The sequence below is a fragment of the Bicyclus anynana genome, chromosome 4 (assembly GCF_947172395.1).
Source record: "Bicyclus anynana chromosome 4, ilBicAnyn1.1, whole genome shotgun sequence".
In the NCBI taxonomy this organism is placed as follows: Eukaryota; Metazoa; Arthropoda; class Insecta; order Lepidoptera; family Nymphalidae; genus Bicyclus; species Bicyclus anynana.
Window position 1 is genome coordinate 15,977,716 of NC_069086.1, and position 119,456 is coordinate 16,097,171.

General features: G+C 36.8%; 1 protein-coding gene across 1 annotated transcript; it reads right to left on the reverse strand.

Annotated features, from left to right (window-relative positions):
- Positions 1–2,344: 2,344 nt before the first annotated feature.
- Positions 2,345–92,437, reverse strand: LOC112053415 (arrestin homolog). Its single transcript, XM_052881197.1, has 11 exons — positions 92,170–92,437; positions 49,572–49,625; positions 48,648–48,812; positions 41,521–41,641; positions 39,441–39,588; positions 38,320–38,476; positions 27,920–27,981; positions 25,839–25,902; positions 8,945–9,053; positions 7,321–7,462; positions 2,345–6,939 (listed from the first exon to the last, which is right to left on the reverse strand). Exons 2-11 carry the CDS (start codon positions 49,601–49,603, stop codon positions 6,395–6,397), a joined length of 1,545 nt encoding a protein of 514 aa, XP_052737157.1. The 5' UTR covers positions 49,604–49,625; positions 92,170–92,437; the 3' UTR covers positions 2,345–6,394.
- Between the last annotated feature and the right edge of the window lie 27,019 nt (positions 92,438–119,456).

A 119,456-nucleotide genomic window follows, 5' to 3' on the forward strand; every position in this document is an offset into this window, starting at 1 on the left:
GTGTCATGTCACCGAAATACTAAACGATCGTTACGTGCTGTGTCATGGCTGCGGAGAGAATTTCCGGCTTCAATGTAATTATTGCCCAATGCGACAAGCCTTTGTACATTTGCGGTACAATTACATATTTCCTTTACCTGTGATAAGCAACGGTTTAGGATACGGAATTGCTAGAAAACTGGGCCAAAAAACTGTAGCCAAGTTACACATCAATTCTCTTTCTATAAACGCTAACGCTTCGAAAACTAAAAAATGTATGGCAACGACATATCCGGTTGATATATCATGTGATCTATTGATAACGAATGTCATCCTCATACATTTTCTAGTGTTCGAAGCGGTAGCGTTTGTAGAAAGATGTGTAATATCGCTAGGGAGCCAGGGCCTGTAGCAATGTGGAACGTCGATTCTCTGTCTATACGCTATCGTTTCGAAAACTAACAAAATGTATGGGAATGACCATTGGAATGACAGATTCGATCGACAACTTGATCACGTGACCTGTCGATAGCAAATGTCATTCCCAATACATTTTTTAATTTTAGAAACGTTAGCGTTAGTAGAAAGAGAATCGATGTGTAATATCGCATTATCGTCAGCTATCAATAATCACAAAGCCGTGATAACCTAGTAGGTATGACCTCTGACTTCGATTCGGAGGGCATGGGGTCGAATCCGGTCCGTGTGTGAAGTCCGCCAATCCACATTGACCCAGCGTGGTGGACTATTGGCCCAACCCTTCTCATTCTGAGAGAAGACTCGAGCTCAACAGTGAGCCGTATATGGGTTAATAACGATAACGATTATCAAACGAGTATATACGTCTAGTTCTATATGACTAGTTCTATATGATAGTCATTCCTCTGACTATCATATATATACATTCACGTTCACGCTATTCCTGTCTTAATCGATTTATTCCATAGAGGGAAATAACTGAAAGCTGTTGAATAATTTATTAATACACCCTGTCATACGCTTCCAAAAGACGGGCACGAATAATAAATAATAAATGTATATTGTACACTTGAGTCAGGAGATACTTTTGCCAGTAATATACAAAGATTTTATGCTAGAGATGTGTCTCTAGCACGTCAAAACTGAGGCGAACAAAAGCGGCTAATTGACCGCATTTCATTGACTCGCATCTCAGACTAATTAGATAAACCCCTGCCTCGCAAGACATTATTTTTCTGTCAACGTATATGATCAACGATCTTATGCGATTATAAACACTGTCTCTAAAGAATCGATGTTTCATAGTTTACAATCGTGTCCGTCGGTTAAAAACCTCCGTAAAAATACCTTTTTGTGTAGTTATATGGTGTAAAAAACGAACAAAAACTGCTAGTTTAGTTTAAAATATGTATGAAATCTAAGCTAGTTTTCCTTAGAAAATGACAGAAAATTTTGTTCGTGAATTTGGGTGCGATACTAGTCCTTATATATTTAGTCTGAGACTCGCATAGCAAATAACCAAAGGTATTTAAACAAATAATACCTAAATATATATATACAATGTTAAGTTGTGTGTTTAGGAACTTTAAAAACTGTATATATATAAATATATAATGGAATTAAACACAAAATTGTGCATGTCTACGCTCAGTGGAGTAGCTAAATTCGGCTCACTTTTTGCGGTGATTTTGTAAGCACGTAACATGAAACTACAAAATGTTGTTGGTAATATACGACTTAACTGCCTTCCAGTTAAAACCCAAGTAACCTGTACTTAAAAGTACAAGAGAGACGTATATCTAGCATTATATGGATTCACGGGTGCCGGATTAGTCTTGTGGTAGACTCACGTACAGAAAATCTCCAAGCAGATTTGTGACAGACTTTTGTGTGTTGGGTTATGAAACTTCTTCAAAAGCGTTTAACACACCTGAGCTCGTAGCAATGTGGCTTGTCGATTCTCTTTCTACAAACGCTAACGCTTCGAAAACAACCAAAATGGGAATAACATTCGTTATCGGATTTGTCATTGCCATACATTTTGGTTGTAGTGTATTTTGATGTATACACTCGGGGATAGTGTATCTTCCCAACAGTGAAAGAATTTTTCAAATCGTTTCAGTAGTTTCGGAGCTTATTCAATGCAAACAAACAATCACATCTTTCCTCTATATAATATTAGTATATATTAGTATATAGTTAATTAACGACAATACTTGCCTTGATTTTAGTTATAAATTTAAATTTTTGGGTCAGGTATAGGTTTTATCTTCTCTTGTATAAAGAATGGAAATCTAGTTTGGAAGCTAACATAGGTCTATTTGCATCAGTGGACGAAATTCATGATAATATAGGTTATTATAAATAAAAGTAAAATTAACACATTCCAAAAGTTTTATTTACACCATATTTATACACAGTCTAAATTAAATGTGCTTACAATGTTCCAATAGCTATTTACATCAAGTATTTCTAGAAATAGAATATTCTGTACAAAAGTTGTATAGTAAAGCAGTGTTAACTTAATGAGATAACTGCAGGTATATGTGTAACTAAAAAGTTTTTGAATGATACTCCTTTTGTTTCACTTCATCTTAATTTTCATTATATGTAGGTACGTACATACACTGGGGTTGATTTATTTTTTAATATATCGCAGAGAGAGACGAATATCTTAGCATTCCATGGATTCGCCGTGCAGGTGCCGGGTCCATCGCGTGGTAGAGAAAAACTCCGAGCAGAGTCCTGGACTTGTGACTACAGGATGTAGGGTTAAGGAATTCCTTGACGATCGTTCAACGCTCCCCTTTTCCGCTCGTGTTGTTCTCCCTGTCTAGCCAAATTTGGTAAGATCCTATTATAGCAGCTTTGATTACCCGTTCTTTTATAGAACTTGCTGAAGAGGTCTTTAAGGTTATAGAGAGATTTTGCTGGTAATCCTCTCGCACCTACTTCTACGGCGTACAGACTAACTATATAGCCATTTTTACTTCAAATATTTTTTCACTTTTATACTGTGGTCCTTCGGAATGTTAGTCTCCCACGGCACTGTAAGCTCTAGTTAGTAAGCGCTTAGTTTGTTTGGAAAAAAGGAAAATGTCTGGGCTAGATCTTAAAATAGCGACATTCTCTGGGATTTTATAATGTTTTTCATACGTATCCATTAACAAAGTCCAATCAGGTGCAGAAACATGACAGGTATCATGGCAGTAGAAACGTAAAAGTAAAATAAATGCAGAAGGCATGAGAACATTGAGGAGTATGAATGGAATAATAATAAATAGTATAATAATATACTTAGAACTTTGTATAAAATAGGATGTAGCGACTAAAAGGTACAAGGTATTATATCCCAGGTTTAAGTATTTATAGAAGATAAATGAAAGCAGATTAAATGAAAATGTAGAAAAGGACAGTTTCTAGATCAAATCTAGGACATTCTCAAAGGGTCATGTCAAGAAAACCCTAAACTTGTATCAAGTGTATGAAAGGATTGGTGAATTCTCACCAATCCTTTCATAAAAAGAAGAAGGAAGAAGCAAGGGAGATATGCAAGGATCGTAATATCTGGAAGGAAGAAGTCTCTGCTTACCCTATGAAAAGGATGCGTAATGATTATGTGTTTGAATATCATATTACATATTTGAATTAAATAAACAAGGTACTCTATGATCTTAAATAAATATCAACAATCTTAGCTCTAACTCGGAGCACTTCAAACTTAAATTATTCAGTGCAGTAATAAATAATCAAGATTTTCTCGTATTTGCATTCATTTATTCAAACTGCTTATACTTTCAGAGGATAGTCGCAGTTTCTTATTGAATATCTGAATAGTAATGTCTTAAAACATTATTTTTCGTATGTTTATTGATTAGATTGTCAATGGCTGTTCGTAATGGAAGGTTTTTTCAATAAAAGTATGGCAATCTACGATGGAGAGTTCAATTTTTACTTTAATGGAGTTTCTTAACTGTAGAGCATTGAAGGGATATTTCCCTTTAGAATATAATCTACTAGACTTTACGGGGAGTGTTCGAAGAGCGGTTTTAGCTAGCTATGTCTGTTCTGTCAAACTAACTCCATCCTTACCTGCTGGATGCTTAGTATCGCCGTTTTGTCAGGTCTTTTTTGTAGTATGTAGTATAGGCTTACGCTTGACCATAATCAAGCCTGATGACATCAATGATTAGCTCTAAGATGAAGCGCATTTGCCTAAAAGATGTCTATTTACTCTTGCCTTGAGGGTGCACAAATTGTACGTGTCAATTAACTCTGTCACGCACCTGCAATTTGTGGAACCAGCATCCATTGAAGTATTAGCAAATATTACATTATTTAAAAGGTTATTTAATGCCCTGCGCATAAACAAATCCCTACAAGGCAGGCATGAATCTGTTATTAGCGTTGAAGTTGTTCAATAATCACAATGACGCGAAATGTTTTGCATACGTTTTATGGGCATCGAAAGCATAACGGCGAAAATGGAGCAACAAGTGAGTGAGGGATCGCTGTGATCAAAGTTGAGAAGTCATGTATGCAATATGTGTTTTCAACATTATTTTGACCTCTTTCGTGATTAGGGTTAAGACCAGAATTTTAGTATAAACGGGCTTAAAAATTCTTCGAATATATTTTTTTGATTTAGTAAAATCATTAAGGAAAGTTTTCGTCGAGAATAACGAAATTCATCGTATTCAATAAATTCTGCAAATAACATAAAATTATTCAAGATCGTCAAACGTTCAACTATGTACATTTTCTCTAAAGTAAAGTACACCAATTTGATTGAAATAATATTTACGTAAGGATTCTTGTAAACAGCTTGTAAATACATTTTCGCATGACATAGACAATATAATTAGAGAACAGCTTAAGGTGCTCCGCTTACACACAATAACATTGTCTATAAAGTAGAGTACGGCTCCTTGAAGTAGTTCCACTAATGTAATAATACTATATTACCGGGATAAGACTTACACCGGTATAACTAAGCAAGATTTCCCAAGTTAACAACAGTATTATTAAGTGTGTGCGGTTACCCCAAGATCTAAATTACATAAGAAGAGTTTCTTGAATGAGATCTTTTGGATAGTGGTTTTTTAGTGTAGAGAATGAGAGAATTAATTGTTGCTAGAACTTGAAAGTCGATTTATGCATCCGTCAAGTAGTGTAAACACGTGATCGGGCCACAGACTAATAACCATATAGACCCGTAACATCTAACAATTTTTCACTCCAAACGTAAGCCACTTCTGTGACTATGTGAGCGTAAGAGCTAAGCTAATTACCTTCGCCGACACGCGCACAAGCGTACTAATCGTAAAATAGCGATGCGTCAAGGGCTCCCATTTCGGGGCACATAAACAGCTTACGAACCCTGCGACTACTTACTATCTATGTGTTATAAATCTATGGATCGGGCGTATAGCTTCAAATCAAACAAAAAAGTCAGTACTATTTACATGAGAGCCACTTGCTATGAAAATCAAATGTTCATGAATTAACTTGTACATTATTTACAATGCGGCGACGAAGGTTGAAAGTTTATGGCGTATAATAAAACTTACAACTTTTGTTTGCAGTAATTGATAAATCTAGCAATAAATAGTCGATGGAATTCGAGAATCTCTCCATGTGTAACTTAGTCTTAAGTATTTATGTTTAAGATAGTGCTATGACTTAGATTAAACTTATCGTAAACTAAATTTAGGTGAACATACTACAATTTAGTAAGCGTAACAACCATTCAGGCTAACCGGTGTTTTGGCAGACATTTAGGTAAGTAACTAGAAATTTAATTAATCCTACATCTAATAAAAAGTAAAACTATTGACTAGTTTTGGGGAATTCGCTACTTTGTTACTCTTAATGATTTTTTTTCAATATTTGGCATAAGGAAATATATTGTGATGTAATTTTTTATTTTCAAAAATACATGTTTGTTTTACAACAATGTCATATCAATAATACATCTAGTTACGAGTAAAAGTTAAGAGTAAAAGCCTACGGCATGGAATTCAGCCTTTGTCTTTACAATAAGAATAGATTCTATAAAAAGAAAACATCGGGTTACAAATATTTCATTACATAAACATTAAATTGATTGACACTTTAATAGACAATTATTTAATCTTTCATTAAAGGTAGAGTAGGTATAACGTTTTCAACATTGAAAATGTAAAATATTTCTTTAAATGTAGAAAAATGTTTATACACAACTAGTATTTCTAGTAAGTTTTCAACTATAACATTAAGATTGACGTCGTCTATCTATACAGCACACTGCCCTTCTTAAGTTCTCTGCAAAACCACTTTTTGGGTTTGGTGCTTCAGTTTTACTGGATATAACATCTAATACATTCCCACCGTTCGACTGGTCTGTGTTACGTTCAGTCTTTACTCCTTCCTGTGTGACCACGATTTCATCATCGGATCACGTATCAGTGCCTGGATATTTCACAATCATATCCAATTCCTCTTCATTGGGCTTTGTGTTCCTGATTTCTGTTTGCCCTTCGAACTTCTTTGGTCTTTCAGTCAGTTTATTCTCTATATTGACAAGGACATCGGCTACGCATCTGTGTTCTTCAGGTGATGGCACTTCAGCATCCTCACTGAACGCTGCTTTGTCTTCTTTTGTACCATTGTTGTTTTGTTTATCTTTCTCTGTCTCAGCTTTGCTGTCTTCCTCTTCGCTGTTTTCTTTGCCTTCTAATATCATTTTATGTGTGGCCTCTTCAATGACGCTATCAGTCGGCGCTTCGTTGATACAAGAATGTGTCAGTATGAATGGAAGTTTGACTGACAAGTCTCCACCCATCGCGCTAAGGGTTAGTTTGACTTTGACGTAGTATGATACGTAGATGGCAAACACGTTGCGATCGTCAGGCGAATCAGTACTGCATACAACTGTAGACGCAAGGCTTGCACCAGATTTAGAGTAAGAATCTTCTAGTGCTATCCAGTTTTTGGTGACACCTGGAAAGAAGTTTTCCTTGTAAAAGTTGCAAGTGATGTTGTTCCTATTGTGACACTTTTAATTGTTTTTATAAAAAACAGACAATACGAAATTTATTTTAACTATTAAATTACTCGCAAAATATAAAGTACTGTGTAAGAGTATAATTCATAATATCACTTTAATCCAATTTCTCTTTGTCGTGACGCATTTTTGTTATATTGAATTTCATATTACTCGTATCCAGAGAGTTGCAGGTAACCAGAAATGATGAAACCAGGATGCAGAAAGCTTAAAACCATGTTCTTTAGAAGTCTTTAAGAGAGGCCTATATCCATTTACTGATAATGATGATGAGTTTCAAATTAGTATAACATCAAAAGTCCTTAAGTTAAACATACCTTTGTGAGGGGTCAGCGTGTAAGTGTCCGTGAGGGTCTGTCCGGGGAGCACAGGGGTGCCCGACCCCTTCATCAGCGCGACGACATTCTTGAACTTTCCGTTGGAGAACATACACACATCCACGTGCTGCACCACTAGCGTCTGAATAACAAATTAAAAAACAATATTACAATAGGTAACATTTGAAATTTAGTTGTTTTGTATTGTCATTAACAATACAAGAGTGTTATATAATAATATATACATACACATAAATACAATTGAATTATCTGTCTGTGATTTTAAAATAATGGCATTTTCTTAAGTGCTTATAGTTATTTACACGCGAAATTTAATCTTTCTATCTGTCTGTCTTATTTATTATCTTTGAAACGTCTGAAATGATTTCGTTGGGACTATCACTGGAAAATAGAGATCATTAAGCAACATATAGACTAACTATTTACCCAAAACTATTAATATAACTATTAATATATTAATATAACTATAATTATATAAGTTTTGTCTGGAAAATATAGTGTAGGTGGGAATTTTTCTTGAATCAAAATTATCTTTGAATATACTTTATACAGAAAGTCATATTTTAACACTAAATCACACTAATATTATAAAGGCGAAAGTTTGTGTGCGTTTGTTTCTCATTTGCGTTGCGGCTACTGGAGCGATTTGGCTGAAATTTGAAATAAAAATAGATTTTACTATAGATTAACATATAGACTAAAAATCTTCCCGGAATAATCCATGGTTTCCGCGGGATTTGTGAAAAACTGAATTCCACGCGGATGAAGTTACGGGCGCCCGCTAGTAGAATATCAACGTCTAAAGATTAATAAGATAAAACCTATTTGTTTCAGCTGATAACAATTTTCGGAAGCTCCTAACACTTTCCAATATTTAATCGGGGGATTTAGTCACGAGTTCAGTATGAAAATTGTAACAATTATTTTCCAGCGTTCGTGGGATTTCAAAGGATTATAGGAAAGCTTGATACTGATATTCTCGGAAATTTAATATTTACCGACACGTTTTATTGTTGCTAGAATTAAATTTGTAATAGCTGTATGTACTGCGAAATAATAATTTTGATACAAGTACTTGTTAAAACACGAACGAAGTATTTCAAAATATATTTTGTCATATTCCAACAAAACGAAAAATAAAGTTTAAAAACTATTATCCGACTATGTAAAAAAGGTTTTAAAACAAAGAGAAATATTTCAGAAATAGAAATGGAGAAATGCAGGTATAGTCCTTTTATTGAAAGAAGTCCCCCAGACGCGGCGCTAATGTCTTAATGGCGCATTGTCATTTGGTAATGGCGGTCTTTTTGTCATATTTTGTGTAAGGCGCTGTCAATTTTAGTTCAAGTTTTAGCAGCGGGTCTTCTTTCATGAAAAGGACTCTACAAAAATATGGCTTTCTCTGTCCTTTTTTTTTGATGCGTTTTTTTTAGGTTTATATGTATAATAACATCCATGGTTCCCGCGGGATTTGTGAAAAGCTGAAATCCACACGGACGAAGTCTCGGGCGTCCGCTAGTTGTTAATAAATATATACAAAGATTTGGGATTATTAACTCAACGGTAGGTACATAAATATACATAATTACATACAAACCTTTACCTTTATTCTTCTCACAGTCTTGGAGGAATGGTTAGAGATGAGCACGCTCACGAGTATGGACTCCCCGTGGGAGTACGTGGCCTTGTCCAGCCACGCTTCCAGCTCCACCCTGGGGACAACAGCGAGTATCAGATAAGGTCACAGACAGTGCCGGATTAAAGGTCCAGCGGGGTTATTATGCAACTCGGTGTATCATTCAAAGTCACTACGTGGTTTTTTATCGTATTTTCGTTTAAATCAATAATCTAATGTTGTGTTTTCAACGAAATAACATAATTATGGTGATTTTACGTAAAATGTCATACCAATGCCATTTTACGTAGTAGTGATAATAGCAAGTAGTAACGTTATTTTAACGAAAAATCGTTTTTTACGTAATTTCGTTGAAATAATCATGTTAAATGATCTTAAAAAAGGAACAATCACTGCCACTTGATGTAACATGGCGTAGTCTGGGTCATTTCGTTGAATTAAGCATGTTAGATGATTACAAAAACGAAAAAAGATATAGTGGTTTATCAATTATCATTTAATCCCTGTACGCCTCTGTACCGGCCATAAATGGCCATAATAATACTATTTTTAACTAATTGTTTTTGCAAATACGATGACGTTGCGTCGTTAAACCCTAGACTTTAGTAGACCAGGACCTTTGTACATAAGCTAATGCGCGAATGAAATATGACGTTATAACTGTGAATACATCAAGAGGGACGACAGAACGAACATCGAAATTCATGATTCCTCTCTGCTCTGGGAAATAGGCATTTATATGTGTTGACAGATGATGGTTTACAATATATTGTCACTAGAGATTTAGATTGTAGAGCAGCATTTAGTTTTTAATCGTCGATATGTTGTTTTCTTTATTTACTTAAAAATTCTGAGCTCATGCGTCCCTTGTAACTACACGCTCTTAGGCACGTGCCCAGTTTGCTTTACGGATAATCCGTCTCTGGACACAGATATATACATCTATCTACAAGATTTGTATCAGATAAGGTCACAGCCGTGATAAGAGCCGTGATAGCCCAGGTGATATAACCTCTGCTATATTTTCGGAGGGCGCAGATTCGAATCCGGTCCGGGGCATGCACCTCCAACTTTTCAGTTGTGTGCATTTTAAGAAATTAATTATGACGTATCTCAAATGGTGAAGGACAAACATCGTGAGGAAACCTGCATACCTGAGAATTTTCTCAATTCTCTAACTGTGATGTCTGCCCATCCGCATTGGGCCAGCGTGGTGGACCAGCCTAACCTTTCTCATTCTGAGAGAAGACTCGTGCTCAACCGTGAGCAGAAAACGGATTGCTAATGATGACGATGATGAAGGAATGAATTTTTGTTTATTCTTTACAAGTTAGTTAGACTACAATCTCACCTGATGGTAAGTCATGATGCTATCAAAGATAGAAGCGGGCTAACTTAGTAAGAGTAGGAAGAAAATCATTTTGTTTGTGTGTTTGTTTGCATTGAATTGCAATAGGCTCTGAAACTACTGAACCGATTTCAAAAATTCTTTCACTGTTGGAAAGCTACACTATCCCCAAATGCTATAGGCTATATTTTATCCCCGTATTCCTACAGGAATGGCAACCACGCGGGTGAAACCACGCGGCATCTGCTAGTTTAAATTAATAAAAATAATTGTAAACGTTGCCTCCTATGTTTAACTTCACTCAGTGGAATCGAATCCACAGAGTTATGATGCGTAGAAAACATCCACATTCAGACGAAATCACGAAAAAGCTGGTTATTTATAAATCAGTTTAAGACTAAAGTATTAAACCAACCGTTCTCTCCGAAGTGGGCGAGCTAATAAAATGTCCAAAATACTGCCAATAAAGCTCCACTAGAGACACAAAAATAGTTAAAACGAAGTAAAATGTATTTTTAGTCTCAAAACAGTTTTCGTTTATTTATAAAAATAGGAATAAAATTCATTAAAGTCGCGTTCACACTGTGGCATTTGTTTTGGACAAGTCAATTTAAAATGTTGATATAGGTTAACTCAAAATATCTCCATCATAAAGTATAAAAATAAATTGCCTCCTTATTTGTGTGTTTTAGTTTTTTATTATTTTAAACATATTCATCATAATCAACCCATATTCGGCTCACTGCTGAGCTTGAGTCTCCTCTCAGAATGAGAGGGGTTAGGCCAATAGTCTACCACGCTGGCCCAATGCGGATTGGCAGACTTCACACACGCAAAGAATTAAAATTCACTGGTATGCAGGTTTCCTTACGGTTTTTTTTTCTGTACCATTTGAGACACGTTAATTTATTAATATGCACACAACTGATACTTAGACATATTATCCCTATTGTGTTGTAGTTAGATTAATGATTATGAACGTGTAATAATATTATTATTGTAAATTTTGTTAAATATAATAACGACAGATAATATAATACTGTACTATAATGCAATTAATGTATTGTATAAATTGTTGTTTTTTTTAATTAATAAATAAAAACAGTATTACCGATTACGCACATACATATTTTTGTCGCCATATTTTCACTCAAAAACTTCATATTTAAAATACTGTGACCAAAACGCTTCAGTCATTTACAGAGTTAAAAAGTTATTATATACACACAGACACACAAACAAAGTGAAGATATAAGTTTCGTGGTTATCACCACTAAAACATTTAATAAGAGTATGATATTTGAAAAAAAAAACATTTTTTTATCTGCTACAAAAGTTCGTCAAGGTACCTGAGCGGCGAAGTAACATTGGAGCTGTATAATTTTTTTCTGCTATTAACAAGCTTAACAAACAAGAAAACGAACAAGCAAACCGATCATAAGTTTTCAAAAATTTGGTAAAACTCAGGCTGTATGGTCAACGATCGTTGCTTGTCGATCGTTAGGGACAAATTAAAGATAAACTAAAAATGTCGTAAATAGTTTTAGCTAACTTTTTTTTTGATAAAATACTGTAATTTAAGTAGAATTATCAAGATTTTTTTCATATATACCTAAATAAATTGCAGGGTGGCTATGGTAAGCCAGGACCGGGAATGGGCATTCCCTTTTATATAATGTAAGTAAACACAAAAATTGTGCATAATAAGCGACCAGTGGCCATTGGCCTTGACAGCCCAGTGGATATGACCTCTGCCTCCGTATCCGGCGGGTGTGGGTTCAAATCCGGTCCGGTGCAGTCACCTCCAACTTTTCAGTTTGCGTGCATTTTAAGAAATTAATTATCACGTGTCTCAAAGGGTGAAACCCCTCTCATTCTGAGAGGAGATTTGAGCTCAGCAGTGAGCCGAATATGGGTTGATAATGTTGAAGCGATCAGTGAAGTAGCTGAGTTTGACTTTTTGCAGTGATTTTGTAGGTGCGTAACGTATAGTATGAAATAGTAATGAAATGATTATTAAAGAAACCATCGTCACTCCTTACATAATAGTAGCGTGATCAGATGTAATAAACTATAAATAACATAGTGGGAATCTAATACCAATCACAATAGGTATTATCCAACAGTCATAGCAATCATTATAATTGGATAAATTATAATGAAAACATGATTGATTGATGAAATCGTAATTCACTAGGGATTTTAATAATAAATTACTTTTCTATTCAACATTTTACAATTTCAATTTTCCGAAAAACTCATACAATCATACTGCAGGTACATACAAATAAGTATGGCACAGTATTAGTATAAATATAATACCTACTACTGTAGACTATACCCATTTTTGAGATCAAATTTTGGCTGACAAATGATTCAAATTCAAAAACTAACAATCAAATCTTTCCGCTTAAGATGTTTAAGTAGGTATACAGAATGATCCGTAAATAGCAAGACATACTATACAGGGTGAATGTTGACTTCAAGGCCTACGAAATTATTGATAATATAAGATGTCAAAATTTTATGGTTTTGAAGTTACGTTGATTTTTCTGTTTGAGCAGACGCCCGAACAAACACATTTTTTTTTTTATTTATTTAATGTTGATTTACATGAAATTCCATAAATAAAATATATCACAGTGTGTACCGACCCTAAAGTCATTAAACGTTTCGAAAAACAAGACGAGCTGAATTTTTACACATATAAATAAATAAGCTTGCTTTAAATACTTTACACAGTAAGACAATTTTCATCAATACACGGTAAAACTAAATTGTACTGAAGGTACCTATAGGGATTTTGGTATTTTCATTTTGTAGAAAAAAAAATCAACGTAACTTCAAAAATGTTAAATTTCGGCTGACATCTTATCTTATCAATAATTTCATAGGCCTTGAAGTCAACATTCACTCTTATTAGTTTTTTTTTGGATGTTTGTTCATACAAGAAGATGCAAGAACAGAATTCATCATCATCATCATATCTTCATCTGCATCCAGCGAATCTCTGCTAATCGCTTGATGTCGTCAGTCCACCTGGTGGGGGGTCGGCCAACACTGCGCTTACTAGTGCGGGTTCCCCATTCCAGCACTTTTTTTTTATCCTTTACAAGTTAGCCCTTGATTCCTATCTCATCTGATAGTAAGTGATAATGCAATCTGAGATGGAAGCGGGCTAACTTGTTAGGAGGAGGATGAAAATCCACACCCCTTTCGGCATCGTACCGGAACGCTAAATCGCTTGGCGGTACATCTTTGTCCGTAGGGTGGTAACAAGCCACGGCCGAAGCCTCCCACCAGACCTGGACCAATTAAGAAAACCTCAATCGGCCCAGCCGGGGATCGAACCCAGGACCTTCGTCTTGTAAATCCACCGCGCATACCACTGCGCCACGGAGGCCGTAAACCTTTGGGACCCCGACTTCCATCGGCTGAAGTACTTACGGGGACTTACTCACTTTAGTGAGAACTGAATTAACATTTAATTATTCAACCTCTTTATGGTTGTGGACCTTAATGACACCACCACTTAGCAAATGGATTTGAGTTTACTTGGAATAATTTGTAGCCATTTATGTAGAGACCTAGGCTCTATTGTGAGTGGTAAAGGCACCAAGTAAACAAGCAATCGTTTTATTTCCAATCCCAGAGCCCTAGCTCGCAACACTGCAATTGAATTTGTCGCTCGCAGTCAATAAGTGTAAGCGCACATGGGCCACGCAATAACCACAAACGAATAAATTAAATAATTAAAATAAAACAAGGGAAAGGAATGCCACACATTCACACACACACTCAAACACACACACACACACACACACACACACACACTCACACACACAACTACACGCACGCACGCACTCACACACACTTATACAGGAAGAAAATTTTTTTAGTGCGGATATTTTTATATTTTGTACATAAACAAAATTTAATGATCACGTATTTTTTCTTTTTTTTTTTAACTCAAAAATAACAAAATTATCGTTAGCTAAAGTTATTTACTTTTGAACAGAATTTTAGGGTCACCCTATTGTGCGTTTATTTTATTTTCGTTTGATACCTAAAGGACGTCACCAGATCACTTTTAAGCTGAATATATCTTGTTTAGTAATAATATGTACATAATTTTGTTATTTTAGAGACATAAATTTAAAAAAAAAAATTACATAAAATGTATCGAACTGTTTGTAGATTTATATTCTATTAATGATACAGAACCACGAAAAAAAATATCCGCACTAAAGACCGAATCACCCTGTATACTTGTACCCCATTTTCACTTCATGTTTTTTGATATGTTTTTTTCCTTATAACTTATAATAATATCTGTATTAATTACTAGCGAGCGACCTTCTGACACAGGTTTTCACTTAAAGGAAGGTCTCAGCCCTACTATGTAATGTAATGTTTATAAAACGAATAAAATTCATTTCAAATTCATTTCAAAAGAAAAAAAAAGTCACTATAATAAATTCCATACCAATGGAACATTTAACCAAAATGCCTGTCGGCCATGACGGTCTATATTTCAACTGTTTTATGACGTCACTACTCACTATAATAAATCCCATACCAATGAGGATTTGATAAAATTATTAGTTAATAATTAGTTACTTTGTATGTTTAGTACATCAAGTGTGTTGTGGCGTCACAAAATGGACGTTTGGAAAATAAAAAAAAAATGTGAAATTTAAATTAAATTTAAAAAATTAAATTTAAGTTAAATTGATATCGATATATTTCGGACCTCTATTCCATTTACTACACGAAATTAATATTGTTTATATTAAATTTGATATGAGTTAACTATTGTGCTGATGCATGCTAAGATATATTATCTGCAATTTTCAAAAACTAACAAAAAATATAAGTTGTATTTTAAGTAACATTTTTACATTTTGTATCAATCCAAGCCAATCGCGGAAAAAAACTCAAGGAGGGACAATATTTATATCAAATTACCATTCTCTGATTGTTGTAGGCTGTATAAGGGAACGCAAAGGCTTCGCCAGAGTAGAGCCTAAAATCGTCAAGGTAAGGGATGATATGACTTTCTAAAGCAGTCTTGTGTAAATCTGACTTCGATTTAGAAGGATGTTTGTGCTGACTGAATTTGTAGGCAAAGTATCGGTATTAGCGGCCCGGGCCAATGATAATTTTACTAGTGATCGGTTACGTCCCTACAAAATTACTGCAAAAAGTGATCTGAATAATAGGGTACAACTGAGCGCACACATGCTCAATGTTGTCTTTAATTCCATTATATATTTATGTAACTATATAGTTTTTAAACTTCCTGAATACACAAATTTGTTTAGATAACGTTCGTTTAACAACTATATTGTTTAAATTGTATTTACTGTTGTGTATAAATTTCCTCTTTTGAGCGCCTCATTTTTCATAGTAACACATCTAACAGTATTTAATATCATTGGTCCGGGTGACATAAGAAGTTGGGAATCATGTGTGCGGCGAACTATATAAAATATTTCTATATTTTTATATTTCTGCATATCGTCTCCAAAGTAAAAAAATCTTTTGTAGGTTTGGGTGTACTCTTCTATAATAAGATCCCCAAGACTGTGATGGATCTGCCAATTTATAGCTTTAAGCAATGTGTTAAAAAACATTTACTTAGTCGAGGGTACTACAACATTGATGAGTTCCTTAATGATAAAGATGCTTGGAGGCCGTTGGATCAGCTTCCACCTTCACACAGGAAGTAAAACTATAAGAAATGTAAACAGTAATTGTTATCAATTGTAAATTATAATACTGTATGACTTTTTCAAAAGAGCAACTGTTGAGTTTCTTGCCGGTATCTTCTCAGCAGAACCTGCCTTCCGAACCGGTGGTAGAATCTTTACAAATAGTCAACTGACGTGTCAAAAGTGCTTGTAAACTGAGCCTACTTGAAATAAATGATTTTTGATTGATTGATTGATTGATATTTTAAATCTATACCATTGACCGGCGTTTTATAGCCACATGTGGCTCGTTTGTGCCAACTCTAAACTGTTTTCACAAGAACAATGATTTGCTCAAGTCTTCAGCCGCGTCGACCCTCCGAGACTTATTTACTGTGATTCAATTCCGATTCACGCGGTCTATAAACGTAAAAAGCCTTTTCATACTACTCGCCGTCTAATATATAGTCAGGGATCCGTAGAACATTTTTTTACAACTGATTACTATCAAGTTAATTTTTCTGGTAATTCAGTTAGTTACCAAAATCAAGAATTTTCGTAAATAATAAAGTTGATCGTCTTATCGAGATGAAGCTACTCACGAATTAACTTTATAGTAATCAGTTGTAAAAAATGTTCTACGTATTCCGGACTAACATCTCATAAGTCATATAAAACGTTTCTTTAGTAACTTGTTTACTTTATTTTTCATACTACTTGCCTTAAATAAACCTCTCATACGTCTTATAAAATGTTTCTTTAGAAAATTGTTTACAGCTATGAAAATATTTCAAGCCTATAATAAAACTCGGTTAGGAAGTAAAAGCTAATCGTTATTCTCGTTAATCGTTCTATTTCTACTAGCGACTTCGTTCACGTGATATTCAGTTTGTCACGAATCCCGCAGTAACTATTAATTTTTTCGGTATTAAAATGTAGCTTATATGTTACTTAGTGTCATCCTCTATCTTCCTGTGAAAGTCCCATTAAAACCGTTTAAGCCGTTTCAAAGATTAGCCCGGATAAACTGCAAGTTTAGACCAATTTTAAAAAAGCTAAACTGACGACTAAGGTTATCTAGAGTCTCTGCCATGATGACTACATCATCCGCGAACCGCAGTTGAGTGATGTACTCGCCATTGATGTTGATGCCTAGTCCGTCTCAGTCTAGAAGCTTAAAGACGTCCTCCAATGCGGCAGTAAATAGTTTTGGAGAGATTACATCTCCCTGACGCATTCCTCGCCGCAACTGGATTGGCCTCGTAGTCTGATCCTGTATACGGACTGACATGGTGGCGTTTTCGTACAAGCACTTCAACGCTTGGATGTACCTATAGTCAATTCGGCATCTCTGCAATGACCTTAGCACAGCCCAGGTTTTCACCGAATCGAAGGCTTTCGCATAGTCCTCAAACGCTAAGCAAAGTTGCTGGTTATACTCAGCGTATGGATGTGGTAAAGGCTTTAGTACCACCTTTTCGGAAACCGGCTTGTTCGGAAGGCTGGAAGTCACCAAACCTTCTAGCGAGACGATTAATGTCTCTCGAGAAAAATTTGTAAACATGGCTCTACAACTGGTCTGTAATTCTTCAGCAAGGTGTTGTCACCTTATTGAAGAACAGAACCACCACGCTCCTGTGCCATGCCTTGGGCGTTGTGCCCTCGCGAATGACGAGATTGAACAATCTTTAAGTATTGGTTTTCTACCCGCTTTCAGGAGTTCTGCTGTGATTCCGCCCTCACCTGGCGCCTTATTGTCCTTCAGTTGTTTGAGAGCTACACTAATCTCGTATAGGCTGACGTCCGGGTTATCTTCGGTATAGTGTCGGGTCAACTTGGCCCTCGGATCTTTTGCCAAATTGTCAACAGGCAGTAGTCGTGTATAACTGTCCGTAGAACTTCTCGATCTCACTTAACATCTCGGGCTTTGGAGAAATCAGATTCTAGAAACTAGAAATCTAATTGTAAATACATGATTTAAGTTATTCAAACAAACGTACCTAAGTATAATAATTTTAAACTCCCAGACAATAGAAGATATAACATTTCCTCTCAATAAGAATAGTTCGTCAAGAGTGTATATTTTAACTGAAAGTTAGGTACTGAGTGGCGTGGGTGTATCCGTACAACTAATGCAATTTATTTAGCTTTCCTCTCCGAGGATGAAAGAGATTTGCTTTGAAACTGGATTGCATTTCTACATTAACGAAGTATAATATTGTAAATTCAAGAGTTTTTTTCCCATAAATATGTATAACTTATCTGTACTAATATTATAAAGAAGATATTATTATTTGTTTGCATTGAATATAAACGAATTTTTTTTTTATCTCATTAATGCGAGTTCCAAAAATTCTGAATTTTTTTTCCCAACAGCAATTTGTATCTTCTATTCGCAAAAAATACTATCGATCTGCTTATAAAATATAAATAATAAAGGCCCATTTTGGGACATGTCCTTTAAAAAAATCGGTTGTCTGTAAAGTCGGTTTACTGACGATAGTTGAACGTGACAACGTCATAAGGAAATCAATGGAATGGTTGCATTTTTACAAAGAATTTGTTCGTTCTTCTAAAATACTGTTTAATAATCTTTATAGAATATACTTTATTTCTTGTTAAAAAAGTTGGCAATATAGCGAGGTTACGACGTATGACGTCATCTTTTTTCGAGTGTGCAGCCGGCTCCATCGAATTATAAGACGTTGTCACCTCAAAAAAATATTGATGTTTACAGAATCGAATTACCTGCACTCTGCAGAACATGTTTTTACCTTGATCGCGGCACCCCTTGACCTGCTACGCCCCCGAGGGATGTGAGAAGGCTATTTACGTCAAATGCATTTCCAAAGAAAACTACTCTAGTTTTTCCTCTGAAGACGTATCGTATTGCGGACGTTTCGAGCATCGCAAGTTTTATAATATGGCTCTTTGTAATCTAAGTAATCTTTGAAACGAAAGGTCAAAACACACTTAACAACTCTGAAAGGGATCTTAGTCCTGTCGGAATTTCGACCATTTTGATAAAGTCAAAAAAAAAAATCAATATTCATTTATTTCAAGTAGGATCAGTTTACAAGCACTTTTGATACGTCAGTTGAATATTTGTAAAGATTCTACCACCGGCTTGGAAGGCAGGTTCTGCTGAGAAGAAACCGGTAAGAAACTCTACAGTTGCTATTTAAAAAAAATCATACAATCTCAGCATGAAGGTAAATTTTTTTTCGCTTAAAAATTATGTTACTAAACTATCGTGTAAGCGTGCCAGTTGTACCTGATGCCATTCATTTTAAATAAATCAAAAACTTCAAAAAAAAAAAGTTTTTAATGCATTTTTCTTGGAAATATAGGTATGTACCAAAAAATGTAGAAGAAGTAGGTACGTCACTTTTACAACCCAACATTCTGTAAAGTTACAGCGTTGTAAAATCTTTCGTTTCCATCTTTGTTCTTAGAGACATTATAATTTTGGCATCCTAAATTCAAACCCGAATAAGACGTGTTGTAGACGAGAAGTTCGTTGACGAGTTTAAAATAGCGGAATCACAGTCCTGGCGTCGCCTCCCCATCAACCTGGCGTCGCCTCTGTCGACCAGATGTCAACCTAAATGTAAAAGCTCATCGCGGTACTTTGACTCGACTTACGACGACGTTTGCAAGCGGTTTCAGACTAGCGTTTAATACGTATGAGCTCGTTTTTAGAAGCGCATGTATGTGCGTAAAGCCCCGCCTTTTGGCACACGCTCAACTCGTACGAGCGTTGACGCGCTTCTAAGCTCTGCCTCCCTAGGCTAGTGGCACGTCGATTTTCTTTCTACGATCGCTAACGCATCAAAAACTAGAAAGATGTATGGGAATGACATTTGCTATTGACAGGTCACGTGATAAAGATCATTCCCATACATTTTTCTAGTTTTCGAAGCGTTAGCGATCGCAGAAAGAGAATCGACGTGCCACTTGTCTAGGAGAGCTGAGTCGACGGCGAATAGTAACGCAAATAGTAACGCAAATAGTAATTTTTCATCAATCCATGTTGATACTGACACGACACCACCGGTTCGAACGAACACGCCGAAATATGCCTGTTTACGGGAGTCCGGTTTTTTGAAGCGCGTAATGTAGCGTGTAAGTGCGTATGCTGAAATGACCGTTTACGGGCAAAAAAGTACGCTAGTCTGAAATCAAACCGATCCCGAGGCGATCAGTAAAGAATTTCATTCAAAGTATACTACTGGTTGAAACGGTGACGATCTCTTTCTAAATTTTTTTTTTATTTTATTCTTTACAAGTTAGCTTTGACTACAATCTCACCTGATGAATGAATGAATGAATGAATGAAATATACTTTATTGTACACCAAAAATAATAATAACAGGCAAGAAATTAACTTAAAAACTAATGTACAATTGGCGGCCTTATCGCTAATGAGCGATCTCTTCCAGACAACCAATCGAAAAAAGAGAAAATAAATACAAGGAATAATGCATAATGACGGGTGTACACATAAAAAGAGAAGTAGAAGATATATTACACTTAGATAATAATATATAAAATCAAAATCAATATATTTATATATATATATGAACACATACAAATATACATACATACCTACCAACAATTACATATATTCCTACATAAATAAGGATACTTACAAATAAATATATATATATATATATATATATATATATATATAACATAAGCATACATACGAAAATTTTATTTAAATAATTTAGATGTAAAAAGTAAGAAACAAGACAACATCAACAATTATTTAAACATGAACAAATAAATAAAATCATTTTAACGAAAATAAATACGGAATGATAAAAAGGTCAAGGAGGAAAGAAGTGCATATTTACCAGTTGTTTGAAAGAAGCTAGAGATTGCGCACGCCGAGCCTCGAGAGGTAAGGAATTCCAGAGGCGAGCAGCTTTTACAGAGAATGATTTAGAATAATAGGAAGTATTATGGGAAGGAATTTTTAGAATGAAATTATCCTCAGATCGAAGTGAGCGACAATGAGAATCACTGAGAAAGTTAAATCGCTCCTTTAGATATGGGGGAGTAGCAGGGTTAAAAAGGACGTTATATAAAATAAAAAGAATGTGAGTATTCCTGCGAAGGCGAATTGAAGGCCACTTGAGTTTATCGCGAAATTCGGAAATATGATCATATTTGCGAAGTCCAAATATGAATCTTATACAAATGTTCTGAATGCGCTCAAGCTTATCAAGCAGTTCCTCACTCAAATTAAGATAACACGTGTCAGCATAATCGAGAATTGGTAGTAGGAGTGATTGTGCAAGCGCAATTTTAGTAGATACTGGAAGGAAATTTCTTAATCTTCGAAGTGACCCTATAGATGCAAACACCTTCCTACTGACCTCACTTACCTGGGGTGCCCAAGTAAAATACTTATCGAAAGTAACACCGAGGTTTTTAACCGTGTCACTAAATGGCACATGCGTTCCATCAAAAACTACACTAGGAATAGAAGCCCAATCAATGCGTGCTACCAAATTATGACTACCTATAACTATAACTTGAGTTTTGGAAGGATTCACTTTCAGACCGTATGAATTGCTCCATTGTACTATCGAATCTAAATCCTTATTTATAACATTTATTGCATTAGGCAAATCAGACAGTTTGGCCTGAACGTATATTTGGAGATCATCCGCATACAGGTGGTAGAGAGAAGAAAGCTGAAGAGTGATAGAACTAATGAAAATTGAAAAAAGGAGAGGAGACAACACGCCACCTTGTGGAACACCGGCAGAAATCGTGCACCAGTTAGATACAGAGTCATTGACTCGCACACACTGCCGGCGACCAAACAAGTAACTACGAAACCAGTCAATCACTTCAGGAGATATGTTGAGAGAACCTAGTTTAGCCAATAGAAGATCAAAATCAACATTATTAAATGCATTACTAAAATCAAGTAAGGCCAACACCGTAACACATTGATTATCCATACCAAGAATAATAAGAATATCTTCAGTAATTTTGATTAATGCAGTAGTCGTACTATGACCAGTCCGGAAACCCGATTGAAATGGGTTCGAAAGATTTTGTCTAGTTAGGAAAAGGCTTAATTGACGGTGAACTATTCGCTCAAACACTTTTGAAAGAAACGGAAGGATGGAAATGGGTCTATATTCAGAGAAACTGGAAGGATTTATTTTCTTAGGAATAGGAGTAACTTGAGCATTTTTCCAAGACGAAGGAAAGCTCCCGGAAAGAATAGAGAAATTAAATAAGGATTTGATTATCGGGGCTAAGATGTTAATGATAGGAACGATCATCTTACGACTAATGCAGTCAGTACCAACGGCATTGGAATTGACCTCGCTAATACTTCTCACAACATCACTATCTGTGATATGACAGAAAATGAAAGAAGGATCGTCAAAAGTGGGTAAAGCTATTAAATTATTTATAGTGTTTAGTTTTGTGACGTCATCAATAGCGCAAGAAGAAGAAAAATGATTATTAAGCTGATCTAAATCAAGTTTACAGGATTGTAGTCAAGGGCTAAGTAATACAAAAAAAAAAGTTTACAAACATTATTATTTAATTACTTTCGAAATAAACTCCCGTTCAAAGCTGTATTTTTTTGAAGTTACTTAATTTGTTTTAAAATATGAAATTCATTATTTTCAGCGAAGCCCTGAAAAGCAACTTCATTAAATAAAAAATTAGGAAAAGTTGGTACTTAAAGAAATTAATTTTCTTGTCAAGCCAATGGACAATTAATTGTTTCCTTTTTCATTACTTATGAAAATAAACAAAAACTCATTTTAGAAAGGCGCTTATAATTCGTCGGGGATTTAATTAGTCTTTGAAAACATCTTTAAAATTATGACTTTAATGGAAGCAAAAAATAATTAAAATTTTATTAAACTATCCTACTAATATTATACACGTGAAAGTTTGTTTGGATGTTTGTTACTCTTTAACCCCACAACTATTGAAGCGATATGCTGAAATTTGGAATGGAAATAGATTTTACTCTGGATTAACACACAGGCTACTTTTTATCCCGAAACATTCCATGGTTTCCCTAGATTTGCGAAAACTGATGATTTTGATGGTATGAATGTTTGGTACTCTTTTATGCCTCGACTGCTGAACCGAATTAGCTGAAATTTGGTATTGAGATATATTATAGCCTGGATTAACACATAGGCTTTTTATCCCGGAAAATCCATGGTTCTTAAGGGATTTGTGAAAAAATAAATTCCACGCGGACGCAAGCATAAACTCAGCTTAATCGAGTAAGTAACTGATGAGGGTATATAAATAACATTACCTATCTTTTAATATCCGGCAATCCCACAGTTGCAGTGTAAAAGCAAGCAACCTTTACTTTTTTTAATTTATTTTGTTATATTCTATTAATTAGTGTAAGTTTTTTTTAGTTAACCAATGAGAGAAAGAGATTAAATAAATTAAAAAATATTTTCTATCATTATAATCTTGTCCCAATGAATTCACTGATGATGGTATATATTTCTTACTAACGGACGCTGGCGACTACGTCCGCGTGGAATTTAGTTTTTCACAAATCCCTCGGAAACCATGGATTTTCCCGGGATTAAAAGTAGCCTATGTGTTTATTCAGAGTAAAATCTATTTCCATTCCAAATTTCAGCCAAATCGCTTTAGTAGTAGCGGCGGTAAATATCCATAGGTTTTAGGAATCTCTCAAAAACGACGTCCAATTTCAATTCCACGTCGACTAAGCAACTAGCACCCTTCCACTCAACTAATAAAATAAACTCTGTAGAAAGTAATGCAGTTTATTTTGATTTCCGTCCCGGGATAAAAGCATTTATACGTGCATTTCACGTGAACAGCATTTCGCTTTACACGGCCATCTCCCAGGGACTTAGTATAAAACTTGATTGAGTGAAACTTTTATCCCTTGTGAATAAAAGCTTTGTGTAACTAAAATAGAGTTCGTAAAGTTACGTAGGTAAAGATCCAGGTTTATTTTATAAGCGATGGTAAAAGATGTGTCTCAGTATACCTATACGAGTTGTAATTATGAAATATAGACACTGACATTATTCTACTTGTCTACTACCGTTTGACTTTATTGAGCAATAGCTGACGCCGCGCGGTTTCACCAGCGTGGTTCCCGTTCCCGTAGGAATACGGGGATAATATCTAGTTTATAACCTTCCTCGATAAACGGACTGTCTAACACTTTTTCAAATCGGACCAGTAGTTCCTGAGATTAGCGCGTTCAATCAAACAAACAAACTCTTTAACTTTATAATATTAGTATAGATTCCAAGGAATTTTAGCTGCAGTTTTAGCTTTGGATTCGATGCATTCTCGAAAATTTCTATAGTGGATTTGCCTTTATATGTATACATTAAATCTGATAGTGTTTAATTATTTCGTAAAGAGACACGAGCTGGCGATACGAGCTCTTCAGGCCTGAAGGCCTGGTCCTTTAAATAAGCTGACAATGAAGATACCCGATTAGTTTCAAACTCATATGTCATGAGCTTAGTTATGAACTTGTTGCGCCAGTTAGTATACAATACACCCCTCAGTTACGACTACACCATGTGTGTAGTCGCCTTTATATAGAATAAATCCGATGTTGTTTAATTATTTCGTAGACAGACACGAGCCGGCGATACGAGCTCTTCAGCCTCCGGGTTGTCTCGGGAGACTTTCAAGTGCCTCGAAATAAACGAAACTCGGAAATGTAGACCGTTTTTTTACAAAGAAATGCGTATTGTATTACAAATTAAGATGGGGAAGGCTGAACAAAATGAAAAGGATGTTTATTAAACGCTTTGAACGGAATATATTCCTTGCATAACCAGTATGATTTGGAGCATGATAACCAGAATGCTTTTCAATTTGTTGTACCTATATTTTTTTTAGATCTTCATTTTCTTGAAACGAAAATCGTTGTGTAATACATAGTATCAAAATGGTTATTTTACAAGCGAGGCTTCTAAAATTGAACCACGAGCAAAAAGAGGAGTTTAAAAAAGAAACCTGAGCGTCGCGAGGGATTTAAGGGCATGAGAACATAACTATGCTCCCAAGCGCAACACGTTTTTTTTTTCTTAAATAAATTAATAAGGTCTAAGTCAAGAGGATAAACTAACTGAAATTCATAAATCTTAAAAGTGCTTTTAAAAAAAAACAATGTCCTAAAAAACTATAATAATACCTCCAATCAATGTTTTAGAGTCCACGTTGTTTATTCATATCTGAATTTCTTAATTACGATAAAATAATTTTGGTAAAGGTAAATCTTATTGTAGAGTTCAATCTGAAACAACAACTAAAGTTTTCTTTGTAAATGCGTAGTTGCTTTTTTAATTGCCTTTGTTTATGTGGCATCTGGTTTCGTATTTATTTCTTATTTCAATTCTGAATAACTATTTATTTATTAACAAGTATTTATCTAACTATCTATTTAAAAGAAAAGAAAGTTAAATTCTACAATAAGTTATATTAATTCCATTTAATAGTAAATTCAAATCAGTCACAATTAAATACAAATTATTTCGAAATAATGTATCTCTAAATGATTTGAATCCAGTTAACAAAAAAAAAATTAAATTGATTGACTCTATGATATGAATTATAAGGACGAATAAAGCTAAAAATTAACAAGGAATTCAAATTAAGAACGCAACGTAGCGAGGTTATAAAAGATAAAAGAATTTGAAAATAGAATGGCTATTGAATTTGAAATTAGATATGGCCGAACGTTTACATTTTATCTCGGGCGAAATATCGCATAAAACACAGATATAAATAAAAATAGAATCAATCTCACCTGCCATCTGATAAAAGGAACGGCTTTTCAACGGTTGCCCGGGGCGGTGCAGGCTCCAGGTTTTCTGTAGAAAATAACGTGAAATATTAGCGAGAGAAACGCCACTGACGTTCATACTCATATATCGCATTCTTTGTTTCATCTAGGTTTCATTTGAAAAAAATGTTTAAAAATTTTAAAAATGGTGCCACGCGATTTGTTATTTTATCTCGGAGGAATTAATTGCATGGTTTTGTAAAATATGTGTTTTAAATTGCGCAGTTTTTATTCAGTCTAATGAGTTGTACTTTTTTTTATTTTTTTTTATTCTTTACAAGTTAGCCCTTGACTACAATCTCACCTGATGGTAAGTGATGATACAATCTAAGAGGGAAGCGGTCTAACTTGTTAGGAGGAGGATGAAAATCCATACACCTTTCAGTTTCTACACGCCATCGTACCGGAACGCTAAATCGCTTGGCGGTAAGACTTTGCCGGTACCTTGTACATGACATTGTATTCTATGTAATAGTAGACGAGTAGGTATGTCTATCTTATAACACTCCATATAAGATATACGAGTACAAAATGCTGTCGTAGACTTTGAAAGGGAAATTATTCTGTCTTGTATGGTTTTGCCAAACATTAACTGTTTACGCAGCGCACACAACGGAATCTCTCAAAACGAATGTTGTTTTCCGTTATTACCATATTTATTGATACTACGCGCCTTTTGAGAAATCATTTAATAAAATATTGAAAGAGTAGCGTAGTAGTCGAGAAACTTTTACGAGGCCAGTCAGCCAGAGACAATATCACGATTGAGTAAGAAAATTAAATATGAAATTTATGGTCTCCCCACTAATCTGAGATCCCGTATATGATCTTGGCCGACCTGTCTATCGGTTGAAAAGTTTTTACCGACTTTAAAAAAAGGAGGAGGTTTTCAATACGACACGTATGTTTTTTTTTTCTCGTCATTTCTAAACCAATTTTTTTTCGTTTGAAAATGATACTTCCAATTTGGTCCTATTTAAATTTTATGAAAATTTGTTGAGTGATTTTGTGTTAAATTGAAAATAATCAAATTACCATTGGCCATTTCGTTATTTTCATTTTAACACAAAATTACTTAACTGATTTTTATGAAAATTTAATGCTAGGACACACTATACATATATACAAAAAAAATTACCCGACTGAAAGCGAGAAATAACATTGTATGTGCTAACTTCTGATCACTTTGAAGGCGGTGCCAAGCTAGTGACGTAAGCACATACGATGTTATTTTTCGCTTTTTAGTCGGTTAAATTTTTTTGTTAAAAAGATTTCATTTTATATCAAATTAAATAAAGCAATAAATGTATTTCACATATTAAAGCTTAAAATGTATTTTTATAATTATAATTTAATTGAATGGAAATGCATAAACAATACATTGAATTGAATCACCTTAATAGTTATTACTATTACATATAAATATTTACCTATTTCCGTTACAATTACCCAACACATTCCCACAATTAATAGACGCTCGGAGAAGGCAATTTATCACTGCAAACACCTTCGTATATAGCCGTGATAATTAACTGCCGTCTAATAAATTATCCGTTAATCCAATCCTTGATGAATTTACCAACCGCTGATTAAATCTGGATTAAATGCGTAATTATATTGTGGGGGATATCTATTTGTATTATATCTATGTTTGCAAAAATAAATGTAGGTAGTATTTAATTTTAAATGTTTGTGATTGTTATTAGATTATTTTATTATTTAATTGATATTGTAGATAGAGTTTGGCTAATGAAAGTAAAGACAACAAAGGAAATAAGTAAGACAACTTATGATGTAAGTTCGTAAGACCACAAACAAAACCTAAAATATAAATAATAAAATAATTTGCACTTTTCTAACCAGTATTACGAAGTAGGTAGGTATACATTCAACGAAACTACTCTGTTGTATATACGCAAACGAATTTTTATTCTAAAAATAACAAACAACATTCCGCGCGTCAACAAGCAATCATCTGCACCCGACCTTATCCCGATCAAATGAGCCGATATGGGCGTAAAAAATAATACGGAAAAATCACTCACCAATTTCCTCGCTCTTCGCGCGGCAATTTTCGTCAGGCTCCAATTTGGCTTTATTTTTGAGCCTGCAATAAAAAAGAGTTGTTTATTCTGTTGATTTCCGGCGTTATAGGGCTTGGCTACACCAGGCGGTACCGTAAAATACCGCAAATACATTGAGTGAAACGCGTTTTTATTATAGTTCAGTGCTTCTTATGTGTTGCTAACAGAAAGCACAGTCCGCGAAGCCGCCAAAATAGGTGTAAAAATTGTTATTTTGCATGAATTCTGGTAATGTATTCAGCGAAGTAGTTTAAAATAAAACTAAAATCTTGAACGACACAGATTGAACGAGCAATGGGTTTACCGGCATAAAAATTCATGCAAGCGCTACACACAGTTTTTAATCTGTCCTACAATGAGTAGGCTGCTTGCTATAATATATATTTATAAGCGAGGAAACACAGTCCTACAATAAGTAAGTTCCGTGTGTATATAACCAATACATATGTCGATTTTAGACTCACGAAATCACGTTTCAAATGAAAGTTACTTATTCACTAGCTAAAAAAATAGATTTTGGGCTCGTTGATTCAGTCAAACAAGGGAAACTTATCCGAGCTAAAGAAAAGTGTACTCGTATTTGCAATTTATTTTTCCTTAATTTTATTTCTTTTAGGAAACTGCTTAAATTATACTGTTTTTATACCCGATTTAAAAAATTGCAAATAAGTAATACTCTCAATAATACTATATACTCAATAATATTGTTCGCGATTTGAGAGTGCGAATGAAGATAAGAAGCGGTTTTCCAGTAAGTCCTTCACCCCTCCTTTCCTAGCAAAGCCAAACGCGAACAAATATTATATTCGTGGTTGCGGTGCGTCGCTACGTACTGATGTGGCCGAGTCCTTATTCTATAGGGAAAAACACGACATAACGAGGGGACGAAAACAGATTAATTGTTTACTTAGACGAAGGTTGTTTTGAATGTTAGACAAAATCGATTTGGTAATGAGGATCTTTCTTCAAGTATTAATAGCTAGCATTTACCCTTAGGTTCCTTCGCGTTAATTATGTATTATGAGTCCGAGTAATCATTGTCCGAATTGAATGGCCCACTACAGGGTTCGTTCAAATGAGACCGTACTCAGTCCTACGATCAATCAATGACTCTTGTGTTGGCTAATTTTGTTTGGTTTAAAGGCGAACGTACGTATTTGGAAGTGGACACAGTTTTGGTGTTTAGAACGCGGTAAATGACATTAAACTGATGTTGGGCGAGACTTTAAACTAGGGATGCCAACCGTACTATAATATATAGTATTGTACTATATTTCGGGACTGCGTACTATATGTAGTATGCAAAAATACTATATTTTCAACACTGTTATTAAACAAGCTTTTAATGTTAAATCTTTATGGAGATTAGTTTTAGACAGATGCAAAAGCATTTAGCCTATCCGAACTTAGCTATCTTACTGAGTTCCAAACATTAAACAAACGAATTAAAAAAAATACAATTTACTTGGTTTTTAAAAATTTGATGTGAAAGAGCATATGACACTCTTTTTTCAGACAATTAAATGTTAAAAACTGCAACAAGAATGAAAAAATATTGTTTATAAAAATAAAATTGCTTATTCTATAAAATACTATATTTTAGTTAAGTCTAAACTATATTTTATATAAGACTATATTTTTTATAGCTAAATCTGAAAAATACCATATTTTTAAGAAAAAAATGTTGGCAACCCTAGTTTAGACTGCTATTTATCGGAGGACGCAAACTAGTGGACGTATTTGGTTGGTAGGCGCATTATTGTAAGTGCTTATTCTACAAACGCAAACTTGTCTATACGCATTCGGACGTTGGTGGATGCAATGTGATTATGTAGGGCCTCACTTTACAATGCTATCACTAATTACACAAACAGGTAAACAGGTACACAGCTTTGCGTCCTGAGTGATCCATAGGAAACCTGTGTACGCATTTGGACGTTAGTGGACGCATTAGAGGGCGTGATTATTCTACAGGGCATCAGTTTACGCCATTTACGCATCTAAAAGCCCCGGTGCCAATGTCAACAGGAAACCATTGCCCTATTTTCACTTATTACGTAACGGTCAGCGCTTGATTGATGGTCGCTAAATATTTTGTGAGTTTTGTGGGGAAATTTTAACCGACTATTAAAAAAAGAAGGAGGTATATATTTTACAATAGATAGGCGTATAATTTCTATAATTTGGGTTTTGATGAAAATGGATTTATTTTTTTTTGTATTGAAAGACATTAAATTAGTGAATTCCTAAGCAGATAAATGTATTTTTTTGAGAAAATTTTATTCTGATTGCTTATTTCTTGAATAGCATTTAAAGAGTGTGAAGTTAGGACGCGATGATGAAGGCATAGATTACAAATCAGCTAGACGCACTTCTCTAAAATTCTTCTCTCTCTCAAGTCTAATCACTCTCAAGATGTCCCAACAGTCTCTAAGCCGACGTCTCATAGAACCCTTAGCTATGATGCTGATGCAGCATGAATGCAGATTAATAGACTAGTTGACACTTTTTTTAATTGTTGTTGTTGGCCTTAATTTGTTAACAGCGTTCTATTGAAAAAAAAAATATTTTTTTGAGACATGAATACACAAAAAATATTTTTTAAATACGAGCTTATACGCTGTTTATCTGTTTCATGACGTTAGATTATCGGAGTGTTTGACAAAATTATTAGATAATTTGATTACATGACTAATAAACTTTAGTCATGTAACATCGTGACGTCACAAAATGGACGACATCGTTTATGACGTTTAAAAATATATCAAATACATAATTAAATTTTCTATAAAATCCTTTAATTGACATTTATATATTTTGAAGTCCCAAGAACTACTATATTAATTTCATAATATTGTTTATTAAATTTGTTTTAAAAATCAAATACCGTATTAAGTAGCCCACAGCAAATGCACAATGAGAAAGAAAATCCAATCACACTTAAACTTCCACGCAATGTAAGAAGGAGCCCAAAGTTTCCACCCTCCATATTAATATAATACCGATATGAAAAGGTCGAAAACAAACAGATAAAAACGCGTATTTGGGATTTGGCAATATGTAAATAACCGTATTACGAGAATCAGCAGAAGCCTCAATTTTGACAGACGTTTTCTATTCTATCGTATTTTGTTTGTATAAAGTGTTTTTAAGTTAGCATGGGTACGGAGACAGTTGCCTTACCTAATCAGCCGATAGACATCCACTGCTGGACATAGGCCTCTTGCATGGACCTCCAAGCACAACGATCTCGAGCCGCCAGCATACAGCGGCTCCCTGCAACCCGCTTGATATCCTCGATTCACCTAGTGGGGGGTCAACCAACACTGTGCTTCAAGTGCGGGGTTGCCATTCCAGCACCTTGGGACCCCAACGTCCATCGGCTCTTCGAACTATGTGGCCTGCCCACTGCCACTTCAGCTTTGCGACTCGCTGAGCTATGTCAGTGACTGGTTCGTCTGCGGATCTCCTCATTCCTGATTCGATCACGCAGAGAAACCAAGCACAGCTCGCTCCATCACCCGCAGAGTGACTTTGAGCCTTCTAATAAGGCCCATAGTAAGCGACCAAGTCTCGAATCCGTAGGTCATCACTGGTCGAAGACTTACGTCTTCAGTTGCCTTATGATGTTCATAATCGTGAATCGCGGCAAACTTTCAAGAGTGAAACGAACTGTCACTGTACCCATGCTATCTGAAAAACGCGATAGTTTTTACAGAGCCAATTTCATGTAACAATTAATATGTTTTTATGAAGATATTTTTATTATTCCAGACAGTACAGTGTCTTCGTAAACATCCTGTCATAACATCCGTTAGCAGGAATAATAAAAGGTTGAAAAGCTCAAAGATTTTATTCTATAGATATGTACACTAGAACGTCGAAATTGAGTCGCATGGTAAATAACGAAAGTTATTAAAACAAATAATACCTATATATTGTCTACAATGTCGAGTTGTGTGTTCAGGAAGTGTAAAACTCTAAAGTGTATCTATTCACTTCATACAACATAAATAATATATAATGTAAGTTAACACAAAATTGTGCAGTTATGCAATCAGTATATTTTGTTGTACAGTAGTTTTGTTGATTGTTGGCTGGCTTCGGCCGTGGCTAGTTACCACCCTACCGACAAAGACGTACCGCCAAGCCATTTAGCGTTCCGGTATGATGTCGTATAGAAACCGAAAGGGGTGTGGATTTTCATCCTCCTCCTAACAAGTTAGCCCGTTTCCATCTTACATTGCATGATCACTTACCATCAGGTGAGATTGTAGTCAAGGGCTAACTTGTAAATAATAAAAAAAGTAAAGTAGCTAAATTTGGATCAATTTTTGAGGTGTTTTTGTAGACACGTAACATGTCTAAAGTTTAAAATATCATTGGAAAAACTATACAAGCACCGCAGTACGGAGAGTCGTCTTGCCATTACCTACATTTTGATAAAGCTAAGAACTGAAAACTATGAGAAAATTATAGAGCCAAAACTATGAAACTCTACAGTTGTAAGACTTGAAGAAAGCTGATGCAGTAAATAATACAGCAGAAGATCTAACGCACTCAAGTAATAAGAAGTAAATATAGTTTTAGTACAAATACAAATTACAAATTTAGTACAAATTTATCTATGGTAGGTATAGCTAGAGTGAGATAACATGAGCAAGCCTTTAAGTTATACTGTATTGACTTAAACTAAATGAAGATACTGTAAATCGAATAAGACTATAGGAATCAAATTTGACGGCCTCCGTGGCGCAGTGGTATGCGCGTTGGATTTACTTGATGGAGGTCCTGGGTTCGATCCCCAGCTGGGCCGATTGAGGTCTTCTTAATTGGTCAAGGTCTGGCTTGTGGGAGACTTCGGTCGTGGGTAATTACCACCCTACCGACAAAGACGTACCGCCAAACGATTTAGCGTTCCGGTACGATGTCTTGTAGAAACCGAAAGGGGTGTGGATTTTCATCCTCCTCCTAATAAGTTAGCCCGCTTCCATCATAGATTAAATCGTCACTTACCATCAGGTGATTTTGTAGTCAAGGGCTAACTTGTAGAGAATAAAAGAAAAAGAACGAATATCTTGAGGGTACCAGAAGATTATTGTGCCTCAAATCCAAAGCACCACTCTTAATAGGTATTTGAGCTGTACATGGGGAGGACAACGTAGGCACGGGTTCAAAAGATTCAAAAAGGTCGAATAGACACCCTCTTTGATATCAGATTTAATAGGGCACTGAATCGGAACAAAAATTGTCGGCATTATAAAAAGGGGAAAAACTTGTGATATGTACATACCGCCGAAAAGTAATAATGGATTATTATACTTTTCGGCGGTATGCATATGTGGGGTTGTGAGAAATATTTCATAACAAAATTCCTCTGACTGAATTGGACAGAAATGCTAATTTTAATCAATATATTTAGAAGAAGCAGGAAGTTCAATGTTCAATTGCGAAGGTTGTAGAATCGATATCTCCTGAAGAAGTAATTTTGATCCAATACGACGAAACAAACTACGCTGGACAGAAGTAAGTTTTTTGTGGAAAATAGCAAAAATGATCAAGTACTCTCAATGGAGAGTAGTAAAAGTAAAATGCACAGTGACGCATTAACTCAAGCCGTTTAAATATTCATGTTTTAGAATTTTCAGACAGTTCTTTCCCGTGGTTCTTTCATAAGCGGCTATAATTAATACGCCACTGTGTTGGCACCGCCTTCAAAGTACATCAGAGGGTAGCACATATGATGTTATTATTCGTTTTCAGTTTATTTTTGTGATTTTGAAGTCAGTTGAGTTTTTTTTTAATTTTTTTTGTTTTGTTTAATTACGAGCAAGACTTGAAAATATCTATACGCCAAATAATTCTCGGGCAACCGCTAGAAATCTTATAACTTATACCATGCGCATTGAAGTTAGTGAAGTAGTATAATGTGAATTATGTATGGGTTAGTGCGTAACATAGGATATTGAGGGTAAACAACCACATAAACAAGGTTATACGGGATATGTGGGTAAAATAAGATATTTTCACCAAGTAGGTGAAAATCAAATTTATTTTTCATAAAACATTTTGAAGCTGTCATATGTATTTTTTTAGGTATAATGTTTTTAAAGAAGTGTGCTAATGGTTAGCATACTAACCTTATAGTAGTTCAAGAAAAACATAGGAAAATCTCGCCTTTTCTTATGAAAGGTAAGTTTAACGGAAGGTACCCATAAAGTACATTATTTTTATAGTCTGACAAATTCATTGATGCCACTCCCATGATATGCGGGCGACAGGGGGGAAGACCGCGTGGGTGTGAAATCGGTGTGTGCGGGAAAGTGAGGTGCATCGTGGATTTTTCATTCATCGCTACACGCCCCCCAACCCGCGCGGATCATCGGATTACGAACGAAGTTGCCAAGCTATAACTAATTTTATTTTATTTTATTATGAAACATTAGGCACTTATTAAAATTACAATTTAACTTGCTCTTGTGATTTATTAGCCATTTACTAAGTTTTTAAATATTTTTATTCACAATCATTTACCTAAACCTAAAGGTAGTAAGAAAATTTGTTTCATGACATACAATTTTTCATGTGATCTCTGATCTATAGGTTGTATTATTTAAAACGCTACACAATTATTATTTTTGTTTACTACCTACTAGTCACTAACATTTAACAATTCCGTTTAGGTTAATTTATTATTATCAAGTACATAAAACCTTTGCCTTCTGCTACTGAAAATAAAGGCCATCTGATAAGCTCGGCTATTGACTCTTGGGTCTTATCGGCACCCAAAAGGCTTCATAGTAAAACGATCTTGAGACTGCCTGCGAGACATAAAGCTTTGCTGAGTTGCGATGAATCTTTAAAAGCTTTATGACAGCGTTTCTGAGTAAGTTATTTATAGAAAATTTGTTTACTCTTCGTAAAATACTTAACTTCCTCTCAAATTCAGTACAAAATGGATTTTCAACAGTACGAATTTTTATGGAGTGCGGAGAATAAGGTAATTGATGTGAAATATTATTATTGTGCCCATATGACCTTTGCCTTCGACTCGGAGGGCATAGGTTCGAATCCGGTCGGGGCGTGCACCTCGAACTTTTCAGTTACGTGCGTTTACAGAAATTAAATACCACGAGGAGATTCGTGCTCAGCAGAATATGGGCTGATAATGATGATGATGATGAATATTTATTGTAAATATCATCGAGTAACGTAATTATACTTTTTTTTTAGATTTTATAAGGTATTTTTCGTTTAATTTTAATTCCCCGTTTGTTTTTTGCGTTTGCTTTATTACATTGACGGTGATTTTCTACGGATTGAATAATATTTTTTGAATTTTTTTCTACGAGTTCTGTCACAAAAATCTCTAAATCTCTACTAAAAATTAAATTCTATCCAAAACATTAGGGTTCTACACACAAACATCTAATAATATTTTACACATATTCATACAACTATGAAAATATGGCACGCTTAGCGCAGTAAACCATGCTCGTAAAGCCGCCGTAAATCACAGGTGGTGTTGCGACGGTGTAATTTTATCGCTAGTTTTACATCTTTTACATGATCCTAAAGGCTCATGAATATTTATATTGTATTCATATTTTGGTACCTACTGTTAATCTATGTATGTTGTTTAGTGCTTTTATATTGTTATCTATATGTTTACGTGTTATTTTATTAATACAATCTCTGGGGTAACTTCCCTCGGTGTTTTATTTTTTGTAAACAGGTATTTCGTATTTTGTTTAAGGTATTTTGTGTAGGTACTTATTTAAATCTTGTGTCTGAAGTTAGTCATGTCCCAAATGTAAATCAGAGAATTTATAAATTTTGTGTGTAAATCAGAGAATTTGCTTAATTCTCTGCGTGTCTGAAGTCTGCCAATCCGCATTGGGCCAGCGTGGTGGACTATCAGCCCAACCCCTCTTATTCTGAGAGGAGACTTGAGCTCAGCAGCGAGCCGAATATGGGTTGATAATGATGATGACACAAGTTTTTATCATTAGCATCAATAGATTGAGATCTTCTTTTGGGCATGATGGTGCCTGTGCCAAAAGATTTCACACTTACATAGCCAACATAACATCTGTATGTATTTGTATGTATGTGATAATAATTATGATACGTTACTAAAAACCTGCATTTTGTTTGCATCTCCTTCTGATAGTGCTATCTCCTATCGGGTCAGCAATCATTAAGGCTAATTTCACTTTGTTCACTGCTGCCCGAAAGAGTGATCTGGTACTCATATTAAACCATTGGCGTAAGTTCTTGAGCCAAGGTGTACGTCTACGACCAGGCCTTCGTTTCCCCTTTATCTTTCCCTGGATACGGTGATAAGATAAGCTGGAGCAGGTGATATTTGGAGTTTCGCATTATATGACTCAGGTATTCGAGCTTCCTCCTTTGGTCTTGTTGCAGAACTTCTGTTGGCTTTCCCATTTTTTGTTTGCATGCGAACGTATATTCACCGAAATTCACTAGTCTAAAAAAGTATAGTTCAAGCAAGATGTTTACCTCACGATTATATAAAGCTACAAGGTACTCAATTATTTTAAATTTAAAAGCAGCACTAAACTAGTACACAGATGCAAAACTTCATTGACTTTCATAGCAAAGTTGATATGAAGCATACATAAGAGATTTGTTTTCAAAACAGTTTATTTTTAAATTCAAAATGATTTTAACATGATTTCACAACTGAAATTTAAATTCGTGTGTGTTTATCTCAGAACTGCCTGCCAAGTACCTAGCATTTATTTTGTATTTTAGCTGCTGAGTATAAACTATTTTCCAAAGTGCTTTTCGTATTTCGTATGGTTTGCAGCTGTTTTAACGCGTAAAAACCCGAGACAAAAATCCTATGCAAATCTTTGATCACCAAAAAGACTCGTATAACTGCATTTTGGCATTTACCTCTTATAATAAAAGGACGCACAATCATGTAGAAAATTTCACTTAAAAACTGGCCAATTTTGCTTTGACAGTTTTAGAATTATTGGTACAGAAAATTATACCTAAAGGCCTTTAAATATAGTTCAATATTGAATAAAATCCCAAAAACAGAGCAAATTTAACCTTAAGAATTGAGTTTAAGGTTAAATTTGCAAATGCGACTACTTGAATTGAGTGCCAAGAAGTTGTGTTTGGCACTCATTGAGTGGGGACGTTTTTTGGTCGCTGATTGTGCATTCACTTTTTAATAGGAGACCGATGGATTATTTATTTTTTGTAGGTTCTGCAACATAATTAGTGGATTTTGGCGAGTTCAAAAGTTCTGTCAGAGTAGAATCCAAAGGCTAGACTCCAGATGCAGTAATTAATCGGTGATCCAATCTTTGCTGTAGCGTGGCGAAGATGATTGTGTTGCTAAAGGATCGTTGACTACTATTACGTTATATATTTATTGCATTCGGATTTGGGCGTCTATCGATTATTGTGAGGCTGAAGGCAAACGATGCATTGCGGCGCCGCATCGCAAACATTTCACCGTATCAGCGGGCACACGAGCGGTGCGGCGCCGCAACGTTGTTATGTCGCAGCGACGCCGTAGCAGCGTTGGACAGTCTGTTAAGAAAGTAATTGTGACGCATAAACAACTGAGCGGTGCCGCTCCGACGCCGCAACGCATTCACCCCTCCCCGCCTCGTTCGGTGGTTGCAAGTCCGGTGCAACGCATAGTGTGCCCCCGCTCTGAGGTGTAGACGGCGAGGGAGTATATGCTAGCTACGCCTATGTTGTGTTGCGACGAGACACTTGCTTGTCAGCAGTACCTTTTCCTTGTGCGAGCTTCTATAACTGCGCCCTATCTTAGTAGACCCTTTGCCTATCATACCACCCACTGTGTCTCACTCACTAAAACTCAAACGCAGGTTCACTTTTGCAAATGCGTTGCCCATTCTGATGCTTAATTCTGTATATTCTTGCGTCCCCGAGAGTATACGTCCTGTGCCTGGGCACCGGTGGAACGCTCTATTTACGCCACTGCTTGTCAGCTGTAGGAGAGTACGTGTAGGACTCGGACAAGGCTCAGACTAAATATATAAGGACTAGTATCGCACCCAAATTCATGAACAAAATTTTCTGCCATTTTCTAAGGAAAACGAGCTTAGATTTCACACATATCTTATACTAAACTAGCAGTTTTTGTTCGTTTTTTACACCATTTAACTACACAAAAAGGTATTTTTACGGAGGTTTTTAACCGACGGACACGATTGTAAACTATGAAACATCGATTCTTTAGACAGTGTTTATAATCGCATAAGATCGTTGATCATATACTTTGACAGAAAAATAATGTCTCGCGAGGCAGGTCTTTATCTAATTAGTCTGAGGGACAAGGACATACTCACCGGAGTACGTTCTGATGTGCCAGAGTGCTGAGCGTGCGGGGCGGTGAGTGCGGGGGGAGCGCGGGCGGCAGGGACGCCGCCCTACCCGGACCCTGCAACACCCTGATGCCCATGCGCACAGTGTTGCGACGGGACACTTTCTCGTCGGCTCGGTCTGCTGTTAAGAAAACACATTTTTAGATTACTCTTATTATTTACCCACGTATTACATCTATTTTTACTGTAACTCTCTGGTTACTGGTCCCGCCGCATATCATGCCGCGCGTCCTACGTATCATCATCATATCAGCCGATGGATGTCCACTGCAGGACATAGGCCTTTTATAGGGACTTCATTAGATTACTCTTATTATTTACCCACGTATCATACCTATTTTACTGTAAAAACTCTGTGGTTACTTGTCCCGCCGCATATCATGTTCTTCTTACCCATGATCATCGTATCAGCCCATGGACGTCCACTGCAGGACATTTTCCCTTTTATAGGGACTTCCAAACATCACGATCCTGAGCCACCTGCATTCATCAAATCCCTGCGCTCGCTTGATGTAGTCAGTCCACCTGATGGGGGATCGACCAACACTACGCTCTCTAGTGCGGGGTCGCCATTTCAGTACCTTGGGACCCCAACGTCCATCGGCTCTTCGAACTATGTGCTCCGCCCATTGCCTGTTCAGCTTTGCGACTTTGGCTCTTCTGCGGATCTCCTCATTTCTGATTCAATTACGCAGAGATACTCCGAGCATAGCTTGTCCTACCCACTGCTACCTATTTTATCAGCACACGCGTGTCAAAGATCTAGTAGAACATGATCATCACTTCCGAGAATAGAGCAGTGTGTGTGCAGGATAGGGCAACATAGTGGCAATATCTTGGCAGCTTTTTTTCTGATTGTGTAAGTGCCGTAGTGGAAGGGGTAATGGGACCTCAGCGGCGTTACCGAGGTTGTGGGCGAGGGGAAAAGCAACGACCGATTAAAAAACCAACGTCAGATATCGGGGACCTCGTCTTCGCCGAAGACGCTGTGTAGTTTGTGTTTGTGTTGCCTGGGAAGCATTGTCGTAAAGGAGCTAGGAGCATTGCGTGCCTGCAGCATTAGATTAGATTATACCTACACTTACCAATATATGCTCGTACGTCATAAGAAGTGCCAATGGGTGCTCCGTGGTACTGCTTCGCCGGCACCAACTGCACGCTAGGGGGCGCTATGGGGGTGAGCTCCAGATGGAAGGGGAATGCGTTGGAGCCAAGCCTCTTAATTAGAGCATCCTGTAACAAGATTTGTGTAAACCAAACCATTTAACTAACAATGTGAATGGAATGGTACCTTCGTGGTTTGTGGATCCTACATAAAGAAATCAATTTTTGTCCTAACATTGGTTTTTATTATTCTTTTTTGTGTACGGGGTTGGAAATAACTCCCTAAACTCCTGGACCAGCACAGAACCTCTTGGAATTAGTCCGTGTGCTTTTGTTATTTAATATGCCTATTATGGAAAGAGTACTTGAAAAACAAGCGATGTGTTAAAAAAGAAGTGAAAACACAATTTATTTGTTGCTGGATTTCATTAAGAATACACAATAATATTTCACAAACGGATGCCTCAATCAAAAAAAAAATATTACGGCCTCCGTGGCGCAGTGGTAAGTGCAGTGGATTTACAAGACGGAGGTCCTGGGTTCGATCCCCGGCTGGGTCGATTGAGGTTTTTTTAATTGGTGGGAGGTTTCAGCCGTGGCTAGTTATCACCCTACCGACAAAGACGTACCGCCAAGCGATTTAGCGTTCCGGTACGATGTCGTGTAGAAACCGAAAGGGGTGTGGATTTTCATACTCCTCCTAACAAGTTAGCCTGGTTCCATCTTAGATTGCATCATCACTTACCATCAGGTGAGATTGTAGTCAAAAGTTTTTTAACCCTAAAATAGTGTCTTTTCTAAATCGCAGACAGATTGAATTGGTGAAGGTTTGTGTGTAGTATGTTAAGTGGTTGCCGTTGACAACGGAGCGCCAGAAACATAGATATTTAAGGAAGGAAAAGGAAAAAACATTACCACATTTTCATATTGCACATGGAGCAATGAATTAGAGCCGTCAGCTCGCGAGGGTCATACATCATTTTTCTATAACCACTAGCTCGCACTTCACGAGCGCTTCGCGAACACGAGCGCGAAGTTGCTTTCGATATGATGGATGTTTCGTCGATATACAAACAAACAACGTTATTAAATAAATAATATATTGTGCTATAGGGGAATAGCCGCAGTGGATATGACCTCTGCCTCCGATTCCGGTAGGTGTGGGTTCGAATCCGGTCTGGGGCATGCACCTCCAACTTTTCAGTTGTGTGCATTTTAAGAAATTAAATATCACGTGTCTCAAAACGGTGAAGGAAAACATCGTGAGGAAACCTGCACACCAGAGAATTTTCTTAATTCTCTGCGTGTGTGAAGTCTGCCAATCCGCATTGGGTCAGCGTGGTGGACCTGGCCTAACCCCTCTCATTCGAAAGGAGACTCGAGCTCAGCACTGAGCCGAATATGGGTTGATGGTGATAGGGGAAAGGTTTCATTATCTATCACTAATATATTATAGCCAAAATGTTATGTGTGCAATAGTTCTTCACGTTACAAATCACCATCATCACTATCAGATGGACGTCCACTGCGGACTCTTTTTAAGGGTTTCCAAACAACAGCGGTTTTAAAGAGCCTTTATCTACCACGATATTGTCTATCCACCAAGTAAAGACCCCAACGCTCATCGGCTCATTGCCATATCGGCTTTGCGTTGAGCAATGTCACCTATTTCTATCTCTCTCTGTTTAACATGGTACTATAGAAAGAGGAAGATAGAGTTAAAGTCGATGCTCGCATTTGCTAGTTAAACAAAAGTTACAAAATAGCTCTCCAGGTCAACCCTCAATCGTCTGTTCGCCGATGGTATGGATCAATCTTTCGCATGAATATATATATATATATACTCAGAGGCACAATTATACGCCCACTTTAATATGTCGCGATTATATTAAAGTGGGCGGATTATGCCTGAAGTCCAAATTTATTTAAAATTGGCTTAGCTCAATATTGGTTACTGATTCGATCACTCAAAGATACTCCGTACTGCAACTACTCAACCGATTTGGCTGATTGAAGTGGAGTTAGATTTAGTCTCTGAATTACCACATAGGAGTTTTATACCTGTAGCGGTGTGTTGGGTTCTCTCTCCAGATTGCAATGCACCGGCCATATTTGCGCCAGGCTCATGATGGCTTCGTTGCAGAACTTCAAACCCATAACTTCTTCATCTTCTCGACCGTACCTGGACAAAACAATAAATTTAAGAATGAGCTTTTTTATGCTGTTATTTTGATTAGTGCCACAGACTTATATTTAATAGACACCGTTTATTTCGACCGACCTCCTCAACCTTATAGACAGAGGCTAAAGTTTTGGTCAGGTCAAACCCGCGCCACTCCGGAAACAAAAGTGCAAATCGCTAGGATCCAAGCCACCATTATCACCAGTCTGTAAATCATAGCCAAAGTATATACTTAATTTTGGGAACTAATTTTAACCCTAGAACAGCCATGCCCCAATACATGTACTCGTAGGTGGGTTATAATTTTGAATCTTTAACCATTAGTACAGGAAATCTAGGAAATATGACTAAAAGAACCCCCTATCCCTGGAGTGGCTCAGAAACTCAAAAGCTTTTGGATTGCATTTTTCTACATTTCCTGTACTACATCTTTATTTGATTTCACAGGTAATGGTCTAAAGTGTCCCCCGAAACTAATGTGAAACCCACAACTAAACTTTTTACTTAACCCGACAAAGAACTTGACCCCTGATTTTCAAGATATAGTTATAGAAGAAAATACCTTTGACGAAGGCTGGTTAGACTCTTTCTTTCATTCATTGTATCCTCGAAGTTAACGAACCATTCAGTTACATTTACGAGGGTCCAGCAATGAATGACGCGGCGCGAATGAAATGGCCCATTGAAAAATGAGTCTAACCTTTTATGTCGGTCTTGGAATGGCCCCTAATAAGAAATCGTCGAGCTAGGTGTATTATATTGTGTAATTTTAGTAGTAAGCTTGACTATTGTTAAGTTCTCTAGTAAAATTATACCTGAAAGAATCTATAATATCAACTTACAAAACCTCGATGTTGTATCCTTTTTAAATTATAAGGTATGGTTTAAATTCAAGTAAGCTTCGTTAACGACTATATTTCTTAGAGTAGGGTATAGGGTATAGGGTAGGGGTAGGGTAAGGTGTAGATTGGGAGCAGATTATGAATGGAAATGGGAAAGGAATAAATACAAAAATTTATACGTAATGTGACGTAATAATAATCAGGAGCATAATAAAAGGCGCCTGGCACTAATTTTTTAGACATAAAATTTATACCTACCAGTTATAGAAGAAAATAACTGTAATGAAGGCTTTCTTTCTTTCGTATCCTCGAAGTTAACGAACCATTCTGTTGCATTTACGAGGGTCCAGCAGAGGGAATGGGAAATGAATAAACACAAAAATTCAGAAGTAATATGACGTAAAAATTCAGACGTAAATCAGGAGTACAATAAAAGGCGCAAATTTTTTTAGACACATGGTCTCTAACGCAATTTGATTTACATTGCGTTAGATTGCACGAACGCAATCACATACGAATAATGCGGTTTTCATTTCATTCAGGTTAACGTAAACAAATATTTACGAATTCGACTATAGATGCTTTAGCCTACACCGCAGAATTGATGGTTGATTTATTAAAGCGCTGTATCAAATTCGGCTTTCGAGTGCGCTAATTGAAAATGGAATTCATTAACGATCATTAGTTATACCACGTTCCGGCTGACCTGATTAATTATAACTATTAGTCAAAATAGATATATTTAGTGCAAGTTAACCATATTAATCAAGTGGTTCTCAATTATGAGGTTGCAGATCACAATGTTCTGAGTTCGATTCATGCGTTGGTTATGAAATTATTATCAATAACAGCCGATGGACGTCCACTGCTGGATTTAGGCCTCTTATTTAGACTTCCAAGCACCACTGTCTCTAGCCGCCACCATCCAGCGGCTCCCTGCAACCCGCTTGATGTCTTCAGTCCACCAACACTGCGCTTTCCTGCCGCTTCTCGTGCGGGGTCGCCATTCCAGCACCTTGGGACCCTAAAGCCAACGTCCATCTGCTCTTCCAACCATATGCCCTGCCCATTACCACTTAAGCTTCGTTATTCGTTGAGCTATGTCAGTGACTTTGGTTCCTCTGCGGATCTCCTCATTTCTGAGTCGATCACGCAGAGAAACTCCAAATCAGATTATGATAAAGCAATCACAATCTCCATCATTATTTCTGATATTTCTACATTTCTCGATGACGACTCCTGTTTTCCATTTCCATTTCAAACTAGGTATAGGTGTTAAACCCAATATCTCTCCAATATACTGGAACACAGAAATGCTCATTGGAGGTAGACACATTGAATAAAGCTTTTATGAAAGTGTTCAACCGACATCGAAGACTTAACTCTGCCTTAAAAACCCCTATTTCTAAAGATACGAATATGTTAGCATTGCATGGATTCACCGTGCGGGTGCCGGGTCCATCGCGTGATAGAGAGAAAAACTCCGAGCAGAGTCCCGAACTTGTGACTACAGGATGTAGGGTTAAGGAATTCCTTGACGATCGATCAACACAACTCGTTCTCTACTCGTGTTGTTCTCCGTGCCTAGCAAAATTTGGTAAGATCATATTAGAGAAGCTTTGGATACTCTTTCTAATATAGAACTAGCTGCATTTCTAGTGAGGGAAAGGTCTTTAAGCAAGTTATAGAGAGATTTTGCTGGTAATCCTCTCGCACCTACTTCTACGGCGTACAGACTAACTACATAGCCATTTATAGTTAGTGACCTAACAAATGGTCATAATATTTATTCACGTTTATACTGTGGTCCTTCGGAATTAAACCACATAGTAAAGTTCATAAAATATATATTTTTCTATAAATACAAGAGTAAGTGGTTGTCTGTTAGGCAAATACATTTCCAACCTCGAACGATATTTTCTCGACCCCTTCAAATATTAAATGAAATGTAAATAACAGGTATTAGACGCAATTTATGGCACATGAACTTGGCTAGCCTCCTTCTGGCCAAGGTCGTATTAAATCTTTTAGTTCTGGCAAAAGCTCAGCTTCATTTTACGATACCTAACGTAAGTAACTCAAATGCACTATAACTAAAATGAGTCATGCGAATTGTTTCGCTACACAAAACTGAGGAATGGGTTTCTCTGCTCTCTGCACAAATACTGTACAAACTTTAATTATTATTCATGATTACAACCTCATAACAGCACGAGTGTCCTCTAGGAATGAGAGGGGTTAGGCTAATAGTCCACCACGCTGGCCCAATGCGGATTGGCAGACTTCACACACCTAGAGAATTAATCTCAGGTATGTAGGTTTCCTCACGATGTTTTCCCTCACTGTTTGAGACACGTGATATTATATTTCTTAAAATGCACACAACTGAAAAGTTGGAGGTGCAATCCTGGATTGGGTTCGTACCCACACCCTCCGGAATCGGAGGCAGAGGATATAACCAATGGGCTATCACTCACCGTTCACTGCTCAAGCTATTCTCCCCTTCTCCCCGCGTATCCAAAGTAACCCATAAAGAATTACAAAACAAGAAATATGGACGACCGAACTCTACAAGAATATTAACGCCGACCGTACGGCGAGCTCTTTATATTGCCAGTCGTTCCCGCCCGATCGCTACCCTTCTCTAACTCCCTACACTTTATGGAAACCGCACCACCTAGCGTCGGCACGAGCCAACACGAGATCAAACGACGTCATATCCGTCTCAGACTACTATTTCCTACAATATATTGTAATTTATTGCGTTACTAAAAATATATTTGGCCTTAATTAACTTATGTAGAAGAGATCAGTGTTAATCTTTAATACGGATTAATTAAGTATTCAGTTTGTTCCTGTAAAGTAAAGCAACATTCATTAAGATTTTCGCCGATGTTTTTCCTCGTCGTCCTTTGAACTTGTCTACTGTGGAAATCTGTACATAATTTTATGAAACATGATATATTTTTGTTTCAATTTCCTTTTACAGATCTTTTCAACAAGATAGCACTCTGCCAAGACAAGCTTCAAAAGTATAAATATACATAGAATGATATATGTATATAATATATATGTTGTGCCAAATATGACATGTAGTGGTGTTGCAATGTTTGTACTAGGTACTTTCGGTTTAGACTTGCCTAAGTGGTCTGGGTATCAGGCACTACAATAGTGTTAAGCTGTAAAATGTGGCACAACTTTTTTAAATAAATGATTTTTCTTTCTTCCTTTCTATCACTAGCGGACGCCATCGACTTCGTTTGCGAGAAAATCGATACTAAGCTTTCATCGCAGGCGACCATTTTTGAAGATATCATTAAATTGTGGACTTTTTGTAGATCTATGAAAGAGAAATATTCCACAATGTACAGTTTTTTACACCTCCAAGGGATTATACAGTGTTTTCGATGAAAGTTTTCAGACAGCTTGACCTTTTATGACAAATCATACAATCACAGATTTTAGTTAGTAATATTTTAATAAAGGTTTCTGACTTTCGATAAATACATACTCGTAATTTGTCATGATATGTAATAACTTTAAATAGTTTAAAAAACTAAAAAAACACGCTTTTAGCGCGCGCTAAAAATTACAAATATTGAATTTAATTCAGGTGACTATTTTTTTTCGTATTCCTGACAGCAAACCCTTTCATTTGATATCCATAACATGGGAGTCGATTTCAAACAGCCACCTTGGGAAGGCCGCCATATTGGATTTGTAATGAGGTTTCTTAGCTAGTCATGTATTGTCATCAGAATTCAGAGCGTATGCAAAATTTCATCCAAATCGAAGACCAGTAAGTGAGTCAAATTAAAATCCCAAGATTTTCTTAGATACATAGTACATTAATGAAGCTAATATAAAGCGTGTAAAAATCTTAACCAATTATTTATTATATATTATACCGAAACCTCAATCCCCATGATGACTATCTATTAGTGATAGCCGCATGAAAGGCAGTAGTCTTTGAAGATATTTCGAACAGATAGACCGTAGAATATCTTACGCTAACGCCCGGAACTTTGTTTGAGTATAGTACTTTATAGATTTAAAAAGGTATCCTAATAGTATTATAAACGCGAAAGTTTGTATGGATGTTTGGGTGTTTGTTTGGATGTTTGTTACTCTTTTTATCGCCTCTACTACTATAGCGATTTGGTTGAAATTTGTAATGGAAATAGATTTTGCTCTGGATTAACACGTAGGCTACTTTTATCCCGAAAAAATTATGGTTTCCCGAGATTTGCTGATGATTTTGATGATATGCATGAATACTGAACTGAATGAGCTGAAATTTGCTATTGAGATATAATATAGCATGGATTAACAAATAGGCTACTTTTATCCCGGAAAAATATATAGTTCCTGAGGGATTTGTGAAAAACTAAATTCCACGCGGACGAAGTCGCGGGCGTCCGCTAGTCTGTTATAAAACAAGAGTAAAATAACTGCAACCCATTGTAATTTATAGCTCTCCGTCTTTTGTTATTCTCTCGTATTTTAGATAGCACAGTTTGTAAAATATTTGTTTGTTCCAGGTTAGATATGCCTAATATAATTTAAATAGCTCCAACTTTTCAGTTGTGTGCATTTTAAGAAATTAAATATCACGTGTCTCAATCGGTGAAGGAAAACATCGTGAGGAAACCTACATTCCAGAGAATTATCTTAATTCTCTGCGTGTGTGAAGTCTGCCAATCCGCATTGGGCCAGCGTGGTGGACTATTGGCCTTAACCCTCTCTTTCTGAGAGGAGACTCGAGCTCAGCAGTGAGCCGAATATGGGTTGATGACGCCAGTCGGTTAAAAATATCAATATTAAAAAAATAGTTTGCATTAGTTTGCACTCGGTCAAACAATATAGAAAGGCTTAGCAATGAAAAACTATAAATTGCCCTCGGCCCTCGCTTTGAATGCCGTCAAATGAATTGGTTTTGAAAATTGCTTTTCAACTGTCACGCCTTTTTGCTGAATATAAAACACCAGCCATGGCACATATTGCATTTTACAATGAAAAATACAAAATTGATTAGAAATTCAAATATTTAATTATTCACCTAAACGTTATAGTTCATTGAATTTAGACATCACAGTTCAAAATACTCAACACCATTATTACAATGCTGAGATTCGCAACTCGATAAAATCGTTATTCTTTAATTAGCAAATTAAATTAGCATTTACGTTCATTTCAATATTATTCGAATTTTGAAGCTATAAGACTTTCAGTAGCCAGAGCTTAAAAAGGATTTACTACAAATAAAAGACAAATTAACTTCGTCAAAGCAGCAAAATGGCCATGTGGTTAGTTCGTACGCCGTAGAAGTAGGCGCGAGAGGATCTTGGTTTTGTGGGGCAAGAAGTGGTAAATAGGAAAGATGAGAAAAAACATACATACAGCTGAACATAAAACCTCCTCCTTTTTGGAAGTCAGTTAAAAATTATCACCCTCCCTAGTACCGCTTGCCCTTTCCTTAGACAAGGGGCTGGACATCCTTTGGTTCAGCGTTTCTGTAATGTTTGCTCAAACTCTGGTGATCTGTTGATCACTCGGTTAATCACTTCCACTTGGTTGGACACTGTATCTACGTAGTAATCGTGGTACGCACTTCTGTAGCACCAAGTGCAACTGCATCCCTCCTATCCGAGGTGTGTATTTATAGGTTACATACAAGCAGAATTGATGAGTTTGACGAAATCAGCACGAAAGAGTCAAAAGAAAACATTCGTCCGAACACTAGCAGTGATCCAACAGACGACGACTAGGAAGATAAACCATGTTACGGAATTCTACAAAAGTCAAATATAGTTCCAAATGAAGAAAAACATCGATGACACCTCATATACAGAAAGCAGCGCTAACCAAAAGACAGAAGAGCCTCCCAATGCGCCTGAAAAAAAACTAACAGACCTCGCCGCTGATTTAGCATTGTTGCTTTAATACATTTTTTTATGAATTAGCAACTGTATATAAAATTATAGCCAGTAAAAGAATTTTGTTATTTTACAAAAATATTTCATAAGTATTTCATAGTAGGCTAGTCTGCTGACAGCCTAGATAAGACTGTTGACATATGCAACAGTTTCCATAAAGATGAAGTTGCTAGCGGATTCTGTTTAAAAACATCCAGTCACTCAGCACTTGCACTGCCTTGAACTAACCTGAAAGTCAAAGTGACTTGTCCGAACAGCTTCTTATTCTCCAAGCTGTCAGTGTCGACGTGCAACACGCCCTGGATCTTGTCGATGCAGCCATTCTCCACCACGAGGTCGCGCGACGCCAGGTACAGTGTCAGCTTGTTGTTCGGCGATGACTTCTTGAACACCCTGTACAAGTTATAATGATGAGTACTGATAGCCCAGTGAATATGACTTCTGCCTTGGATTGAATTGTTCAATTTAGAATTTAATATTTTCTAAATTACCTCAAACGGTGAAGGAAAAACATCGTGAGGAAACCTGCATACCAGAGAATTTTCTGAATGTGTGAAGTCTGCTTATTCGCATTGGGCCAGCTTGGTGGACTATTGACCTAACTCTTCTCATTCTGAAAGGAGACTCGAGCTCAGCAGTGAGCCGAATATGTGTTGATAATGATAAAATTGGCTCACGTCTGTTTTGGTGGTAGACATAGGTCGTTGCTAGTTTGCTACTGGTTTAAGTTGCCTAGCTAAATCGTGACCAAACAATAAAATTATTAAATTTTTAACTGATAATTATTTTTCAACTTCCCTCATCTGTTATTAAAAAAAAATCTTTCACTAGCTAAACAATATAACAAACAGAACTGAAAACACATAGGTTGCCTTCTCTAAAGATGATATTTCTAATATTCTCGTACCATATCGGCATTTAGCGGATTTAACGTTCCGGTACTGTGCCTGAAGAAACTGTCAGAGATGTGGGTAGAATAAATTTCTATACCAAGTAAGCCCGCCTCCATCTCTTCGTCACTTAACACCAGGTGAGCAGTCAAGGTTAACTTTATCTAACAGTACTGTTGATAATCTGTTTTTGTTGATAATGTGTTTTTTAATTGAATAAATAAAAAAAAATTAAGCCTGCTAAGTATATAATGTCACTCACCGTTGCGAATTAAGTGCACTGTCTGTAGTCATTTCGGCGTCCGAAGACGATTTTCTGTAACAAAATAGAACTACTTAGCATCTCATAATTATTTTAAATGGAATAATAATAGCAAATCTACACAAGTAATAAATTAGTAGCTGCCACTATCTAAGGCTAAAATTTGTTAACGAGACAATATATAAACTTCTCTTTTTCTACTAATATTATTAACGCGAAAGTTTGTATGGTTGTATGTTTGTTTCTCTTTGACGCGATTTGGCTGAAATTTGGAATGGATAGACGGCTGAAATAGATTTTGCTCTGGAACGGAAAAAGATCTTCATCCCGGAAAAATCCATGGTACCCGCGGGATTTGTGAAAAACTGAATTCCACGCCGACGAAGTCGCGGGTGTCCGCTAGTAAACTAATATAGAATATCAATAAAAGATGTTTAGTCCCATTTATTTTTAAGAAACCTTGAAAAAAGTGATATTCAATTGGATACTGCATCATTGGATACCATGATGCAGTAGTTCTGTCTTGTATGTGGTTTTTGATCGAATACCCGAAAAAGCCATGAAATTAAGCTATCCACATAATATTTCACTTCAAAGGTAGACCCTTAAGGGATGCCGCTATGTGGTAAAGTTGACGCACCGTAAAACAGACCCTTTCTGGTAATATATTAGATGGGAGTAAACATATTTTAGTTTATTCCGGCAAAGGCTGCCATCAGGGGTGAGTTAAACTTCCGGAATTATTTCGTAGAGAACTTTTTCCCACTATAATGGCGGTTTCCCATCGATAGCTTATTACCCGACTGCGTCAGAAGGTGGGTAATGTTTTAGAGCGTATGTATGTGTGTATGTTTGTATATATGTATGTGCATTTCTTTGGCACGCCCAAACAGCTGGACGGATTTTGACATATGAGGTGTCAATGAGTTTGTCAGAACTGTGGTAGTGACATAGGCTATATACATTTTCAAAATGGCGCCCGTAAATGAAAAAGAGGTGGGGGGTGGGTAGGTTTTTTTTACCTTAGCCTAACCCCATTATTTCATTTGACACCCATATTGGGTGTCAAATGAAAGGTCGTAAAAAGACTATTTCTTTCTAAAATGTCTAAAAAGAAGGCAGCGCCTTCAAACTGATCAGAAGGTAGCACAATGTTATTTATCGCTTATTAGTTTAGTAGGTATATATATTATTTTATTTAAAAAAAAATTAAGTTTTTATGTGGACACCACAACACAAACATACTTTAAAACCAACAAAGGCATTGTTGGCAACTATTGTTTAATAGTCATCTTTCCTAGGCAACCTTCAGTTCAATTCATAGCCTTTATTACTTCTTAAAACGTTAACTTTTACATATCCAAGCAACTAGATATAGGTAAAGTATTATAAAATATAATAAATAGTCTAATAAATCAAAATCTCGTGTACCACGGTGTTTATGGTCATTTTCCTCCGAAACAGCATTACGGTTTTTACTGATTTTATTTGTATAGTTCTTATGTAAGTAAGATATGTGACCCATAAAGTATGTATCACCCTTCACTTCAAACCACACATTTCATATTTAATCGCGGTTTCAGTATTTTTCTACGAATTGAATTTATATAGGACGACTTCGTTTGCCTGGTCAGATATTTAGAATATCACACTTATTTAGAACCTTACGTTGATTAAAACTAAAAAAATTAAATAGTAGATTTGATTACAATGTTAATAAATTAGTTTGCTAAATAAATATGTTAAACCTCTATTTATGACTTGGATTTCGGTTCCAAAAAAAGCTATGCACACTTAATTACAGAGCCAAAGTATTTTTTTTATACAAAACTATCCGACATCCCGCGGTTTCACACGCGTAGTTCCCTTTCCTGTGATGATAAAATAATCTATATAAAAGATAAAATGTGAGGATAAAATATAGCCTACGACATTCACAGGTTGCTTTAAGGTGTAAAAGAATTTTCAAAATCGGTTCAGTAGATTCAGAGATACCCCCTACAACAACAAAAGCTTTACCTCTTTATAATATTAATATAGATAAAGATGAGTCGCTTAGCGTAGCATTCTCTTAGCATATCTAGTGGAAGGCCGCCCTAAGAGCAAACAGTTTCCCACATCCCCGAAAAGTTGGGATAATATTATCTACGGGGAATTTTCGCAATAAAAAAGATCTTGTAATAAAAAACGCAGACGTAAATGAAGTTGGTGCGTAAAGTTTTTGGAATTAAAAGTCTTTTAATCAAAGAGAGCGCCAAAGAGCTTTGGCCGAGTTTTGTTTATTAGTTTTCTTTTTAGCTTACTTATAATTTTAATATCTTATTAACTAACGGGCAGAAACGACTTCCTTCGCGTAGAATAGGGATGATGACAGTTATTTAAATTGTATATAAATTAGGAGTATGCTAATAGCAAAGCAATTTTGTAAAAGTAACAGGATATCTACGATCATTACTTTAGGAGCTACAGGGATTTAAAGGTTCAGATCTGCGGAACTGCCACGGATCCAGAGAAACGTCCCATACAAAATGGTTCGAATTAATGACGACGTAGGTACATAATGATCGTTAGATTTGTATGAGCGTTTAAACTAAATCACCAATATCTTGTTATTTGTGCGTTTATGTTTATAGTTCATGTATTGAAAATGTAAGGAACACATTTAATGTAAGGAAGCTAAAACTATGTATGAATTTTCATCTAATCACGTTAAAAGATTTTTAATAAATATAAATGAGTTAACATTGACCTTATTTACCCGAACGTATTATAAAAATCAATATATTCGAACCTAGTCATCACCCCCATGTAAATTAATTATCACAAGCTCTTGTTGTTCCTTTATGCGGCGTATGGTGGACCGATTTAGCTGAAATTTGTAATGGCTATAGATTATACCCTGTATTAACACAAAGACAAGTTCTTATTCTGGAAAAAATCATGGTTCCCACGGTATTGCGAAAAATTGTTACCACCCTACCGACAAAGACGTACCGCCAAGCGATTTAGCATTCCGGTACGATGTCGTGTAGAAACCGAAAGGAGTGTGGATTTTCGTCCGCCTCCTAACAAGTAAGCCCGCTTCCATCTTAGGTTGCATCATCACTTACCACCAGGTGAGATTGTAATCAAGGGCTAACTTTTAAGAATAAAAAAAAAAAAAAATTCAATTTCACGCGGAGTCACGGGCTTTCGCTAGTAAAAATATAGTTGACATATTCCACAAATAACGAGACAGGCGGCTATTATAAAGTCAGCACAATAGTGTGCTTCCGTCCTAAGACCCTTCCGGACCCTTCAAGAGCAGAGCCTATAAAATTGTGTACGTGAGCGAACAATAAAATAAATACCTATTTCTTAACGTACTTCAATACTTTGACCGTTATTAAAAAAAGAGTTTTTGAGTATAGCTAAAAATATATCTCGATTAAGTACTCTTTACTTAGGATCTCGAACCCTCTCCGGAATTAGAGGCAGAGGTCATATCCACTGGGCTATCACGTATCTGAATATCCTATCCTACTAATATTATAAACGTATCTGAATATCCTATCCTAATAATATTATATATGTTTGGATGTATGTTTGTTTGGATGTTTGCTACTCTTTAACGCCGCTACTACTGAAGCGATTTGGCTGAAATTTGGAATGGAAATAGATTTTACTCTGGATTCATACTTAGGCTACTATTTATTTCGAAAAAATCCATGGTTTCCCAAGATTTGCGAAAACTGATGATATTTTAGAATTTAATAATCAATTAATACTGATGATATTGATGATGTGAATGTTTGTTACTCTTTCACGTCTCGACTACTGAACCGAATTAGCTGAAATTTGGTATTGAGATATATTATAGCCTGGATTAATACATAGGCTACTTCCATGGTTTACGAAAAATCAATGGTTCCCGAGGGATTTGTGAAAAACTAAATTCCACGCGAATGAAGTCGCGGGCGTCCGCTAGTGGGTTGATAATGATGATGAAGTTTTCTGACAGGTTAAATAGGGGATTCATGTATACTTTAATTGAACAAGTTTTAAGCATCATTTCAACACGAAAGTCTTCGAAGTGATGATTAAAACTTGAACAATTAAACTGAACTTGGTCCCTAACTATGAGCATCATAAGAAGGCTGTCACCAAGCGGACGATGGAGCGAGTTATTCTCGAAATATATTTGCGTGATTGAATTAGAAATGGAGAAGAACCAAAGTTACCGACATAGCTCAACGAGTCGCGAAGCTGTAGGCAATGAGCATGGCACATTTCGAAGAGCCGATGGACGTTGGAGTCCCATGCTGGAATGGTGACCCCGCACCGGAAAGCGCAGTGACCCCTAAATGGACCGACGAAATCAAGCGGGTTACATGGAACTGCTGGATGCAATCGGCTTAAAACCGTATTTATCTGCAGCTCTAATCTAACAAGAGGCCTAACTTCAATTAGGCTTATAGGCAATACCTTATGTTCCTTTTTTATTCTTCACAAGTTATTCCTTGACCACAATCTCACCTGATGGTAAGCGATGATGCAATCTAAGACGGAAGCGGGCTAACTTGTTAGGAGTATGATGAAAATCCACACTGCTTTCGGTTTCTTTAAGACATCGTACCGGAATGCTAAATCGCTTTGGTTGCGTTTAGGATGGTAACTAGTCACGGCCGAAGCCTCCCACAAACCAAAAACCTTATGATGACGATGAATATTTAAATAAAAAAACAAACACAAGTCACATTCTTTTCTTCCAAAAACAAGTAATCGAAACTACGAAAAATGATAGATAACTGCTATTAGTTTTCGGGACACAACAAAAGATGGGTTTTTAAATAGCGAAGACATTCGTAAAAAGGCACATTGATGGATGGTGGCAAATAAAAGCATTTTGTCTCCCTTTGTAATGGAATGCTTTTAGGAACTTTCGGTTTTTCGGAGGACCCGTCCTTATTTGTGACGGATGTTTTTGTGGACATGCCTCAGATATTGTATTTTTCTAGAATCCATCATCCATTAAAACTTTTTATTAGGCCGTGATAAAATGCTGCCAAAACAGCTGCTATAGCATAATATTTGCCATATCTTAATCGATCTTTTTCGACCGATCGTGACGAGTTGTGAAGTGGCAATGGGGCACATATTTCGAAAAAACAATAAACGTTGGGGTCCCAAAGTGCTGGAATGGCGACTCCCCACCAGGATTACTGACAAAATCAAGCGAGTCGCAGGGATTCGCTGGATGCAGGTGGCTCAGTATCGTGATATCTAGAAGTCCCTACTAAAGTCCTGCAGTGGAGGTCCATCGGCTGATATGATGATGATGATGATGATGATGATGATGATGAATCGATCTTTTATAGATAACTAGCGGATGCCCACGATTTTGTCCGCCCTTAAACCTTCTTAATCCGGCCCTATCGCAAAACCAGTTCTTAGCGGTCGTCTGCTAACTAAAAACTCTTTGCCAAATTTCATCTTTGTACGTCATGCCCATTTCGATATTCCGTGATGCGTGATCTATATATACGTAAGCAAAATGTGTGTGTTTAGATTCCATGAGTCCCTTTGATTTCCTACCAGCTCAATCAATATGTCTAACGAACTAACTCAATAGAATCTATGCTAATCTATATCTATACTAATATTATAAAGCTGAAGAGTTTGTCGGATTGAACGCGCTAATCTCAGGAACTAGTGGTCCGATTTGAAAAATTCTTTCAGTGTTAGATAGCCCATTTGTCGAGGAAAGCTATAGGCTATATATTATCCCCATATTCCGACGGAAACGGGTACCACGCGGGTGTAACCGCGCGGCGTCAGCTAGTAGTTTATAAATCAGTAGTGGTTAAAACTTTACTTCTGAGAATTGACCAATTTACCAAAACCTATTAACAAACAGGGCAAATTAAATTAAATCGTAATAATAAATCTAATTAATGAAACCCATTTCTAGAAATTTATATAAACTTTGAGCTTGTATTCTTAAACAAGTTTCTAGAACACGTAGACTTGTATTTACAAAGTAAAGTTATTCTAATTGCGAGTTATAGATGGTTTCCATCAGTCCTAGAAAAGCTCGATCACTTACAGAAATACCTAGAATGTAAGGCTAGGAGCACACGATGCGTTGCAGCACCGCACCGCAAAGATTTCGCCGCAGCGGACGTGCGAACGGTGCGGCGCCGCAGAACGGTTATGACAGATATAGTTACTAGTAGAACCGCATCGTACGGATCAAACGGATTTTTAATTTTACGGTAGATTTTGGCTAGTGGGAGATTTCGGCCTTGGCTAGTTACCACCCTACCGACAAAGATGTACCGCCAAGCGATTTAGCGTTCTGGTACGAAGTCGTGTAGGTAGAAACCGCAAGGGGTGTGCATTTCATCCTCCTTCTAACAAGTTAGCCCACTTCCATCTTAGATTGCATCATCACTTACCATCAGGTGAGATTGTAGTCAAGGGCTAACTTGTAAAGAATAAAAAAAAAACGATGCGATCTCCGTTTGATGCGATACGTCTGATACGTACGATGCGGATCTGTGAACCCGCCCGCCACAGTCGCGAGAGGCGTGGGAAGTAACGGGGGAAGTAAGCAGAGACGTTGTGTTGCCACGTTATTCGTCCTGCCGCATTTCATGCCCCTCGTGCTGCCCATCGCTTCCAATTCTGTTGTGTGACAAGCAACAGATATTCCTATGTAATATCAACCACTGACGATCAAGTAATCTCATCTGCAGCGCCAACGTCTTAACATCCGATACAACTGATCGTGTGTTGGTTGGTTATTAATGAAAAAGTTGTACTGTAGTGTCAATGATTACTTGAGTGAAAAATTAAAATAGGGACATTAACCTTATTAGTGACATTTATATTAACATTAATTAATTCGAAAAATTGTTTTATTTTTATTATTTGTAAATTAGTAAGATTTGTTATTTTTTGCACGCCATCTATGGCAGGATATGTGTTTAATATAATATAAAACACCTATGTAAATGTACCATATACTGGCGAAATAAAAATTGATCGATTGATTGCGATCGGCATGACGTCATGCACATCACGACCAATCGCGTCTGTGACTGACATAAGGCGTCGCAGCGGTACCGCTCCGTCGCCGCATCGCTGCAACCGTGTGCTCCCGCCCTAACCCTATTCTGTCCATGAACAGAAATATCTAGAATGTAACCCGACACCCGCGCCGAAATACTACGCTCCACAAACAACTCTAATTAACAGAACCGCCGTCAACTACAAAGTAACTTTTGTTAAGGCGAAGTTCTAATTTTGACGCGATTACGTGACAATCTTATCGAATTAGTCGCGCGGTATCGCGATATTTAACTTCTAAACTAGTGACATAATTAAGCGTTATGAATACATGAAAGACAATAATTAAAGGTAAGTAAGGTTTACAATTAATCACAATTACTATACCTAGTACATCTAAAAAGATTGGCTATGATAACTGGGTTTATTCCTTTTTAATATACGATGACAGCTAGTTGTAGTCTTGTCTAATTTTAAAGTACCTAATAATAGTTCATATCATCATGTCACTTATTTCATTTAATACTCGTTTAAAAAACCGATAGGTAACAAATATTACCTTTACCTGAAAAATTAAAAACACAAGATAACATTGGATCCGACAAAATACTCTCTACGTGCGTTTCACCCCGAAACCGGGGCTCTACAACGTTCAATTGCACGTTGTAGAGTCAACATCTCCTGAGGATGCTCCGGTTTCGGGGTGAAACGTACGTAGAGTATTTTGTCGGACCTGGGTGACGTTGTCGCATGGATTCGTCGGCTTTTCGCGGGTGATAGCAAAATAAATAAATTACTATCTATATAAGATAACAATAGAAAATCTTACTAATTTTATAAACATCAAAGTTTATATGGATGTTTGTTTGACACTCTTCTATGATATCCCTCCCTCCACGCATCCGCAAATAGAATATCTATTTTATAGACATTTATATTCTCAGACCAATTATTATAGGACCTGCCTCGCAAGACGTTACTTTTCTGTCAAAGTATATGATCAAAGATCTAATGCGATTATAAACATTGTCTATATAGTATCGATGATTCATAGTTGTACCAGGTCAACTAGATTATCTTACATAACAACATAAAGCGACTACCCTTAACATTAATTGTATAGTTCCAATAATAGTAGGTGAAGTAGGTACACAGGTTCTGTCACGTGATTAGCCGCTCTACCTATTCGCTCTAATCAGTCGCAAGTCACAATCCTCAATGTTACTCGTCCCCCGGTATCACCGCTGAGGTCTTATCAAGGAGCCTACAGCACTTACACAATAAAAAAAATCACGATCATGGTTAGCTTCTATTTCGGATTAACATACGACATACATAAGTATAACGGCTGCGGACGCAGCCGCGTCAACTCGGTTATCTTGCATAAACATAAAGCGACTACCCTTAACATCAATTGTATAGTTCCAATAATAGTAGGTGAAGTAGGTACACAGGTTCTGTCACGTGATTAGCCGCTCTACCTATTCGCTCTAATCAGTCGCAAGTCACAATCCTCAATGTTACTCGTAAGTAGCGCATTATTATATTATCATGGATTTTTTGCGTTAAAGCTAAAATGTCTAGACTAACGTACTTCCTCATTAAACCATCATGTTGTGAACTAAATGACCTTATAGATATATCATATCATAGGTATAACACGTTATGACTAACAGACTGAAAGTTTTACAGCTGCTCCTATACCATAGGTAGACCATTATGGAATATGGAGTTTGAACTGTGGGCTGTTCCGAAAGGGAGCAGGTTTCAAGTTGAGCATCCCACATCAGGGTAATCTAAACCACGCCGATTATTTCGAAAGCCACAAGAGTAATTAAAGAAACACAATTCGGTACGTGTTTCTTTAATTACTCGTGTGGCTAATCAATCATTAAGATTTAAATACCAAACTATATAGTGAGACAAAATTGACAATAGCGCCATCTAGTATCGATCGTTTCAAACTTTGTACTATGCAAACATTATTCAATATGCTGTGCTCCGCATACCAAAAACAGCGACTGCAGATCCAGCAGAACAAATGCCTGCGCCTTGCCACAGGAGCTCCGAGATACGTCAGAAATGACATCATTCACCGTGACACCTGCACGGCTATTCTCTAACGATATTTTGTATAACTCGCAAGTGCGAGTTTCGAACTCACCGCTATCTTTCTCATTCTATAGTATCGTGTTAAACAGAGAGAGATAGAGGTGAATTCGAAACTCGCACTTGCGAGTTATAAAAGTATCGTTACAGAATAGCCTAGCAGGACGCCCTCCGTGGAGGAGTTCGTCCGAGGTCTAGCGCGCCGAATGTTCGCGCGAGCGGATAACGGACCGCACATTCATCTACATGGTATAGCACCGCACTGCGAAAGACCACCAAATGGGCGTCCTCTACCTCGTGAGCTTCTACAAATGGCCATCTCAGAAGACGTAGGCACCGGAGGCAGCGGAGACGACGATATAAATGACGCAAGCACCAGACAAGACATCGCCGCGCTGAAGGACAATAATAAATAAAAAATTCAACTCATAGGCCAAGATGCCTCAGCCCCGAAAAGGGCTGGAAGAAATCACCGGGGGAGCAAGTTCCCCTGCGTCTTACTCGGGCAAGGAGGCAAAGCCTCGAGGCCCGTACCCCCTCACCCGACACTCTCGGGAGGAGATGACCCCCTCATCATTATTCAATAAGAAAATTGTTATGCTGATCTGAACATAAATCCACATGAATCGTTTTGTTTGTTTGTTTTTAAATTTTTCTCGGCTTACAACTTATCGGCATGAAACAGACCCCATTCGCATTCACACAAGAGTTACTAACCAACGTTAAAAAAGCGTTCAAATACAACAAATGCATTCCCAAGCATATTCACACGACAGCGTTTTTCAAACGTGATGCTTTTTACGAGCAGTGTTGCATTTTTAATTTTGGGCGCTGGAAATAGACCATGAATTAAATTAAGAACGTAAATAAAACCGTCAACGATGGGTTTTATCGTATCGCTTTTTTAACTCTCGTGCAAATAAGGACTAACAGTGTATAAGTATATTGTGACATCTCACTTCAAACAACACAAGACAAAACTTTCCCAACTAATAAAGCTCTCGCCAGAAGACGCCACGAGCGCTGGATATTACGAGTACGAGCAATAGTTTTATTACCGTCATACAATTTTATCGTGGTCTAGCTTTAGTCTAACTGTAACCCAGATTTGCTGTGACCTCGTGAACGGGGTCGAAGCATTTTACGATCGTTTGTCCTTTATCGCCCAATTTACGTTGGATCCATCTTATTTAGTTTACTTTATAAAATTCCATTGTAAATATCGGTAGATCATAAAAATGAAGTCGTAAAACGCTTCCTTTGGACTTATCTGCGACGTTTGATATTGCTTTTTGATCTTTGCCATAACTCTGTTAAAAGTCTTCCATTTGACCAGTTTTGGTGCGTATAAAATGAATTTACATAAGGTATCCGAACCTATTAGGTGTCCAGGAATTTAGCATATCATATGCCAGCATATCAAAAAAAAAATGCGTTTCCTTCGCATGCAGGTGAGTTCTATAATTCCTAATAATTTTTAGAAATAGTTCTGGTGTTTTTACCTAAAAAAAGTCGCAAAGTTACCCAAATGGTATGTTAACTTCCCGCAGAAAATCATTAACGAGAAAATCAAAATTTGAAACATGTGCTCGATGCACATATGAGATCTATAGTTCCTGATACGTTTTAGAAGTAGTTCTGGCATTTTTACCTAAAAAAAATCAGGCGCAAAATTAAACAAATGAAATGCTAATTTCCCGCAAAAAATCATTTACAAGCAAATCAAAATTTGAAAGGTGTTCTCGATGCAGACACCTATTAGGGATCCAGCATTTCTTTATCGAATGACTTGCTTTTTTACAAATCGATCTAAACTTAGTCTATACGTAATTACATTATCAATTATTTTATCTATCGGCTTTATATAATTATGTTATCTACGAATATAATAATAATTGTCTAGTTAGGTACTATAAACATACGACAAATGAGCCTACGATACGACTTTGTCATAAATATTACGTTCTGTGACGTTATTTAATGAATGCCAAGAACGTTCATAAACGTAAGGTGTGCAATCTTAGAGATATTTTTTTCAAGATGAATCAGTCAGAAATGTCAGTTTTGGAAAATGGTTATTGGAGGGGGAACTTTGACTATAGTTAAGTAATAGCTTTAAAAATAGAAACCCAGTAAAGTAAAGAAAAGTAAATATGAATTTGAAAAAAAAACCTGAATATTTAATAATATTTCTTTTCATTCAGTCTGTTTAATTTGATGACGTAGGTACCTTCTGATCAAAGTGAGGCGCAATGTGATTTATCTTTCCGCCACGATACTATCTTTTAGCCACTAATTTCCTAATCAGATATGCACAGTTTTGCGATGATATAAGGATTATATGCACGGTAAACATAACAAAAGTAATTTTTTTTTTATTTTTTACAAGTTAGCCCTTGACTATAATCACACCTGATGGTAAGTGATGATGGAGTCTAAGATGGAAGCGGGCTAACATGTTAGGAGGAGGATAAATATCCACACCCCTTTCGGTTTCTTCACGACATCGTAGCGGAACGCTAAATCGCTTGGCGGTACGTCTTTGTCGGCAGGGTGGTAACTAGCCACGGCCGAAGCCTCCCACCAGCCAGACCTGGACCAATTAAGAAAACCTCAATCGGCCCAGCCGGGGATCGAACCCAGGACCTCCGTCTTGTAAATCCACCGCGCATACCACTGCGCCACGGAGGCCGCCATAATAATAAACAACCGTTTAGCTGGTAAAAGGGGGGGGGGGGGACACTTACCTTTATCCCACACTATGAGATAAACGAGCACTTGAAACATCAAGTTATACTATTGTAAAGACTGCTGGAGAAGAGAAAAATCGGCAATAAACTCAACAGTTGTTCTTTTAAATTCCTTTGTAATCTTTATTATTCATTATATTTAAACTGGCGGACGCCCGCGACTTCGTCCGAGTGGAATTAAATTTTTTCAAAAATACCGCGGGAACCATGATTTTGAAATGAAAAAAAACCCATGTATTAATCCAAAGTAAAATCCATTTCCATTACAAATTTTAGCCAAATCTTACACACTATATTCGCAGCGCAAAGAATATCCTATCCTATTAATATTATAAACGCGAAAGTTTGTATGGATGTTTGGATGCATGTTTGCTAGGATGTTAAAAGCCTCTTTAACGCCGCTACCACTAAAGCAATTTGGCTGAAATTTGGAATGGAAATAGATTTTACTCTGGATTAACGCATAGGCATAGGCTTTTTATCCCGAAAAAGTCCATGGTTTCCCGAGAATAGCGAAAACTGATGACGTTGATGATATGAATGTTTGTTACTCTTTCACGCCTCGACTACTGAACCAAATTACCTGAATTTTGGTATTAAGATATATTATAACCTGGATTAAGACATAAGCTACTTTTTATCCCGAAAAAATCCATGGTTCCCGAGGGATTTGTAAAAAACTAAATTTCACGCGGACGAAGTCGCGGGCGTCCGCTAGTTTTTACATGTCGCGACTCTTCCCTTTACAGAATTTAAGTAAATATTTAAGACCTTCGTAGTATAGTTACAAACTAGAAAACTTACGTACTAAATTAGCAAACAATGTTAGTTGGTTCTCATTGGTCGTTAAGTAGACAAATGTCTGCGAATGGTGTAAGGGTCACAGTAAACACGATTCTACATATGTATAATAATATAATAAAAAATAAATAAATCATTTTTTTTCTGGTAAGGAACCCAAATACACAAGATATACGAAATTGAAAAAAATAAAATCGTTAAAACAGTAACCACACTTTACAGAACATTTACAACTATTTTACGTTTGGAATGTGATGGATTTTTTTAGCCTGTTTAAAAAATGTAACCGAAGTTAAAAATTTGGAGTTAAAATTCTATTTATTGTAAGTGTTACGTTACAAGTTTGTCGATTGGTGTTAATAACATTGATTATTTATGTTATTGTAGAGGGGAGGTGTCAGTTTGGTATAAATAAGAGGGTATTTTATGACTTCACCTCGGTTGTTTGGGAGGCAGCGTAGTCACGGTTACGCTGCCAGCCGCGTTAGTGATTTTGTGCAATAACGTTTTGTGTTGTAATTAATTATTTATCATTAATTCTTTAGTCTGGGCATGGAGAACAAGTCGGGCAGGGAAGGTAAGTGCTTATGCTAAAGGGATCCCTTAAGCCTACCCCAAGGTCACAAGTCCTGGGACCTGCTTGAGGTGTTTCTGCTACAATATAATGCTACACAATCACTATCCCTGCGGCCCGACATATCACATATGTACATTGTCGTGGCTTGTATATTGTAGAAAGAAGAAAAATAAAATAGTAAATTTTTTCTGGTTAACAGTAAGTCTTGGGCCTAGTTTTATTGATACTACATTACATTGCTTAACCAAAAGTTGTAAAACATTTTCAAGCACCGATAACACTAAAAAGTTATTAAAATTTATATTATTCTTAAGTAATCATGTTACTTACTTTTTTGAAAATAATTATATTTCAAATTATATATGCTACGGCCCTTAGTTCCCGCAAAATCCCATTCTAAAAGCTAGTTTATTTTTCTCTAATAAACAGTACCAAAGCTCCTTTATGAACTGTTAATGCGCTATTCCCGGAGCTAGTAAGGCTTTATGTGGTTTTAAGTAGTCTATAAATGTCCATTACAAAGACCACGCACCCTCATTGAAGACAAGGTATTCTGACTAAACTATTAATAATGTTGTATACTTTGATAAGCATTATAAGTTACAACTTGAAATTATTATACAAAAAAAAATTAATAAAAAAAGCAAAAAATAACATTGTATGTGCAAGCCAGTGACATTTTAATTAAAGCCGTATTTAAACTGTGGAAAGAACTGTCTGAAGATACTAAATATTTATGATAGGGTAGGGGTAGGGTAGGGGTAGGGTAGGGGTAGGGTAGGGGTAGGGTAGGGGTAGGGTAGGGGTAGGGTAGGGGTAGGGTAGGGGTAGGGTAGGGGTAGGGTAGGGGTAGGGTAGGGGTAGGGTAGGGGTAGGGTAGGGGTAGGGTAGGGGTAGGGTAGGGGTAGGGTAGGGGTAGGGTAGGGGTAGGGTAGGGGTAGGGTAGGGGTAGGGTAGGGGTAGGGTAGGGGTAGGGTAGGGGTAGGGTAGGGGTAGGGTAGGGGTAGGGTAGGGGTAGGGTAGGGGTAGGGTAGGGGTAGGGTAGGGGTAGGGTAGGGGTAGGGTAGGGGTAGGGAAGGGGTAGGGTAGGGGTAGGGTAGGGGTAGGGTAGGGTAGGGTAGGGGTAGGGTAGGGGTAGGGTAGGGGTAGGGTAGGGGTAGGGTAGGGGTAGGGTAGGGGTAGGGTAGGGGTAGGGTAGGGGTAGGGTAGGGGTAGGGTAGGGGTAGGGTAGGGGTAGGGTAGGGGTAGAGTAGGGTAGGTATAGTATAAGGAAGACATAATTTGACATTGCCCTATGTCTAAGCGAAGCTTGACCGGGTCCGCTAGCTAAATATATTTCCAAAATAAGTATCGGGTGATTAATGATCGATATTGATGCCAAAAATGAAATCAGTAAAATTTTTGTCTATCTGTATGTTCGTTATAGAAACAAAAACTACTCGACGGATTTTAATGAAACTTGGTACAATTATTCTTCATACTCTGTGCAACTCCTGGGCAGGTTATAGTATACTTTTCATCACGCTACGATCAATAGGAGCAGAGCAGTGAAGGGAAATGTTGGGAAAACGGAAGAAATTACTCCATTTTTACAGCGATTTTACTGTAAGGGCTGGATTAAAGAGGTCTAAGGGTGGACGAAGTCGCGGGCGTTATTTGTATTTTGTTTAGTGAAGGTATAACCTTACTTTTTCGGTTATTTCTGTGAGAATAAATATTATTTAATCTCTACATCACTTGTTAATATTTACAGTATGTAACAATACTGTAAACATCTGGTCAAATAAAAGTGTGAAAATCGCTAGAATATAATAAATATTTTTGCTTGTTTTATTACAGGTAAGTATGAAAGGAAATTGTGTCAAATAAATATCATTCACATGTAGACAAATTCGTTGGCATTCTTCTATAAATAATTATATTATCCATGATATCTATGACTAATAAATTTAAATACAAATCCAATATCAAGAATGAGCCGTATGTATGCACAGCGCATTCACCATTACCAAAAAGAGGACCGAATTATCAGAACCGGCCTTCTACTCAATATTTCAAGAAGTAATGATGATGCAGCTACGTGGGCGGCCATTTTGTTTCGTACTAATAATTGACGAAACGAGGAGATGGTCCACTTTATAGTTTAAGTCTCATCATCACCATCATTAACAACCTTCGACCATTAATAACAGGACCTGCCTCGCTAACCGTTACCCTTCCGGCAAAGATCAAAAATCAATGATCTAACGCGTTTATAAAAACTGTTGCTATAAATTGTTTCATTGTTGTAATCGTTTTTGTCGTGTACAGAGCTCCCTAAAAATGCGGTTTGTGTAGTTGAATGACATAAAAAACGGCCAAGAACTTGTAGTTTAAAAACGACAGACTTTTTTGTTGGTGAATTTGAGTGAGAAACAGGTCCATAGTCTAAATAGTCAAAGTTAACAGCCGATGGACGTCCACTGCTTGGTATAGGCCTCTTGCATGGACTTCCAAACATAAGACTCTCGAGCCGCCAGCATCCAGCGGCTCCCCATGGCTATGGTTATGGTAAGTGTATACCATTCGATTCGCCGAATAGCACTCTTTGCAGAACACAGTGATAAACTGATCAACACTCTAGGTATAGAAAGTAGAATGCGAATTCTAGATTATTCAATATTCCGTGATCCCAATAGTTCAAAATACACAAGGCAAATACTTCGCAATGCATTATTATGCCAGTACTTCTCTGGACGAGCAAAAAGCTCTACTACATACTAAAACAATAGTTATATGACTGGCACCTTAATTTACTTAATTATTAAATGGTGATATAAAACCTTTTCTGAGTTTGTTGTGTGCTCTTCTCAGACCACTTTAATTTTTTATTTTCGAATTATTATCACCATTATCAAATTACATTACCGGACGTTTCGTAAAGAATCAGAAAATTCTCAGGTATGCATGTTTCCTCACGATATTTTCCGTTTGAGACACGTGCTAGTTAATTTCTTAAAATGCACATAACTGAAAAGTTGGAGGTGCATGCCCCGGACCGGATTTGAACTTACGCCTTCCGAATTGATGGCAGAGGTCATATCCACTGGGCTATCACGTCTCCTCGCTTACCAGCTGGAAAACTTTATACACACCTGTAAACAAAGCATCTAACTAGTTTTGTGTGGCGTTTAACTAACACGACAACCTAATTTCCGTTCATTATACAGCGCCCTACAGTTGGATCCTGAACAAACTTACCAAAGCGGAGAGCTTATTAGAACCTTATTATTCACTTTTAAAGTCTATATTTGTATGACAGCTGTAGCTCGTTGTTTGCTATGTTGAAATAAGTTGTAATCCACAACCATAGTCGTAATATAAGTAGGTACAAATAGCATGTCCTGAACTAAAAAGTTACGAACCCTAATACTGTCTGTTCGCATATATGTATACACAACTTTAGCCCTATAAGGCTGCTACAACTGGCGTTATATTATAATACTAGTTGACGTCGCGCGGTTTCACCTACGTAGTTCTTGTTCCCGTAGGAGTAACCTATAGCCTCCTAAACCTATAGCCTATATTTGGCTGGTGGGCTTTGGCCGTGGCTAGTTACCACCCTACCGACAAAGACGTCCGCTAAACGATTTAGCGTTCCGGTACGACGTCGTGTAGAAACCAAAAGGGGTGAGAAAGAGTAACCTATTTATTAATCCAGACACAAACTTTTGCCTTTGTATTTGTAATAACATAAATGCTAAAATAATTTGTATAATTAAGTGTACGTGGGTGTTTAGAAGGATTGGCGCTCTAGACTCCAGAGAGTAATTTTATTAAAATTATTCTTGGAAGACTAAATAGTTATTTAAGTAAGACCTACTCGTAACTACTAGTAATAACTGTCTGATAATATTTAATTATGCTGTAGCATATTTTGTATAAGTAGACTAATTGACATACTTGTAGTTTAGGGATCGATTCCTGACCGCTGGACAATAGGAATGATGACAGTTTTTAAATTGTATATAAATTAAGAGCATGCTAATAGTAAAGCAATTTTGTAAAAGTAACAGGGTATCTGCGGTTATTACTTTCGGAGCTACAGGGATTTAAAGGGTCAGATTTGAGGCACTGCCACGGATCCCTGAAAAAAAGAAGGTACATAATGATCGTTAGATGTGTATGGGCGTTTAAACAAAATTACTAATATCTTTGTTATTTGTGAGTTTATGTTTTAGTTATTTATTAAAAATGTCACATTTAATGTAAGGAAGCTAAACTGTATGAATTTTCATCTAATTACGATAAAAGATTTATAATCTTATTTATCTTGCAAATATCCAGACAATCTGTGCTTTTTGTGTATAAATTAATTAATTACCCGAATTACCTTATTTACCCGAATGTATCTTAACAATAAATAAATTCAAACCTAGTCATCATCACCATTGTCGTCTTCAATTCACTCCTTTCAGTTCTTCGTTTATGTTTAGCGAAAAATAGATTATAATATCTACGCCCACGGTTAATTAATTTTTGAACACGAAAAATTACTGTGCCATGAAATATAAGTTTGTAAAGCATTTTCTTTGTAACTATTACACGCTTTGGACAAAATTCGTAATGGAGACAGCGTGTATCCTGGATTAACCTCACACCTCTAGCCTCAGAGAGCTCGTAAAGCCGCCGGTCGCGTCTAATCTCGCCAGAAGAGTTGGATTACCGTACGAGATTAACCTGTGCACTAGTAATTCTACTGCAATTGTTTAATCTCCAGATAAATTCGCCTTTGTAGCATAAACTTTTAAATTACTAAGCGTGGGAGAATTTTCTCAATTCTCTACGTGTGTGAAGACTGCCAATCCGCATTTGGCCAGCGTGGTGGACTAAGGCCCTCTTATTCTAAGAGGAGACTCGTGCTCAATAAGAAGTAGAGTTGACAATAACTAAGCGTGGGTACAATAGGAAATATGCATGTTTTAAGTGTAAGTTTCATAATGAAATATGCTATAAATATGAGGGGACCAATTTGTCCTGGCAGCGGTTCTAATGTTAATCTGGGTAGGTAGATTAACCACCAATTTAAGGGTAGGTATGCAAAAACTATCTTAGGTAAGCTAAAAAGGTAGCTTTAAAGTGCTTTTGAAGTTCCTCAGAGTTCGAAGTATCAGTGTTTTCCAGATGGACGAAGTCGGAGGCGACTGCTGTATTACAAAGAAAAGCGTTCAACTGTTGAGTTTCTTGCCGGTTTCTTCTCAGCAGAACCTGCCTTCCGAACCGGTGGTAGAATCTTTACAAATAGTCAACTGACGTGTCTAAAGTGCTTGTAAACTGAGCCTACTTGAAATAAATGATTTTTTATTTTGATTTTGAAGCTTATACAGAACATCGTCTCTATACCTATCGTTAAACTGGGTTCCAAACGTGTGACATAAATTAATTTCCCAGGAACAGGTTACCAACGAATTCCCCAAAAAACTAAAAGCTTTCCAATGATGTTAATAAAATGTCATTGAAGCTTTCACGGTATTGATGTCGCGTTCTGGGAAATCGGTGCTTTCTCGTTGAATTGTATGATGAAAATAGGTCGTCCGCACCCCATTTTTTAATCACAAATATAAAAATTGGAAATACCGTTCAACGCTAAATATTTCCTGGCAGTTCAGGTATCTCCATCTAATGTCGCAGCCACGCAAAACCCTTTTTTTATTTTCTACAAAGCCTTTGACTACAATCTCACCTGAAGGTAAGTGATGATGCAATCTAAGATGGAAGCGGGCTAACTTGTTAGGAAGAAGATGAAAATCCACACCCCTTTCGGTTTCAATCGCTTGGCGGTACGTCTTAGTCGGTAGGGTGGTAACTAGTCACGGCCGAAGCCTCCCACCAGCCAAACCTGGACCAATTAAGAAAAATTTCAATCGGCCCAGCCGGAGATCGAACCCAGGACCTCCGTCAAGTAAATCCACTGCGCATACCACTGCGCCACGTAGGGTGTCTTCGCGCTGCCGCGGTGTTGTTCCTACAGTGCCCGCCACGAGATATTGTGTTTGTGAAGTTAGCAACAAATGACTGCGCAATGAATCAATAACGGTACAAACGGCGAGGGCGGGGAGTGTTCGCGTCTGTACGAATGCGCATACTCATTCCGCAGCTAACTTCACAAACATAAAGATCCGTGGCGAGCACTGTACTCAAATAATCTTGACTTACCGCCAAGCGATTTAGCGTTCCGGTACGATGTCGTGTAGAAACCGAAAGGGGTGTGGATATCATTCTCCTCCTAACAAGTTAGCCCGATTCCATCTTAGATTGCATCATCACTTACCATCAGATGAGATTGTAGTCAAGGGCTAACTTGTAAAGAATAAAAAAAAAAAAAATCTAGACGCTGCGTGATAGCCCAGGATCCGTGGAGTATTTTTAAATTTTTTTTTATTTATTTGATTAACCAACAACCTTACATTTCTTACAAGTTATACAATATTTTAATAATTTATGGTATCAAGGCAAAATGTTCGACCACTTCTAGATTACTACATGCTCTTAAACAATAAAATTTTCTAAATATTACAATACTAATTAAAGTTAAACAGCTTTACAACTACACACAGGTGAAAGAATATTCATACAAAATTGAAAAGAAAAAAACTAGATTACTATGAAGTTAATTTTTCGTGAGTAATTTCATCTCATCACTAATGTTTTTTTTTACTATTGCTTAGTATTAATTAATAGTTATACAATTGAACATCCACAATGCCCTACAAATTGCTTGGTATTTTGTTCCGATGCCCAGAAAATTTTATTACCTGGTAACCCAGTTAGCTACCAGAATCAAGAATTTTTTGTAAATATACCCACGGAAAATAACTTAATAGTAACCAATTGTAAAAAAGCTCCAGGGATCCTTTGACTCACATTCAAAGGAAACAAAGTGAGCGACGGGCAGGACAAGAGGCCTGAAATGCTAGCTATGAAACGAACAACATCTCCGCCTACTTCCCACGCGACACGTGCAGTGTACCCGTAATAATTTCAGAGATCTCGTAGTAAGTGAATTAGTCACCGGACATTACCTTTATAGGATTAACATCATGTGAATATTAATGCAGATGATGTTAACCAATTAATTAATTATCCCAGCCACAATTAGTGCCCAGTTTCAGCCACAAATCACATCTAGAGCCCCCCCATTAAACATCACCCTGTTAACACATGACACCGGTTAATTAGGGATCGTGTGATCGGTCTTTGTATAACTGGACGATGGGAATAGAGTTATTGGATTATTCGCCGTAGACGGCGAAAGCAATAGACGACTGATTGGCTTTTGTGTATTGTTGTCAGTCAAAAGATATGGACTTTGAAACAATGGGGATGATGACTAGGTTTGAATATATTGATTTTTATGATACAATGTTAACTCATTTATACATAAAAAGCAAAGATTGTCTGGATATTTTCAAAATAAATAAGACTATAAAATTTCTAAATCTATTCAAAATCTTTTATCGTAATTAGATGAAAATTCATACAGTTTTAGCTTTCTTATATTAAATGTGACATTTTTAATACGTGAACTATAAACATAAACGCACAAATAATAGAGATATTAGTAAATTTGTTTGAACGCCCATAAAAATCTAACGATCATTATGTACCTACGACGTCAATAGTTCGTCCCATTTTGTATGGGGTGTTTTTCAAGGATCCGTGGCAGTATATCCCCTCTCCTATAAGGAGGGCTGATAACGATCTGATAACGATGATTATGAAACGTGAGAAATATCTACTACACAACAATATATGCTGATCGTCAGGACAGAACAATCATTATTAAACTGCTTAAGCGTTCAAAATTGGCAGAAAGGTCAAGTTACCTGTTACCATGTTACATGACGGGGAAAAACAATAAATAATGCGCTATTAAAAGTAATTTCACTTGAAGTACGTCAATTAATATAAAACAACCTCATAACACGCGAAAAATGACGTAACAATAAATTTATTACAGCTGTGTTGTTGATAAACAATGTATAAAAGTATTTAATAAAAAATCCATATTCCATACTAATATGATAAATGCGCTTAAGTCAATGTCTGTCTGACTGTCTGTTACATTTTCACAGCTAAACTGCTGTAACGATTTGAATAAAATTTGTTTATGCACGCCATTGACGATCAATTATTCTCACGTTTCTTCAGCACCCACGGCTATAACTGATCGTGTATTGGTCGCTGCGTGCATGATGGCTCGACTTATGAAACGTCTTCTTCTTCTTAAGACCACCTTCGACGTAACCCTATCGAGCCCAAACTCGATAGGGTTACGTCGATTAATTAAGGACTTCCTATGGCCACCTTCCAGCTCCAATATCAGACCCTGGTCTAAATATAGAATCATCAAGTTAAATCTATTGAGCCCAAACTCTATGGGATGGTTTAATTACGGAGTCCCTATGGCCACCTTCCAGCTCCATCATCAGACCCTAGTTACCATATAGTATTAAAGTACTTGTCAAGACAAATCTAATGAGCCCAAACTCGATGGGTTTGTGTCATCTAATTAGGGAGTTCCTATGGCGACCTCCAAGTTCCATCATCAAATCAACTCTATATTATAATAACATTGTATTGCCATCCGATTTATATATGCATTTTTTCAGCTCAATAACCGGGAAGTGAATCAAATTTAACATGCGAGATTAATTGATGATAGACACAACGGGACAGGTGATACTAAATGATTAAAAGCTTGTAATTATGTACGTGAAAAACGATTTTGAATGAATAGTAAACATTATAAACTACGAGTTGACTATCAACGGTGAAATTACTAAGTAACTTTGTCGTTTAAATAATCAATTTTGTAACTAACCTGAACATCGTCACGTACAATATTGGATCTGCATCCAACACTGGATGCGCAGTGGAAAACCGAACACGACACTGCATCACTAGTTATCTTATGATAATTTTTGAAGTAGGTACTGCAGGCTGATCGAGCGCTATGCTAATATTCTTTAATCTATACAAACACTTAACTGGTCATTCTGTTTATCAAGATTACAAAAGTTTACAAGCAAATTACATTAATGACAAAATTATCAACTCTTTGGTGTAGTGATTCACCTGTTTGTCTATAAATGACAAAGACCTGCATTCGACTGTAATGATTCAATGGTCGGGTAATGATATATTGGGTTTTCTTCCCTGCCAGATATTATATTTATCATCAGCATTAATAATCCATAATCGGCTCACTGAGCACGAGCATCCTCTCAGAATGAGAGGGGTTAGGCCAATAATCCACCATGCTGACCCAATGCGGATTGGCAGACTTGACACACGCTGAGAATTACGAAAATTCTCAGGTATGCAGGTTTCTTCACGATGTTTTTGCTTCACTGTTAAAGACATGTGATATTTAATTTCTGAAAATGCACGTAACTGAAGTTGGAAGTGTATGCCCTGGACTGGATTCTTTTTTTTTATTCTTTACAAGTTAGCCCTTCAACACAATCTCACCTGATGGTATGTGATGATATAATCTTGAAGCGGGCTGGGAGGAGGTTAGGAGGAGGGGTTAGAAGGAGGATGAAAATCCTCACCCCTTTCGGTTTCTAGACGACACTGTACCGGAACGCTAAATCGCTTGGCGGTAGGTCTTTGCCGGTAGGTTGGTAACTAGCCACGGCTAAAGCCTGACCTGGACCTATTAAGAAAACCTTAATCGGCCCAGCCGCGGATCGATCCCAGGACCTCCGTTTTATAAATCCACCGCGCATACCACTGAAAAACTCAAATAGAGGCCACATAAATACCAAACGTAATGGTCGTTCAAAGTAATATTACCGTATTTCACTTTCATAAAGCATATAAAAACCATTTTCACGATTCCCTAGGGGCACGTTGCCCCAAATTTATTTTTTAACGGGTTCATTTGATCCACGAATGTACTCGTACGTTGACGGTGGAAGGATAAAATTAATTAACCGACATTAAGCTACCCTTACCGAATAGATCTTTCAGAGTTATATTTTTCATATTATTAATCAAATTCAAAAAAATTTGAACTTTATAACCTAACAAATAACTAACAAATGAACTAACTAAAAATGCCTAGTTAGTTAGTCTGTATGCCGTAGAAGTAGGTGCGAGAGGATTACCAGCAAAATCTCTCTATAACTTGCTTAAAGACCTTGGCCTCTCTAGAAGTGCAGCTAGTTCTATAGTAGAACGAGTATCCAAAGCTGCTCTAATAGGATCTCACCAAATTTGGATAGGCAGGGAGAACAACACGAGCAGAGAATGGGAAGTGTTGATCGATCGTCAAGGAATTCCTTAACCCTACATCCAGTAGTCACAAGTCCTGGGCTTTGCTTAGTGTTTTTCTCTGTACCACGCGATGGACCCGGCACCTGCACGGTGAATCCATTGAATGCTAAGATATTCGTCTCTTACCAATTCATTGTACAGCTGGACTAATCGCCAACGATGTTTTTATAACTCGCAAGTGCGAGTTTCAATTTCACGTCTATCTTTGTCTTTCTATATTGTGTTAAACAGAGATATATAGATTTATAGAGGTTTAATTATAAGCTCGCACTTGCGAGATAAACAAAATATCGTTACAGAATAGCCCTGCTGAACTAAGAGCCAGATATACTGTCTTTTTAAGGAAGCTGAAAGTTTTTCTTTCGTCCTATACGATGACATGACATTACTTTGCTTTCACCATTATGTTCCATTATCCCGGGCTTTTCGCTTATTTGGAAAATATAATTTTCCACATCGATCACATTTGTAAGCATATAAAAACTTAATAATTACTTATAACTTATAAATAATTACATCTACGGTTGAAAGGCAAAATTAAGCAAGCGACACGAAGGTAAATTTTCAAATTATATTTATGTACACTTATATTTTAAGAGGTAAAGTTTGTGAGTTTGTAGCTCTAGATATATCTTGTCCCCGTATTCCTACGAGAATGGGAACTACGCGAAAAACTGCGGGGTTTCTGCTAGCTATAGCGTTATACTTAGATGAATTACGTATTTTATCTCGCCTCGATAACCGTACTTTAGTTTAATGCCTACACGTGCAGTAAGACATTCTCTAAATAATGGAAATTCACGATAGCTTATTATGTTGTATTCGTATCTTTAAACTCGTAAAGTGTCTATAGGTAATAATTGGCTAAAACTTGATTTTACCGTACCTTAAAATAATTTAACTTAAATTGGTAAATTGTCGCTTGCTCAATTCTGCCTCTGTATCGTCTTATGCGTATGTGCTAGCGAAAAATAAGAAGTTTATTTATATCTACGCGATAAATAGCAATCGAGGTTTTGTATCGGAAGAATTGTTGACAATATATTTTAATTATTTTTACGGAGAACTTCAAATCAAAATCATTTATTTCAAGTAGGCTCAGTTTACAAGCACTTTTGACACGTCAGTTAACTATTTGTAAAGATTCTACCACCGGTTCGGAAGGCAGGTTCTGCTGAGAAGATACCGGCAAGAAACTCAACAGTTGCTCTTTTGAAAAAGTCATACAGTATTACAATTTACAATTGATAACAATTACTGTTTACATTTCTTATAGTTTTACTTCCTGTGTGAAGGTGGAAGCTGATCCAACGGCCTCCAAGCATCTTTATCATTAAGGAACTCATCAATGTTGTAGTACCCTCGACTAAGTAAATGTTTTTTAACACATAGCTTAAAGCTATGCATTGGCAGGTCCATCACAGTCTTGGGGATCTTATTATAGAAGAGTACACCCAAACCTACAAAAGATTTTTTTACTCTTTGGAGACGATATGCAGAAATAACTAACTTATGCCCGTGTCTAGTAAGACGTGGGTTTAAATCTCCTTTTCTATTGTACAAATTAATATATTTAATGAGTTTGTATTGTTGTTGGTCTATATTTGTTTAGTCTTTGATGAACGTACTCATCAGCTGTGGACGAAGCACTTAGTATACTCGTAACAACTAATTTTTTTGTCCAAAGTTGTGATTTTCATTACTAAATACTACCATTATAAGCCTATTTTAACGGCTCAATTCTGTTTCAGGAACATTCTTATAGGAGAGTGATTATGGAGCTCAGACCCGCCCTTCTACTTCAGTGCTGTTTGACAGGCGTAGTGTGCTAATGTTGGTTTTTTACTTAGTTAATGTTATGAATAGCCTTGCGCTTAGCTATAATCGTGCCTGTTGGAAAGAAATGAGGTCCAGGTTCGGACTCGCTTGCCTAAAACTACCTTGCCTAAATACTCCCCAGCGCCCTGTATAGCTAGACTTTCTAGAGACATAGTCTCTGCACCTTAGAGTAAAACTTAGACTGCACTATGATCTACCCCGAGTATACTAATCAGTCACTTACTTGTTTTTATAATTTATAATCAAATGATTCTTATAGAGATTTGTATCATACGTACTTTATTACCTAAAGTATTATCGAGCAATAAGGAAATTATTTTCTTTCTTTTGATAAAAAGCAATTTGATAATTTTATCCAGTATCGATTGATAAAGTGATAACGGTAGAGAGGACAGAGAGGCTGCTATAGCGAGACTTACCTCATTTTAGGAAGGCCTAAGGTTTCTCAATTTTGGAAGGCCTAAGGCTTCTAATTTTTGGATGACCTAAGGTTTCTCATTTTAGGAAGGCTTAAAGTACCTCATTATTGGAAGGCATAAAGTTTCTCAGTCCATTCTCCTACCATATTTCATACTAGCCTACGCCCCGTGGTTTCACCCGCGCAGCCCCCGTTTCCGTGATATACGAAATATGGGGATGAAATATAGCCTAAGACACTCACAAATAACCATAGATGCAAAAATGCACTGCCTACCCTAAGGACTCAAGACAAACCTATGTTGGACCACAGAATACATAGTTGGACAAGGAATTTTCCAATATTTCCTTATAATGCATACCCTAGTTAAAAACCTTACGCACGTCACGTCAAATGTCATTCCCATACATTTTTCTAGTTTTCGAAGCGCTTGCGATCGTAGAAAGAGAATCGACATGTTACTCACTCAAGGGCGAATCTGCTAATAGATTAAAAAAATATAACAACTTATAACTTTGATGGTGACGTAAAACCAGAGGTGAAATTGGTGTGGAGATAGAACATACTCGATGTTCTATCTCCACACCAATTTCCTCGGGTGTCGGTTAAAATTGTTAATGAAATTATTAGAATTACGAGAGTTGACGTGTTCAGTTAACCGGGTTTTTGGACCGGGTCCAAACTGTATAATGACTGTGATAATTTTAGCTACTTATAACTGATAGCTTAATCGCGATAGGTTTGGTTTCTATCATGAATTACTGTTCATTTTTAATGTCAAAAAGCTTAGGTATTATTCCTTTATTTTATTAACCGACAAAAAGGAGGAGGTTTTCAATTTGATTGGTATGTTTTTTTATAGATAAAATTTATCTTGAATAATAACATGATAAAATTAAATTATTTGAAGTAGGCTCAAACTTCATACTAACTTGTTCAACACAGGTCTGAAAAGTCCAGTCTGCCGAGTAGTTACCACAGCTCTTATTTGGAGAAGCAGATTCTACAGAGGAATTTAGCAATAAAAAACTCCTTTCTTTCTCTTTTTTTTAAAATAACGATAATTTTAACGATTTAATGATAATTACCATTCGTATTTTAAAGGTGTCTTGTGTGCAAAAAAAAACAGACCCATATTCGACTCACTACTGAGTTCGAGTCTCCTCTCAGAGAGAGAGCAGTTTAGCCATAGTCCACCAACCGATTTAAACCAACCTTAGTGGCTGGCCTAATACAGACTTCACCCACGCAGAGAATTGAGAAACTTCTTAGGTATGCAGGTTTTGACACGATGTTTTTCCTTCGCCTTTCGAATTTCACTCCCCGTTTACCCTACGAAATATGAATAACCAAAAAACATGAAATGTATTATTACAGATCAGGAGTTCCCTCAACTCTCTCTCGTCTTCATTATCAGACACCTAATGACAGTCACAACTCAGCTAAGTTGGAAGGTATCATCATTACAAATTAATTAACACTAACGACAAGGTAATTTTTGCAAACCGTTAAAGAGTTCCCTTATCTGTCCTTCGTCTTCATCGTCCAGGCCACTTATGACAATCCCATCTAGGTGAAAAGTTCTCACCATTACAAATTAATTAAGTCCAATCACAAGGTATGTCCTTTGTCTTAATAACAGTCACAACCCATCTAGGTGGAAAGTACTCATCTATAAAAATTAATCAAACCCAATCACAAGGTATCTAGCTACTGTTGACCGTTGAGGAGTTATATTTAATGCGCTTTGTCTCCATCACCAGACCCCTAATGACAGTCACAACAGATCAAGATGTAAAATTCTCTACAATAAAAATTAATCAAACGCAAACACAAGGTAGCTAATGTAAGCCGTTGAGGAGTTTAAACCACTATTTAAAATGATCTTTCGAAAAATAACGCCTAATAGAAGATTTGTATTTTAACACTTTTCACCCAAGGTGAAGGTCGTATCTAATACGGATATTACTCGTAGACTAGTCTGATTGTATTCGATAATAAAAACACCGCCAACCGTTCCGACGAGTACATGACGTCACTTTTATGCCGGAGTGCCGGCGAGCAAATTATCGCGATAAACCGGCACCACCTGATTGACACTGACGTATGGCCATCGATCCGACACATTATCTCCCGCTCGCCGTAATGTAACGAACAATGGATACATTATTTGGGTATCCAATTAAGCCAAAGTATATTTTCGTAGAAGATTTCTAATTTATGTTTTTATTTATAATATTTAGTTAGAGCCAGTCAAGTCTAGTAATGTCACTCATCCTTTCTAATATTATAAAGAGTTAGTTTGTTTGTTTACTTATCTTAGGAACAACTGATCCAATTTGAAAAATTCTTTCACTGTTATATAGCCCATTCATCGAGGAATAAGGCATACTCCTACGGAAACGTGAACCACGCATCTGCTACTTAATAAATATGGGGCTTAGACCCAGACGCGGCTCCTTTACTGGTTGACAGGCTTAAGGTGATAATATTATAATTTATACTTCTTATTAGTGGAGGAAGTCGTCACAGATGTTAACCCTATACGAAACCCTAACCCTAACCCTAACCTAGATACCCTATACGAAATTGAGATTGTATGTAACAAATGTCATCCGGTGCCTATTGACAACACTTCGTGGATATCATATATAGTAAAAAACATACATACAGCCGAACGTAGAAACTCCTCCTTTTTGGAAGTCGGTTAAAAATATAAGTAGCACTCGGCGATAGTGTAGCTTCCCAATAGTGAGAGCATTTTTAAAATTACTTCAGTAGTTTCGGAGCTTATTAGCAAATATAGAAAACAAACAATCAAATATTTTAAAATATTAGTAGATATATACTTGCACTAACAATTTCCAGTTAGTGGCGAGAATAAACAGTCTCTTTGATGTACAGCTACATTAGTTGGATTAGCCGAGTAGATTGATTATTGTAAATTGGGTCATTGCCATCTGTCCGGAGCATAACCTGTGGACAAGGTTACCATACTACCAACTCATTTAATATTGAAAGACAAAGTCTCACATACTTCACATCATCATCAACCCATATTCGGTTCACTGCCGAGCTCGAGTCTCCTCTCAGAATGAGAGGGGTAAGGCCAATAGACCACCACGCTGGCCCAATACGGATTGGCAGACTTCACACACGCAGAGAATTAAGATAATTCTCTGGTATGCAGGTTTCCTCACTATGTTTTCCTTCACCGATTGAGACACGTGATGTTTAATTTCTTAAAATGCACACAACTGAAAAGTTGGAGGTGCATGCCCCGGACCGGATTCGAACCCACACTATCCGGAATCGGAGGTAGAAGTCATATCCACTGGGCTATTACGGTACTTCACATCACTTTAATATTATATTGAAAGTTTGTGTGTACATTTGTATGTTTGTTACAGCTTCACGCAGCAACTACTGTACTGATTTGGCTGAAATTTCAAATAGCGATAGAGTGTAACCGGGATTAACGCATAAGCTACTTTTGATCCGGAAAAAATCCTTGTTTCCCGCGGGATTTGTGAAAATCACAATTTTACGCGAATGGAACCGAGCATGCGCTAGTATCTACGAGTATGTATATTTTTCGTGGACATGACAAAATTTCACTTCTGATTATCGACTAGGTTTTACACTTTACGTCAGGGATGGCAAATACACAGAATAACACTATCAATGATCACTTAACTTCTACAGTTCTACCCTCTAACTACACTGTTGATCAAGTATAGGGCTGATACTATCAGATGTAAACGAGAATAAACTTTCATTTGGTAGGGAGTTTGAGCGAAATCGCGGACTGGCAACCGCTAGTAGTAGGGTTAAAGAGTTCTTTTAAGGTAAACCAATACCCCGCTTCTCCGCTCATGTTGCATCCCGGCCAAGTAACTAACAATGCAATACTAACCGGACGATAATTCACACACTCACTGAATTCACTGACTCACCTCAACACAGAAACTTCAATCACCTAGTCAGTGATCAAACCCAGGACCTCCGTCTTGTAAATCCACCGCACACACCACAGCGCTACGGAGGCCGTTGAATAATTGCATTGTACATAGCATTATATGTATGAAAGTAAACAAGAACAGTACGCCACAACATCCATCACACAACGAAGGCTTTATTACACAGAAAAGAGGCAATAATCCGCTTTCACTTTGCATGAGTTTGAAAGATCCTTCGAGAAGACAGATTATAACTTCCCCGCTCCGAAGTTGCACGCCGCAGAAACGAGATACGCGAGTCGTTACTCGTTACTGAGACTTTGAGACATTGAGCTTTATTAGACGAGCCATTAAAGTTTACAAAAAATACTGTTGTTTAAGATCGTTGACATCGAGCTAGAATAGAAATAGCAACAGTTTCTTTAAGAGAGAATAAGAGTGAATGTTTATTTTTAACTAGCGGAAGCTTGCGACTTCGTCCGCGTGGAATTTATTTTTCACAAATCCCTCGGGAAACCATGGATTATTCCAGGATAAAAATTCGGAACATCCATGCTTAAGTTTAAACCAGTTTTTACGGTTAAACCAGTACACGGATTCAAGAAAACACTTTGACCAATGGAGAGCTACATTATTATGGAGTAACATAAGTTTTATAATCTAACGGAAAACAGTGTGGGCGTCCGCTAGGTATACTCGTAGTGTCATTAAAACTTACAAAGATCACTGGCGTTCAAGCTAAGGTTGACATGCAGTTGGAAATAGAAATGTTTTCTTTGAGAGAGAATGTCTGATGTTGTAACTGTCACAGGTGGGCGTTTGAGCGCTCGTACGACTATAAGCACTCGTTAGTAAGGTTGTTACTTGGAGCCTTTGACTCGCTGAAGCTGAACATGGGTCATTAAGATTTACAAAGATGACTTTTATTTTATCTGCCAATGTTAGAACAACATTCTTACATACCTTTCGGTAGGTCAGATGGTTAAACGTCAAGTTTACGAGGATGGCTCATTTATATTTATAAAAAATATTTAATTAATGATTTTATTGTCATTTCTAACTACTCGTTCAATAAAATTAGTTGTTTTATAACACATTTGCTCGTAAAGTATCGCTTATTTCACCAATTTCAATATCGTAATGTATTTCATTACGCACATGTGCTAGATGAAAACATCGAGAGGAAACCTGCATATCAGAGAATTTTCTTAATTCTGCCAATCCGCATTGGGTCCAGCGTGGTGGACTATTGGCCTAACCCCTCTCATTTTGAGGGGAGACTCGAGCTCAGCAGTGAGCCGAACATGGGTTGATAATGATGATGTAACAAAGACTGTGAATATGCAAACTGACATTCATCAGAAGATAACGGCTCTAACTCCTAAATTGGAAATTCGTGGGCCGTTAGCCGTTTAGGCTTACGCCGTGAAAAAAGCTGAAAATTACGGTTTTACAAACAGTATGTGGGTGTCCGTAAGTTCAAGGTTCTATCTCGGAGGTTCTACCGCCTCTTTCTTGACATTTTGATCTCCTGAGTGTTTGCCAACTCTATGTAACATGATTAATGAAATATGTATTCTGTAAGTTTAGCTTTCAAAGGTCAGGGATCTGTTTTCGCTATTATACTCGTCGGTGTAATTTTTTTATGTCTTTATTTCATTATAAACCCATTTAAAGTATACAGATAAATATGTAGGTAATTAATTAGATAAACAATAAATCTACAGTAAAGTACCCAATAATATAAATATTAAATAGTTTGGTACGTTAATACATTTCTGTAGGACAGCAAACATTTCTTACTTCGTGTTACAAAAGGGTCATCAGGGTTTTAGGTTTAACTAATGGAACGCAGAAGAACCAAAGTCACCGACATAGCTCAACGAGTTGCGAAGCTGAAGTGGCAATGGGCCGGGCACATAGTGCGAAGAGCCGATGGACGTTGGGGTCCCAAAGTGCTGGAATGGCGACCCCGCACTACTAAGCGCAGTGTTGGCCGACCCCCCACCAGGTGGACTGACGACATCAAGCGGGTCGCAGGGATTCGCTGGATGCAGGTGGCTCAGTATCGTGATGTTTGGAAGTCCCTACAAAAGGCCTATGTCCTGCAGTGGACGTCCATCGACTGATATGATGATGATGATGAATGGAACCTCCCTCCCCCCCCCAAGAAAAAAATCAATTTGACTGTTAAACAAAATAAGATTTTTATTTAAATAAAAGGTAGCACATAAAGTGCCAAAAGAAATGTCTTGGCAATATTAATGTTATGGGTGTGCTGGTTTCTTGTCGATTCGATGTTAGGAGTAACTTTGGACAATTTTAACCTTTATTCTGACTTGATATTAGTTATCAAGCCACAAATACGTTAATCTTGTCGCGAACCCCCTACCGTGGAATGTACCCTATGAAATATTCGCGTACCCTACTTTGAGAAACCTTGCATTACAGTATTAAGGCAGTTTCATCAGAATGCGGTATAGGTAATATCCGCCTATAACAAGTTTTATTAGAATTGGAACTTAATTTCTAACTAACAACGAAGTTACCATGGAATTGAGCGATGTCACATCGCTGTAACTATATAAAATGCAATAACTTTAGATGGCCAGATCGTATTTCACGTAGTTATAGCTAAAGTAAAACATACTTTGGCGTATCTCCAGATGTATAAGTGAGATCATATTTAACACAATTTCAAAGAAAATTTCCTTTATATTTTCTCAAAACAAGTTTGCTAAGAGGTTTCATTTTAAATTTTCGTCGGCGAGCCAAAACATCTGTAGACATTTACTTATTTATCCTTAAATATTTAAAATGTTAAACATGACAAGCTTTCTCCGTCTCCTGTGAAGTTTGACTCTTCTAAAGTTCGTACACCTTTAGAGCGGGGGCACACGGTAAGTTGCGGCTGCGGTGCGGCGCCGGAGCGGTGCGCCGCGTCGTCTTACATAGAAATATCTGTGGCATGCATAGAGGAATTAGAAAATGGAGATGCATTGCACTCAAATTCACGAACAAAATTGTCTGTCGTTTTTGAGGGGGACGAGTTAAACTCACACATCGAAAATATTTAACACCATTAAAAATATTCTATGTCCATACACTACACACAACTATAAATTTGACTCGCAATACACACACGCGTAATTTTTACACAGACTAACAATCACATTGCTTAGACTATCCACAGAATAAATACATAAAATATTCGATTACTGATCGATATTTGGCTGTTTCGTCAAAAGAATCGTTTCTTTTTATAAATTTTTTTCATTACAAATTTGATAAAATTAAGGTTTAAATACTTTCAAGTGAAATCTTTGCGATGCGGCGTCGCAACGCATCGTGTGCCCCCGCTCTTATATGCCTTTATACCGACCATCGGCTTTATTTGATTTTATAGGACATTGAAAAGCAATTTGTTTTTCTATTTCGCTTTTTCACAGTAGTTAGGCTTAGCATTTCGTTCATTGGTTTTTAACTCTCATTTATTTATTACTTCTTTTTTTAAAATTTTTAACAATACAAATATATAATATAAATAAAATACAAAACACTATTAAAAAATTTATAAAAAATTCGTTCATTTAATATTATCAGTAACGATTTTATACTATTAGATAAGTTATGTGCCTACAAAATCACTGCAAAAAGTGATCCGAACTAGCTGCGAACTTAGCTTACACATGCAAATTTTTGTGTGTGATCAGAGTTTAGCGATTCCACTGAGCGCAGACATGCAAAACTTTGTGGTTACTTACATTATATACTTAAGTAAATATAGTTTTTACATTTCCCGAACACACATCTAATACCTAAATATTGTAGACAATGTTTAGGTATTATTTGTTTAAATACTTTTTGTTGTTTGCTATGCGACTAAATGAAATGAAGACAAATAGCGCGCCGTCGACGCATGTTTCTAAAACGCGCGTCAATGGCGCGTTAAAAATCGTAATGTGCACGGGCCCTTACACAAAGGTAATAGAAGAGATCGTTATTAGTATGTATAAAGCTCACCCGTAGGTAAAGCTCTCCTGAAACACGACATGAATACTCGATCATAACTGATCGCAATAAACTATGTTTCCACAAGTAATTGCTTTCATATTCATGTTGTATGATTGGTTTATCATCATATTTGTTGAACATTCATAAATAAAATTGAAATGTCTGTTTGTGATTATAACTGGTTTTCCAGTGCTTATAGATCATCATCATCATCATCATTCAGACGTCCACTGCTGGACATAGGCCTCTTGAATGGACTTCCAAACAAAACGGTCTCGAGCCGCGAGCATCCAGCGGCTCCCTGCAACCCGCTTGATAACCTCGATCCACCTAATGGGGGTCGACCTGCGCTTTCCGGTGCGGGGTCGCCATTCCAGCCCCTTGGGACCCCAACGTCCATCGGCTCTTCGAACTATGTGGCCCGCCCATTGCCACTTCAGCTTCGCGATTCGCCGAGCTATATCAGTGACTTTGGTTCTTCTGCGGATCTCCTCATTTCTGATTCGATCACGCAGAGAAACCCCAAATGCTCGCTCGATCGCCCGCTGAATGACTTTGAGCCTTTATAAGAGGGCCGCAGTTAGCGACCAGGTCTCGGATCCGTAAGCCATCACAGATATAGCTTACAGATATTTACACGATATTAATACATAATCGAGCTTTTTAGAAATGTTTGTCTGTCTGTCCAATCAGTCACACTAGCCGTGCAATATCTATATCGTTGCCTTCTGATATAGGTTAATGATACGACGGACGAACTGTACGTACTACCGCAATTTAAAGATATATTTTGACACAAACAATATGATGTATGTACATATTCGTAATGTGCTTGCCAAGATCTTTCTTTTGATACATACACGCAACTACTGCTAGAAATAATACATACAACCTTGATGTAAGTGTTTTTGTATAATAGCACACACGTGTAAGAGTTAAACACCTAATGTAGGTACTTAGCCGCAAAGGAGCTATAAAGAGGAAAGTTCCAGCATCCATATAACTTGGCTTTTAAATGAGTATCACGGTTCTACGCCGTGCGTATAATATTTAAACCCTTCTTGGCTTTATTTAATACAAGCTCACGTAGTTCCCGTTCCCGTGAGAATACGGGGATAAAATAAAGCCTGTGAAACTCAAATAACGTGGCTTTCTAGTAAAAAAAGAATTTTCAAAATCAGTTCGGTAGATCCAGAAATTACCCCTTACAACTTCACAAACTTCTATATAATATTAGTTTTTAATATACTAGCAGACCAGTTCCCGTTCCCGTAGGAACACGAGGATGAAATATAGCCTATAGCACTCTGGGATAGTGTAGCTTTTAACAGTGAAAGAATTTTTCAAATCGGTTCAGTAGTTCCAAGGCTATTCAAAACTTACAAACAAACAATCAAATATTTCGTCTTTATAACATTAGTAGGTACAGAAGTATAGACTAGAGATGAAACACATCTGATTGTATTTAAAAAAAGACGAATGTTTGTCAGCTCATGGCTACAATCTCACCTGATGGCAAGTGTTAATGCAATCTAAGATGGAAGCGGGCTAACTCAGGAGGATAATCAAAATCCCGTTTCGGTTTCTATACGACATAATACGGAACCTATCGTAGTAGGTACTGATTGACAAACGTAGAGTCCTCATAAAATTAGCTACACAGGTTCTAAGTAACTATAAAAGAATTTTAAATAACAAAATACTTAGTCTTTGCTCACGAGATTACCGCCATGTAGAATGTTGAGTCAACTATTTGTTGTTCCGTTAGTCGTTTCAGTCAATGGTCTTACAGCGAAAAGCTTCGACCAACACCTTAAGAAGCTTTCGCTTAACTGCGGGATCAAGGGTCAGATACAGAAGGCATTGAGACGGTGCGTATTGTGAGGAGGTTCCACACTCTGGAGCCCTGACCACCGGTTGTTTGAGCACTCAAATATCCCGCAGTGGGAGGGTTGAATTGTATTTATAATGATTTTATAATGTGTATTGTATTTTATTAACATTGTTAAAATATACAAATAAATAAATGAGGGATTATAATGCATTAACTTTTTCATTGGCATGTCCATCCCTGCCACGGGGATTATTATTGGCATTGGCATTGTTATAAAGGATTACCACTACAAAGGATATCTGTGCTTTTCGTTGGTTAATGAAACAAATGTTTTTGCTGTTAACAGTGTTCAGAGCGTGTTTTAATTAATGGCGATATTTAAACACCCCTTTGTCCTGTTCGCAACGACGGATTTACGAGCATTAATTAATTGAAAAATTTAATTAAGCCTCGACATTGTGTATATTGTACATATATACAAAAAAAAGATTAATTGCTTTTATCGACTCTCAGAGGACCTCTTCTAATCCATTTTCATTATGTAACTGTAAATATTGAATAATCTATGTCTCGTCAAATAATTTTTGGTGTTGCATCATGCATGATTCTTCACCTAACTGTCAAAGGAAGATTATAGTTTTTCGAGTGTTTATTGTATGTATGTTATTCAATAAATAGTCCTTTTAGCTCAATAATGCAATAACCAGCTTTTGCTACGATTTGATAATTTTTAAAAAATACGATTTTTGACATGAAAATGGAACCGACTTCAAAGACGTATTTCAGCTGTTATGATTTTACTGCCCCTATTTTTTTCATACCGGGAGATATATATGAAAAATCAATTCTTAAGGAGTAAACTCCAAAAAAAACATACGCGTCTAACTGAGAAACTCCTTTTTTTTGAAGTCGGTTAATAAAACGTAGGAAAATTGGTGACGACTGAATTTAGGGCAAATTATCATAAATGTTGATACCTGAACGTTTTGTCTATATTCTCTGTCTATGTCTTCAATCATGTTTCTTGTCTGTGTCATTTGTAAATCTTAAAAAATTATAAAATAATAATATTAATGATATTTAAAAAATATTATAATATTAAATAAAAGAGAGACGAATATCTTAGCATTCCATGGATTCACCGCGCGGGTGCCGGGTCCATCGCGTGGTAGAGAGAAAAACTCCGAGCAGAGTCCTGAACTTGTGACTACAGGATGTAGGGTTAAGGAATTCCTTGACGATCGATCAACACCGTTCTCTGCTCGTGTTGTTCTCCCTGCCTAGCCAAATTTGATAAGATCCTATTAGAGCAGCTTTGGATACTCGTTCTAATATAGAAGTAGCTGCACTTCTAGAGAGGCCAAGGTCTTTAAGCAAGTTATAGAGAGATTTTGCTGGTAATCCTCTCGCACCTACTTCTACGGCGTACAGACTAACTACATAGCCATTTTTAGTTAGTTCATTTGTTAGGTCATAATATTTATTCACTTTTATACTGTGGTCCTTCGGAATGTTAGTCTCCCACGGCACAGTAAGCTCTACAAGTACTATTCGCTTGTCTGGTCTAGATCTCGAAATAGCGACATCCGCTGGGATTTTATAATTATTGTAAAAACGTACACGTAAACGTGGGTGAAACCGCTAGGTTCTGGTACTTATATTAATACAAAAGCAATTTACTTTACAAACACCAATCAAAAGAAGGAAAACCAACAAATATCATGAATTACAAAACACCATCCGAAAGGAATATATTCCACTATAATTTTGAGGTTTCTATTCATGATACCTACCTACTCGTATATCAAAGTAAAATTGAAAGCCGAACAAATATTTTGAATCCGCAGCTGTAGGTAATATCCGCTTGCGTTCGATTACCAAATGTTTGCCGAGTAAACCGAACCTGAATAACAAACCGCTACTTTTTGGTAAAAAAACTCCAATTTGCTTGGAAATGGCTATATCTACTCAATTCCGGAGGGTGTTTGTTCGAATCCGGTCCGGGGCACGCAACTTTTCAGTTGTGTGCATTTTGAGAAATGAAATATCACGTGTCTCGAACGATGGAGGAAAAACATCGTGAGTAAAACCTGCAAACCGGAGATTTGTTTTTAATTCACTGCGTGTGTGAAGTCTGCCAATCCGCATTGGGCCAGCGTGGTGGACTATTAGCCCAACCCCACTCATTCTGAGAGGAGACTCAATGCGGATTAGCAGACTGCACACACGCAGATAATCAAAAACAAATCTCTGGTATGCAGATTTTCCTCACGATGTTTTTCCTCCGCCATTTGAGACACGTGATATTTAATTTCTTAAAATGCACACAACTGTAAAGTTGGAGGTGCATACCCGGACCGAATTCAAACCCACACCCTCCGGAATCGAAGGCAGAGGTCATATCTACTGTAGTTGAAACATACCGTCTAAGAAATACGGGCAGTTTCACTCATCTCGCATACATACATAATGTGAACAAATTACATACGTTCGTAACAAAAGCCACCGATATAGGGTAAGCCCTATTTGAGTAAGGAGGATTTATATCTCCCCTTAAACCGCAGCCAGCTACAACTTTTCCTATTTAGGTTTAAATTACGGGACGCGAGACTAAAAATTACAAGCAAACGTTGTCTGCATACGAAATTACGAGTTAGCGCGAATAAGGGAGAGTGTACATATGACGTCAAGTCTCGCCATTTGTGAGTGTCTTTTAGTTTTATCATCAGCATCATGATCGTCAGCCGATATATGTCCATTGCTGTACATAAACCTACTGTGAGGGCTTCCAAACACCTATAGAGGTGTTTGGAAGTACCAATTATAGAATTGCGAACCAGCCTTGCGACCCGGTGATGTCATAGTGGCGTAGCAAGGGAGCAAGGGAGCAATTGCTCTGGACAGCATTCGAAAACAGGACTTGTTTTCGAAAATTCGAAAACAAGTTTCAATTGAAAAAAAACATTGGAAACTTCAAACGCCTCATAAAACTCATTACGCATAACCTAGCATATAAATTGTTGTTGTTGTTATCAACCCATATTCGGCTCACTGCTGAGCTCGAGTCTCTTCTCAGAATGAGAGCGGTTAGGCCAATAGACCACCACGCTGGCCCAATGCGGATTGGCAGACTTCATACACGCATAACTAAGAAAAATCTCTGGTATGCAGGTTTCCTCATGATGTTTTCCGTCACCGTTTGAGACACGTAATATTTATTTTTTTTCAAATGCACACAACTGAAAAGTTGGAGGTGCATGCCCCGGACCAGATTCGAACCCACCACCCTCTGGAATTAGAGGGAGAGTTCATATCCACTAGGCTATCACGTATCTCCAGCACTATATATGACTCTTTAAAGTCCAAAGGCTTATGGTCAAGTTTCGGGTTTGTTCACTTGATCACAGCTTCTCATAGGTATGTGCTCCTTCTGAAGAAGTAAGTTCTACGTTGTAAATCAGGACCATTTAAGCAATTTTTTAGTGAAGCCCCATCGGTGGATCTCCAGTCTGCCCCGTGCAGTGGAAGTTCACGCTATTCTGCTGGTTGCCCGTCCATTACACTGCGTTTAACAGTGTAGAGTCACTATTTCCTTGAGACCTTGAGACCCCAACGTCCATCGGCTCTTCGAAATATTTTTTTTTTTTTTTTAATACAAGTTAGCCCTTGACTACAATCTCACCTGATGGTAAGGTAAATATGTGCTCCATCCATTGCCACTTCTTCGATTCGTTGAGCTAACTCTGATTTTTCTGCTCATTTGATTGCTGTGCTTTGATCTCTTTTCTGATTCAGCGGAGAGAACCCTCGAGCATAATTCTATAGTTAGCGAACGTATAAGACCATAATAAAATATGTATAGTAATATTTATTTTTATATCTTTAATACCAATAATTAAATAAATTGTTTATTGATTCACAAGTAAATGCATGAAAATATTTTGTCTGTGATCTCCACAGTGGAATTCTCTGTATTGTGGTAATCACTCTCTTCCAGTGTATGGCATTAGTGTCGTAAAAGTTAAAAGAAACACAGTGGACAAGGAAACACATAATATCACTATAAGAGATCACTGCCAGACACGAAGTATTTACCTAAATTATAATCGACCTTGTAATTATTGCATAACTTTATTAACACTTGTTATGAGACGACGCGGCAGTAGACAATGTACTTGTAATTATCAATGACGTTTGACATTAAACAGTGATTACGTAGCTTACTATAAAAACAGTAAACCCATTAACACCTTTTTCTATTTTATTTATTAACTTACTATTACTATTATTACTACTACATTTCATCGAATGTTTAGCAGCAATGTATTTTAAGATAGTACAATTGACAAGCAATTGAGAATTTGGACCCTTGAAACCTACAACATCCCATAGCCACCATGGCTTTAACTCCATAGTCGCCTACCGTATAAACTTATGGTATGATGTTATGTTATAGTATGATAATAATCTTAACATATAAATGCGAAAGGTCATTCATCACGAAATCTCAAAAATCGCTTGACATACAAAGATGAAATTTCTCAGGGAGGTTTGAGTTTATATATATTAGATGTCCGCTAAGAACAGATTTTGTGACAGGGCCGAATTAAGGAGGTCTAAAGGCGGGCGAAGTCACGGGCATCCGCTAATTAATATAATATAATCTTCCTTTAAATATTTTAGCGCTTTCTGTGTTATTTTACATCTTTTATGTTATCTATAAGATTTTATTGTTTATTTGTTTGCTGTTGCAGTGCAGCTTGTTTGTTTGAAGGTCCATGAGTGCTATAGGCTATATTTTATCCCGTATTCCTACGTGAACGGGAGTCATGTGGGTGAAACCGCGCGGCGTCTGCTAGTTATTTATAAAGACTAATTACACAAGACTTATGAGTAAGACACAGGGTTGCCTTTAAGGGCCACGATGCCATTGTAAATTCTTCTCTGAGTATTTTTCAATCATCATCATCATCATATCAGCCGATGGACGTCCACTCCAGGACATCGGCCTTTTATAGATACTTGCAGGGCCGGCCCGACCATACGGCGAACGGAGCAGTCGCTGCAGGCGCAAAATCCTAGAGAGCGCCGAAATGATAATCCTTGTCAACCACGGTACTACCCCTGATTTTCAATTGTTCACCCCAGAGTATGGTCGAGATCTTCGCGTTTGATTCCTACTTTATGCTCATAATTTGGTATAGGTATCTACATATTATTAGGAGCAAACAGGAGAGGCGCCATAATTGGATCTCGCTCCATTTTAAAATTTACTTCAGGCCGACGCTGGATACTTGCAAACATCACGATCCTGAGCCAACCAGCAAATCTCTGCAACTAGCTTGATGATGATTACTATTTTTATGAGCCTAAGCTGACAAACATTTAGTTTTTATACAACGTCGAGGTTCTCAGTCAAGTGTATAGGGTCCATTATGTCAGACGTTAGCGACTCCCATTATTTCGGTGCTCGTTAAATTACTTCCGTGGCCATAAATCATGTTGGTAACTTCGTCCATTCTGTGCAATTATAAAGGATATCTGGCTTAGTTGCGACGGGAGTAATCAGCAGTTAAATGTGCATACGTTATTTTATCTATATGTAGATCTAGGTGTATCTATTCTAATATATAAAACTAAAGAGTTTGTTTGTTTGTTTGATTGAACGCACTAATCTCAGAAACTACTGGTCCGATTTAAAAAAATTTTTCAGTGTTAGATAGCCCATTTATCGAGGAAGGCTATAGACTATATATTATCCCCGTTTTTCTACCAGAAGGGGAACCACGCGGGTAAAACCGCGCGGCGTCAGCTAGTATTTTATAGAGGTTAATATATTATTTGCAGGCCTCAGTGGCGCAGTGGTATGCGCGGTGGATTTACAAGAGGTCCTGGGTTCGATCCCCGGCTGGGTCGATTGAGGTTTTCTTAATTGGTCCAGGTCTGGCTGGTGGGAGGCTTCGGCCGTGGCTAGTTACCACCCTACCGGCAAAGACGTATCGCCAAGCGATTTAGCGTTCCGATACCATGTCGTGTAGAAACCGAAAGGGGTGTGAATTTTCATCCTCCTCCTAACAAGTTGGTCCGTTTCCATCTTAGATTGCATCATCACTTACCATCAGGTGAGATTGTAGTCAAGGGCTAACATGTAAAGAATAAAAAGAAGGTAAAGTTTATGGTGGTGTGTGGTGTAGTGAAAGTGCCTTCGAGTCGGAGGGCGTAGGTTCGATCCGGTCAGAGCCATGCATCTCCAACTTTTCTCATGGAGGAGGAGACTCGTGCTCAACATTTAGCCGAATATGAGTCGTTAATGATGAAAGTGTGTGATATTGTAGGGATAATCTCTGGTTTTACTAAACCGGTTTTAAACATTCATTTACCACTAGAAAGCAACATTATTTGTGAATTTCATAGGCTATTTATTTTATCCCCGTATTTTCGCAACGCAGGTGAAACTATGCGTATGACAAAAGATGACGCAAAACGATTCTAACGACTTGAGTGTAACGTAGTTAAGCAACCTTCACCCATGTCTATCAGTGGATGGGTGATCAATCCAGTAAGTAAAAATATAAACTTCAAAATTTTGACTTCAAATTGTTAAGTAAAGAATTTTTACCTGTAAATGTTATAAAAAAATGAAATATTTAATAGGAGAACTTCTTTGAAAGCATTCTTAAAACCAGATGAAAGGACCTAGCAAAACTTAGTCACTTCTTATACATAATACAGCTAAAAATAAGATTTATTCAAAAAGATTCCACAAGCCGTGAAACTAGAAAAAAAAATATTTTATAGATTTTTAATTATTATTATTCAAATAAATAATAACAAAACCACGAATTTTAAACATAGAATTATGTTGCCAACAATATAAATCAAAAACTTTTATATGACATTATGTTCAAAATATAACGTACATACCTCTACGTTGAAAAATTCAGAACGGTGTTCTAATCTTCCAAATTCAAAATTTACAATCCACCACACTGTCACAGAAACATTACAGCGCGTCACAACAAAAGTTTACACTAAAAAGTTTTCCCGACAACAAAAAAAATAAAACACTCTGTATTCAAATTCACGAAACTTTTTTTTTTATTTTATTTCGTCGATCAAATCAATAGGAGTTCACGTCATAAATGTCCATCATGTTTTTTTTTTCGGACCGGCAAAGGAACACGCGCGCTCCGTTCTGCCGACAAAATACGACTGAGTCGAAAGGACGCCTGAAACTTGAAAGTTCTGTAGTCATGCAACAAGTAAAACTGAATATGTATGTTCCACTCTTGATTTGTGGCCTGAAACTTTAGTACAATATGGGATTAAGCTTGAAAGCTCAATGCGGGCGGTTTTCATTATCTTTTCTTTTGCGTCGGTGGCTACGTAAATTACGCGTCACGGCGCAGTGATTAGTCTTTTGCATATAAGGCCGGGGATTCGATTCACTGAAATGGCAAATGTTTGTCTATTCAATTCCACAGAATAATTAATAAAATACAGATGGAGCGTACGGAACACGAAGGTGTCGTACCCGTCACAAATGAAATTCAAAAACGAATACGTTCTCTTGTCAGTACGATACGAACCGTCGCATCAGTAATTTTCATTATTCAAGAAAAATGGCGTCGTAATTATTTAAATATTTTAAAAACTAAAGAAATAAGATGGAGTATTTTTTAATTGTTTATTATTGATTATTATATTAATTTACGTAATTGTTGTTAGTGTTAAATTTTGAAATACAAATTATGATAAAACTTTGTATATGCGGATGTCAAGGAGACGTGTGTTTTGTTCTCTCTGGTTACTCTGTGATCAATTCATGCTTATTGCTCATCGTATGGGTGTTTTTAAGTATATATGGGTGTTTATATTACTATTTTGACTTGAAATTTGGTTTTGGACTTGAAATTCGGTTTTTTTTTACAAATACCGAAGGAACCAGGAATATTTACGGTATTTATATAACCTTATACCAACCTTATGATGAGTGATGAATGAGTAAGGAAGCGTGATCCTGTGGGTTTCTTTTTCTTTTTTTTTTGAATTCTTTACAAGTTAGCCCTTGACTACAATCTCACCTGATGATGCGGCGGGCTAACTTGTTAGGAGGAAGATGAAAATCCACAGTCCTTTCGGTTTCTACACGACATCGCACCGAAACGCTAGGGTGGTCTAGCCACGGCCGAAGCCTCCCATTAGCCAGACCTGAAACAATTAACAAAATCTCAATCTGCCAAGCCGAAGATCAAACCCAGGACCTCCGTTTTATAAATCTACCGCGCATACCCACTGCGCCACGGAGGCCGTCAACGTTTAAATAAGCTAATAATAATGAAAATAAAAAGAAATATACAAATAAAATCATCCCCAAAGTTTTGAAAAGATATCTGTTTGTCTGAAAACATTTCCATTTTTCATTCATTTGTATAGAAAAATTAAATGTACATTGTTGTGTCCTTCGCACACATGTAATTTTCCATTAGCCGGTGTTTCCGTCTCTTTTGGAAGCGTTCGCTCGGTAGACAGGTGCGATTTTTCCATCTCAACTGCTGCTGAGAATCGATACAGATAGCAAAAAAGTAACTGCACCACTCTATATTGACTTTTACATTAATATCGGAGATGGAAATGGCAATTCCATGGCATTTAAAAGTCTCAATAGCTCAATGGTAAGAGCGGTCGGACTCATCACCGAGGGGTGGTGGTTCGATCCCCGCCCCGTTGGTCTATTGTCGTACCCACTCCTAGCACAGTCTTTCCTGACTAGTTGGAGGGAAACGGGGATATTGGTCATATTAAAAAAATATATATTCTTGAAAAAAAAATCCATTATTGGTACAGAATATACGTTAGTAGTAAAAGCCTTGATAGCTCAGTGGATATGACCTCTGCCTTCGATTCGAGGGTAGGTTCGAATACGATCCAGGACATGCACCTCCAACTTATCAGTTACGTCCATTTTAAGAAATTAAATATCACGTGTCTCAAATGGCGAAGGAAAAATCTGCATACTAACCTGAGAATTTTCCTAATTAATTGTGTCAAGTCTGCCGATCCGCATTGGGCCAGCGTGGTGGACTAACCCCTTCTAAGAGAAGACTCGTTCTCAAAAGTGAGCCGAATGGGTTGATAACGATGGACGATGATGAGAGTACTTAGAACTTTTACAGCCAGAGCTCGTCAAAGTACTAGCAATGCTTAATTATGCCGTCAGGCAGCATGGCTAAGTTCCTTAACAGAGGAGTGTGGTTGCGGCAGTACTTACAGGCACATAAGGCGATACCTGAGGGTGACAGGCGCGCAGAGCAGCGCATTCTACAAGGTGTATTTGATAGTCCCCTGTAGCCAAGTGGCAAGTCGATTCTCTTTTTACGATCGCAAACGCTTCGAAAACTAAATAAATGTATGGGAATGACATTTGCTATCGACAGGTCACCTGATCAAGATCTGCCATTCCCATACATTTTTCTAGTTTTCGAAGCGTTTGCGATCGTAGAAAGAGAATCGATGTGCCACTTGGCTACAGGGGCTGTTCCTGCGAAGTTTTGTTCTATACTTATAGTCCAAGATCCGGGTAGCATTTTTACAATTGATGACCATCAAGTTAATTCTTTGCGAGTAGCTTCATCTTGATGAGATGCTCAACTTTTATTGATTTTGAAATTCACAAAAATTATCGATTGTGGTAGCTAACAGGGTTACTAGGTAATAAGTGTGGGAACGAGATAACGCACCACGCAATTTGTAACTATTAATTAAGCTATTGTAAAAAAAATATGCTGTTTAGAATCAATTTTTTGAACTCCCAACTTGTATTGGAAATGTTAAAAAGTAGAGCGTCTCATCAAAATGAAGCTACTCACAGAAAATTAACTTGATATTATTCAAATAAATGCTCCCCGGATCCTGGACTATTAGGACTTGAAAATTTTGCATGGTAGTTCTGTTCTTAATTTAAATTAAACCATTTGTTTAGTTATCTTAAGTATGCCTTATAGTAGATTATTGTATTAGGAGCTAAAAAGGACCATTACATACGAGGTATTTTTAGGGCACGAGCCGTAAAGCGAGGACGCTTAATAGACACCGAGTTATAATGGGTTTAGGCCCGTGTGTTACACTCTACTTTTGACTACGATTGCGAGAAAATAAAATAAATCAGTAGGTACTTCAATGTTTTATTTGAATTAAAATTAAATGTGCAAATGCTTAATATTTGTTTGCAGATCGTAAAAGTTCATTAAAAACATGATGACATGACGCGTTTTCCGCAAAACACAGGCAGGTAATCATCCGGTGAGCTTTGAGGTAAAAGCGTTTAGTGTCCCGAACAGCGCAACCTTTTCATTTACCATGTTTCTGCAGTGAATAAATACAGCTTTTAGATTACTTTGACTCCTTTTCTATGGCGATATCTTCTTATAGAACGATCATCTGATAAATCCAGACTAAGCCCTATAAAATATAGTACTACATTTACTAAGATGTGTAGCTCATATACATAGGTTTTTAAGGTTTTTAACTTTGGTAGGCTCTATACGTACAAATTGTACCAAATGGAAAATGTCTCCTCCAATACAGGTACGTAATGAATCTTCAGGGTATTGCGTTTATGCATCTAAGAGCCGTGATAAAAAAAAATCAAAATTCATTTATTTCAATTAGGCTTAGTTTACAAGCACTCTGCCTCCGATTCCGGAGGGTGTGGGTTCGAATCCGGTCCAGGGCGTGCACCTCCAACTTTTCAGTTGTGTGCATTTTAAGAAATTAAATATCACGTGTCTCAAACGGTGAATGAAAAACATCGTGAGGAAACCTGCACACCAGAGAATTTTCTTAATTCTCTGCATGTGTAAAGTCTGCCAATCCGCATTGGGCCAACGTGGTGGACTATTGGCCTAACCTCTCTCATTCTGAGAGGCGACTCGAGCTCAGCAGTGAGCCGAATATGGGACGATAATGATGAATACACAGACACCTACTCTAGACAATAGACATTCTAAAAAGGGTAAGGGTAAAGGTAAAGTCAATTTTAATGAGTTAAAATAAATCGTCTGAATACAATTCATTATTTCATTAAAACTGGGTAAATATTCAATTAGGTAAATTGTGTGAAGGTAAATCACGTTGAGGGAATATCTTGAATTCGTTTAAAGGGATTTCATTTATCCTGAGGGAACGATTCAGACCAAAACGTTCCGGTCGCGTTCTTCTATTAGGTACGTTACTGAATGGATTTCAAAGAATACATATTTGTTTTGTTAATTCTTAAAAAAAATTTTTTTTTTTTTTTATTTTTTTTTTAAAGAGTTGTAGACATTTTATTCTCGTTCAAAATCTTGAATGATTCGGAGAATAAGTTGCCATGTCAGAATGTTTGGGGCAAATAATTGTTTTTTTTTATTAACCGACTTAAAAAAAAGGAGGAGGTTCTCAATTCGTCGCGTATATTTTTTTTATGTTTGTTACCCATAACTTTGTCATTTCTGAACCAATTTTAAAAATTCTTTTTTTATTTGAAAGAGTATACTTCCAAATTAGTTCTATTTAATTTTCCTGAAAATCGGTTAACTGATTTTGTGTTAAAATGAAAAAAACTGTACTGTGGGTAATTTTTAACGAAATTGCCCGTACTGTGGGTAATTTTTCGCTATTTTTTTTTTGTTTATTTTTGTGATTTTTAAGTCGCTTAATTTTTTTTTATTTCTTCATCTTTCGTGTTTCTCACTATTATCTCTGCGAAGAAACCACTTAAAACTATAACGAAATTTCCTGCCATTCATACCTATATCACATTTTTAACAAAGCTGGAACATCTGATAAGATGATGTTAAAACTTCAGATGATAAAGGTTCATTGAGACTACTGTAAAATGTTAAAACTTCAGATGATAAAGGTTCATTGAGACTACTGTAAAATGTTAAAACTTCAGATGATAAAGGTTCATTGAGACTACTGTAGCGATTGTTTAGGTATTTATTAAATAGTTACAAAATTTAACATAATATAAGGTTCAAACTTCAATATTCATTTAACGCTCCTCAGTTCATTTTTTAACAAAGCTGGAACATCTGATAAGATGATGTTAAAACTTTAGATGATAAAGGTTCATTGGAACTACTGTAGCGATTGTTTAGGTATTTATTAAATAGTTACAAAACTTAACATAATATAAGGTTCAAACTTCAATATTCATTTAACGCTCCTCAGTTCATTTTTTAACAAAGCTGGAACATCTGATAAGATGATGTTAAAACTTTAGATGATAAAGGTTCATTGGAACTACTGTAGCGATTGTTTAGGTATTTATTAAATAGTTACAAAACTTAACATAATATAAGGTTCAAACTTCAATATTCATTTAACGTTCCTCAGATATATTTAGTTCATTTTCGCTGCAAGCTACTGTGGCAAGCAAATAACAGTTTCATGTTCAACACTATTTGCTATCGATTGCGAACAGGCGACAGAATCTTTAGTTTCCATCACGCTTCGAGAACAAAAACAAAAAGGCTTTGCATTCGTTTTTTTTTTGTTGAAGTTATGTTTTCAAGTGAAAATTAATATGTTTGTTTTACTTAGGTAGATAGATCCCATTTCTTTATGATATTTAAATAAAAAGTAACCTGTATAATATTAAAATACCTACTCTGTCTCTGTAATGCTTTTTTTTTTTTTTTTTTCTGTCTGAGTAGGTGCCGATAGCTCCCTGCGGAACCACTACGGCGTCACCGGGGGGGTTGGGCGAGCGCAGAAGCATCGCCTGATGTGACCCGAAGGCTGAAAGAAAGATAGAGGACGGAACGGCTCTCTAAGGGCGTCTCCTATGAGACTCGGACCTCGGAGGAGGTAACCGTGACCTGAGTGAATCAGTCCGGACGCCCCCAAGATCGTGAGTTAGAAAACCCACGTCCGGGTGACGTTAGATATCGGTCTCTGTAATGCGTGCGACGTCGAATCTAGGACCTCTCTGTTAAAAACCACAGTAATACCAACTCCACCAAAAATTATATTTTACAGAAGCGAGTCGTTATAGAACGTTATAGGTTTACAGAAGCAAGAGTCTAGTCAACAACTGCTTTTTATGTTTAAACTTTTTCTCCTTCTCTTTAAAATATGATTAATATAATGATGTAGCGTATGTGTTAATTCATAGTAAAATCTATTACCATTCCAAATTTCAGATAAATCGCTTCAGTAGCCGCAGCGCAAAGGAGAAACAAACATACACACAAACTTTCGCTTTTATAATATTTACGTGATGTGTCATATCAAAAATTTTAATATAAAGCACTTGTTGACTAGACTATGAAGATAATTTCAGATTAATCCAAGGTCACATGTCGATCCAACTTCGCCCCGTGAAATTAGTCCGGGATATCAATCATCTGCCTAATTCGACAAATTAATAGAACCAGAAGAAAATTGCGTCTGTAGATTTATCTACATAATATGTCCTGTTACGTAAAATATGTTTTGTTCTGTTTTCCTTTGGCGCTAAAATGCGACCTAGTGAAAAGACAATTAAAAATTTTGGAAAACTCCCGAGTTTTGTTCTCCCGAGAGAAAATTGTAATCGCTTCATCCGTTCGGGAGCTAAGGTTCCACAGACTGACAGATAGACAGACACGTCAAACTTACAACACCTCTATTTTGCGTTGGGGGTAAAAGTATAGTTCAATGGTGGCCGAGTTGTCCCAGTCCCATCTCTTTCGTCCCAAGGCAATGAAAGAGATAGCGGTATTTCCGATTGCACCGTCATTGGTTGAATTTTGAATTTTGTGTCTGTCTTTCTGTCTTGTTGAATGGACGTCCACTGCAGGACATAGGCCTTTTGTTTTCCAAACATCACGATACTGAGCCGTCAGCATCCAGCGAATACCTGCGACTCGCTTGATGTCCAGTCCACCTGGTGGGGGGTCGACCACCAATGCGTTTTCTGGTGCGGGGCCGCCATTCCAGCACCTTGGGACGCCAACGGCCATCAGCTCTTCGAACTATGTGCCCTGCCCATTGCCACTTCAGCTTCGCGACACGTTGAGCTATGTCGGTGACTTTGGTTCTTCTGCGAATCTCGTAATTTCTGTTGTAATCTCGCAGAGATAGTCCTAGCATAGCCCGTTCCATCGCCCGCTGTTACTTTGAGCCTCCTTATATATCTGAATGCTATTGGCTATTTTATCCCCGTATCCCTACGGGAACGGGAACCACGCGGGTGAAACTGCGCGGCGTCTGCTAATCGGATTGTTCTGAGTTGCGACGATAAATCAAACAAAGGAAGTGAAGCGAAGAAATCAGTTCACTGGATATCTGTTACATCTTTCAAGGTAACTGACATTTCGGCGAAACTGAAGCCCCCTGAATAAAGCAAGTTCTGTGAATACATTGGTCTATATTTAAATACTAGCAGATGTCACGTGGTTTCGCCCGCGTGGTTCCCGTTCCCGTAAGAATACGGGGATAAAATATAGTCTATAGCCTTCCTCGATAAATGGGCTATCTAACACTGAAAGAATTTTTCAAATCGGACGAGAAGTTCCTGAGATTATCGCGTTCAATCAAACAAACTCTTCAGCTTTATAATATTAAGTATAGATACCCGCGTAGTTACTGTTCCCGTACGTATATTCGGCTCACTGCTGAGCTCTAGTCTCCTCTCGGAATGAGAGGGGTTAGGCCAATAGTCCACCACGCTGGCCCAATGTGGATTGGCAGACTTCACACATGTAGACAATTAAGAAAATTCTCTGGTATGCAGGTTTCCTCACGATGCTTTTCCTTAACCGTTTGAGACACGTGATATTTAATTTCTTAAAAGGCACACAACTAAAAAGTTTGAGGTGCATGCCCCGGACCGGATTCAAACCCATGTCCTCCGGAATCGGAGGCAGAGGTCATAGCCTGAGGCAGAGGCAGAGGCCACTAGCCTATCACGGCTCTTAATTCAATTAATTCTCAATTACCTGTAATGAAAAGTTCTCTGGGATAAAGAATAAGAACTTATTTGTTTGTTTGTTATTTCTTTTTATCTTAGCCGATCATTCTCAGAAATAGACGCACTCCGTAGCGCAATGGTATGCGCGGTGGATTTACAAGACGGAGGTCCTGGGTTCGATCCCCGGCTGGGCAGATTGAGATTTTCTTAATTTGTCAAGGTCTGGCTGGTGGGAGGCTTCGGTCGTGGCTAGTTACCACCCTACCGACAAAGACGTACCGCCAAGCGGTTTAGCGTTCCGGTACGATGCCGTGTAGAAACCGAAAGGGGTGTGGATTTTCATCCTCCTCCTAACAAGTTAGCCCGCTTCCATCTTAGACTGCATCATCACTTACCATCAGGTGAGATTGTAGTCAAGGTCTAACTTGTAAAAAATAAAAAAAATAAAAAAAAAAAATAGACAAATAATGCAAACATGTTACACTGGTCATTATAATTATAATTAGAATCTAATATTAAACGTTACAAGAGTAAACATTATTCTAAGCCCGTCAATCCGCATTGAAGCAATGTGGTGGGTCTAAGCTCTACATATAAGGGGTGGAGACACTCTTATTTTATATGACATTAAAAAAACAAAATCTCTCTAGTTTAAGGGAAAGAATAATAATTCGTTATTAAATACACAAATACTTTACCGTATACCTTTCCTCGGAGAATAAACTAGCAGTACCTACTCCTAGTACGAATTTCTATATACTTCAATACGAGTTTTTGAAAACGAAATAATATTTTTTTATTTATTTTATTTTATTTTTATTTTATTTACTTAAAATATTTAATACTAGAGGACGCCCGCGACTTCGTCCGCGTGGAAATCAATGTAAACTTTCAAAGTCTTTTGCACCACTTTAGGAGAGGATAAATTTTATAAATTCTAGAATCACATTATCTTACGTATTTTTTTATGATTTTTGAACAAATTTTTAAAACTGTAGCTCTAAAAATGAAGGACTTTCCATACAAACTTTTAATCCTTATTTCACCCCCTTCTATTTTTATATTAGGGTTAAAAGTATCCTTAGGTTTGCTCCAAGGTCTTATTTACCATTATACAAAAATTCATCTTGATTGCTTCAGCCGTTTAGCCGTGATAATGTAACAGACAGAATGACAGACAGACTTACTTTTGTATAATATTAAAATTAAAAGAAAGTTTTAATAGTAAAATTCGCCAGTCACAGTCAAATCCTATACCTATTGAACATTTTTTATCTCTAATGAAAAATTGATTAGAATTCGTTAATCCAATAATAAGCTTGTGACTTTAGACCAAGAAGACCTTGTCTTGAGTTTCTTTGGACAAATTCTGGATCAAGCTATGAAAATTATTGAGGTCCTTCCAAGAAACTACCACCAACTCCACCAGTAGCAGGCTGAAATTGGAAAGTTGCTGTATTACTATTAATTTTGATTAATTATTAGTAAAAAAAACGTCTGGTTAGTAACAACTTTTGATAAACTACCCTCCTCCCAACTTGTATCAATAAAGAGGTTTTTAAAAGTTGTTACTAACCAGCTGTTTTTTTGCTGTTGCTTAATTAATACTTATACAATTTAACATCCATAATGTCCTACAAATTGAGTTGTACATTTTCTTGCTCTGAAGCTCGGAATTTTTGTTCCATGGTAACTCAGTTAGCTACCAGAATCAAGAATTTCTGTAAATAAAAAAGTTGATCGTCTCATCGATATGAAGATACTCATTAAAATTACCTTGATAATAGTCAGTTGTAAAAAAATCCTACGGATCCCGGACTAAAATACTTCAACTTGACAATCGAATATTATACAATTTACTTTTATATTTTGCATGGTTTCGAAAACCATTTTCGAAACTAAGAAAACTCTTACTAAATGTACAATTTAATATCAGGCCAATTTTAATGAAAATGTACTGTTATTACCTAGAATTTTTCCTGTAGATATCAAACGCAAGGGGTGTTATAACTTTGACGTGTTTGTCTGTGGTACCATAGCTCCCGAATGTATGAAGCGATTTTAATTATGGGCGAGTATTGTTAAACATGTTTGATGAAAATCTGTTAAGCCGTTTAAAAGTTCTGGGAGCTGAAAGAGTAACCGAATGCCTGCAAATATACTTGAGTGAGGTGTCAAATGAAAGCGCACTGAAAGAGAGTATAGATGATCGAGAGCGTAATTAATATTTCATGACTATGGGGCTTTTCAAAATTATTATTTTTTAAAAACTACCGCTATGATGGTTTTGCCATATAAGCATATTGCCATACGTCACGTGTTCAATTACTAGCATTCCCGAGTTCAATTTAGAAATACTTGTATTTTTAACCGAAAAGGAGGAGGAGGAGGTTCTACGTTCGGCTGTATGTATGTTTTTTCATAAGCTAATCTGTTGTTATCTGAATGAAAATAACAGAGCTAGACTACTTTTTATCCTGGTATTCTCACTGGAGCGGGAACTACGAGCAGTGACGTAGCTAGGTAACCCTACTATCTAATCTGGCTAGGTTTTATCCAGTAAAAATATTAAAAACATACAAATACATAAAAATGCTAAACCACTTAATCATCAGCTCTGTTCAGTTCAGTTCCATCGCGATGTTCTGGTAAAGAAAGATTCGAGGACCCCCTGAGCTTGACCTCAGAAACCCCGGGGAATTGCACTGCCTAGCCCCTGGATAGCTACATCATTGTCTACGAGTATGTACACAGATGAAATCACGAAGCATAACTTGTATAACATAAAAGGACAATTTTTGTACAAATTACTTTTTTACCTTTTTATCGGGTCGCAATAAAGAACTTTTATATTACGGTTGTACCGTTACTATAAATTGAGACCCTGCGGCTAGGTGATAAAAGCATCATAAATCATAGTTGTCCATCAAGCGACAAGCTTGCGAGAGAACTAACTACATAGTATCGTACGGCGCTAGAGTTCGCGAATATGGAGTATTAAAACTACTAAACATTGGATAGAAGCAGGCGTTACTTTGCGGAAGTTCATCATGAATATATAATAATTTATTTATTTTGCTATTATCCGCGAAAAGCCGACGAACCCATGCGACAACGTCACCCATGTCCGACAAAATACTCTCTACGTAAGTTTCATACCGAAACCGGAGCATCCTCAGGATATGTTGACTCTACAACGTCATGACTATTGCACGTTGTTTGTTGGACCTGGGTGAATGAATTCGGTTTGTTGGGCTGGGTGAATTCGGAATAAAGCAATTGACAGACAAATTGTATTGAAGTAAGCCGGAGAAGTAAAAAACTTTCCACCTAATTGATACCTTCGATGTGCACAACTTATTTTTGGCATTGATGTATATCGCCTCTTTTTAATAAAGACTAGCCGACGCCTCGCGGTTATTCAGGTGGGAGTTTTTTTTCATTTCATTCATTACTGTATGTTAAAGTTTATTATTAGTGTTGCGACAAAATCCTAACAATTTACAAAGAGCTGTCTCAATAAATTGTTAGTAAACGTAATGTGTTTTGGACCAAATGGTCCGTTACTTTTCTAGAGAGATTAGCTTGATTATAACTTCTCCCCTTTAAGGGAAAAGTGCGTGTTTGTAGATGTAGTTATCATATAAATACCAAGATTTGGGCCAAGGCGGCAGCACAATGGTGAATAAGTGTCTTGTAATGGTGTGAAGCTCTCAGGCGTTTGGGTAATTCAAATGGCTAATGGAAGACATTGCCGAGTTACGAGGAAGCGGGGAATCGGTTTATAGTCCCTTCGTATACATCTATGTAAGTATGCACGCATGTAAAATTACGACTTTGATAACTAAATCTTATCGTGTTTAACCATTGGAACGTGTGTGTTGAGGTATATGATCCTGGATCCGAATGGCATTCGACCAAGTAAAGAGAAATAGACAAAATGTCCACCAATGACGGCGGAGTTGTCTTCCAACTCTTTCGTCTCAACGCAATGAAAAAGATAGCGGTGTTTCCGGCTGCGCCACTACTAATACTGGTTGAAATTTGTCTATTTCTCATTACTAGATATGTCTTTGGTCGTATGTTAGCACTTCTGGGTCAGGTTATTAAATATTGAGTCTTTCTCCTTACACGAAAAGTAAGTTAGGTAAGGACAACGGAACTAAACAAACAACAACAACAAGACTAAATAACAAGACTAAATAAGGACTAGACTATAGACTATATAAAATTAAAGCTGATATGTTACAATATCTCGCATTAGCGTTTTTTTAGTCGCACAGTAAAAAAATACATAAAATTGGGATCTATCGTTATAATTTAAATCTAGTTTGTTTATTGGACGATATTTTTCAAAAATCAGCAGGTTAAATCATTAATTTTGACGTAGTGGACTTATACAAAAGTTATCAACTAAAGTGTTTTTCAGATAGCATGGGTACGGTGACAGTTGCCTTATGACGTTCATAATATGTACTATTATCGTGAATCGCGGCAAACTTTCAAGAGTGAAACAAACTGTCATCGTCAAATCGTCAAACCCATGCATGCTGATCAAAATTGAGATTAGGTATATATATACATGCATGCTGATCAAAATTGAGATTAGCCGGATAGATGCTCTACTTTTCGAAAACGCTTCATATTTCAATGGCTTACACAGTATTGAGGTCTGTAAGAGGTCAGTACTTACTGCAAAAAAGCGCATGCACGACTTATGTATCCTAACATAGTGTATTAAATACCGGGACATGTATCCCACCGAGGCAACTATCCAGCTTTTCCTCTACATAAAAAATGTCATCCGGTGCCCATTAAAAACCCTTCAAGGATATTATAGTGTCATCCCACGGAAACCATGGATTTTTCCGGGATTAAAAGTAGCCTATGTGTTAATTCAGAGGAAAATCTGTTTCCAATCTAAATTTCAAATCGCTTCAGTAGCCACAGCACATAGGAGGAACTGGGAGGAACAGACACACACACTAACACACAAACTTTCGCCTTTTTGATATTAGTGTGATTTAGGATTCAATATTGTTCAAAATTTTGTTGAACAATAGGTAGGTGCCTATTATACCCAATCGATTATTTCGTGTTTTGAGGTCTGTTTTTGTGATGCGAACCATTCTTTAACAAAAACCATTTGGATTGTCGCCAGAGGGTAAAACTTTACACGAATTGTATTTAGGTACTAAGTAATGCTTATACAGGATGGTTTTTACTAAAACACTTTGATTATTATTTATTTACCTCTATGTGTAATATGGTGTAAAAGTAAAAATAGTAGATTTGAAGATTTGAAGATGAATTAGTTCATTGAAATTATATTATTGCCCAAAAAATATTAAAATAGAATAAGAATTATAACTATTTAATACTTTAAAAGTCGTTCATTATAAATCAAAACCGGTAACCCGGTAAAAACAAAAACTGGTATTAGATAAACTCCAATCTTCGTTCAGTAAATAAATATTTATCTAAGCCACTGTAATGTAGCGAGTACGAGGTTATTGTAGCATGAGTGTTTTTGTGCAATGAGGCGAAGACGAATTGCACAATAGACAGAACGAGTGCTACAATTGCTAATTACGTGCAGTGGCATACAATTTTTTTTTTCTACGACCATGATAAAGTAAATAAATAAATTAACAAAACTTGGTAATAATATATAATTGGCGTTTGCGTCCTTGATTTTTGCATCGGCGTGGCCTCCTAGATTTGGTCTCGATGTGACCTCCTAGATTTGTCTCTTAATTCCTGAATATTTGTAGCTAAACTTAAAAATTAAAAAAAAAATTGTAGCATGGATTACCCGTGTGGATATTACCAAACAACCTGTAGGAATGAATAGCTTGTGCTGTTCATTCCTACAGGTTGTATATATGTTTTGAGGTTTTATATTGAGTAGATTACGAAATGGGAGTACCTACCTAGAAACAAAATACCGAATTTATGTAACACTTCAGAATAGCTGGACATAAGGAACATTGGATATGTTGGAACTTTCATTTGTGTGTGCTTGAAGGAATCTTTATTTATTAAAAGTAATTCAAATTAAAACATATAATAAAAATCCCCTAGTGCAAAAGTAAGTTTCATAATGAAAAAGTTCATGAATAATAAATTCGGACCAACCCGAGTCCAGACAGGATAACGTCTGTCTAGTATGCTAGTACTTAATGCAAAAAAAAACCTTGAAATATACGGTAATAAATAACACATCCTGTATATACAACGTGATTACATATAAGTATTAAGACTAGACTAGACTCGGCAACTTTATTGCCTAACCTTTTAGATAAAAGTATAGGATAGTTGAGCCAATCATCCATAAAATTAATCTGAAATGGGATATGTTGTAACGTTACCTAAAACAACTTCGTCTCCAAAGGAAAATTGCTAATACATTCAGTTATGTACATAAAGATGTTCTAGGCAACACTCTTGAATCTATATAACTAATATATAAAGTTCAGCTTTATAGCTTTAACAGTTAGTTTGTTTGGTTAAACGCGCTAATCTCAGAAACTACTGGACCGATTTTAAAAATTCTTTCAGTATTAAATAGCCCATTTATCGAGGAAGGCTATAGGCTATATTATCCCTGTATCCCTACGGGAACGTGTACCACGAAGGTGAAACCGCGCGGCGTCAGCTAGTTGTATATATAATATTAAATAGTCTGGATATTTTTCAAGTACACTTTTATACAACCTACCACTTGATACCCCCTGAAATGAAACTGTCCATGACACTAAGCTTACGCAGTAGGGGTCTTCTATTTTGACTTTCACGTTTATTCTAAGTATTTATTATTTACATATATAATTGCTTTTTTGGCATCAGTATCGATCACTAATCATGATAGTTAGTTTGGATATATATTTTATGTACAAAATTGACCTCTCTACAGATTTACTATAAGTAGGTAGGTATAGATCACAGAGAGACACTTCAATTTTATTTATATGTACCTATACCTACCTATTGATGAAATTTTAACTAAAACAAACCAATATAAAATTTGCTATATCTTTTTTTTAAATATGACCAATATTCCCATTCCAACTAGTCGGGAAAGACTGTATTAGGAGGGGTACGACAATAGACCAACGGGGCGCGGACTACCACCCCTCAGTGATGAGTACGACCGCACTTACCGTTGAGCTATTGAGACTATGAGTTATGTTAGTTTCTCTGCGTGATCGAAAGTTCATGTAAGTATAACAAATATTGTACAAGTACAAAACATTCGTGCCCAGTCATTTGTTTAAGTTCACAAAGCCTTCAAGCTCGCATTTTCCCATGACAACTCGCACCATGAAGCAGTACTGAATGGCGAACGACTTAGCTGACCTTGCGATGGGCCCGAGCGTTTAGAAAGGGAGGAACGGACCTTGTTTGGTGACCCGTCTCTGAAAGTAGGTGTGAGAGACCATTGCGCATCGGATATGCGATTTCGCAATATTTTATTTACTTAGGACTTGTTACTTTCGATATCGTCTTTGAGTCCTTCAAATACGTTTTATGGGCACTTTTTATTACTTCGGATATTTTGTTTGAAGTTTGAATTCAACTTTTTCTGAGTTAAAATTGTTCGAGATAGATGATCCATCTGTAAACCTAGCATACGACCAACGACCTCGTGAAGAGAAATAGACAAAACGTTATCCAATGGCGGCCGAGTCTTATCTCTTTTGTCTCAACGCAACGAATGAGATAGCGGTATTTTCAGTGCGCTGCTATTGGTTGACATTTATCTATTTCTTTTGCACGATATGCTTCGTTTGATCGCTTGTTAAGCATACTGATGGTGGAAAAACTATCACATATGAAGAGTTACTTCGGTATCCGTCAGTTTATTATGTTAAATTAAACCAACATAACCAACAACCCATATTCGGCTCTCTGCTGAACTCGATTCTCCTCTCAGAACGAGAGGGGTTAGGCCAATAGTCCACCACGCTGGCCCAATGTGGAATGGCAGACTCCACACACGCAGAGAATTAAGCAAATTCTTTGGTATGCAGGTTTCCTCATGATGTTTTTCCTTCACCGTTTAAGACACGTGATATTTAATTTCCTAAAATGCACACAACTGAAAAGTTGGAAGTGCCACCCAGACCGGATTCGAACCCACACCCTCGGAAATCGGAGAGACAGGCAAAGGTCATATCCACTGGGCTATCACGGCTCTTAAAATTAAACCCAAGTGGGAATTTTTCTTAGGATTTTGAGCAAAAAGCAGCGTGCAAAAAAAAAATTTTTTGTTCCATAATAGAGTAATTACAGCATTCGATTTCATTACGATCTACCCTGCTAACTTGTTTTATTAATTAGCAAATTAATTTTAACTCACTCATATATTATAAGAAATCGTGAGTCAAAAAGGTTTTCGAAGAAGAAGAGTTTTATAGAAGTTAAGATCACGTTATTCATTGTTATTTACAATATTTACCTCTTAAAGGTGTTAATATCGTTAATCATTCATAATTTAACTAAAACTTTTAACAATAGCTAAACAAATGAGATACCAGTTAAGTGACATACGTTTTCAAGAGATTAGCAGCATTGTTTATGTAATTCCTCTCTGACCTGCGCTTTGTTAGCTGTATTATGTAACCTTTGCAGTTAGTTACCTCCCAGCTTCCCACGGCACCAATGTCATCACGAGTGACGATCATGACCACTGCAATATCTATGGATATACAGTGGTGTACACAAAGAACTTCATAATCTTTATAACACATTTACTCGTAAAGTATCTCTTATTTCACTAATTTAATATCGTAATGTAATGTAATATAAAACCTTTATCATCCGTCTAAAAACGAACGGTACTTTTTAAAATCTTAGCAAAGAGTTTTTATGTCAGAAAAGTGCTTAACATATTGTGAATAAAATTTACTTTGTGTGATAAATTACAATGAAAAAAACATATAATTCTTTCATTTTAATAATTTTGACATAAAAATGACAACCTGTAACAGACACACAAAAATATTAATTTACTCTGTTAGTAATACTGGCTGTTTTTAGTGCACACACAAAAAAAACGCACGCACTTCGCTATCAGTGCAAAAATGACAACCGTATGAAAATGTCATCATATGGAAAACAGGCAAAGATGCAAATTCATTTTCAGAAAGTGCGTTCAAAATGTGTTTCCTCGCAAATGTGTTAAATCGTCGTATGACATACGTCCGCTTTGATAATTACAGCCTCTGCTTCCTTACTATAGCTCTCACCTCCGGCTCGAGCTGCAATATCGCCTCGGATCTAATTTTCAAATTACCGCACTTACATCATAATGTACTATTTTAACATAAAAATGAAACCGACTTCAAGACGTATTTCAATTTTCAGTTATTTTGATTTTACAAATTATTGAACCTGAAAAACATCAAAAATGGTTAATAAATGACGAAGTTATGAGGTAACGAACATTAGAAAAAAATAATACGCGTTGAGTTGAAACCTCCTCCTTTTTTGAGGTCGGTTAAAAATAGCTAGGGCAGGAACTATGCGTATAAATTGTAAAATTTCTTTAACAATACAGGTTACAGGAAAGAGCCAAGAGGCCTATGTCTAGCAGTGGACGTCTATCGGCTGATAAGGTAAGGTAAAGAGTCTCAGGGTAATGCATTTTTGCATATATGAATATTTAAGCGGCTAAAAACTCTGTTTGTCGCCGATAGCTTTTATGCGCTTGGTTGCTTGCGAAACTGTCAAAGTGAAGCTTGACCGGGTTCGCCAGTATTGTATATGAATGACTCTCGAATCAAGTAGTCAGCCTAAATTACTGAAGCTGAAAACCATAAATCTTTAAGTGAAAATTTCCGGAAAATTTAAGGCAGAAGTTGATAAGGGAAAACTAATATGAATCTTTGGTAGTCTAAATAAAGGAAAAATTACACGTGGAAATCAAGAAAATTTTCTGGTAGATATGCAGGTTTCCTCGCGATGTTTTCCTTCATCATTTGAGACACGTGATGTTTAATTAAAAATCACACAACTGAAAAGTTGAGGTGCATGCCCCTGATTGGATTCGAACCTACGCCGGAATCGGAGGCAGATGTCATATTCAGTGGGTTATCACAATATTATGTATGGTTTTAACATTACATAAACATAAATTATAGAAGTATATATTATAGAATGAATATTGATGACTTAAGGATCCGAGAGCTGGCCGCTAACTGTGGCATAAAAGAACCAAAGTCACTCAGCGGGCGATGAAGCGAGCTATGCTTGGTTCTTTGCGTGATCGAATCAGAAATGAGGAGATCTGCATAAGAACCAAAGTCACTGATATAGCTCAGCGAGTCGCGAAGCTGAAGTGGCAATGAGCAGGCCACATAGTTCGAAGAGCCGATGGACGTTGGGGCCTGGAGAGAGCAGTGGACGTCCATCAGCTGTTAATAATGATGATGATATTATAGAAGCCCTCCAATTTAGTATCGAATAGGCGGCTTAAGAACAAACGTCCGTTGTGTATGAATCAACTAACACTACGAAACTACTCAAAAACCGCTTCAGTTACCATTACAGTAACCATTGCTGAATTTTCTCCATATTATCCACAAAATATAAAAGACAGGAGGCAATGTACAGTGATGTCAATGTAAATTACGGTAAACAAAATAGTAAAATTGTAACACGAGAGGGTTAAGTTCAAAATAATAGAACGTTAATGATAAAGATGCTTGGAGGCCGTTGGATCAGCTTCCACCTTCACACAGGAAGTAAAACTATAAGAAATGTAAACAGTAATTGTTATCAATTGTAAATTATAATACTGTATGACTTTTTCAAAAGAGCAACTGTTGAGTTTCTTGCCGGTATCTTCTCAGCAGAACCTGCCTTCCGAACCGGTGGTAGAATCTTTACAAATAGTCAACTGACGTGTCAAAAGTGCTTGTAAACTGAGCCTACTTGAAATAAATGATTTTTGATTTTGATTTTGACTGGCGAGCAAGTTGTTATTACATGCAATACTCACTGTGAAAGTGTTATGTTTTAAAATCTGTGTAAAATACAGTGTTTAAAAATTCACCTTTTAATTTCAAGTTTTTTTTATTATTCTTTACAAATTAGCCCTTGACTACAATCTCACCTGATAAGTGATGATGCAATCTAAGATGGAAGCGGGCTAACTCGTTAGGAGGAGGATGAAAATCCACACCCCTTTCGGTTTCTACAAGACATCGTACCGGAACGCTAAGTCACTTAGCGGTACGTCTTTGCCGGTAGGGTGGTAACTAGCCACGGCCGAAGGCCTACCAGCCAGACTTCGACCAATCAAGAAAACACTCTTAATTAATTTATCAATGAATATAAAAAGAATAACCGGCAAGGTACGAGTCGGGTTCGCACACGAAGGGTTCCGTACGATTATTAATAAAAACAGCAAATTATCACATTTTTGGAAAAAATGATGGTCACAGCAGCAGTTTATACAATAATACAGGGGTGTCATTGAATAATAAAAAAAGTTCAGTATTGAATTTTCAGTAATTTTGCTGGTACTTTAAGCAAATGAACTCGATAACCGAAACCCAAGCAGAAAGGTCAATCCACAGACAAAACGCATCTTCAAAATTAAAAAAAAAACAATACGATTACTCGTTATTGGTTCACGAGAGGGCATTGGTGAACGTTGCCAAAAAGTGCTTTGACCTCCACTTGATATTAATGCGATGATATTAAACAAAGAAACGTATTTTGCAATAACTACACTAATCCATACCTACTATAAATGTGAAAGTAAGTATGTATGTCTGTATGTCTGCCTGTCTGTTACCTTTTCACGGCTAAGCCACTTAACCGATTTGAATGAAAGGAGATGGTCCAAAATTGTATGGAGCCCAGGATCAGTCATTGTACCCTGGCCGAAATGAAAGAATTTTTGATTTTACAAATCTACGAATTCACTTTAATTCTTTCGAAATAATATTTGTTCTCTCCCAAGAAATGCGACACTATTACGGGCAATAATGGGGCATTGATGACGTTTTCAATGCAGTAGTCGATTTGACGTTAGCTGTCAATTGTCATGTCATAGTTGCTTTAAGGGCGCCATCTTGATTTATCTCGAAAACTTGGGTTTTAATTTTATTTCTTTCTTTTTCTTTAGTTAGATTTATTCACTTATTTAGATTTCAATAAAATTCTTGTATTTTTAAAATTTTAATGATAGGGACCATCTCCTTTGGTATAGAGATAAATTGGACAACAGAGTCGTCACAACATCTGCGAGATAAAAACTAGTAATATCAATTATTATTATTTTAAATTATTCTGCAAAATGTCCGCAAAACCGAAGCCAACCAGTCATATTTAAATATTACCATCCTTTAAATTCGTAGCGCGTCGCCAACGTAAACTCGTATCCAGTCATAACCATGTATCGCAAAGAATACACGAGATATGATGCAGAACGGATAGAGCTACACGTGGACGAGTAATCATAACTGCCTTTTTATCCTCTACATGTTAAGCCTAGACTACAATCTCATCTGATGGTAAGTGATGATGCAATCTAAGTGAAGCGAGCTATCTTGTTAGGAGTATGATGAAAATCCACACCCCTTTCGGTTTCTCCACGACATCGTAAAGGAATACTAAGTCGCTTGTACGTCTTTGCCAATAGGGTGGTAACTAGCCACGGCTGAAGCTTCACACCAGCCAGACCTGGACTAATTAAGTAAACCTTAATCGGCCCAGCCGGGGACCTAACCCAGGACCTCCATCTTGTAAATTCACTGCGCACACCACTGCACCACGGAGGTCGTCAGAAGTCTTTAGTCCGGTGGTTAGCGTGTGTGGGTACAGATCATGAGTACCTGGGTTATGAAATTTTGGGCTTTTTTATTCTATTAGTAAATCAGTAGCAGCTCGTAGTTGAGAAGTTGGTGGTGTATTGAATGTTAAACCGTCATTCCTAGTCATCAACATTTTGTTATAAATGATGACAGTGATGTGCATTTATAGCGTTAATAGCCTAAGCTCTTCAATAGCCAATATATATACCTGGATAACTAGTATATTTTTTTTTTATTCTTTACAAGTTAGCCCTTGACTACAATCTCACCTGATGGTAAGTGATGATGCAGTCTAAGATGGAAGCGGGCTAACTTGTTAGGAGGAGGATGAAAATCCACACCCCTTTCGGTTTCTACACGGCATCGTACCGGAACGCTAAATCGCTTGGCGGTACGTCTTTGCCGGTAATCTTAATATAATAATTTTTGGCAACATAATCTCTTATCATATAAAAACAGTGAATATAAAATTACCATTAAACTAAACATAAACGAAATGATGAAGCTTTGATAAAAAAAGGCGGCTGATTATTTTAATTATCTTTGTTTATTATTTTGACTAAATTGGTCTAGTAGTTTGACAGAGTGTATCAAGCCGTGTCCCCATCCAGTTTAGTGTCTTGCTTTTTGCACAGAATAAATAAAATACGAGTACTAGCGCGTCTTCACCGGAACCTCATAAATATTGACTGAACACAAAGAACATCCGGTGTGTTATTCTTTTGTTCCAAGTTATAGTGTTGGGAAACGCAGGCTGTCTCTAATTTAATGCTGGCATCACATTCTTGACTACAAACGCTTCTATACATAGTAATAGGTATAGAAGCGGTGAATTGACAAAACGGAGGTCCTGGGCTGATCGAGATTTTCTTAATTGGTCCAGGTCTGGCTGGTGGGAGGCTTCGGCCGTGGCTAGTTACCACCCTACCGGCAAAGACGTACCGCCAAGCGATTAAGCGTTCCGGGACGATGTCGTGTAGAAACCGAAAGGTGTGTGGATTTTCATCCTCCTCCTAACAAATTAGCCCGCTTCCATCTTAGACTGCATCATAACTTACCACCTAGTGAGATTGTAATAAAAAAAAACTATTCTAAATGTATTTTTCTATTTTATAAGTAGTTGATTAGACAAACAGATAGCCCACTTGATGGTAAGTGGAAAACCATCATCTATAACAGAGTAACATTCCGCAGTACATAATAATACGTCATACTCTGTAGGGGAAATGTGTGTCTGTTAAACCCTCGAGCCGCTTCTGCAGCACTTGCCACTATGGTACTCGTACTCGTAAATAATGCGATATTTTAATTACCCATTTTGTAAACCGACGCAAAGAAAAAAAACCAAAAGAGAAAAAAACAAACGAATTAGGGTTTTCAAAACACAAAAGCATGAGTAAATAGCTATACACATTTGAAATTCGAATTCTTAACCAAAGAGGAGATATTTGAGATCAAAGTGGCCAGCCAAAACGCCAATTTCATTAAGTAAGGGTCCTAATATTATGTCAGTTTGTTACGCTTTCACGGCTTCAACCACTAAACCGATTTTAAAAACTCTTTCACTGATTGAAAATTCTACTATTAGCGAGTGGCATGGGCTAGTAGGCCATATTTTATTCCCGTATTCCCACAGGAACAGCAGCAATGTCTTGTATAACTACGCATGTAGTGTATAAATGATTTCCCGGAATACCTAAAACTTTTACGATTTTTTATTCAATTTATTGAAATTAGAACAGGTATACTTAAAAGTCGGATGTACGTCTTAATATCAGCTGTCTAGATGTCTAGAATTATCTAGATCTTACAAGTTAGCGAGCAGGTCTTTCGTGTTCAGAGAAAACGCAAAAGCTCGGAAAATACTGGACGGTTTCCTTAAAATTTATCGGTGAAAAGTTCCGCAATTCTTGATGTAAGTTTTATAAAAGCAAAAGTTGGTGGTATTTTCACCGTTTCCGCTAACGACCAAAACTAATCGCAGAGCAATTTCTTAATACTCGGAAAAGTCGGAAAATAAATTTCTTCCTTTCTAAACTATGTTAACCGATTTTAAAAAAGGAGGTTCTACTTTATATTAAATATGTAAGAGTATGTTTGCAACCACGTGGTTTTCTTTAAAATTGTTGCACCGTATAGGATTAAAATTTCGTTATTTATATCCATATTTTCAGGGTTATAATAGATTAATAAGTAATTGAAAAGCACTTCATTTTTCTTGCAAAAAAATATCCTTTCGGCGTCGTTTCTATACACTATTTAACCATGCGAAAAGCGAAGTATTTCCAATATTTTAGAGCCTAACCCAGGAATCGAACCCGGAACTTCACAATCTGAAGCAACACAGACTCGCTACTGGATCAACTGTACAGTTCAATCAATCAATGGTATATCTAAAATCTATTGAAAATTCTTTCACTAATGGAAAGCTACATTATCAGCGAGTAGCATATGCTATATTTTATCACCGAATTCCCACAGGAATGAGAACTACGCGGATGAAACAGCAGAGGGTCTGCTAGCACGGTATAACTTGTTACAAATTATGAGCATCGTCACTTATCATCAAATGAGATCACATTCTAGGTCTTACTTGTCATTGTATGCAAACTGAATAGTAGGAGAATGGAGACAGACATTCTCCAAATGAGCCGACTTACACTTGACCAAGTTTTTTCATAAACAGGGGACGTCTTCTCGCCCTCACCTTTTCCTCACCAAGGTTGAAATTGTTAAGATTAACGCGCATTGCGATATCTGCAAAAAATATTCATACTGATTTTTTTAGACGGTTCATGGGGTACGGTACATATTGGAAAATAAAACTATTTTTATAACTTTTATCTGTCTGTTTACTTCGGCCAATCTCTGAAACGGCTGAACCGATTTAAATGGAAATTTCAACGGCATTTAGCTGATGTACTTCGCGTACTTTTGCGAGCAAACGCTTTTTTTAAATATCATATTAGAGAAGATACGAACAGATAAGGGAAATTTATTTAGAATAGAATAGAAATCATTTATTTGTTAGCACAACACATAAATACATAATTACTTAAAACTAATATATATATATATATATATATATAGAAGATATGTTGTGCCAAAAAAATGGACCTGACTCACCATTTAATAAATTATCATATCATCTTCTTCATCGAGCTTCTCTGTCATCTTTTAATATTTTTTTAACGTCCTCATAATAAGTGAGAAAATCACAAAAGTCGTATATAATGCAATTAAAAGAAAATTTATCTTAACTAAGTAGGAAATAAAATTAAAGAGTTATGTCGACCACATTATAACAAAGACCACTCATGCTAGTGGTGTCGACCAATCAAAAAGTACCATTCCAAGTCGGCATTGGTTGCGAACAACTCAGTACCCTACACTGCGTGTAGCCCGACATGCACTGGGCTACTATTGTCTATTACAAACGTCACTATAGGTACATGAAATAAAAAAAAATGCGCGCCAGTTTTTATTCCGCCCATCTTATTGGATGTAGAATGCAAACAAAAGTAAAAGTAAGTGATTAACATTCTCGCCGCCCGTGTTACCGTGATGATTTTATATTTACGTTTAATAAAGCTTAGCTTTTATATTTTTAGCTTTAAACACCGATTAAAGAATAATAGACAGACAGACCACGACAGTGATGCAGCTATTCCGAATACATGTTCAAAAACTAATACATTCTCGACTCAGTACCTACTTATTAAAGATCTTTTGTAGGTCTGGGTGTACTTTTCTATAACAAGATCCCCAAGACTGTGATGGACCTGCCAATGCATAGCTTTAAGCAATGTGTTAAAAAACATTTGCTTAGTCGAGGTTACTACACCATCGATGAGTTCCTTAATGATAAAGTTGCTTGGAGGCCGTTGGATCAGCTTCCACCTTCACACTTGTAATTATAATATTATTGTATGATTTTTTTTTTAAAGAGCAACTGTTTGTTTCTGGCCGGTTTCTTCTCAGCAGAATCTGCCTTCTGAACCGGTGGTAGAATCTTAACAAAAAGTCAACTGACGTATCAAAAGTGCTTGTACTACTGAGCCTACTTGAAATAAATGAATTTTTGATTTTCCAACAAATCCATTTGTATAAATAAGTGATTACCCAAATAATCTTCTGTAAAAGCTCTTTAAAATCTACCGTTTTGTGAATGTAAATAAAATTAAGTAGACGTTATTAAAACAGGCCGTATCAACATTCCGGTACGCATCGTCACCTTGAGGACAGACCTTGGCTTTACGGACGCGAATAAAAAAATAAAAAGTGCAAAAATCCTCCGCCATTTTTATCCTCACAGAAATAAAGATAAGCGAAAGCGAATGTCGTTGCTGTGTGTGAGATGAATTTCATAAAACGAATGTGTAGTTTGACGTGTCGGTGATTTTTTTTTCATGCTTTTACTGCTTTAGATACCAACCCTTTTAAAACAACTTTATCTTAATTATAATTTTGGATTTTCTATATGTTATTTTATAGGTATAAAACTAACCTTACTAATACAGAAAGAAGACTTTTAGTGACAATCTTTATTGGAAAAATATTATATAGTACTGCTGTATTAGTGAAAATAATACCTATAGACATTATTTTCTTAGCAACTCGAAAGTACGAAGTTGGTGGATATACTCGTAATATACGAGTCTTTGATTTTATTAAATAACATCAATACATAGTTATCGGTACAGACAGAATAAATTATTATTTTTACAAAGTCTGCCAACTCGCTTAAGAACAGTGGTTTTAAATTAAAAAGGCAATTACAAATTGGCTAATGATGATAATGCTGATGAAGACAATAATTTCAGCAAGCAAGTAAATAAATTCTCACTGTCTTGTCTTGTCTCATCTACAAGTAATAGTAATAAACCTCTTAACTAATAATAATATAGTTTCTTCTTGTATTAAATTAATTTTTAATAGCAGTAAAAAGCGAACTTTTAATAAAATTTGCCAATCAATTAAAATTTTATGTAATTTTTTTACTTGTCTGCTTGTCTGTAATAATCTACAGATTTATAAAAACATGAATTTTTCGTCACGTCGTTGCTTGTTACTTGGAATAAAAATTACAAACAAAAAACAAAATTGTAATCTAATTTTCCGCTTCGAATGGACAGAATTTATTCTATTGCGTCTTAATGAATATAATGCATTCATATTATATCAGCTAAAATACTAGTTTTTTTATATTTATCGAAAACACGGAAATAATTTATTCAATCAATGACTTGATTGAATAGATTTATTAAGTCTATTTTTTGTTATTGCCTACATTTTGCATAAATTTTGCAGAACTTATTCAGAATATATAAATCTGAACTAAATTTTAAATAGATACTCGTAAGATTTCTTCGTTTGTTACGTATAGGCTCCGAAACTAATGGACTGATTTTTTAAATTAATTCAATACTGGAAAGCTTCATTATCAGCGAGTAACAGGCTATATTTTACTGCACACACATGCACAATTTTGTGTTTACGTACATATTTATGTACTTAGTTTTTACACTTCCTAAACACACAACTCTCACTGTAGGCAGTATGTGTTTAAATATCTTTCGTTGTTTAATAAGCGACTAAATGAAATTAAGACAATTATGCACATTTATCCACCTTAGTTTTGATGCGCTAGTGCCGTATCTCTAGTATAAAATATCATTGCTGAATATCCCGGCCGGACGGCCGCGTGGCGCAGTGGGTAGTGACCCTGCTTTCTGTATCCACGGCCGTGGGTTCGATTCCCACAACTGGCAAAAATATTTGTGTGATGAGCATGGGTGTTTTCCAGTGTCTGTGTGTATTTATACATTATATAAGTATTTATATGTAGTATATAATTGTATATTAATATTATAATATCAACTATCTTAGCACCCATAACACAAGCTACTCTGTATGCTTACTTTGGGGCTAGATAGTGATGTGTATTGTTTAAGTATATTTATCCCATAAACATTGTTCTCATGGCATACTTGTAGCAATAACTTGTACCCGTAACTAGCTGAAGCCGCGCGTTTTCCGTTCCCGCAGGAATACGGGGATAATATATAGTCTATAGCCTTCCTCGGTAAATAGGCTATCTAACACTGAAAGAATTTTTCAAATCAGACCAGTAGTTCCTGAGATTAGCGCGTTCAAACAAACAAACAAACAAACTCTTCAGATTTATAATATTAGTATAGATATAAACACCCTAACGAATATTATAAATGCAAAAATGTTAATCTATGTACATTGATTTCAAATATTCTTTCACCGGTTCACCAGCTACATCATCAACGAGTAACCATAGACTATATTTTATCCCCGTATTCACTCTTGACTTTTAGATACCCATATTGTAGGTTGCGGGAAAATAAAGGGGATTCCAATTTCCATATGTATTATCCGCGAAAAAGCGCTTAATGAATGAACAAAAAAAGGTC

Excerpts from the sequence above, each read along its gene's own strand:
- LOC112053415 (XM_052881197.1), bottom strand. The coding sequence starts at position 49,603 with ATGACTACAGACAGTGCACTTAATTCGCAACG. Across the intron at positions 9,054-25,838 it reads TTCCTTTTATCAGATGGCAG|GGTGGAGCTGGAAGCGTGGC; the intron begins GTGAGATTGATT and ends TGTTGTCCCCAG. Across the intron at positions 6,940-7,320 it reads CACGCTGACCCCTCACAAAG|GTGTCACCAAAAACTGGATA; the intron begins GTATGTTTAACT and ends ACTTCTTTCCAG.